At 45.6% G+C, this 140,093-nt stretch overlaps 12 protein-coding genes, 1 non-coding gene and 4 pseudogenes across 16 annotated transcripts; 7 read left to right on the top strand and 10 right to left on the bottom strand.

Moving 5' to 3' along the window:
* Positions 1-227: 227 nt before the first annotated feature.
* LOC140222096 (uncharacterized) lies at positions 228-3,417 on the bottom strand (annotated as a pseudogene).
* An 8,406-nt stretch (positions 3,418-11,823) lies between these two features.
* Positions 11,824-17,677, top strand: LOC117847851 (protein ZINC INDUCED FACILITATOR-LIKE 1). The gene is made up of 17 exons (XM_034729140.2): positions 11,824-12,060; positions 12,608-12,648; positions 13,474-13,534; positions 13,648-13,750; positions 13,841-13,943; positions 14,039-14,092; positions 14,197-14,259; positions 14,370-14,419; positions 14,516-14,591; positions 15,093-15,269; positions 15,383-15,470; positions 15,819-15,904; positions 15,980-16,087; positions 16,558-16,602; positions 16,680-16,768; positions 17,142-17,185; positions 17,298-17,677. The coding sequence occupies exons 1-17, from the start codon at positions 11,889-11,891 to the stop codon at positions 17,399-17,401; spliced, it is 1,464 nt and encodes a 487-aa protein (XP_034585031.1). The 5' UTR covers positions 11,824-11,888; the 3' UTR covers positions 17,402-17,677.
* A 12,973-nt stretch (positions 17,678-30,650) lies between these two features.
* On the top strand, positions 30,651-32,359 carry LOC117847643 (mugineic-acid 3-dioxygenase). The gene is made up of 3 exons (XM_034728884.2): positions 30,651-31,083; positions 31,190-31,759; positions 31,887-32,359. Exons 1-3 carry the CDS (start codon positions 30,889-30,891, stop codon positions 32,145-32,147), a joined length of 1,026 nt encoding a protein of 341 aa, XP_034584775.1. The 5' UTR covers positions 30,651-30,888; the 3' UTR covers positions 32,148-32,359.
* Positions 32,360-39,420: 7,061 nt separating this feature from the next.
* Positions 39,421-39,527, bottom strand: LOC117851097 (small nucleolar RNA R71). The gene has a single exon (XR_004639462.1). It is a non-coding gene; the product is annotated as a small nucleolar RNA R71 (small nucleolar RNA).
* Positions 39,528-48,769: 9,242 nt separating this feature from the next.
* Positions 48,770-50,232, top strand: LOC117850415 (mugineic-acid 3-dioxygenase). Its single transcript, XM_034732243.2, has 2 exons — positions 48,770-49,047; positions 49,184-50,232. The coding sequence occupies exons 1-2, from the start codon at positions 48,862-48,864 to the stop codon at positions 50,012-50,014; spliced, it is 1,017 nt and encodes a 338-aa protein (XP_034588134.1). The 5' UTR covers positions 48,770-48,861; the 3' UTR covers positions 50,015-50,232.
* A 4,372-nt stretch (positions 50,233-54,604) lies between these two features.
* LOC117850051 (2'-deoxymugineic-acid 2'-dioxygenase) lies at positions 54,605-56,321 on the bottom strand. Its single transcript, XM_034731828.2, has 4 exons — positions 56,047-56,321; positions 55,713-55,963; positions 55,253-55,574; positions 54,605-55,086 (listed from the first exon to the last, which is right to left on the bottom strand). Exons 1-4 carry the CDS (start codon positions 56,233-56,235, stop codon positions 54,826-54,828), a joined length of 1,023 nt encoding a protein of 340 aa, XP_034587719.1. The 5' UTR covers positions 56,236-56,321; the 3' UTR covers positions 54,605-54,825.
* A 2,179-nt stretch (positions 56,322-58,500) lies between these two features.
* On the top strand, positions 58,501-59,824 carry LOC117850927 (mugineic-acid 3-dioxygenase-like; annotated as a pseudogene).
* A 4,338-nt stretch (positions 59,825-64,162) lies between these two features.
* LOC117847839 (putative receptor protein kinase ZmPK1) lies at positions 64,163-67,858 on the bottom strand. Its single transcript, XM_034729125.2, has one exon. The coding sequence runs from the start codon at positions 66,885-66,887 to the stop codon at positions 64,422-64,424; it is 2,466 nt and encodes an 821-aa protein (XP_034585016.1). The 5' UTR covers positions 66,888-67,858; the 3' UTR covers positions 64,163-64,421.
* Positions 67,859-70,145: 2,287 nt separating this feature from the next.
* LOC140222136 (uncharacterized) lies at positions 70,146-71,231 on the top strand (annotated as a pseudogene).
* A 3,590-nt stretch (positions 71,232-74,821) lies between these two features.
* Positions 74,822-83,767, bottom strand: LOC117848936 (exocyst complex component 5). 2 transcript variants are annotated; one of them, XM_034730525.2, is made up of 24 exons: positions 83,595-83,763; positions 83,302-83,502; positions 83,074-83,148; positions 82,054-82,155; positions 81,873-81,923; positions 81,675-81,780; positions 81,318-81,431; positions 81,151-81,242; positions 80,287-80,455; positions 80,115-80,191; positions 79,934-80,032; positions 79,754-79,844; positions 79,260-79,345; positions 78,981-79,157; positions 78,431-78,484; positions 78,221-78,349; positions 77,960-78,052; positions 77,716-77,862; positions 77,466-77,563; positions 77,312-77,396; positions 76,686-76,744; positions 75,482-75,580; positions 75,324-75,407; positions 74,822-75,226 (listed from the first exon to the last, which is right to left on the bottom strand). In XM_034730525.2, the coding sequence occupies exons 1-24, from the start codon at positions 83,655-83,657 to the stop codon at positions 75,154-75,156; spliced, it is 2,424 nt and encodes an 807-aa protein (XP_034586416.1). In that variant the 5' UTR covers positions 83,658-83,763; the 3' UTR covers positions 74,822-75,153. The 2 variants fall into 2 exon arrangements, with proteins under 2 accessions (XP_034586416.1, XP_034586417.1); XM_034730526.2 differs by lacking the exons at positions 74,822-75,226; positions 75,324-75,407; positions 75,482-75,580; positions 76,686-76,744 and adding an exon at positions 76,781-77,099 and having other exon boundaries at positions 83,595-83,767.
* Positions 83,768-85,211: 1,444 nt separating this feature from the next.
* LOC117848840 (uncharacterized) lies at positions 85,212-93,381 on the bottom strand. Its single transcript, XM_034730398.2, has 7 exons — positions 93,165-93,381; positions 92,027-92,301; positions 91,787-91,892; positions 90,383-90,506; positions 89,548-90,282; positions 87,052-89,014; positions 85,212-86,144 (listed from the first exon to the last, which is right to left on the bottom strand). Exons 2-7 carry the CDS (start codon positions 92,214-92,216, stop codon positions 85,729-85,731), a joined length of 3,534 nt encoding a protein of 1,177 aa, XP_034586289.1. The 5' UTR covers positions 92,217-92,301; positions 93,165-93,381; the 3' UTR covers positions 85,212-85,728.
* A 2,130-nt stretch (positions 93,382-95,511) lies between these two features.
* On the bottom strand, positions 95,512-103,039 carry LOC117848343 (uncharacterized). 3 transcript variants are annotated; one of them, XM_034729700.2, is made up of 7 exons: positions 102,653-103,039; positions 101,084-101,384; positions 100,872-100,977; positions 100,612-100,735; positions 99,785-100,519; positions 97,112-99,056; positions 95,512-96,276 (listed from the first exon to the last, which is right to left on the bottom strand). In XM_034729700.2, exons 2-7 carry the CDS (start codon positions 101,274-101,276, stop codon positions 95,849-95,851), a joined length of 3,531 nt encoding a protein of 1,176 aa, XP_034585591.1. In that variant the 5' UTR covers positions 101,277-101,384; positions 102,653-103,039; the 3' UTR covers positions 95,512-95,848. The 3 variants fall into 3 exon arrangements, with proteins under 3 accessions (XP_034585591.1, XP_034585592.1, XP_034585594.1); XM_034729701.2 differs by having other exon boundaries at positions 102,665-103,039; XM_034729703.2 differs by lacking the exon at positions 102,653-103,039 and having other exon boundaries at positions 100,879-100,977; positions 101,084-101,124.
* Positions 103,040-112,037: 8,998 nt separating this feature from the next.
* On the top strand, positions 112,038-116,199 carry LOC117848975 (diacylglycerol O-acyltransferase 2D-like; annotated as a pseudogene).
* Positions 116,200-116,493: 294 nt separating this feature from the next.
* Positions 116,494-120,843, bottom strand: LOC117847208 (protein Iojap-related, mitochondrial). The gene is made up of 4 exons (XM_034728375.2): positions 120,477-120,843; positions 118,865-118,952; positions 117,873-117,970; positions 116,494-116,775 (listed from the first exon to the last, which is right to left on the bottom strand). Exons 1-4 carry the CDS (start codon positions 120,771-120,773, stop codon positions 116,707-116,709), a joined length of 552 nt encoding a protein of 183 aa, XP_034584266.1. The 5' UTR covers positions 120,774-120,843; the 3' UTR covers positions 116,494-116,706.
* A 1,385-nt stretch (positions 120,844-122,228) lies between these two features.
* LOC117850114 (uncharacterized) lies at positions 122,229-124,289 on the bottom strand. The gene is made up of 2 exons (XM_034731903.2): positions 124,069-124,289; positions 122,229-123,988 (listed from the first exon to the last, which is right to left on the bottom strand). The coding sequence occupies exons 1-2, from the start codon at positions 124,109-124,111 to the stop codon at positions 122,424-122,426; spliced, it is 1,608 nt and encodes a 535-aa protein (XP_034587794.1). The 5' UTR covers positions 124,112-124,289; the 3' UTR covers positions 122,229-122,423.
* A 1,441-nt stretch (positions 124,290-125,730) lies between these two features.
* On the top strand, positions 125,731-128,763 carry LOC117848974 (uncharacterized). The gene is made up of 4 exons (XM_034730589.2): positions 125,731-126,413; positions 126,498-127,063; positions 127,358-127,552; positions 127,659-128,763. Exons 1-4 carry the CDS (start codon positions 125,804-125,806, stop codon positions 128,508-128,510), a joined length of 2,223 nt encoding a protein of 740 aa, XP_034586480.1. The 5' UTR covers positions 125,731-125,803; the 3' UTR covers positions 128,511-128,763.
* A 1,482-nt stretch (positions 128,764-130,245) lies between these two features.
* LOC117847818 (uncharacterized) lies at positions 130,246-132,294 on the bottom strand. The gene is made up of 2 exons (XM_034729103.2): positions 132,115-132,294; positions 130,246-131,980 (listed from the first exon to the last, which is right to left on the bottom strand). Exons 1-2 carry the CDS (start codon positions 132,155-132,157, stop codon positions 130,374-130,376), a joined length of 1,650 nt encoding a protein of 549 aa, XP_034584994.1. The 5' UTR covers positions 132,158-132,294; the 3' UTR covers positions 130,246-130,373.
* Positions 132,295-140,093: the final 7,799 nt, after the last annotated feature.

Below are 140,093 nucleotides of genomic sequence, written 5' to 3'. Positions count from 1 at the left end.
GGTGGGTGGCGGGCGGCGGAGCTTACGGTTCGGGGTTTCCGGGGGCTTCAATGGCTGCCGGACTTAGAAAACGAGGTTGGGGGGGGGGGGGGGGGGGGCGGCAGATCCGGATCCGGTGGTGGTGGTGCGGTCGGCGGCGGAGGCAAGGCGGCGGGGGAGAGTCGTCGGTCGGTGGGCGGTGCCTGGCGGCGGTTGGTGGGAGGATGGCGCGGCGGCGCGGCAGCCGCCAGCCGGGGTGGAGGAGGAGGCGGCGGCGGTGGAGAGCGCTGGGAAGAAGAAGAGGAGAGAAAATGAGCTTGGATGGAAGGTAGATAGGAACCCCCGTGAATTTATCACCACAAACAGCTTACACGTCCAACACAGGCAAGCAAACGGACAGGTAACACCCACCAGGGTAGTAGCAACCAAGCGACAAGTAAAAGCAACCAGGTAAATAATCAAACAAAAATCCGATCCACCCCGTCTTCTCCAGTCTCCGTGGCGGAGCTGCTAGCTGGTCTTCCCTCTTCTTGCGCAGTCGTCTCCATCTCTTCTGGTTCCGGCTCTGGCATCTGAAGCTTGTCCGCCAAGGTCTTGCTCCCCGTGAGCGAGATGATGAGCCAGACGTAGGAGAGGAACTCCCCGCCTTCCCCCAAGCTCTTGGCGTGCAGGTATCCCCTGCACATGCTGGCGGAGTAGCAGAGCATGCCCACCCACACCCGGTACATCAAGTGCCACCGGGTCTCCTCCTCGATGCCCATCAGCTCCTCCGCGAGCTTGCAAGCGTCGTGTACAATAGTGTACCTTCCCTTCGGATCACTCGCGAGCTCCGCCGCTTCCTCCTTGATCCTCCGTAAGCTCGCGTCATCTAGCTTCTGCTCCTGCTTGTCTTCAAGCTTGTGCTTGATGCCATCTTTCGCGAGGATGCGCTCCATGTACTTCATGGCTTCAGTGAACAGGTGCTGCCGGCTTCCAGTCATCAGCATCTCCGGTTGGAAATTCAGAAGGTACGCCATGTAATTGGAGATCGCCTCCGTGCACACCTCGCGAACCACCTCGGCACGCGGGGGCCTTTCGCGGAAGTGCTTCGGAGGCCCGCAGCGGAAGCTGATGTCGGTGGCGATGTGCCAGAGGAGCACGCTCGCGTCGAACGGCGACCGGCGAAGGCTACGCCGTACCTCGCCCCTCCTCCGGCATTCGTCTCTGAGGGCCGTACGTGAAGCCCAGTAATCCTTGGTGAAGCTCCGGTAGCTTGAGAAGTCGACGTTCTCCACTTTACTGGAGGCGCTCACCAGCTCTGCTGTGATGAAGTCCGACACGCTGCTGTAGAGCCTGTCTTTGGGCTGGCGGAAGTAGCCTTCCTTGTAGCCCATGCGCTTGGCGATCTTGAGCAGCGGCCCCGTGCGAGGTCTCACTACCCGGAGCACCGAGTCGATGAGGTTATACCCCGGGAGGTTCTCGCACAATGCCGGGACTTTCGCTTGGGATGACATGAGCCAGTACATGAGCTCGCTGATCAGGAGCCCGAAGACGTCGAGCACCGCGGTGAAGCACAGGAGACCATATGTTATCTTGACATCGGTGACACGTAGTACTCGTGCTTGTGGCTCGTCGCGAAGAGCATGATGGCGGCGATGTACAGGGACGGGACCAGCAACACGTGGCAGGCCAAGTAGGCAGGGGTGAAGATGACGTTGGCTCTGGTGTAGATGAGCCCGAACGCCTGACGGAGCCAGGGCTTCATCTTGTGCTTGCCCATTGTCAGAGGCTCCAGAATCTTCTGGTCCGTCGTCCCCTTCTTTCGGATCTCCAGGGTAACTTCAGCAGCGTACAGCGACAGGTCCGACAGCATCATCTGGACCTTGTCTCAGGATCGGTGCCGTACCCTGCGGCCTCGCTCTCCAGCACTTGTACCTGTCGTCCAGCTTGGTGAAGCACCATTGCCATCCGGTAGGGCTCCTCCTCTCCCCTTTCATCAAAGACGACATGGCGACGAGCCGGTTGATGCTGGCTCTCCGGAGGGACCACGGCTTCTCGCAGAAGCTGATGATCCCAACAATGAACAGCAGGATCGCCGACAGCAGCAGCTTCCTGTCGTTGTCGCTGGTCCAGGACTTGTAGAAGGCGTAGAGGGCGACGGTGACCTGCGAGACGAGGGTCACGGTGTGCCGCGTCCAGAGCTCGTTGTCCTCGATGTTGTAGGCGGTGATCTCCTCCCTCCCGCCGAGGTAGATGAGGAGGAGGGGAGCCCAGAGCACCTCCAGGGAGCTCAGCTTGGCCCCGTAGTAGTTGCAGGCGGTGCTCGTCGCCCTGGCGTGGCGGTTGAAGAGGGTGGCGAGGGCGTAGATGGCCAGGGCGTAGATGGCCAGGGCGTCGGCGGTGATGTACGCGAGCCAGATGCACGTCCTGAACCAGCGAGGGATGCTGTAGTTGCGCATGGGGGCGGCCAGGAGGAGGAACCACTGGAACCCCAGGCTGCCGATGACGAGGATGCGCAACTGCCAATCGTCCCACCATCGCACAGCGCTCCAGATGCCCGCCATCTCTCTTTCTCTCCACTGCGTGTGTGTGTGTGTGTTGTGTGTCTCGATATGCTGTTTGTGTGTCACGTACTGACACTGAAGTTAGAAGAAATACGAATGACTAATTGAGCTCACTTGTCAGTTAAGTAGTGTATGTGAATGATTTCCCCCAAACTAGAGTTTATAATGTTCACGTAGTTTCGATATTGTACCTTTCATTGGACCGTACAACAAACAGTCAAACATTATACTTAGTATGAACGGTTAGGATTAGAGTTTGTTGGGAAGAAAAAGCAAAAGAAAAAGCAAAAAGGTAAAAGAAAAGAAAAAGAAAAATCCGTACGTCACACACTACTAAGTCACAACAACTTTGTCCTGCTGCTTGCTGCCCTTTAAGTGTCCATGGTAATATCCCAAGTGTCACGTACTCCCTGCTTTGTTTCTCTGCTGTTCATCCCTCTACCTTTTGATGCATGCCCCCCGGATTGTCACGGTATTGCATTGATTGTCCAGCCTCGTATAAAGCAGTGCCAACCTCGTATATATGCATTTGGTTGATAGTTGAAATATATCTTTGCAGTTGTTGATGGAGTTGTCTTAGTGGTCGTTGTAGCTAAACGTTGTCAACGTTATTCCCATGCCACGGCACACACACGAGCTCTGTCAGCACTTGCATGCTGCCACGCCGCACGCTAGTCGTCGGCACCAGCCACCAGATCTGATTGTCATGGGCTGTGGCCATGCGAGTTGGGCCGATATAGAAGAGGACATGAGGAGACAGTTTATTACAGGCTCGTGTAAAGAAACCATGCACTGTGTGATGCAGTTTCTAAAGGACTTGCCTTGTTGGCGTGGTAGCCATCAAAACTAGCTGATGGTTTCAGGGTTTCCCATTCTACTTAGTGTTACACATAGTCCAAAAAAAAAAGATCAAAGACAAAAAGGAAAAAAAAAGCGCAAAGACAAAAAGTGTTGCATTATTCGCTGCCCCCTTTGCGTGCCATGGTAAATATTCCATGCCCTCACGCGTTAGCGATGATGTCTGTCCCCGGCAGCCCGGCTTTGATTTTCAGTTCTTCCTGTTCTTTACTTTTTTTCACACGTGCATGGTTGCACCCTTTCATGATGCGATGGTAGGTCGTCCAAACCACTTCACTGCACTCGATCTGAAATGGTACCTCTGTTTTGTGATGCCATCCGTGTTCTCAGGATTATATATTATCCATTCCATAATGCATTTATTTCTATATAATAAGTATCAACGATTCGTAGACCGACCGGTTAGGCCATGTACAACGCACAAACAGGTGTTCGTCTCTAAGCGCCTCGAATCTATCATACAGATAGGTATAAAGACAAGTCATACAACCCACAGACAGGGGATCCGTCTCTATACTGTTTAATACTTTGCATGTAGCTAGGTACATATGGAGAAGATTTGGGAGCGAGAGCACCTTCTCCCGCGTGCAAATCACACCTACGCGCGCAAGCGCCCAGGATCCGCGCAACGACGAGTCGAGGAGGCGGTACAACGCTGTTGGAGCCATCTCTTTCTCCTCGGAGCACGGGACGTTCCCGTCGCCTCGCGAGGCGACGCCGGCTCCGTCTCTACGCTCTCACGGGGTGTTTTCTGTAAGAACTACGCGGAAGGGACGGGGTGAAGGGACCCGTTGTACATGCCCTTAGCAAGCCTAAGACAGTATGGACGGTTTCCTCCGTGCTCCTTGACTTACGTGGGCATGAGTTTGCCGTATCTCACTAGCTTGTTTCTCCCAGAGAACACAACCTGATCGATCGAACTTGATACATTAATTCTCCGGTGAGGTCTGATCCAAGTTCAATAGACCAATAGACCATCAGTCACTACCCCACAAGAATTTGCCTCGCTTCTCGCTGTTGCCGACGTCCAGTCCCAGGCCTGCTTCGACGCACCGTCGGAGCCTTAGCTTGCGCCACGCCAAGATCCCTCCAGGCTCCAGCATCGCCAGAGGTTCCCTTGCCTTTGGCTCCAGCGTGTGCGCGCATGAATCCACCACCTTGGCGACCTGCTCCCCTTTGCACAATGACAGCCAGAGCCTCAACGTCTTCGCCACCTTGTTGAACAGCGGCCCTTGAACATCTCTTCACTGATTCCGCTGAAACCATAAACAGTTCCTTAGTGCGAATTGCACAAATATTAAGAGCACTAGTTAATCGATCCATACTTTCGAACTAGCTAGTAATTTTGAGAGATAAAAATATATATTATAAAGTCATAAAAATTAAGGTCCATAACTAATTAATAAAATAAATTGCTTACCGCTCTCTCTCATTTGATAAATATTTCAACATAATATTCATATATATATATATATATATATATATAGGTACATCCTTATCTTTATTCAGTTATTATATATTTTATTAGTTAGCAAGTACTCTGTACATATACACCTTTTCATCATCCTTCATAATTTTTAACTTTGCATTGCATCTCTATATGTCTTTGATATATGTATCAAAATTGAATATTTGAGCTTTGTTTTTAGTTGCATTCTCATTGCTTCGTGCATGTATATATGTATACATGGTCTATATGGTGACATACATCATACATGTATAACTTAAGGTAGTATTTTCTATATTAATAATAGCAGAAGTAGGTAATTTAGATTAATATATCGTTGTAGTTTGGGTATTTTTTATAGTAATAGATGTAGACAATTCAGATGCAGATTTAGGACCACTTTAGTTTTTTCAACAATAGCACTTGTGGATAATTTAGATAAAAAATATAAGGTTATTTTAGATTATTTTTCATAATTGCAAATGTGAGTAACTTTAGACTATTTCTATGATCGCAGATATGGGTGTTTTTTAAAAACATAAGAGATCTAATGTCTATTATTATCAGTGATCATTAGTATATTGAATTGATGGACGGAATATTCTGTTTTGTGCGAATTTGTAGGATTTATTTGACACTACTAGAAAAACGATCTTTCATTCTCCACCTTAGTACCGGTTGCATTTTCACCTAGTACTAATGTTAGCATTAGTACTGGGTCCAAATTTAGGGCTCCCACCGAAGCTTTTTTAGTACCGGGTCGTAACACCACCCGGCCGGGTCATAATACCACCCGGTACTAAATGGTCACTTTTAGTACCGGGTGATGTTATCACTCGGCACTAAAGTCTCTCCACGGTTACTTCAAAAAGAAAGTATATCTAATTCTATTATATGTACTGTGTAGGTGGGATGGTAAGGAATGCTCACGTGAGGTATGTCGCAATACCAGTGAGGGTAATTCTCCAATTCTAAATAGTACAAGATAGTGTTTTTTATTGCTATTGATCCTCCGCTGAGCTAGCGACCGGTTCGAGATGAGAGACCACTGAAAAATTAAATAATGTTAAAAACAGAAGACGTTTCTTGCCGAATGCACTAGCTACACAAACACTCAAAAAGCAAGCAACCGTTTCTGTATACTCCCTCCGTCCCAATATAAAGGACGTTTGAGGGTTGAAAGTTTTTTTTCAAAATAACAGACGTTTTAGTCCTGGCAGCCTGTACGTAGTAGGGGAGTCAGCACCTATCAATGTCATCCACTACATGAATAAAGAGAAAGCATGCTGCATAAAAAAAAAACAAACCAAGCGATGGGAACATAAAAAAATCTTGGAACCTTATCTCCTCTCACGGCGGGCACGCACAGTATCCGTCTCCGCCTCCTCTAGCTGCGCGAGGCCACGCTCACGCCGGACACCCTCCTCTGCGAATCCTCCTCCCTCCTCCGCGAATCCTCCTCCCTCCTTCTCCGGTGTGGAAGGCAGCGACGGCCTCCACCGATTTGCGCGGTGCCATCGTTCGTTGGCGCCGCGGTGCCCTGGCGTACCGTCGGCGAGCCGGCGACTACGCCCCGACGCCCCTCCCTCCCCATCTCCTCTCCTCGTCCCCATCTCCTCCGCCTCCCCATCTCCTTCCATCTCCACCGCCACCACATCTCCCAGTCTTCGATCTCACCCCGCCACCCCGTCAACTATAGCGTATCAAGCATGGCTGGTGCTGCGCGGCGCCGTCGCCGTTTCCCTAACCGCCTAGCCTGGATCCGCCGCCGTACCGGGTCGAAGCAGCGCGGCGCAAAGCTGAGAAGCAGCAGCAGCAGCGAAAGCGACGACGATGCAGCCTCCAAGGTCGCACTAAAGGTGGGGGGGCAGCGGCGATGCGGCCTCCAAGGTCACCCTGAAGGTTGGGGGCGGCAGTGATACGGCGTCCAAGGTCGGCCTGAAGGTTGGCTGCGACGGTGATGCGGCCTCCAAGCTCACCCTAAAGGTGGGGGACGGCGGCGATGTGGCCCCCAAGGTCGCCCTGAAGGTGGGAGACGGAGGTGACGGCGGCAGCTGCGGTCCCAACACGGGCACTTGTGGCTGGGATGGGAGCCCGAAGCACATCGTGGAGGTGGAGGGTGGCGGCGACGATGACGTCAGCTACTCTCCCATTTTGGGGTGCTGCAGCTGCAATCTGATCCGAAAGCACCTTGTGGCGGAGGAGGGCAGCTGTGAAGGCACCTGCCCTCGCCACTTGGGGAGCTGCGACTGCTGTGGGAGCCCGAAGCACGTCGGACGTAGTCGTCTGCGTTTGGACGCAGAGGGACAGTTGTACGTTCTCGACTCAGAAGCTGAAGATAGTGAGCTGGAGGAGAGCTACCACCCAGTGCTCCGCCGAGGTCAAGGGGCCTTTGGCCGTCGACTTGCTGCAACTGGTGAGGTGGCCTTGGAGGCAGGCACAGCCAAAGCTACCGCTGATGCCGGCAGCGAAATGGCCGAAGAGATGGTGCAGTACATGGAACAATGCCTTACCGGCATCGAAGAGGCCAACAGGGAAGTCTTTATCCCCTGGATCAAGGTTCTCCTCACTTCTATCTACACCCATAACTAGTTCTGATGCCTGCATATTATCTATACAAATGTGTGCTGCTTTTGTGTGTTTTCGCTTTTGGGTATGAAGGTACCTGCAATTTAGAACTATATTTCTGCTATTTGATTTCCGCTATCTGAACATTAAGAACTATATTTTGTTAGCTTTTGGGACAGTTATGATTTCCGATATCTGAACATTAAGAACTATATTTCGTTAGCTCAATGTCACCAGAACAACGCATCATACTGTTGTTTTTGCAGTGAAGTAAATATATGCACGAACAGATGGTGTTTTTAGCGGCAGAAATGCATGAACACGATTAATAAGTAAGTAGGAATTCAGAGAAACCAAACTAGTTTTTATACATGCAACAAAAGGCTTTCCTTCGCCTCCACTAGGATTACAAGATACTAAACATATTTACAAGTACACACATCACAATAGCAGTACATTAAGCAAAATCTAGACATCCATATTGCATTGGTGCTGCACACTTCAAAAGCTAGACATCCATATCCCATTGTTGCTGCACACCTCAAAAGCTTAACAAACAATTCGATTAGTTGTTCAACGACTCAATTGCCTTCTGAACTATCTCCCTGTCGCAACTAAGAGATTTGAGAAGCATGCCTGCTGCCTCCAGCCTCGGCTTATTCATGTGGGGGATCTTGTACCTATTCCCTCCATTATCTTTCATAACTTCAATCATGCATCCTTGTAGCGTCAGGAATACCCTATTTAGAATAACAGGGTTGTAGTGTTCATATTCATTGATCACATTTGCGATGATGTCATCCATGTTTCTAGATATCGTTCTATCCGTCATCGACTGAAGAGATGCAAAGAAACCAAGATCTAGGCAATTCATATCAGGAGAATTAGTAGGTTGATTCATTATGCGTATATCTAGGCCGGTATGGGCAACTGCTGTTTTAAAATCAGGATCATCGGCATGGATATGTGAGGGAGCATTGTCCTGCTGTATCCAAATTATCTCGTTGGCATCTTCTCGAGGCCAACGAATGCGTATAGCTTCAAGAAGTTTTGTGATCATATAAGATCTCATTGTTTGTCTATCAACCTTCATTGTCTTCGTGATAGGTGTGCCCCTAGGCCTATTGTCACTTCTTCTTTGTGCCGGTTCCTGAAAGTAGAATGATTCTTATGAGAATATAGTTGTACTGATTCTTATGTATCGAAACAAGAATAAAACATGGCCAAGAATGCTACCTCACAGACAAAAGACCAACAGCCTAACTTGCCATCAAAATAACATCTACCTTCAGCATCAAACCTAGGCTGTGTAATTCCAGAATAAAACATGACTTTATCAATGTTATTCTTGTTTTGCACTGTCCTGTGGGGGTCTTCTTCATCTGGAGCCATGTACATCTTCTTATTCTTTCTTGTCCCATTGAACCACTTCTCATCTGTGTGGATTATATTTTTCATGTGTTTGAACATGGGATTAGTTGGCAGCGTACTTGGTTCTAGCATAGAGAGACACCACTACAGCCGAGCCTTTTTATTTGCTTCCTTCAAATATGGCTTCAGTGAGTTGGAGTGTTGTCGTAGCAATCCTTGCCTGAATGCCCTATGCAGACTGCTTTTATGGACACCTAGAGCATTTGCAAGTGACCTTATAGTACCCCTTCTGCTTAGGGGAATATCTGGAACTCTAGAGACATCCACTTGAACTTTTTTACGACCGCAGTTCTTAGGTTTCAAACTGTGAACATCAACTGGTATGCCCTGTGCCCAACATTTTTTTGCTCTCTTCCATACACGTTGTATGGTACGTACACGGACATTGTACTTTTCAGCAATAATAGTTGTAGCGTTTCTTTTTAATTTTCCATTGTTACTGCTCCGAAGCAAATCTTCAAATATGTCTTGTCTTTGTCTTTTTGTCAAATTCCTCAATCTATGTGGGGCCTGATCATGATTTTCTTGGTCATCATCTACACCATCATGTGCTTGGTCATCCTCTTCAGCATCATGTGCTTGGGCATTGTCTTCATCGTCATGTGTTTGCCGATTCTCTTCACCATCTGAGTCTGACAACTCCTCTTCATCAAAGACGATGTCTACAGTTTCAGCGTACACGCCAAACACCTCTATGAGGTCATCCAAGGCATCTTGTTGACCTGGATAAAAATAGAACTGATCAATACAAATCGTTTTGGACTTGGAGCTAATAAATGTGCTGTAGGACCTTTTTATTTGGATCACATGCTGCACAGCTGTAGATATGCACACAATTAATAATTTTTCCTAGGATGTGCACAAATGCATTAAATATGATTCTTTTTAGCAAACATATGTGTATGCTCAAGTCACTAATTGGAAATAATCACCTGTCAGCAGGTTGTCTTGTTCACTGCCCTGTTGAGGAAGATTCAAGTCAAAGGGATGGCAAACATTATGAACCGGTGCATCATCAAAGAGGCCAGGTAAGGCATCTGCTCCACCACTAAAGGCATTCTCACATGCTACAAAAAATAATTTCAGGTGACAAACATAAACACACCACTTTATTTGGGCTATTGAAATGAGCATCCTAAGATAGCCCTTTAATTGTAGAGAATTGATGTTCGTTCAATATCTTGAACTCCTGGAAATATTCACCTGCATGTACGCTTCCTTCTTGTTCATTTAAAGAAAATGGGCGGGCAGCTGTCAATTGCACTTGTGAGTTATCCATCCCTATGAAATGTACTCCCTGTTAGCATTGTTTATTTTGGACAAGATGCTAAAAAAGCATTTGGTATACCAAATTTTTTGTAGAAGCAACAAAACATATGGTGAGGTTAGATGCAACTCTTAGTAGATTAAAATTTTTGCACTTCTATTGAATCCAGGAAATAACCTTAGGCTACACCAAATTGAAATCCAATAGGAGTAAGGCATCAAATTACCTTCACAAAATCAGTTTAGGAGATAAAGAAAAGACAAACAGAATCCAAGCAAACTCATTTTAGGAGACAGGGAAGAGAGAGAAAAAGAACAAGAGTCATCATACTAAACTGCATGTTGAAGGAGGAGGGCAAGTAAAGAATCACCTCGTTTTATTTCGCTTGCACCAACTACTTCCAAGGGATCATGGATACTCCTATCTTGTTCATTTGCAGGTGGCTCGTTGAGATCAGGCCCCTCATCTCCTTCCTCATCTGGAGTTGCATTCAAGTCAAGGGCCATGGCGAGTGAATGGTTTGGAGGAGTTGTGGGCAGTGAGGCAGTGGCCTTAGTAGCCCAGAAGTTAAATATGGCGCCTGAATGGCTATTTAAATTTGTTTGTGTTGCTTCTCTTAATTTTTGGCGCTAAGTTTGGTTCTCGCCGGCTGTAAAATTATGTTTTGGTGAAATATTCATTTGTTTAATGAAAATTGTACAAGCAAGTGAATGCAAAGTAAGTGAATGCACTGTGATGTCTGCACATGTAATAATTACAATTGTAGGGGTATGCATGTCATTTGGTGGTGACCTTGGTACTCCCCGAGAGACTAAAACGTCCTTTATATTGGGACAGAGGGAGTACGTGCATGCACGCGGAAGAGACCAAACTTTAATTATTCTAAGAGGGGCCGGATGGACTGTACATGGAATCCGACAGAGGTATAGCAATCTATGGGCTAGCAAACTTGTTTAATTAATTAGCTGCATGTTCTAGGGAGTTAGTTTTCGAGTGTCCCGTCCAATGAAAAGTCAAATAGTGTCTCATTCATGTATGATGCTGCAACACGCACACAGTGACGACACACATAGGTTGGTAGCCACTCCTGATCGATCGATCGATCGACGGCACATTTCATGTTGTCTCATGCAGATGGATCTTGCACGGAATGAACCTAGCAGCTATCTTACGTACTACGTTGACTCTGCAGCAGCAGGTAGTCCGTCTCTGCTGACAGCACCCATCAGCGCTGACACGCATCTTAACCATATGATAAATGACGACGGCCTCTCGTTACTCAGATATACTTGTTGCGTGCCCAACCAACCAAAACTAACCGTGTACGTATACAAACATAATAAAAAGATCTGCAGCTTCTTCATATTTGCTACTATTTAATTTGCTTGACATAAAAAAAATGTGTGGCCTCAGTGATCTTCTGTCATTGTGCAGTGCCTGCTCACATATATGAAATTATCATATCAGAATTCGTGCTGTGATTTGTCAGAGGGGAAAAAAATATGATACCCTAGCTATAGAGGCCGGCTGGTGGCAAGCTTGTTGCATGCTGCTCATCAGCCGACGCACGCCTGTAAGGTGGCATGCGGGGTACAGAGACGTACAGACCTAGCTAGCTCTAGAACATGCATAGCTGACTAACAACAGTGGTCGCCTCGCACCTGGCAGAGTAATACAGGCATCAGCATGGACTCTGATCTCCTATATAACCAATTACCACTACACGCCTTGATCCTCTCACAAGGTAAGCGTGTAGTAAACGACCAACAAACCGAGGGCAAAGCCTTACTTGATCATGGGTGAGCAAATGACTATCGGAATGGGTGAGGAGGCGCCCCCGACGCCGCCGGCGACGTCGCTGTACGTCGACGGCTGCCCCGGCTGCGCCATAGAGCGGAAGAAGGAGAGCAACAAGGGCATTCCCTACAAGGAGTTGTTCTTTGTCGCCATCACCAACATTGCCTCGGGTAGGACGAAGACCAAGTAGAGTATATATGTAGCGTTACCTAGCTAACTATGCATAGATGGTAAACTGATGTCGTGCACGAAGGAACATAGACATTCCAGGCCCTCTCTCTTTTGTTTTACTTCATGCATGCCCTGCCATAACCTCATTTTTCTTTCTTCAAACACATCCCATAACATGCCTTTAATTTATTCTAAACAACTCGAGCCAAGGCTATTTCTTCACTTTATAAGCAAAGAAGATTTTCTTAGTTATTTTTCAATTGTTTTGTATTGCATATAGAAAGATTACAAGCCAGTCTAGCTACTCAATATTATTATTTCAATTCAACTGTTCGAATTAAAGATCTCATATAACCTTAATTACATTATAGTACATGGTAGCATTATTTTTTGTTATACTTGCAATGATGCTTACAAGTACCATTATTTGCAATGCATGTACATTAGCTTTGTTCTAGCTGCTTAGGACTACTCTCTGTGTGTAATTAATATTATTCAATATGACTGATGTTTCATTTCCTGACACTGACAATATGTTCTTTTCAGCTTTACCAATATCATCTTTGTTTCCCTTCTTATACTACATGGTAGGTTCATCTCACTTCAATTTAAACATGTTTTTAATTAAGAGCAGCTTTAATTTATTCATAATTATAAGAATTAGGTTAGTCGAGCACATGCCTCACTACCCTCTTATACTTGCCTGCACATTATTTAATCAAGATATTAGTGCACGTGAAAGTTCAGACAATTCAGTGAACACTTACTGTAACAATTATCTCGATTTGAATATATCACGATCACAACCATATGCATATAGATGCAACAATCAGGGTGTACATGCAGCTTCTTTTCGAGAATAATACGCCCGAATAAGATCAAATAAACTAAATTAAGAGAGTTCATCTTACGCAAACAAACTGAAACAACCATCCCCAGAAAACACAATGGAGTCTGTTGACCTAAATGGACAAACAATCAAGATGCAAGCTATCATCTGGTACTCTTCCAGAACTGGTTATTTTTTTAATAGAGCTTACGCTATGAACAATTCTCGTCATCACTACACATGGATTTGTAAACTGATTCTCAAGTATTCTACACACCTGAAATATATGGAACCAGACAATATAACCCACATAATATCGCATACATGTGTGTGTGTGTGTGTGTGTGTGTGTGTGTGTGTGTGTGTGTGTGTGTGTGTGTGTGTGTGTGTGTGTGTGTGTGTGTGTGTGTGTGTGTGTGTCCGCATGAGGTGTTGTCAAGTGCACATGTTCATCTCCCGAAAGGACAGAATAGGAGCAAGCAAAAATAAACGAAAGAATTGCTAGTCATGCTTCTTGTATCTTTTGCATATTGGAGCAGATATTCGCATATACAATTCAAGTTTGCTTCTCTCCTGATGATAGATCGAAGATCTGCATGTGGCAAAAACAGAACAAGATATTGGATTGTATGCTGGTTTTCTTGGTAAAAGAGTATTCCTGGTCATTTAAATAATGTAGTTATATATATCCTTCTTTTAGAAAATATACTTACACACAATTTGAAGCATATATGATGATGCTGTTTATGTTGTGTAGGTGCATCATACTTTGTTGGTAGATTTTTGTCCTCGCTCTTCTGGGGTTTAGTGGCTGATCGTATCGGGAGAAAACCGATCATTGTATTTTCTGTCCTCTCAGTGTGAGCAAAATCTTCTTGTTCTAGAAACTATCCTAATGCACTCCTATTTACATGAAAACTTTTGTAAGCATCGTAATAATGCTATTTTAGGGTTATATTTAACACTTTATTTGGAGTAAGTACAAAGTATTGGATGGCAATTACCACAAGATTGGTTCTCGGTGCTCTCAATGGCATGCTTGCGCCAATAAAGGTATTTGAGGATGCATATATGATCTGGCACCATTTATGTTGGCGACATGCTTCATATTATATGAATATATGTGTGTTGTGGCTCATTGTTTGCAGGCTTACTCAATTGAGATTTGCCGTCCTGAACACCACGCTCTAGGACTATCAGTTGTAAATAAAAATAAACCCCATACTTTCATTATACATTTTATGTATCAGAAAAACTAGTTCTGTTCATTATTATTGCTCTATTTAACCTTGGTAACTGAACACAGGTAAGCACTGCTTGGGGCATAGGTCTTGTTGTGGGTCCATCCATTGGAGGCTACTTGGCACGGGTAGTATTCTAGTATTTATTTTATTTCCCTTTTCTAGATGAAGATTTTGATTCTTTTTACAATAATGCAACAATATTCTGAAGTTTTTCTCTCTCTCTCTCGTGTGTCAGCCTGCACAGCAGTATCCAAACATATTCTCTGATAAATCAATTTTTGGGAGGTATACCTTCTGTGTACGTAACTAATGCGATCAAGATATACTTAAAAATTCGAGCTATACAAATTATTGAAACTAACTGTATTTGCATTTTCTTAGGTTCCCATATCTCTTGCCATGCCTTTGTATTTCACTTTTCGCTGCTGTGGTTCTAGTAAGCTGCATATGGTTACCGGTATGTGATACATGCTGTAATATTCACATGAAAGTTTAAATAAATATGACCCTTCTTGGTCGCTCAATAACTTAGTGACATAGCTTTCTGGTTGTTTCTAAACCCATCACTTCATTAAGACCCAGATATTAGTCAACAATATATAGGAGTATGGGAGATTATAATCCTGTTGTCGATATATATGGTTGGATCTTAGAAGGGTTAGTATCCATTTGGAGCCAAACTTGAAACTTAAATGTTCAAAATAAAATTTGGAGGAGGCTTGTACAAAGAGCCTATCCTAAAATATGAAAGGATCAAATAAAAGAACTTTTCCATAAATGAATCAGTCACTGGCATGTCCTTATTGTTTTGTACACTATTCTGATAAGGAAACACAAAAGACAAAAAAAAGAGATGACACTATACTATTTTTTCCTAGTTGATCTCAGGCTATATTGTTACATGACCAATGCAATTAATGATGAACAAGAAATTGTGCTTTTTTATATTGATTGCTAGGAGACACTTCATAAACACAAAAACATAGGCAGCAACGAGATAGAAATGTCCAGTGATCCAAGAACTCCACAGACAGCTGATACACATGGGGACAAAAGTTTATATAAGAATTGGCCATTGATGTCTTCTATCATTGCATACTGTGTTTTCACACTTCACGACACAGCATACAGTGAGGTAATCTTTAAATATAGTTCATTTCTCCTCAAACTAACCCATGAATTGAATTAATCACAACATTACTATTATGGAACAACCTTTTTTATTTTTTTGTCAAATTTTTATATCAGATACTTTCATTGTGGACCATAAGTGACAGAAAGTACGGTGGACTGAGCTTTTCATCTAAAGAAGTTGGCCAACTTCTTGCAGTTGCTGGTATAATAATGACACTAACTGTACAGCTTTGTATTAGGACCATTTGTAAAATGCTGACAAATGTTCCATTTATGTTAATGTTAATAAAAACTGTAATGAAATTCGGGAACACCCTGTGATGGAAAAAAGGAAAACGTTTTTTTGTTAACCATGCTACTCCACTACTAGATAGTACAGAACCACCCATGCTACTTGACCATCAAACACACCACGCCATATATATTGCCTCTAAGATGTACATAGTTATATGTACTACAATATATGACTGTCCTATATTATACCTGGTATCAGAGGTTTGTTACTATTATTCTCTAAAACCTTGGATATTAATTACACATTCAATTATAGGTGCTGGACTTATGGTGTATCAACTATTCATCTACAGACCAGTCCACAAATTTATGGGATGCGTCAATTCATGCCGTGCTTCATCTGTGAGTAACTTACCTGCAATAAAACAAAATGTATAATTCTCATATCCATTAACTATTTACTTTCACTCTCTGCAGGCCCTATCCATACCACTTCTTGCTGTGTTTCCTTTCATGACACACCTATCAGGGTATAGACTTGGACTAGCTCTTTATTTTGCTACCATTGTGAAAGCTGCTCTCGGTGTAAGTATTCAGACCTATTCCTCTATTCAATATTATGTAATGATCTTGAATGCAAATAAAGAAAGAAGAAAAAGACTTACATTTCTAGTCCCCATACAATGGATAATATTATATACAACATGAAAAATCAAAATGGATATGATATAATGCCCCATAAACAAAATTAATTTTCTCAATATTATGCCTGTTATGGGGAAAATATTTTCTTGAACTAATACGGTCTTTATACAATGAAATATATAGCATTATTTTCATTTTAAATTTTATATATGCCCTCAGTATAATGCATCGTATCCTTCATTGGTCCTTGAAATGCCTGAAAGTTATCTTGGAAATTATCATGGAAAATATTATGATCAAATATTTATATTTTTACTCTTCTGACAAATACCTGAAAGTTATCTTCGAAATTATCACGGAAATTATGTCATGCTCCATGCTAACTTTACACATTTGACAAACGTGATCAGATAACTATCCTGACAGGCACTTCACTTCTGCAGAACTATGCCGTGGCAAGTATCAATTAATTTATTAGCTGAGTTATTTGAAATGCTACATATTTAGCTAATTTAATTATGTGCAAAAACAGCCACAAAGTCAAAGAGGCGCTGCAAATGGCATAGCTGCAACCGCAATGTCCTTCTTCAAGGCTATTGGTCCCGCTGGAGCAGGCGCTTTGTGAGTATCTGTCATCAGCATATCCAGATTTCCTTTGAAGACCAACTAATGTTTGAAAAAAATATAAAGTGCACAAGAAAAGTTAAGCCTCACAGTTAAACAGTATCTTCATGAAGGTGGCCTCCTGTAATCCTAGCAAATACATGACCTGAAAATATTATATTCATGGCAATTAATAAGAATGCTAATTAAGTTGACGACGGATACAACTACATGATAAAATATTATGTACAGTCAAAATGGTACACGTCATCTTTAAGTGCGACAGTTCCTTTTTTCCCCCTCATACCACAAGAGTTTGTATTAGGTTCAGATGCATGTGGTCGTGCATTATATTTAACAGAAATCTTATTTGCAAATTTTCTGAATGTAGATTCTCGTGGACCCAAAAGCGCCAACATGCTGCCTTCTTTCCAGGTACTTATATATGTACATTTGTATAGTATATGGTTTCTTCTTTTAGCCACCACCACATCTTTTTATTCTTTCAGCAAATCCTGACAGAAGATTTGTTCCATTAATCATGCAGGGGATCAAATGTTGTTTTTGGTTCTCAACGTTGTCCAATGTATTGGGCTCGTGATGACCTTTAAGCCATTCCTAGCAGTACCAGAACACTATGATCTGAAGTAGGTGCTAGAACTCCGAGCAACAGAATAATGGTGAATTTGCACGAGTAAATACGTTTTATCTCCCAAAAACGAGCATGAGTGCCGTACAAGATAATTATGTAACACCAAAAGCTTGTGTGTTGTACCAAACAAAAATAGCCACATCAACTCTTATGATGTATGTATCTTTTGTTATTCCAGTCCTAAGTTGGCGGTCATAGTTGTCTGTGCTCAAGTTAGAACTGGAATAGCGTTTGATCTTGAATTCCACGAAACATGAGATGCTTTTTGTGCAAAATTTCACTCTATTTTCTTGTCGTCCATTATACGAATAGCAAGAATTGTGCCCTGGCAATAAATAACTAAATAGCTCCTTTTCTTTGACTTACTGAACTCCAATCCTACAGTTGTGCCTTGGTACGTGAATATATTAAAAATAACATGAACAATACTAAAATAAATTATGCAACGACTGCCAACTCTCGTGAAAAGTGTTTCATTTGACACCAACTTTAATTTCTGCGCAAGTCATTTGATACTGCAACTCATGTCCTTCACATCGTTTTGATGCTAAGCCCTGAAACAGAAATCAAAATCAACTTCATGGTTGGACTGGATATGAATGAACAGAGCTTATGTTTCAACGCTGACCATGCATCTTTTCTCTAGCTTTCCATAAAAACACAGGAGTAGAACGTGTACAGGACAAAAAGCCTCTTGGCAGCAATAAGAACTGAAGAGTCCAACAAATTTTTGGGATGGCGGCATGGAGAGATTCTGAATTAAATAAGAGTTGGACGGTGTGAATGAATGAGATTAGTTCCTGGTTCTCCGGCCCATTATCGAGATGATCGGCCCATCTCTATGGTTGGAAGGATGCCGTACTGGGGACGCGGGCCTGGCCCAAGATCTTAGGGGGTGTTTGGTTCTTTAGGAACTCCTAGAATTCCTGTCACATCGAATGTTTGATACTAATTAGGAGTATTAAATATAGATTAATTATAAAACTGTCGTTGTCAAGATTTGCGGATCAAGACTACGGCTAGTAAATTTCTTTTATGCGCGTAAGGCTTTGGATGGTGGCGTGGGAAGACACGGGGTTAGACTGGTTCGGGCAAGGAAGGCCCTACGTCCAGTATGAGGAGCTGCTCATGTTGCCCACGCGGGGTCTGTAGTAGGGGTTACAAACGGGCGAGAGAGGGAGCCGGTCCCAAGTCTCTTGGGTGTGCACTGATGCTCTAGAGGTGAGTGTGTGGGTTCTGTCGGCTTCCGAGTCCTCCCGTCTCAGGGTTCCCGATTCTCCTTTTATAGCGCAAGGAGAGCTCCGGGTTATAGATGAGCCAGGTGTGTGGAGAAGTAAAAGAGATAAGCTAAGTAAAGTAAAATACAAGGAGAAGGACCAAGTCTCCGGGTCGCCGCCTCCTGCCCCGGCCTTCGGCTCTTATCAGCGCGTCCACTGGAGGAGGGCGGCTGTCCTTGGATCCTGTCGACGATCTTCCTGGCGGCCGCTATCGCCAAGCATGATGATGATGTTTGGTCATGGCAACTGTGCACGTCGGGGGGAGACGGCTGACCCTGTTGTTCTGCTTATGGCCCGCGGGACATGGACGTCACGTCCCTGTCGCCGGATACGTGGGGTGCGAGAACGGACGGCGCTCCCTCCTGTGCCGGGCGGCGCAGGCCATGAGTGCCCTGTGGCGAATCAGGGGGAGCCGCGGCCACTGTAGCCTGTGCGGTCGTGGCTACAGTGCTCTACACGGGTACTTGCGGCGGGTCACGTCGAGGGGCGCGGGCGCCTTTCCACGCGCCAGAGCCGCGACGCATTTATGGCGAGATCGGAGGGGGGCCCACGAGATCTGCGCCCTTCATCTTCCAGTCTGCGCCCGAGGCGGATATTTGTCTTGTGGGCCCGGATGAGTCCGACCCCCTACGCCCGGGGTCGGGCGAGGCGGAATCTTGCGGTGAGGGGTCGGGCGCTCCCGATCCCGGGACCGTGGGTCGGGCGAGGTGGAGTTTTGCCGTCGAGGGGTCGGGAGTGTCCGACCCCAGGACCCTGGGTTGGGCGAGACGAAGCTGGATGTTTCCTGCCCATGCTGGGCCGGCGACAATCATCGCCAACGCAGGTGGGCCTGAGCCTTCATGATTGTTGAATTAAGGGACATTAGGAGGTTGTTGATATTTCCCCCCAACAGTAGCCCCCAAGCCTGTGGTGGAGCGAGGATGCTCGTCCAGAGGCTGCTTTCGTCGTTCGTCGGGGATCTCTGCTCGTCATGCAAGCTGCATTCAATCAGGGATAGGGAGTGTTGTTCGCTCGGCTTGGTTGGAGAGATCGATCAGGCGAGGTGTCTTGTGGATGTCTTGTCGCGGGATGATTCATTATTGTTTCTTAGGGCACTCCCGCCTCGAGATCTCAAATCATGACCATTCGTGTGGTCATGGGTTGCGATGCTAGCCCCCGAGCCCCCACGCGTTGCAGCGGACCGGTCGGGAGGTCAGATCGACTTTTGATCGTTACCCCTCAAGCGTCCGTTCGCTGAGACAGAGGGGGTGAGCCATGCCACGCTATCCTCGCCGGACGAACCATGGTGCTCGTTGAGCTACAAATGGGTCGATTTGAGTGGGGTCCCGATCCCCGTTCGGGGAGGTCCGGCTCGGGCCAAGCTGGTGGCGTACCCCAGATTCCGGCCGGCCAGTTCATATAGTTCCCGAATCCATTCGATCAGACCTGGGGGCTCGTTGCCTTTCTTCGGTGAAGAACCATGAACTTTGATGCCAGTCCGGACTCGAATGTGAGGTCGGGACACCCTAGGCTGTCGTGCGCTCGGGTGATGGCCGCTAGCGGACCCGTCCCTTCTCACCCCTTGCTCGGGGGTGTCCTGGGGCGGCTGTCGAACCCGTAGCGGGCCAGCCTTCGAACCCCTGGACCATAATGGGCCTAGGGGCGTTTTCAGCCCCGTATCCCTTTTTTACCTTTTGGTGGGCCTTGGGCCGGACGTGGAGGAGGTCGTGCGCGTGCATCCTCCGGGAGGCGAAGTGGCGGAAGACGCCGGCCCGCGAAACGAGGGAGGAGAGGATGTTTTCCTGCAGCAGGTCATGCGCACGATTTTCGAAAAAGGCGGGCGTGACGGGGCGTACCTGGCGCTGCATTTACTGCGATGGGGCTGCCTGTTCCGCTTCCCCCGCGCCTCCCTATAGGACGAGGGGTCTGCCTCGCTGGTTCCGCCCGCTACTACCTCCAAGTCTTTTCGCCTTCTCGCGCGCCCTTTGCCGTCTTGCGCGCCGTTCGCCTTCCTCCGCCTAGCGCAGCAGCTTTCCTCTCCCTCCACCGTCGAACCTTTCTCCCCTTCGCGATGGGGTCCTGGGTGCACTCAAACTTTGGTACCTCGCGCACCGACGGCCTCATGAGGAAAGGCCTCCTCTGTGAGAGGACCGAGAGGGGCGAATGGCAGTTCCCCGAGATGGAGGAGGTGCCGAGTCCGCCCGCCGGCTACGTCGTGTCGTTCGCCCACTTCCACGAGAGAGGGTTCGCGACCCCGCCGAGCCTCTTCTTCCGCGGGCTGCTGCACTACTACGGGCTCGAGCTGCAGCACCTTAATCCCAATGGGATCCAACACATCGCGGCGTTCGTTGCGCTGTGCGAAGGGTTCCTAGGCATGGAGCCCAATTTCTCGCTCTGGAAGTACTTCTTCATGGTCAGCCTATACCAGAAGGCTGAGAAGAAGGGGAGCCAGCAGCGGGCAACCCCGGTGCCGATAGGGTGCGCCGGTATTCACCTCCGCCATACCCGCGCCAAGGAATACATGGTGATGAAGACCGCGGCGTCCCACAAGGGGTGGCATCAGCAGTGGTTCTATGTGAAGAACTACTCTAACTCCCCCTTGCCGGAGTTCACCGGCCGCGTCATCGAAGCAGTGCCGGAACTGTGGTCGTACGGCCCGGTGGGGAAGAAGAAGAAGCGGATCGCCGGTTTGCTTCAGGCCATCGAGCACCTGAAGGAAAAGGGGCTGATCGGGGCCGGGGTTATCGGGGTGTACCATGCTCGGAGGGTGGCGCCGATGATGCTCCAGGTTTGCTCGCTCGCTGAGATGGCTCCTGGCGCGCCGATCGAGGGGACCATCCTTGCGACGGGCGCGCTTGCCGACACCGAGATCCAGCAACGAGTCCGGGAGGCGCTAGACGACAAAGACGCCGATTACCCGGTGCCCGGTCATCCTCCGATGCGCCCAGACGCGAATTTCATCGAGCTGGTGAGGACTTCGTGCTCTCGTTCTTTTTTCCTTCATTTCTTGGTTCGTCGCTCTAACGCGGAGTTTTCATGTCTGCAGGGCCACATGACCAATGTCATCGACTCGCGCCTATCGGTGTCGGAAGATGCTGAGCAGTGGTAGTAGAACCGCCTCCTCGCCGAGAAGCAGAAGAGGCGGAAGGACAAAGAGACAACGAGGAAAGAAAAAGGCCGCCAAGGAGCTCCAACGGCGGCGGCAGGGTAAGGTCGTGTCGAACGACGACGACGACGACGATGATGATGACGATGAGGAGGAGGAAGACGAGGAGGAGGAGGAGGAGGAGTACATTCTGGCCCTTCGGCCGGGCGCGCTCATCATCCGGGAGCAGCACCCCCCACCAACCATGGGGGACAAGCCGAGTGGACTGCCTTCCCAGGACCCGACCCCGCAGGGCTCTGGGGCCGCGCCCCAGGGGTTAGCGCGGGGCGCGCCTCGGAAGTCGGCAGAGCCGACCCCCGACCCTCTGCCTGCGTTACGTGAGCAGAGGAGTAGTGGCAAGCGGCCGCTACCAGATGCCCCGAGGTCGGCGTCGAGCTCGGAGGCGAAACGTGCCCGCCGTCCTTGCGCTCGGGGGGTGTAAGTGGAAATTCCTCGCGTACCTTATTCCTTTCCCGGCATCGAGCCATTCCTGATGATGTTGTTTGTTGGTTTTTAGCACTGCCCCTTGGGACTTCGTCCCACCGCTGGCGCCGAAGAAGGCGCTACGGGTGTCGTCCGCCTCCGCGGGACGGGCCGTGATCCCGCCGGCGGCGAGCGGCGGTGTCGCTGGGGATACCGCGGAGCCTACCGTGGAGGCGGCGTCTGCGGCGGCAACCGGAGGAAGGGCGCCGCAGCCGGGCACGGGGCAGGTCCGACCCCTGCTCTGCCTTTAGCCCTCTCGGCCGACCCTACGGGACAGGGCGTTGCCCCTGGGGTCCCTCCGACCGGCAAGGTGATAGACCTCAACGACGAGGTGGAAGAGCCTGGGGCTCCGACGGCGACGGCGGAGATGGCAGCGGCGGAGATGGGGGTAGTTGCCCCGGGGATCACGACGGAGCGGCAGCGGCGGCAGAGGAGAGAAAGTCGCCCCCGCGGCCGCGATGGGGACAACGGCAGCGGTGGAGGCGGGGGTACCTACCCCAGCGGCCGCGATGAAGGCGGCAGCAGCGGTGGAGGCGGGGGCGCATGCCCTGGCGGCCATGACGGCGGCGGGGACGCCTGCCCCAGCGGCCGCGACAAAGGCCGCGGCGGCAGGAGCGGGAACGCCTGCTCCGGTAGCCGCGACTGTTACGGTGGTGGCGGCGGAAGGAGCAGGACGCGCGTCGGCGTCGACGACGGCCGTGGTGACTTCGACAGGGATGGCGGCGCATGTGCCGGGGCCGTTGACGAGGCCACCGCCCTCCTGACGCCGCCGCCAGGGTCGGCTAGAGCGGCCTCCACCCTCGTCCCGGTTAATCCCGTCCCCAAGGCGTGGGGCGGGCCTACCCTGCGCTGGGCGTCCCGTGGGATCCCGCAGAAACCCCTCTTCGTGCTGGATGATGCCGAGGAGTGGGTGTGGCGGATCCACTTCGAATTAGCTTGATTAAACATGGTTAAGTCGCCTAACACGCGACACCCATGCCTTAGCCAAGTTAACACGAAGTGCCGTCGGATTTCATCCGATTTAACCACTTGAACAGGACCGAGTTAGCAAACTCACACGAAGGTGAGCGGTTCCAGAGAATACAACAAATCCACTGAGTTAAACAGATTTGGCCATTTAGTTCATCAACAAAACGAAAACAGAGTTTTACAAGGTGCCAAGAAAACAACAGAAGGTAAAACAACAAGCGAAAGCTACTTCGTCGGGGTCGGACATCCCTGGTGAGGCCAGCCAGGATGTCAGTGATCCCTCTCTTCGCCGTCCGAGGAGGGATCCCACTCAACCGTCCAACCCGGAGGGAGTTGGGGCAGCCAAGTGCCAACAGAAGAAGGCTCGGGAGCAGCAACTTCACCTGAAAAAGAAGAGCCACAACAAGGCTGAGCTACTAAGCTCAACAAGACTTAACCGACACGAGGAAGCTACTCCACCACTTCTAGACATGTAAGGCTCTTTGGCTGAGGGGTTTGTTTGCCAAAAGCACTATGTGGATCCTTATTTCAAGTTTTAGCTCAGATTCTAAGTTCATTAACCGGTCTAGGTTAGCAACTTACTCTAAGCAAACATAGAACCAAACAGAGGGTATATAACATCATCAAGACCAAGTTATCATCAGATTCCATCATTACTCAGGGTAGCATAGCGATCAAGCAGTCTCAAACTGTGAGAGGCAGACGAATCGATTCGAGTTCTTTAACCATGCATGGTGAACCTAACCTCATGACATCCGCGCACCACGGAGGTCGCTTCCTGTGTCGGCCTTCCCCATCAATTCCCTAACCCGTGTCGGGCCCATTTCCTTTGGTGCAATGTTCCACAGACCTGGCCTCTGCCGTTCTGTGACCACACTTGCCACCACGTGCGGCCGCAGGGGAACTCCGTTCCAAGGACAATGGGGCGACCGCTCACGTCTAGGTTCAATCCGGTACTCGGCTTCCTCATCCCATAATAAGTATGAGGTTAGTACTTTCAAACACTTGATCACGAACACCACCACTGTCGGGCCTTAACAAGTTTCATAGACAGACGGGGCGATCAGCCGACCACCAAAGAGTTAACCAAAACCCTGCCCCGTCCATCGTCCTTATAGTTGTAACAGAAAGGAAACAGCCAACTCCTACAACTCACGAGTGATAGGAGATCACTCGGCTTTTACCACTTCCTAGTTAAGCATGGCAACTACTCGGTCCAACAGCTAGTGTTCGAATCAGGGAACTAAGTCATGCATCTACGGTTTCAAACAACTCCTATACGTAAATGCACAAACAAGATACAGAAGGCATGCGCAAGTTTGGGAAACTGGGGTTCATGCTCCGGGGCTTGCCTGCAAGCGAGGAGGAAGGGAAAGGGTCCTCGGCCGGTGCGGCTTCGGCTTCTGGAAGCGGGAGCTCTGCTGCAACTTCGTCTTCTGGCGCCGGGTACAACTCGTAGACACCGTAGGCGAGACGCAGCTCTACACGAATGCAATGCAAGAGTTAGCATTTAGACGGTTATTTCAACAGCAACACTTGCAAGTTCTAGCTCAGAAACTTTGTAGCATAGCTACGGAAAAAGGTGGGGAAGTTCGCTTGAGTTGGAGAAGAACAAGGTAAAAGGGTCGGATGGAAAGAAGCTTATGATCTGACCCTTAGACTAGAGGAATAGATGTGTTGGGGGTCCTCAGACTTAACGCTGAGAAGTCCCCACATCTTTACACATATACCCTCGGGTCAAGGAAAAAGATACAACCGAGCCCTCGGGCGAGGCGGAGAAAGGGTCGGCGAAATAGACAGGGTCGGGTGAGACGGAACAGGGGTTGGGCGGACAGAAGGGGTCGGACGAGACGGAAAAAGGGTCGAACGAACAGTAGGGGTCGGACGAGATGGACAAAGGTCGGCAGCTTACCTTCAGCTCACAGGTAAATTTTGGGGTCGGGAAGGAGCAGACTTGAGCGGAAGGACTGAAGCACTAAGACTTGGGGGGGGGGGGGGCGACGTCCGGCGGTGCTCCGGCGGCGGCGGTGCTTCTTGTGGACAACAAGCAAGTTTAGCACAGCGCGGAGGAGCAAGCGGCTGGGTGGATTGGGGATGGCGTTGTGGAGCGAAGAGGAGAGTTCCTCCGGGACTTAGGCGGTAGAGCTGCGAGCACGAAGTAGAGAGCAAGGTGGAAGGGCAGCGATGGCGAAGGGGACTCCGACGGGGCTCTGGCATTCCCTTTTATAGCTGCGTAGAAGAGAGAGGGCCGGAGCAGCACGAAGACCGGGAAGAAGCGATCGAGTGCTCTGCCGGGGCGGAGATTGAGCGGCGAGGGCGGTGGAGCAGGACTTCGGGGATGATGCCGTCAGCTATTGGGCACTGGAGATAGGGCGGCGCAGGTACGGTCTTGCCGGTGGTTGAGGTTTGGCGGAGGCGGGCGTCGTCGTGCGGCGGATCTGATGGACGTGACCAGGGAAACGACGCTAGAAGCGAGGCGCACAGGTGAGAAGACAGGCGGGCTGTAGTCGCGCGGGCGAGCGTGAAGCAACAGACCGTTGGAGCACAGCGCTGACAAGGTGGGAAAGGAGCTATCGCGGCTAGGGCCGGGGTTGGTGGAGGAGGAATCGTCGCGTAGCGTGGACCTGGGTGGTGCGACTGTGAAGGGGCGACGGAAAAACCGGGAGACATCGGGCCTTGCAGCCGGGGTCCGGCGAGGTGATGATGGGCGCGAGCCGCGAGACGCTGCAGAAAGGGTATCAGAGGAGCTTCCACTGCGATTGGGGAAGGGGGCGCGGGAATCCATCCGGTTGCGACCGGCGACGGGGCGGAGCGGCGGGTGTCGGAGGAATTGAGCCACGAGGCGGAAAAGCGCTGAAGCGAGCATGCCACTCGAGTGCGTCTGCACCAGGAGATCTGGGAAAAAAGATTGCGGGTCCACCGGTCAGTCTCGGTTGGTCCACGGCTCAGATTGAAAGGAGGCGTTGTGGGAAGACTTAGAAGATCCGGCGGGGTGGGTTGGGGTCGGCAGGGTCGGAACTGGGGAAACGGCAAGGAGGGGTCGGTTCTCAGGGGTCGGGACCAGATTGGAGGTTGAGCACTCAACTCGGGAAGGCTGAGATAGGGGATCAGGGACTCGGATTAAGATTAACTCGAGAGATTTGGGGTCAGTTGTCACAGTGGGGCAAGTGGCAGGCGGTGCAGGGCGGGCTTTCGAATGTCCGCGCTGCCCTGTGTTCCACGATGGGGGAGCTGGACGGCGTTGTCGTCCCTGGTGTCCAGGTACGGTGTCCTCCCCGGTGGTTGTTTTCCTCCCGTTCCTCCGTTGCTTGAGCATAATTTGTTTTGTAGGCCCTCCAGGAATGCAGCCGGGGGAAGTCCGATTTCCTCTGGCTCGAGCGGGGACTCTGGGACCGCTTCTCTGCGGAGAGGCAGCAGACGGGGGAGCTGACTGTGACCGCGCAGGTCGCCGCCGCTCAGCAAGTCATCGACGACTTGCGCAGGCGCGAGCAGGCAGCGTGAGAGGACGCGCGGCGGGCGGAGGACAAGTTCCAGGCCGTTGTCGAGAAGGCTCACCTCAACCTCGAAGAGTTCCAGGCTGCTGCCGAGAAGGCCCGCCTTGGTGCCGAGGAGCTCGCACGGCTGAAGGGGGAGCATGAGGCCCTCCAAAAAACCGTCGAGCGTATCCGGCGCGAGCGGCAGAAGGCTTGGCAGGAGCGGGACTTCGAGGCGACCCGGAAGGTCGAGGCCGAGAAGATAGCGGCCGAGCTCGGGGCGGAGGTCAGTCAGCTCCACGTGCAAGTGCAGGGGCTTCAGACCGCCATGACCCAGGGGCTTGACCGGGGGCGTGAGCTAAAGGCTCAATCTGAGGGTAAGGCTTTTCCTGTCCCTTTGCTTTTGTGGTGTTGCGATGGTTTTTGACTTGGCGGATTTTTGTGGACAGGCCTCACAGACGAACTCGCCCGGCTGAGGAGGTCCTCGATGCGGAGCGCGCCGAGCACGGCAACCTGCGGGACATGGTCCGCGTCGTCTGCGACGGCCTTGGCGTGGTCCAGGTGGAGGGGACGAGCTCGTTGGTGGCTCGTGTCCCTAGGACGTACTGGCGGGCCCGTGAGATCGCTCGGGAGGCACTCCACGTCGGTGTGAGGCGGGCCTTCGGCGTCTTCGGCTCCCACTACTCTGGCATCAACTTTGCCGGGATGAGCGGGGGGTACGCCTCCGGCTACTCTGAGGCCGAGCTGGACGAGATCGACGCGTCGGTGCTCAACCCAGTGGAGACCTTGGCGAAGCTTCTAGAGGATGAGGCCGTCCCGCCGGAGGACCCAAGGACGAGATAGCTGTATCGGGCTTAGACGCCCCAAAATGTAAATATGTTAGTTAACTTTGAACTTGTTTTTGTGATGGCCGCAAAGGCCCTTTCTATATTTTGTCGAAAAAATGTTTTCGATCCTCTTTCTTGTTTCTTGGGTTTGGAAAGCTTAGAGCGCAGGTTGGACGCGTCAGTAAGCGCTGATGAGCGAGGGCACCATAGCCACTGGGGTGTAGGTTTTTCACAGTCGGATCAGTCTTGCCTGGGCGTCGTTTGCGCACTCTTTCCTTTTCACACCCAAACGTTTAAGAAGAGGGTCAGTTCGGAGACAAGGTGTTTTGAGAAGACGTCAAGTGATTTGGGCCGGAGCCCCTGAGGGATATGCGACCCTGGGGCAGAGCTAGGGTCGGATATCCCTGAGCTCGGGACGAGACTCGAATGAGATCGACTCAAAATTGCCTTTTTCCGTGAACTAAAAAAAGTTACAGAAGTATGTATGCACAAACTTGGAAAAAATAACTAAGGGTAGAAGCGTCTTAGCTGCTCTATGTTCCGCGGCGATATTCTGGCTGGCGCGGGCGAAAAGCTAAGGGTGATCTTTGTCCGCGCAAATGCGCTGCTGGACGTCGCGCGCTCGTTTTCGTGCCCCGCCTTCGTTGCGGGGGCGCTCGACCTCCCGGTGGGGTGCTGCGCGCACCTCCGGCTGTCGTGGCCGCACCGGAGCCCTAGCAAGGGCCCCAGTCGTAGCTGCGACGTGCGGTGGGGGAGTGCGTTGCCTCCCCTCGGCGCCGTCATCGTTGGACCCCTCGGAGTGCACGTCGGCCATGAAGCACTCGCGCGAGGGGTGGTAGCTCCCGTTGTTGGAGCCGGCGTCGGAGGTTGTCCTCGCCATGCCCACGAGCTCGTTGCTCGCGGGCGGCACAGTCATGAACCGCGTCAGGAGGCGACTGTGGGTCACTGCGGCATTGCGCAGCCCAAAGGGCCACCCCTTCGAAGGGGGCCCCGTGGCACGCGCCCGGCCGCTCGCTGCTTTCCCGGCGGCGGGGCCAGGGATGACGGGGCGAGCGGGCAAGACAAGGAGAGGGATCAGCTCGATCCCCTCCCCCGTGGCGAGGAAGTCCAAGCTCCCGAAGCGGACGAGGGAGCCCGGAGCGAAGCTGGCATCGCGGCTGGCCATCTGAAGCCGGTGATGTACGCGCAAAGGTCCCCTACCTAGCGCGCCAACTGTCGTTGTCAAGATTTGCGGATCAAGACTACGGCTAGTAAATTTCTTTTATGAGCGTAGGGCTTCGGATGGTGGCGTGGAAAGACACGGGGTTAGACTGGTTCAGGCAAGGAAGGCCCTACGTCCAGTATGAGGAGCTGCTCGTGTTGCCCACGTGGGGTCTGTAGTAGGGGTTACAAACGGGCGAGAGAGGGAGCCGGTCCCAAGTCTCTTGGGTGTGCACTGATGCTCTAGAGGTGAGTGTGTGGGTTCTGTCGGCTTCCGAGTCCTCCTGTCTCAGGGTTCCCGATTCTCCTTTTATAGCGTAAGGAGAGCTCCGGGTTATAGATGAGCCAGGTGTGTGGAGAAGTAAAAGAGATAAGGTAAGTAAACTAAAATACAAGGAGAAGGACCAAGTCCCCGGGTCGCCGCCTCCTGTGCCGGCCTTCGGCTCCTGTCAGCGCGTCCACCGGAGGAGGGCGGCTGTCCTTGGATCCTGTCGACGATCTTCCTGGCGGCCGCTGTCGGCAAGCATGATGATGATGTTTGGTCATGGCAACTGTGCACGTCGGGGGGAGACGGCTGACCCTGTTATTCTGCTCATGGCCCGCGGGACACGGACGTCGTGTCCCTGTCGCCGGATACGCGGGGCGCGAGAACGGGCGGCGCTCCCTCCTGTGCCGGGCGGTGCAGGCCATGAGTGTCCTGTGGCGAATCAGGGGGAGCCGCGGCCACTGTAGCCTGTGCGGTCGCGGCTACAGTGCTCTGCATGGGTACTTGCGGCGGGTCACGTCAAGGGGCGCGGGCGCCTTTCTGCGCGCCAGAGCCGCGACGCATTTATGGCGAGATCGTAGGGGGGGCCCACGAGATCCGCGCCCTTCATCTTCCAGTCTGCGCTCGAGGCGGATATTCTAGTCTGCGCTCGAGGCGGATATTTGTCTTGTGGGCCCGGATGAGTCCGACCCCCTTCGCCCGGGGTCGGGCGAGGCGGAATCTTGCGGTGAGGGGTCGGGCGCTCCCGACCCCGGGACCGTGGGTCGGGCGAGGCGGAGTTTTGCCGTCGAGGGGTCGGGAGTGTCCGACCCCAGGACCCTGGGTCGGGCGAGACGGAGCTGGATGTTTCCTGCCCATGCTGGGCCGGCGGCAATCGTCAACAACGCAGGTGGGCCTGGGCCTTCATGATTGTTGAATTAAGGAGCATTAGGAGGTCGTTGATATTTCCCCCCAACAAAAACCAATTGGACAGATAGAGACTAATTTGCGAGACAAATCTATTAAGCCTAATTAGTCCATGATTTGATAATATGGTGCTACAGTAAACAAGTGCTAACGATAGATTAATTAGGCTTAATAGATTCGTCTCGTGAATTAGCCTCCATCTATATAATTAGTTTTATAATTAGGTGATATTTAGTCCTTCTAATTAACGTCCGAATATTGTGACATAAATTTTAGTCCGGACTAAAGAACCAAATACCCCCTTAGCTTATTTGACGACTCAACATTTTTCTTTAAAATTTTTAATTATTTTTGTTCGGACCAATAAACAGAAATTAGAGAGAACGAATCTACTAGTGTTCATGCCTGAATGCCTGATATGATAATATTGGTGTGATCAATAGCCAACTGCATGGATTGACGACTAATTATTAGATACCTTCAATTGACGAGACAGATAGATGGGCCAAAATACACTATGTATGGGGGAAAGCAACTCCTTTTTCGCTCTCTGCCAACCTTCTTTTCTTTTCGTAGAGCCGATGCAATATGCACGCCTTTCCCAAAAGGTTCAGAAGTGCATGCCTACACTACTGCCAGCTTATCAGCTGACTACTCGGAAAAACCTTATAGCAATTAATCTGGTACCAGCTACTGAGCTACAGAACGAAAATGGTTATGTAACAAAAAGCCGACAAGGACGTTCGAGGTCGAGCTGCCGCCCACTCGGATCCCACACACGAGTACACGACGAGACGAGATAAAAATAAGTTTGAGTGGCAACTTTCACGTTCTCACTCTCTCGCTCGCGCACTCATCAGATCAGGCACGCAGGGTAGAACATCAAGCATCCTTCTTGCTCCGATCGTCCTCTCTACCTCGCCAGCAGCTGTGTCTTGGTACGTTCCCTCCTCCGAGCATCCATGGAGAACAAGAACATGCTCCAGCTGCTCCCAACACACACGTCGGCGATCCCGGACTGCTTCGTCCTGCCGGCCGACCAGCTCAAGGCGGCCACCATCGCCGCTGTCTTGCTGCCCGTCATCGACATGTCCCGCGGCCGAGACGAGATCCGCCGCGCCATCCTCGACGCCGGCAGGGAGCACGGCTTCTTCCAGGCAAGTTGCTCGATCGACCTCAAATCTCGATAACGTACAGAAACAAATCCCAGTTCGCATTACAATTATATATATTGACCAGCTGGTGGTACGCTATGTGCTGCAGGTGATCAACCACGGCGTCCCCGAGCAGGTGCTGCGGGACATGGAGGCGGTGTGCCACGAGTTCTTCCAGCTGCCGGCGGCGGACAAGGCGGAGTTCTACTCGGAGGACAAGAGCAAGCCCAACAGGCTCTTCTCCGGCACCAACTACGAGACCCTCGGCGAGAGGTACTGGCGCGACTGCCTCCGCCTCGTCTACCCCTTGCCCTCCGGCGACACCTCGGGCTGGCCCCACAAGCCACTGAGGCTCAGGGAGGTTGTTGGGAACTACACCGGGCTGGCAAGAGGCCTGGTCATGGAGATCCTGCAACTGCTGTGCGAGGGCCTGGGCCTCCGCCCCGACTACTTCGTCGGGGACATCAGCGGCGGCCGCGTGGCCCTCGACATCAACAGCTACCCGCCGTGCCCGGACCCGAGCAGGACGCTGGGCCTGCCGCCGCACTGCGACCGGGACCTCATCACCGTCCTCCTCCCCGGCGCTGTCCCCGGCCTCGAGGTCGCCTACAAGGGTGACTGGATCAAGGTCCAGCCAGTCCCCAACTCCTTCGTCGTCAACTTCGGCCTGCAGCTCGAGGTAACTGATCATTCAGCTTTAATTTTTTATTAAGACCACCTTTGCTTCAATGTAAATTGTTCATCATTCAGCTTGTTGCTGTCTTGCTGATTGGTTGTTCTTTTTGTGCACGTACGTATACGCGCAGGTTGTGACCAACGGGATGCTGAAGAGCGTGGAGCACCGCGCGGCCACCAACTCGGCGGAGCCGCGGATCTCGGTGGCGACGTTCATCGTGCCGGCGGACGACTGCGTCGTCGGCCCTGCGGAGGAGTTCGTCGGCGAGGACAACCCACCGCGCTACCGCACCATGAGGGTCGGCGACTTCAAGCGCATGCACAACGTTGTCAATCTGGGGTCCTCGCTCAATCAGATCACTAACCTCAAGAACAACCAGAAGGGTATATGATGAAGCAAAACCGCAAGTCTTTCTCTTGTCATGCCAAGTTCCCATGTCTCTGAGGCCGGTGGCGTTGCATTGGCGGATGGGTCGTCTCAGTTACATCTAGCTGCTGATGAGATGTGGTAATATGTTGTCATGCTACTGTAGTGCTGTTTGAGGTATAACAGTAAAGGTGTTTGAACAAATAAACATGAATTAACAAAATGAGTTTATTGTCACATATGTACTTAATTACATTCCCTTTTTACGGCCGAAACAAAATATATATATGGTTCTAGTTCAGACTACTTTGGCCAACTCATCAGTGACTGCATAGTGGCTCCAAAGCTTAACTGACATGAGCAACCCAACTTTAAAAGGACGACTTGGGTACAAGTGCGCAGCAGCTAGGCTTCTAAACATTCATCCATAGCTCCAAGTTTAATTCACTTTAAGACCTCAGATATATATATGATACTCTGAAGTCGCTTCATCCGCCGATAAAGCTGATGTCATGACAACGCTCTTCGCGGAAACTTGATAATCACTGTTTGGTTCGCCTTCTGGACCAAGTTGCCTTGTACCAAGGCCCATGTTGTGGAATATGGCCCGAGTCGCGCGCCTTTTTCTAGAGCGCACTCTCTGTAAGAAAACAACAAAAAATACTTACAAGAATTTTTCCAATAGATATTTTCGATCTCCATGCTTTTACCATTGCATCATCGAGACAATCGAAAATCATCTAGTTTGGAGTCTGAATGACAGAGTTATGATAATGGGAGATTATTCCAAAAACCGGAAAATCCATGCCAACCGGTTTTAAAAAAACTCGGGCACCCAGTTTTCTCTTGGCAAATCAGGTTTTAGTCAATTTAAAGCGCATTTATACTGACTCTAGATAAGACAAGACCTCCCACCCAATAAATACGAAGGATCATGATCGACTAAAAGGTATTCAATCGCACGTATCAAACACTTTTTATCTTTTTTCCCTAATCCTTTTCCCACCCCCCATGTGATTATTTCCTCTTGCCTCTATTGCTTGAGCAGGCATTCTAGATGGCCTGCGGAGCCTAAGAGCGGTTCTACAAATTGATAAATGGATGAGCTCCAAGAAGGACGAAGAGAGGGACGCTAGAATCATGCTTTCAAAGAAGTGGTGGCATTGATTGTACAAGTTCATGGAGAGGGCTGGACGAGTAGAATGAGGGAAAGCGCCTCAATCTTTTTTTGACAGAATACTCTAAGCTAGTCGATTTAAAGCGTATTTCATAATATATACAGACTCTAAATAAGTCAAAGACCTCACCCACCCAATAAATATGAAGGATCACGACCGACTAAAGGTATCCAATCACACGTATAAAATACTTTTATCCACTTTTATCTTTTTATCCTTTTTCTCATCAAGGGTGAGTGCATGAAAATCTTTATTTGCCATGTGTCTATAGGCATGTTACCAGGGGATTTTTGAGTGATTATGGTGGCCTGGCGCATGGGTGTCACGAGGGGTGGACGAGCCGTGTTCCTGGACGACAGCGAGGATGTAGGGCGTAGGGATGAATGGTGGTTCTCGTCTCTCTGGACGTGCTCATCGCCATTGCTGCAGCAACAGGTGTTGCACGGCACCTGGGTGTGTCATGTCATCATGTCGAGGAAGGGAGGACAGGAAAGAGGAATCAGCCACATGGGTTGGGTGACCATTAGGGCTAGGGATGGCAAACAGGCCGCAGGGCAAGGAGCTGATGGGCCTGGTCGACAAAAGAAAAAGGAAAAAGTTCCTATTCACCTTCCTTCTTCATTATGGGCTGAGTTCATGTTTTTTTCCCTCTACTCGAGAAACCGTATATTCTAACTCCTCTACTTCTGAAATCGGACAGGGGACCACCCAAACCCAAATGCACTTTGGTTTTCGCCGACATGGTGACACATAATGCACACGTCATCAATCCTACGTGTCCTGGACCCATATGTCAGTGCCTCTCCCTCTCTCCTTGCTTCCCCATTTATTTCTATCTCCTTTCTTCCTCCATGGCATCCTCAACTTCTACTGTGAGACGTATCGACAGAGAGGGCCAGCCGGTGGACAGAGAGGCCCAGCCGGTGGCCTCCATGTAACACCCCGTCCTCCAGAGTAGCACTGTCGGTGTGTTATATCCGGTAATCTACCGAGGGGTATCCTGTGGTAGTAGATTGGTTGGTGGGGGATCGCCGGACCTGGAACTTGAAGGTAAAAGCGATGACACAAGACACAAATTTATACAGGTTCAAGCCGCTATAGTAGCATAATACCCTACATCCTATTTGGGGTGTTGTATATTGTTCCCTGCGCTTGGGTGTTGTTTAGTATTGAGGATTTGGTCCTCTGTTGTGGTTTTATGAGGTCTTCGCCTACCGATCTAGGGACCCCTGCTCTCCTTTATATACTCCAGGGGGCGAGATTACTATTCTGTTACAAGGAGGAGTCCTAGTAGGATTACATGTTATGAGTCCTAGTAGGATTCCGCCTGCTTCCTTCCTTGCAGGTACTGGGGATCTATCCCTGACAAGCCTTCGAGCGCTTCATAGTCGAATGCAGCAGTCTTCGAGTACTTTTCAGATCCTCGCGCAGTAGTTTAGTGCTTCTCGAGTACTCTGTCTGGCTGAATGTTCAAAGTTCCTCAAAGCTGCCATGAAGCTATGATGTGCTCAAGCCCTTGATTGTCTTGATTTTGTAATCTTCATCTTTGCTAATATGGAGGGCGGCGGAAGTCGCACTCCATATGTAGTAGCCTCCGAGCCTTAGGTTGAACCGAAGAATCAGACTGATGAATCTTCTTTCTTCATGTTGAAAAAATCAACTGTTGGGTGTAGCTTATCAGCCCCCGAGCCTTGAAATGATTAAATAATCAATCTGAGGGTCTTTAATCTTCACGCAAGTCATCATCCGAGTTGTATTGCGGCATCCAACCCCTGAGCTTATTTTCCAGGTGAGCCGTAGAAACTACATTGAGTAGTTATTTGGTGCTTAGCCCCTGAACTTGGATGCTACCTGAGCCATTGGAGATATTCTGAGTAGTAATTGGCACTTAGCCCCCGAGCCTGGGAGCTAGTGGAGCCAGGAGAGTCGTCGCCGAAGCTTGACCTGAAAAAAAAAGATGCATACACTATGTAGCATATTTGTAGAATTTTGAAACTACTAAAATTTATTCAGTGATGAACATAATGTAAATGTTGTGTGTCATGCTCTTGTTTTGTCATATTTTTTTCGAGTAGTTATCCTGATATGTTTAGGCTCCCAGTCCCTATTTAGCCATTGCCGCTGCGTGTGAGACGTTTGTCTCATGTACGCGTACTGGCACTACTGCTTCAGGGATCTTTGTCTCACGTCCTAGATTTTAGGCATGATAGAAGATCCGAGGCTTTCACGAATTGAGGCGTGTTCTGCTCGAGTAGATTAACAACCGCTAAGAGAAGACATTTAAAATAAGTAGTCGGCATTGCGACAAAAACAGAGCGCAATTGCGCTTAAAGTAGTCAGTGAGGCTTGTCTGCCTTTTGGCGAGGAGAGTGCGTGTTCCTATGCATAGGATTTGTGTCTCCTTAGGGTGTAGCTGTTGCGAGCCTCCAGCACTCAGTGCACCAAACCCGTGGCCGTAGCCTTCAAAATTCGATGTAACAAGCCTGTTGGCGGAGCTTCCAGAACTCAGTGCACCAAACCCGTAGCGATAGCCTCCGTAATTCGGTGTACCAAGCCCATGGCTATCGATCATCATGCCCCAAGAGTAAGTCGGCGAAGTGTAGCTTTGAAGGGTAATTCCCGTCGAGAGGCGTACACAAATAAGTAGTCGGCGCATTCACCAACCATGCTGAAAACAAGCCAAAGAAAAATAATTACTAAAAAAGTGACTTAGCTTGATTCATCGATGATTGTCGATGAAGTCGCGACTGTTGTTGATGAAGCCGACTAGTTGGAATTGAACAATTCCGACTAGTTGTCGACGGCATGAGGCCCACCCTCAACACTTGGAGTCTTTAGTGTGCACTTAGCGGTAGCACTTAAATTGGACGAGAATCAATCCACCACACGGAACAATAGAGTTTCTTTAGTTCTTCTTGATTCACGTGGTTTGCTTGCTTTTTTTTTCTCTCTTCTTGGATCAGCAGCGACACGAGAGAAATCTTCAATGATGCAGTAGGTGCAGCGAAGTAGATGGGAAACTCAGCGATACCGAGTAGTACTTGCGCTCTGCTTTGGACTTGAATACCAAAATTAATTCCTTAGCTACCGTCTCGGAAGCTAGCACATGCTGATGATGGCTTCTACTCCAAATTTGTCAAGGGATTTGAGGAAAAGGATTCCGTCAGAATTCTAGGTTCAAACCTCGACGCGGAGGCAAGTTGAGCTGTGCAACCATCGAGTGTCGGGTAAATTGATCTTGATGATAGGTCCTTCATGCTCGCCCGATGATCTCGATGATCACCCCTACCTGGCGCGCTAGATGTCGGTGTTTTACACCCGGCAACCTACCGAGGGGTATCCCGAGATAGTAGATTGGTTGGTGGGGGATCGTAGAACCTGGAACTCAAAGGTAAAAGCGCTAGTAGGATTACATTATGAGTTCTAGTAGGATTCCGCCTTCTTCCTTCCTTGCGGGTACTGGGGATCTATCCCCGACAAGCACTGCCCAGCCCTTCCGAGGGGTGGGCACGCATACACATAGAACCTTACACTTTCATCCTCACTTCGTGTAAAAGGGTTAACCCGAAGATGCTATGACTAGAAGACAAAGGCTTATAAGTTAGCTCCACCCTTGCTCAACTAGTAAGGTGGTATTAAATGTGCGCACCTGCGCTCATGGGCCACTACTGGGCCATATCTAATTTGGGTTAGTGTCACATACACCCCCCCTCAAAGGACTAGAAGACAAAGGCTTATAAGTTGACTCCACCCTTGCTCAACTAGTAAGGTGGTACTAAACGTGTACACCTGTGCTCATGGCCACTACTGGGCAAAATCTAATTTGGGTTGGTGTGTTGACGCTTGTTATTAATACACTTTTACCCCTATTTATCTTCAATAATAACATGAATTTAATGCCTAAACTATTGATCATACCTAATAAACCGGTCATTTTTACTTGTACTTTGCATTTTGGAGGATATTCTGTTTTTGCAGAAAATTGGGCCTAAAGTAACATTTTTGGATAAAGCGTGAAGCGAGCAACGAGCCACACAAAAATGAGAACCAGAGGACACAGAAAAGGCCTAGGCCGATTGGCCTAGTGGGGTCCAGGCCGATCAGCCTAGGGCTTCCTGACCTCCCCTGATGCTCAACTTTGGCAAGCAATCCTTCGAGGTGACTTAGGGGCTAAGAATTTGAAGATATGGCAAGGACTACTTCAGGATCAAGGAGGAATCAAAGAGGATCAAGTGAAGATTTGGAAAGTCAATGAAGATCAATCTCTCCCCGAAGCTACCGATGTGCTAAGCCCACATGCAAGTGAAAAGAAGACTCCAGAGCAAGCATCCAGGGAGACTTGGGAATGAAGTAGAGCACGAGAGGGAAAAAGGAAGGCCCAGGCCAATTGGCCTGGACCCTCCCTGGCCGATCGTCCTGGGGGTTTCCTTAGCCCCCTCGCCTTCCAATTTTTACCACATGCCCTCTGGACTATAAATACCCCCCCAAAACCACCTAGCACTAGGGGGAAGTCGAGGTACACGGCGTGAAGAATCAAAGAAGTAGAAGGAGCTTGAGGGACACCACTTCGGAGAGCCAAGGGCCATGGAGTTGTCAGAGGTTAGCGTAGGCGAGCCTCTGCCGGCGTGATCACCCCGCGAGGAAGATCACGCTGGAGTTCTGGAGCTAGGAATCATCAAGATCAAGGTAAGATCCCGGTGGTGATCTTATGATGTACAATCATTCATGGTAAAGTAATAGATCTGTTCATGTTCTCAGTGGTCTAAGTATATCCTTCTATGGTTTTATGCTCTATTGGGTTTGCTGTTTTTTCAATCTATGAATCGATGATAGATTTCTTAGGATGTTCTTGTGGTAATGGTGACCAGATTTGCATGCCTAATCTACCGATGAGTATGACATGTTCTTTTGATCGTACCCTTAATCTACCTATACTAATAGAGAGGATAGTGATGGGATCTTTCTTGTGTAAGGTAGGGGTTTTCGGGAGTCAGACCGGAGGTGTAGATTTAAATATGCTTTTTACTAAGATCGATCTATGTTGCTTTGCTATCTATGCTCGGAATTACAACACGCATAGTCTATGTTGCTCTAGATTGGTTACCTTTGGTCTATCTGTTATTTCTCTGTACATGCCTAGTAGATTAGATCTGAATCTCTCATAAACAACTAAGTTTATACTAACAATACTAGTTAAAATAGATCTTGTGCTATAAGTTTCATGGATTGATAAACTTTGGGGGAGTACTCTGAGGGAAGAGCTACAACTGATCCGTGCACTTGCGGTTCACAATAGGCGTGCTAACAGCCATCAACAACCTTTTCTAGCGCCGTTGTTGGGGAACAAATAGTCAAGTTCTAAGTTTAACTATGCATCTTTAAATATGACTTTTTTTGTTCATGAATTTTTCAGTCTTTCCTTTTTAATCTTTTTGATTATGTTCAAATCTCAATCTCAATCAAAAATTCAATCTAGTTCTTGTATATATGTGTTTTGCTTTGACTAATGCTAATAGGAGATGGACGGTTACCTCTCCAACAAATTGAAAAATTTTGTGGATGATCCAGAAAAATTTTCAAAGTAAACATTTAGCACAGGCAAGAAAGCTGGAGATCGAAGCTTCAGCTGTTAAGGACGAATTGGAAGTTTTAGAAACATCATCGTCATGATCATCTACTCCAAAGTCAACACCACCAGCAAGTCCAAAAGCGGCACCAGTTCTGCCCGTACCTGAAGAAATTGCAATGGGAGATCAACCTGAGCTGGAGCGCACTATCGGGGAGCATTGCATCCCAAACATCAATGATTTACCCATCCATGAGTTGGACGGCATTGGGCAGCCATTTACGATCAACACTTATACACTGAGGATGGTGCAAAGTTCACCTTTCACTGGGAATGAGGACGCTAATCTTCACCTGCAAGAATTTACGCAGTTGTGCAACACCTTTGACATGGATGGAGTCAACAAGAATCAACTAAGGGCGAGGTTATTTCCCTACTCTCTACCTGGAAGAGCAATTCAATGGTTCTACTCTCTACCTGCAGCAACAATTCAGAATTGGGGTTAGTTGATGAAGGCTTTCATATTGGAATATTATTCGCCAACCAAGACTTAGAATTTGTAGAATAGGATCACTACTTTTGCTCAATATGCTACTAAAAATATTGCTGAAGCCTATGAGCGCTTCAATGACTACGTCCGTGTTGTTCCACATCACAAATTCCTGAGGAAGCATCTAGTCCAGAAGTTGTATCAAGGGCTGACACCGGCATCAAGAGTGATGATCGACGCATCAGCTAGAGGATCAATTATTGACCTCACCCCAACTCAAGCTTTCAAGATATTCAAGAAGGTTGCAGACAACGATGCATGGGCATCATCTGGGCGTCTACTCCCAGTTCAACCATTTGGAAACACTCAGGGTATGTTGCAAGTAGGGAATGATCAACTGCTCAAAGGGAAAATCGACTCGCAAATGAGAAGATTGGAGATGATGGAGATAAAAGAAGCTTAAGCTATAGACCTGAAGGTAGCAGAAGCAAAATCAACATGTGAAGAATGTGGAGAATACGGCCATGTTAGGAAGAACTGTCCAGATGAAGCAAGGTTGCTAGACTACATGAATAAGGGAGAGTGGTTTCCACCATCCAACTATCGGTATGGATAGAATAGACCTCAATTCAATGCAAGCTCATCTATCCAGAACAGTGTGCCTCTAAGCATTCAGCTGAAGGAGTTCATGGAGGAGCAAGACAAGATTAACAAATACATTGTCACTAAGTTCAAGGCTATGGACAAGCTTCTCGAGAATGTTGATAGTAAGGTGAACATGCTGGAGGTTGGAAGTTCAAACAGCCAAGTGATGGACATGATGAAGATGCTGGAGACTCTAGTCACAGTTAGCTGAGCATCTAACAAGCAATGAAGGAAAATTGCCAGGACAACCAAGGAATCCATAGTCAGCTAAAGCTATTCAAACTCACTCAGCCAAAAAAACAGAAGACCCTGAACGTCCGGCGGGTGCTAAGAAGCCTAAACCAGCTGCCGAAGCATAGATGACTTCAAAGGAGAAGACACCTACCCTGACTCTAGAGATTAAAACAGAAGAGCTTGAGTTTGAGATCGTTGATCAAGATGACACCAAGATTCTTCTAGGAAAACCATGCCATCGTCTAGGTAAAACTGAGGAACAGTTTGAAAAATTTGTTGAAGTTGTGCGCAAGTTGAATATAAATATGCTACTGCTGGATGCTCTGCAAGTTCCAACCTACACTCGCTACTTCAAGGATATACTGATGAACAAGCGAGAGATCCCGCAGTTCACTATAGATCACATCAAGATGACAGAAGAGTGCAGTGTTGTGATCGCTAATCAAGCTCCTGAGAAGAAAAGAGACCCATAATGTCCAACCATCCCATGTTCAATTGGAGCGCTGATGTTTGAAAGGGCATTATGTGACCTTGGCGCAAGTATGAGCGTCATGCCAAAAGCTGTGTTTGAGAAGCTCGCTTGCCACAGCCGGAACCAACTGTTATGTGCCTGGAGTTAGCAGATAATTTTATGCGTTATCCTGAAGGCATTGCTAAAGACATACCTGTGAAGATTAGGAATCACTTTGTCCCTGTTGACTTTGTGATACTCGAGATGGGAGAAGGAGCTAAATCCCCACTCATTCTTGGAAGGCCATTCCTGAAGACCACAAGAGCAAACATAGACGTTGGGAAGGGCGAGATCAAGTTTGATATTAATGGCACGCTGAGTGCATTTAAGTTTCGTCCATGCTACGAGGTATGCAACATGATTTCTAGCAAGTATACCTGCCACATCACCATGTTAAGCAGGAGGAAAAGAACAAGAAGGCGGAAGAAAATAAGCCAGCATAAGTTGCTAGCGTCCAGAAGAAGGAAGAAAGCCAGCCTGTGAAGACCAAACAGATAGCCAAGCTTACACCTGCGTGAAAGTCAATGAAGGTGAAGAAGTGGGTGCCAAAGACTGCAGCGTCGACATCGAGCGCTGGTCCAAAGTGAAGAATCAAAGAGTCTAGCTATAGACTATAAACGAAGCGCTTTGCGGGAGGCAACCCGATCGTTGAGTCAAGAATAAGCTACTAGGAGGACAACCCTGAAGTCATTTGAAGTTTCTCTTGACCATGAGGACAACCCAATCTTGGAAAACTAGAACCATCTATACAGATCCTATCATATTTTTTATCTTGACCATGATAATTAACCTAACTTATTTCTCTTGATAAAACACACGAGTAGAGCCCGCGTTATTCTTACTTTGTAAATTTTGACGCATGCTAAGACTCGCATAAACCCACGATTTTTGGTTTGTTTAAACTTGAAAATTTGATTGGTTTTCCTAGAATTAGAATTTCTCTGAGCCACATTTATTTATTTGATTCAAAATTCCTCTCTTTGGCCAAAATTAGAACCTAAACCCATCACCCCACGGTTGAAATCGAAATTGCTTCATCTCAATTCATGAGAATGAACGATACTGGTGCAACGAAAATTAATGTAGTCGGAAATCCCTTTGACTTACAATTATTTTTGGTGCTTCAAAACTCCTCTAAAATATATTTGAACTCATTGCTAGCTCTGAGTTATTTTTTAATTTTTGAAATTAGAGGAGTATTAAGCATCTAAACATATTTGGAAGGGTTTATGAGCTTCATTAACACTAATGACTTGATTTGAAAGTACGAGATCAAAAGGCACTCTCACCTACCACTCATGCATAAAGAAACAAAGAGTGTCCTGCCATGCCTAGTTGTTGCAGCTCAAAGGACAAGAAATTTAGTATGATTGAAGGAAAAACAAAGACTATGACACATAGGTGCATGATTTTCAACAAAGTGACAAGATGAAGGAGTAAAGGAGATTGTTTTGGTGGTTCCCTTCACGTGAAGACCTGAAAATTCAGTGCTATAATGGACCAACAATCATGTGGAGAAAGATGACAAGCAAAAGAGGAGAAAAGCACCAGGCCGATCGGCCTGAGCTCTTTTTAAACCTCGTGGCATCCCCCTTTGGTCAGTACCCCCCTCTCACTTTTTTTCATCATATTTTCTACTTAGAACACCAAGAACACCCCTGTGTAGCCTCTAAAAAATTCGTGAACCAAAGCTCTACCAAATTCCAGCAAAATAAAAATTTCAACAAGCACCTCTTGCTAGTTCTTGCTCTTGCGTAAATTCTCGTCGGCAAGAAACCCCGGTGGGTAGTTTTTCTTGAAACGAGCATTGGAAGGCTATTTGGGAAGAAGAAATCATGCTCATCGGTGGGCAATTCATCTACATTGAGCGCTTCACAGTGATACTCAGTCTCCGAGTTGCCGCGAGGCGATGACGTCGACATGGTGCCACCATGCAGCGACCATATGCTGCTTGGTGGGATGAACACAAGAAGCTCTTCCATGCAGTTCAGTGAACCGCGTGGAATTTCTGAAGCCACACCGGAACGTTCGAGAAGAGCGACTCGCTCTCGAAGTGGCTACACTGAAAAGAAGTCGATTTACAGCTTCATAATCAAGAGCAAGGAGGAAGAGGAGAGGCACAAGAATATTGAGGGGAGGCTTGTTGCCAACTATGATTTTGACGATGATTTCCTCCAGAAGATTGGCTTCCACAATGATATCTATAGCTTCTGAGCAACATTGGTTGGGTACAATTTGCTCTCAACGGTCCCGTTAGTGTGCACAAGGATGTGGCAATTGAAATATTCATGACTATGAAACAAGTCATGAGGTGGAATGATGAAGGGACCGAGCAAATTCCATGCTGATGAAGAGAAGATTATCACATTCGGTGGCATCATGGAAGTTCTGGGTTTCAATCCACAGGCCCCAGAACTTGCAGAAGTAGAAGAGGAAGACATGAAGGAATTTTGGAAGAAAATTTCCAAAGAAGAAAATAGGCAGAGGATATATATTTGCAGCCCCATCTTGCAGGTGTTTCATTTTTGGATGTGCCATCGCATCTCAAGAAGGATGAGGGAGACCAAGATTACTGATCCAAAAATAAATTGGCTTTCTTGTGCAGTTGACAAAAAGCAAGTCATTGACCCCACCTACAAGATGATCAACAAATGGCTTGCTAAAGCTATAACTGGAACCTGAGTTGTCAGCTCCTGTTGCTATCTCACTCTGATTGCATTACATTTGAAGCCAAATATTGAAAGGCTCCCAGGTTGTTTCATAAAAGCTGGAAGTATTGACACCAAGACCATGAAAAATGCACATCTGATTAGTGGAGATGAAGAGAATGGCTATATAGTTGGGGTCACTAATTTCAAATTGCCCGGTAGAAGACTTGGATTTATCACGTGGGCAGAATCGACTGGCTTGAAGATGGAATATTATTTCCCACAAGGAAAGATAAAAGAGGACAACGGATTGATGAAGGTTCATCCTCTCAAGCCGCTCCAAAAGTACCACAACTGCCACCCAGCTCAAGCTACTGGCAAATTGAGTTCCAGAATCCACCAAGCTATGAGGGAGTTCATGAAGGATGGTAGCAAGAACAATGGCTGGAGGCGCCGGCAGAAGCATGGGCGCAAGCTCCATTTGCACCACACTTTTAGCAACCGACGCATCCACCACCGCAAGTACCATATGCCTTTCATAGTTATCTGCCACCGCCTTTTAAGGGACGTCCACCATATGTTTCACTGGCCACCCAATTCAGCCACCTTCCACAGCCTCAGAGAGGTGTGTGCACCATCAGTGCGTACATGCAAAGGAATTTAGAAGACGCAAATACTATGAGGCAAGCTGCCAAGAGGATAGAGGACGGAAGCATAAGCATCGCCTATCAATTAGGGACAATGGAAATCGTTCCTCTGGATCAATACCAAGGTGGAGCATAGGATGCCTATGAGCATAGGTTCTACGGGCATCATCAACAAGGAGAGCCGCACTACGACCCGCCACATGATGATCTTGATTAGAAGACTAAAGATTTGAATAAATGCACGTGTGTGGTTCGGATTTTCCTTTTATTTTCTGCGTGCGTGAGTTTGGTAAGCGTGGTACTTTATCTTTTTTTTTATTTTCAGTTTTTATTTTCTGTTTGTGTGGTTATTTTTATTTCACCAGGGCTTGTAATGAATAAATTATGCATCACCTGAACATAATGAAAATGATTAATTGTGATGGCTTAAGTTCTTTTCATATTAAAAAATGATGATCGTTGATGCTTTGTTTAATTTTTATACGTGGTTATTTGCACATTTAAGATAATGCTCTCTCTAATATGATCTGAAGTTACTAAAATACCGGCATGATCATTTGTGGAGGTTATGATTATTTGAGACCCATATATTTATTGCTCTCTCTTTTAAATGGATCAAAGGATATTTAATTTTTGAAAATCGTTTACATTGACCTTGTCAATAATACTTATTGCAATTGCTCTACCCATCCAAAGCCAAATATTTATCATGAGACATAGATTGCAGAATATATTTTTAGATTAATTGATCCAAGATTTATTTCTATGGTATGACACTTAGAAGTTGGTCATTCCTTTGTGTAACCTTTTATTTCTAGCCTTTCTATCCATACATTGTGAATTTCTACATTGGAAATTTCACAAACCTCGCTGGACATCCATCCTAAATCTAAATATATTATTTTTGTGACAACCTCCTTGACCATAACCTATCATTGAGTATGGAAAAATTTTCGACAAAGATCCAGAAGATAAATCAATGCCTTTTCAAGAAAATCAAGACCTGGATGCATCCATCAGTGCGGAGAATAAAAATGGAAGGAAACAGAAGCGAAAAGGAGCCAGGCCGATCGGCCTGGACACCATTAGGCCGATCGGCTTGGGGTGTTCCCCTCTCTGACGCCTCTGATTTTTGGCGTGGAAGTCCCTCTAGAGGAATAAAAGCTAATTTTCTGTGGAAGATCGAAGATTTTGGTACTTACATCAACGGTTTATTTTTCTCCTTTTCATGCTCGAGGATGAGCATCGTCTAAGCATGGGGAGTCATCGCATTATCTCTGACTATTGCTGAGTAAGTACTATGTTGCAAGAAGTTCTGAGGAGCAAGAAAAAGAAAAAGAAAAGAATAAATGTGAAAGAAAAATAAAGAAAGAAAAATAAAAAAGGGAGGAAAAGAAAGAAAAAATAAGGAAGGAAAAAAAGGGAAATAATTGCTCCTCAATTCTTTAAGCTTCATAAAAGTCCTAAGTGCTCTCAATATTAAAGGATTGATCCATACTCAATTTTTCCAACTATGTGCAATCCGATACCGAGGACTTCATTTGTGCCTCGGGATCATTCATTTGTCACTTGCACATGTCCACCTATCTAAATGTGTGTGTTCATTTTCTCCCTCTCCATAAGCAATTATTTTCCATGGTCTTTTTGACAAGCCTCAGTAAGATCCATCAGAAGTCTTCCTTGTTTTGATAATATCCTGATTATAATATCTTTGCTAGGACTAACCTTCCTGAAAATTCAGATAAAGCCTTACACATATTTTTATGAGTGATGACAGGTTGGAGAAGTTCTAGCATAGGTTTGAGAGACTTGTTGAGTTGAGAGAACAATGAGCAATTGTTGTGAAGTTTAAATTGTTGATCTCGGTCCGGTTACTTTTTAAAAAAGTCTTATTGAAAATCTTCTGAGATTTGTTTAAAATTGAGAGCAAGAAAATTTATTCATTGTGGGTTATGCTTAAATGTTATCTACCTTCCATATTACAAAAGGCTGGTTACAACTTGAACACTTATGAAAAATCCTATGAGAGCATTATATTTTCTTATGTATGATCAAGTGCAGGGTTGAACACTGAAGGGCAACGCTGATTTCTATTGAGACTTACTTGAGGACGAGCAAGGTTTAAGCATGGGGGGATTGTTGGCACTCGTTATTGACACACTTTTGCCCCTGCTTATCTTCAATAATAACATGAATTTAATGCCTAAACTATTGATCATACCTAATAAATCGGTCATTTTCACTTGTGCTTTGCATTTTAGAGGATATTCTATTTGCAGGAAATTGGGCCTAAAGTAACATTTTTGGATAAAACCTGAAGCGAGCAACGAGCCAGACGAAAATGAGAACCAGAGGACCCAGAAAGGGCCTAGGCCGATCAGCCTAGGGGGTCCAAGCCGATCAGCCTAGGGCTCCCTGGCCTCCCCTGATGCTCAACTTAGGCAAGTAATCCTCCGAGGTGATTTAGGGGCTATGAATTTGAAGATATGGCAAGGACTACTTCGGGATCAATGAGGAATAAAAGAGGATCAAGTGAAGATTTGGAAAGTCAATGAAGATCAATATCTCCCCGAAGCTACCGACGTGTCAGGCCCACATGCAAGTGAAAAGAAGATTCCAGAGCAAAGAGACTTGGGGACAAAGCAGAGCGTGAGAGGGCAAAAGGAAGGCCCAGGCCGATCGGCCTGGACCCTCCCTGGCTGATCAGCCTACGGGTTTCCTTCGCCCCCTCGCCTTCCAATTTTTACCACGTGCCCTCTGGACTATAAATACACCCAAAAATCACCGAGCACCGAGCGGAAGTCGAGGTACATGGCGTGAAGCAGCAGAGAAGCAAAAGGAGCTCGAGGGACACCACTTCGGAGATCCAAGGGCCATGCAGTTGTCAGGGGTTAGCGTAGGCGAACCTCTGCCAGCGTGATCACCTGCGAGGAAGATCACGCTGGAGTTCTGGAGCTAGGAGTCATCAAGATGAAGGTAGGATCTCGTTGGTGATCTTGTGATGTACAATCATTCATGGTGAAGTAATAGATCTATTCATGTTCTCAGCGATCTAAGTATCTTGTTCTATGGTTTTATGCTCTATTGGGTTTGATGTTTTTTCAATCTATGAATCAATGATAGATTGCTTAGAATGTTCTTGTGGTCATGGTGACCAGATTTGCATGCCTGATCTACCGATGAGTACGACATATTCTTTTGATCATGCCCTTAATCTACCTATGTTGATAGAGAGGATAGTGACAGGGTCTTTCTTGTGTAAGGTAGGAGGAAGTCAGACCGGAGGTGTAGATTTAAATATATTTTTTATTAAGATCGATCTATATTGCTTTGCTATCTATGCTCGGAATTACAACATGCATGGTCTAGGTTGTTCTAGATTGGTTACCTCTGCTCTATATGTTATCTATCTATACATGCCTAGTAGATTAGATCTGAATCTCTCATAAACAACTAAGTTCATACTAATAGTACCAGTTAAAATAGATCTTGTGCTATGAGTTCCACGGATTGATAAACCTTGGAAGAGTACTCTGAGGGAAGAGCTACAACTGATCCATGCGTTTATGGTTCACAATTGGTGTGCTAACAGCCGTCAACACGGTGTCACATACACCCTCCTCAAAGGATAAGACGACCTCGTCGATTCAACTCACCCATACTTGAGCAAATGTTCAGGAAAGTTCCCTCTTAGTGCACGACCGTACGTCCAGTGCCGGCGCCATATGCCATGTTGTGTGTCCCCTCCGGGCCCACAAGCGCTATGTGCCATATGGCAACACACTGACCCGTACGAGCAACTGCGAGGGTTGGCTCTGATACCACTTGTAACACCCTGTCCTCCAAAGCCGCACTGTCCAGCCCTTCTGAGTGGTGAGCACGCATAGACATAGCACCCTACTTACACTTTCGTCCTCGCTTCGTGTAAAAGGGTTACCCGAAGGTGAACAAAGGTGGCTCCACCCTTGCTCAACTAGCTAGGTGTTACTAAACGTGCGCATCTGCGCTCATGGGGCACTGCTGGGCCATATCCAATTTGGGTCAGGTGTCACAAGCCATAATGAGCCGTTGTCGCAAAGCGGGCGATATTGTCCCGGGATCGGTATAAGGATATAATAAATCTACAATATCAAGTTTGTTTCATCGAATTCACCATAAAATATATTTTGAAAGTATATATATTTGATAGTAAAATTGATAAGTTTGACTTAGGACAAACACATGTAAAAAAACAATGGGAGTAATAAACAAATTTATAAATTATTTACGGCTTGCTGATATACTGATTAACGCACAAGACATGCACGCAAAACAATTTCTAGTTTAAATTGGATGCATGCATGGAACAACTTTACAACAATGAAGGAGCACGTGTATGGATTATTCTTATGCATATTTTCTGTTCCATCGGCAAAATATTTACCTGCTCTGAAATATCAAACAAGGTCGATAAGGTAGCTAATAAATTGAACAAGGTCGTAGAATATAACTAGCTTTCCATTTCAAACTGTGTGTATCAACTGGTACGTAGCAAAATCCGACAAGGACAGCCGACCTGCTGCCCGCTCCCATCCACGACGAGGATTTGAGCGGCAACTTTCACGCTGTCACGCGCTCCCGCCCCCCCCCCCCCCCCCCCCCCCCCCCCCCCCCCCCCAACGTCGCTCGCATGCTTCTTGCTGCCCGGAGCATCGTCGTCCCACTCCGCGGCCACGCCTACAAAACACGGCTCGCCAGAGCGGCGAAATGATCGGATCAGAACACGAGCGAGCAATTCGATCGAGCACCTCTAGCAAGCAAGCTCCTCCGATCTGTCATCCATGGCGAGCACGCTGAACCTGACCCCGGTGCACGCGCCATCGATCCCGGACTGCTTCCTCTTGCCGGCCGATCAACTCCGCCCAGCCACCGCCGCTGTCTCCCTGCCCGTCGTCGACATGTCCCGCGACCGCGACGAGGTCCGTCGCGCCATCCTCGACTCCGGCAAGGAGTACGGCTTCATCCAGGCGAGTTGCTCGATCGATCGATCGAGATCGATCTCAACAATATCACCAATTAATCCCAATCCCAACCCAACTATCTGTATTATATATCAGAATTGACCAGAACGTGCGTGTTGCATTATATTGCATTTGCATGCAGGTGGTGAACCATAGCATCTCTGAGCAGGTGATGCGGGACATGGATGCGGTGTGCCACGAGTTCTTCCAGATGCCCACGGAGGACAAGGCTGAGTTTTACTCTGAAGACAAGAGCATTCGCAACAGGCTCTTCTCCGGCTCCAGCTTCGAGACCCTCGGCGAGAAGTACTGGCTGGACGTCCTCGAGCTCCTCTACCCCCTGCCCTCCGGCGACACCTCGGGCTGGCCCCACAAGCCGCAGAGGCTCAGGGAGGTTGTTGGGAACTACACCGGGCTGGCAAGAGGCCTGGCCATGGAGATCCTGCAGCTGCTGTGCGAGGGCCTGGGCCTCCGCCCCGACTTCTTCGTCGGCGACATCAGCGGCGGCCGCGTCGTCGTCGACATCAACTACTACCCGCCGTGCCCGGACCCGAGCAGGACGCTGGGCCTGCCGCCGCACTGCGACCGGGACCTCATGACCGTCCTCCTCCCCGGCGCCGTCCCTGGCCTCGACATCGCCTACAAGGGCGGCTGGATCAAGGTCCTCCCCGTGCCAAACTCCATCATCATCAACTTCGGCCTGCAGCTCGAGGTCGTCACCAACGGGTTGCTCAGGGGCGTGGAGCACCGCGCCAGCACCAACTCGGCCAAGCCGCGGCTGTCGGTGGCGGCGTTCATCGTGCCGGCGGACGACTGCGTCGTCGGCCCCGCGGAGGAGTTCATCAGCGAGGACAACCCTCCGCGCTACCGCACCCTCACCGTCGGCGAGTTCAAGCGCAAGCACAACGTCGTCAACCTGGGGTCCTCCATCAACCAGATCGCCGACCTCGAGAACATCCAGAAGGAGATGTGAGAGCTAGCAGAACCGCAACAAGTTTTATTTCCGTGTATCAGTTACTACATGATCTATCAGCTGAGATGTACACATGTGACCCCATCGTACGTACCGGTCGCGTGCCGTGTTCGTGATACGTACGAACCAATAAAAGCCACAAGTGATAAGTTATATGTTGGTGTTGTAACAGTGACGAAAGTGAGGGTGTTTGAACTAAATAAACAAGAATTATTGTCGATGTGGATTATGCTAAAAAAATCATGTCTTACTTACACTTTTTTGTACGGTCGCGACAAAATATAGCTAGGGCCAATATGGTTCCAGTTGAGACTACTTTGGTCAACTCGATCGGTCCGAGCTGCTAGTGGTGTTGGTATGTTGGATTGGAAATGGTTTCGCACTGCAAGTGATAATAGCAAGGCTTCTCGATACGCCGGCCGGCCGCGATGAGGAGAGCCTCCCACACACACAACCTTCGACACTCTCAGTTCCTTCCTGCGAACTAGATCTTATTGCAGCTCGGGGCACTCGCCCATGCTCATGTGGCCTCTGCACGCCACCGCCGCTCTCGCGCCAGCTGCACATACCGTTGCAGCCTCCTCGAATCCACTGCACGTTGTCACTGCCTATCTCTCCAACACAAGGACTACTTGGACCATAACTATATAGCTAGCGGTTCACGACATTTGCTATTGTTATGTGAGGATAGTATACTATATTATATAGAGTGGGAAATTGCTCTTTGAGTGGTGTAGAGCCTACCCATGTATCCTCCTAGAATCTAGTTTGGGAACCATCTTTTATCTTGAAGGTCCCACAACCTAGAAAATCTTCCCTAAGCAAACATTTCCAAAAGTATGAATCGCCAGGTTTAATTTTAACCTGGGATAGGCGGCTTGAACTTAGATATTTATTTGTAAGAAAGGTCTGCCATGTGCTATTTTTATTTAGCAATTTAAATAGCCATTTGCTAATGAGATATTTATTTTTAATATATAAGTCCACTATTCCCATACCCCCTTGATCTTTCGTACGGCACAAGATATCCCATTTAGCTAGGCGATATTTTTGTTTATCACTATTGCCTTGCTAAAAAAATCTGGATCGATAGACATCCAGTCTTTTCAGGATACCTTTAGGGATTTCAAAGAAAGACATCATGAACATAGGAAGGCTACTAAGGGCGGAATTTAATAAAATCAGCCAACCCCCATAGGACAAGTGTTTAGCCTTTCATGTACTTAGTTTGCGTTTGAATCTTTCCTCGATAGCACTCCAATCCGCATTACGGAGTTTGTTGTAGTGCATCGGAATGCAGGTACCCAAAAGGGTACAATCCTAGTTCACAACCAAACAATTGAGTATATTCTTGCTTATAATGTTTAGCTTCTCCATAGCAAAAGACTTCACTTTTGTGAAAGTTAATCTTCAAGCCTGACAATTGGTCAAAGACAGAGAGCAAAAGCATCATTTCTTAGCTTGCTCTAGATTGTGATCCATGAATATGATCGTATCATCTGCATACTGCAAAATAGATAATCCTTCTTCAACCAAGTGAGGAATGACTCCTTTAATTTGGCCATCATCCTTAGCCCTCTTAATCAAGATGGAGAGCATATCTGCCACAATGTTGAATAGGATAGGTGACATAGGGTCTCCTTGCCTAAGACCTTTTTTTGTTTGGAAGTAGTGCCCAATGTCATCATTAATTTTGATGCCCACACTACCTCCCGAGACAAAATTTTCAATCCATGAACACCATCGTGGGCAAAATCCCTTCATTCTGAGTGTCTGCTGTAAAAAAAGGCCATTTTACTTTATCATAGGCCTTCTCAAAGTCAATTTTGAGAATAACGTCATTGAGTTTTTAGTGTGTAGTCATAGATAGTTTCATGCAAAATCACTACTCCCTCCATAATATTCCTACCGGGCATAAATGTCGTCTTGTCCTACGAGGCATAAATGCCGTCTGGGATAGTTTTACCTGGGATTTGTATAGACAAGGCAAATTTACTATTCAGACTATGTATCAATATCTCATTAACCAGGGTACTCCTTTCATCAATAAATTCATATGGAAGTTAAAGATTTCTCTAAAAATAAAGATTTTCCTTTGATATCTCCAATGGGGTGTTATCTTAACAAAGGATAACATAGCTAAGAGGAATTGGACCGGGAGTCAAAAATATTGTTTCTGTGATTGTAACGAAACAATTAAGCATCTCTTCTTTGATTGTCAATATGCTAATATAATTTGGAGGGTTGTAACTATAGCTACTGGGTTAACCCCACCAAGATCAATACAGCACATGCTTGGAAATTGGTTAACAAGCATGAATAAAAAAGATAGAAATTTGATTTTCGTTGGGGTTGCAGCACTGATGTGGCAATTTGGTGTACGCGTAAAGATATGGTTTTTGAAAAAAAAATGATTAACCTCTTTTATGCAGGCTATTTTCAGAGAAGCATATTAGCTGCGATATTGGTCTCTACTGCAGCGTGAGGAAGCATGGGAGACCATATGTTTGGCAAGCAAGGTGTTGGAGATCATCGCCCTGGATATCTTTGCCAAGAATGGATGGAGAAGCAATAATAGACTTTGCTTTGATTTCTTCTTGTCGTTTGCATACTATTTCAATTATTTGTGTGATCAGCTGATGTGTTGAGAATCGAATACTGCAAAACTTGGCTGTGTGCGGTCGCAGAGGCCGGATATTTATCCATTTTCTAAAAAAATAACTATATAGCTAGGACTTGATTGCTAAATCCTACGCTCCTAATTGTACGAATGAGGATATTGGAGGGATCTATATAAACAAACCAACACAAGGTCTCATCCAAACATGCAAAGAAGCAATTAGGAGCATTCAAGAGAAATAGGCTACACACAGTTATATAGGAAATGCTCTCTATATAGGGCAAGAATATGAGTGTCCTAGAGCATCAAGTAGGGCTGTAAGAGAGCAAAAATCACTTATACTCTTTTGGACTTGTGCTAACAGAATTTGTGGTCGCCTTCGTGAGAATGTGCATTTCTTGAATATGCGATCATGTAGTCAGCCACACCAATAAGCACAAGCTATGAAGTTTCTCTTGAATAGCTACAATTAGAGCTTGAGGTCGAGAAACAAGAAGCACAACTACGACAACATAGTGTTGATCAGGAACAAGTGTTGAATGACTTGAAGACAATTACACAAGCTTCAGATGCAGCAATGAAAATACAATTTGAGAAGATTAAGAGTTTGAAGAAAGTAGCACGAGAAACCAAGCAACGTCAAATGCTAAACTTCAGAGGGGAAAGTCAATGCTTTTCTTTTTAGACATGTGCTCATGTCCTTGCAACTGTTAGACTAGCTTTGTTATTGGTGAGAGAATTATCATGTGCTGTGATTTGTGATTTCTGATGTGCTTGATTTGTGGAGATGAAAAATAATTTGTAATGTGTGATGAGAAAAATTTATTTGGATGTGGGTTATGTGCCAATCAGATGAGCTATCAATTGAAATGCTTTAGTTATGAAAGGGGCCTCTAGCCTAGCGGTTAGAGCACTTGAGTAGCACAGCGGGTCTAGGTTCCACTCTCCGTGGGAACGAATTAAATTGGTTTGAAATAAAAAATTATAAAAAAATAGGTTGGAGCTTCCCTACTGACCTCGGTTACAAAAAATTGAAATGCTTTAGTTCGAAAATCAATTTGTACGTAATATAAAATTATATTAAAATTTAATTAAGGGTTACCTAGGATTTTCCTGCATATAATTAAGCTTAAAATGGGTCTGCAAAATAAAATCTAGCTTATTATCACATGGGCAAACATTCTGCTCGGCCCAACAAGTATTGGGCATATTACAAGTTAGGACTACAACAAATATTCAGTTCATTCTAACAATAATTGGGTATATTACAAGTTATGACAACAATATTTATTGGGCTAGGTCCAATAAGAGTTAAACACTTGACCCTAATTCAAGTTACGAGGATAGTAAATATTAGGCTCATTCCAACAAGAACCAGCCTAAATCAAGTTATGACGAAACAATTTGTCACAATTAGGATGCTACGTTGGATCATTGTCCAAGATGGCTTGCTTCGCAAGAGTCAATTATGATGATTTCAGTGACTTTCCATTATTGTCATAGGTTTAGTAATACGAGGAAATAAGGATGGTCACTAATCATGATTAATGATGCTCGATTAGTGTGGGAACTATCATAAATCATAGTTTATGACATCAAAACCGTGTTTATGATGCTTTTAGGTTCATCACTAATCAGCAAATGTCAGTATCATATTCGTACCGGATCACAACAAGATTCGGTAGGGATAAGTGCTTATCCTTGCCGAGGTGTACATTGGCGCGTATATATTCCCCTTATCCACGTTGGCTTCATTGTGCCAGCTCAAAAATCAGCATAGATGATGTTTTCATGCTAGCATGAATAGGGTGATCTCCTGTAGTGAAGACAAAACCTCGCCAAATAGCAGAGTGCGTGAAATGTGACAGGTACGTCTGAAGGTATCATACTACTATTGCTTATGAGCATTTTGATATGGCACATGAGTAATATTTTTGCAAAATTAATCCATATAGTATAAAGCTGCCTCGTATCATCAGGATTTGTCGTTTTTATTGCGTCATATCATCGAAAGAACACAGGTACAGTATTATAACCAGGAACAAAAAGAACACAGGTACGGTATTACAACCAGGAGCCAAAATAACACACAGGTACGGTATTACAACCAGGAGCTGACGACCCTGTGAAACATGCTGGGGATGGCAAATTAAAGGGATGAAATCTTTGTTGACCTCAGCTGGTTCTTGGTTCATATCTCCTTCTGGACATTCTTGAGATCTGTGGTGAGATTGATGGACGACCCCAATTTGACGACATTGTAGATGCGCATGAAGTCGCGGAACTTGACGGTGCGGTAGCACGGTGGTTTGTCCTCGGTGATGAACTCCTTTGCAGGGCCGATGAGGCAGTCCGGTGTGGGCATGATGAAAGTTGCCACCGCCGTCCGCGGCAGCGTGGAGCTGGTCACCACGCGGTGCTCGATGCTCTTGAGCAATCCATTGGTCACCACCTGCGCCGAGAGAGACCAACGTGCTTAATAATCGGATGATAGATCTTTGATGATGCAACCGAGAGCGGGGGGGGGGGGGGGGGGGGGGGGGGGGGGGGGGGTTGAGGGAGAGAGGGAGAGGGGTGAGGGAGAGAGGGAGGGGGAGGGGGAGAGAGAGAGAGATCACCTCGAGTTGCTGGCCGAAGTTGACGATGAAGGCGCCAGGCACGGGCTCAACCTTTATCCAGTCTCCCTTGTAGGCGACGTCGAGGCCGTAGACCTTGCCGGGGAGGAGGAGGGTGATGAGGTTGCGGTCGCAGTGCGGCGGCAGGCCCAGCGTCTTGCTCGGGTTGGGGCATGTAGGGTAGTGGTTGATGTTGAGGATAACGTCGCCGCCGCTGATGTCGCCCTCGAAGTAGTCAGGCCGGAGCCCCATGGCCTCGCACAGCAGCTGCAGCAGCTCCATCCCGACTCCCCTCGTCAGTGTGGTGAAGTTCTCGATAACCCCACTGCAGGCATGTTAGGTTAGGTGGGGTCAAAGAATGAAGCTAGCTAGGTTACACACACATATACACACTGATGGTGACAGAGCATGTATTTATATATATGTATACATGAATTGTGAATTGCCTAATTGGTATACGTACCGGAGCCTCTGGGGCGTGTGGGGCCAGTCCTTTGTGCCGTCGCCGATGGGGAACGGGCAGGCAAGGCGGAGGCAGTCCCGCCAGTACTTCTCGCCGCCGGTCTCGTAGGTGGTGCCGGAGAAGATCCGGTTGGGCTTGTGCCTATCCTCCGAGTACATGTACGCCTTGTCCGCCGCCGGCAGCTGGAAGAACTCCTCGCACACGTCCTCCATGTCCCGGGTCACCTCCTCAGGGATACCGTGGTTCACCACCTGCAGTTAGTTATTGTCTCGTGTCGTGGTTAGTGCAAATAAATCAGGGATCAATGCTGGACAATTGGGCTCATGCTCATCACCATGAAGAAGCCGAACTCCATGCCGGCATCGAGGATGGCGCGGCGGACCTCGCTGCGGCCACGGGACATGTCGATGACGGGCAGGGACGCGGTGGCGGAGATGGCTTGCGGCAGCTGATGCTCGGACGAGAAGATGCAGCGGTCCAAGGGCAACGCCTGGGACGGCGCGAGGTGGAGCATGTTCTCCATGGATGATGAATGCCGGATCTCTGGCGAGTTTGGGAGGCACTGCAAGCTTGTGTGGTGTGCTCTTGTATGTTTCTCTTCTCTGCACTGCTAATGGTGGCGCTACATTTTATAGGCGCCAAGAGAGGGAGAGGAGAGCTTTCCGCGGCGGCAAGAAGCTTGCTGCCCATGCATGCATTCCTGATGATCAGGATGTATGTTCAAAAAAGCTTGCTCTACCGGCTAGTAGTAATTACTTGTTAACTAGCTAAGACAATTAAACAATTTGTAAACTAGGATTGTATGCTGTTCCATCCAGATCATTAGGTCGGCAATAGATTTAAATTATTAGGAATGAATAAATTAGGATAAATGCATGCTGTTCTCTATCCTGTGATTGGGGTGCGAGAGTGACAACGTGAAAGTCGCCGCCAGGCTTCTGGGCTCGCGCCATGACCCGGCCCCCGGCCATACCTAATATGAAATTTGAATGCAAAATCCCCCTGTTTTCGGCTAAACATATATACAGCCGCACGTACGGTAAGCTTCAGGCTAGCTATGCACGTAAGTTAATTTCCACAACCATTTACCGGTTAAAGCCAAATTACCAGTGGTGACCTGAATAGGTCAAAAATCCTGTAGATCAAGGCATCAAGCTAAATAATAACAAATCAATACCTTGTTTAATAAACTGAAATAAAGGCCCTGGGGAAATCATTAGCAGTTGCAATTGCTTCACAAGTTACCGCGATCGTTTTTCTTGATTAAAGAGTCATTTGCTAATAATAAATTGCTAAAACTAGCCGAGAACACGCAGGAGCTAATTTGTAAATAATTTACAATAAAAGCAACTGGGAGCGATGGGAGAGGGATGAGTGTCTGTGTGTGTGTGGGCCGTGCTCGAGGCTGTGCCAACGGGCCGTTGCCAGGCCAGTCTTGTGGCGCAGGCCGAACGGGTGAGATAGACCAGGCCGAAAAGGATGCTGGGCCGAAATGAGATAGAGGGAAGAAGAAAGAGAACATAGATGGTGCTGTTGGGTTGGGCTGGAGAGGAAGTGGGCTTTCGGCCCAATCGAAGGATAGGTTTGGTATTTGTTTGAATGCTTTTAATGGAAGGGATTATTTCTTGGGTTTTAGAAGAGGGCACAAACAAATGAACACACATGATTATATTTTATGCATGTTTATTTTATAAAAAGACTTTAAATGTTTTCTACCTAATAAAATAAAATATATTAGTTGTTGGAAAATTATAATTTTTTAGTGAAATTTAAAATGCTTCAAGAAAAAGGGAAGTTACAAACTTCCTCTAGTATTTGTCCACCTGTTTGTCCCATACATTCATCTGATAGTCATCGGATATTCCGGTGGCATGTACATCTCACTACCAATAGGTTTTCCTCTTTGTTGAGTAAAGCACCGGTGAAAGCTCAGATGCATCATCCGTCAGTGCATCATCAGAATATCCGGTGGTTTTATCTCCTTCCATTTGAATGCCTTGGGTACTCTTCCCATTATTTGATGCCATCATTTAGATTTTGACTATTATTTGAATCCATGACTTGGATACTACGACTTGTATACCATGGAATGATTCTAAGTTCTTGGTTTTACCATGGCTTGGATCACATGATTTGGATCTTTCCATAATTTGGACTCCATCTTAGGATCTAAAATGATTCAAGCTAAGGCACATGCTTATTGTTTATGGTTTTGGTGCTTGTCTCTCCTCCAGCTCAGCCAAAAGATTGAGTCATATCATCGCCCGTTGAACCGACACCCTCCTCTTTGTGCCGCTGCCACTCCTAGACAGCACGTCAGAGCCTACTTCAGTCCCTTCGCCTGGTCGAGCCGAACAAGAGTTGGGCTCAAACTCATGCGCTGCCACCACATCAAATCCTTGCAAAAATCCCACCTTCTAAGTGCTATATAAGGTGAGCCCGAGCGCCGTAATTTTACCCTTTTTGCTATACCCCGGGATGAGGATCGAAGAAATTGATGTGTAATAACGACGGCAAATCCTGAATGAAAGTGACAGCTTATCAGTGGAAAATCAGCTGTATACTCGGAGGGACAAGATAATCTGGTACCAGCTACAGAACGAAAACGGCAGCACATAACAAATATCCAACAAGGCGATCGACAAGGGCAGCCGAGCCGCCCGCTCCCACTACACGAGTACGCGACGAACAAATCAATCACACAGGACGGGATATCGACGAGATCAATGCAACCGCGAGCTTGAGCGGCGACACCTTGTCACTCACTCACGCAACCACGCTTCTCGATCGCTGGCGCACTCAGACACCTCGACCTGTCATGCATCGTATCATCGGGGGTGACGCACACGCCTACAAAACGGCACGCCGGAGCGGCCAAAGGAACACGAAAGCATTGTTTCTTTGCTCCGATCCCTCCTTAGATCGTCCGATCATCCATGGAGAACATGCATGCTCCACCTGACCCCGTCCCACGCGTCGTCGATCCCGGACTCCTTCGTCCTGCCGGCCGACCACCTCCGGCCGGCGACGACCGCCGACGTTTCTGTCTCCCTGCCAGTCATCGACATGTCCCGCGGCCGCGACGAGGTCCGCCGTGCCATCCTCGACGCCGCCAAGGAGCACGGCTTCTTCCAGGTGGTGAACCACGGCGTCCCCGAGCAGGTGCTGCGCGACATGGAGGCGGTGTGCCACGACTTCTTCAAGATGCCCGCGGAGGAAAAGGCGGAGTTCTACTCGGAGGACAAATCCAAGCCTAACAGGCTCTTCTCCGGCTCCGTCTACGAGACCCTCGGCGAGAGGTAAAATTCGTATCGAAAGTCAACTTCTGCGCGACTGCCTCTGCCTCGTCTACCCCTTGCCCGCCGGCGACACCTCGGACTGGCCCCACAAGCCACAGAGGCTCAGGGAGTTCGTTGAGAATTACACCGTGCTGACAAGAGACCTGGCCATGGAGACCCTTCTGCGAGGGCATGGGCCTCCGGCCAGATTACTTCGTCGGCGACATCAGCGGCGGCGTGGCCGTCGACATCAACCACTACCCGCCGTGCCCGGACCCGGGCAGGACGCTGGGCCTGCCGCCGCACTGCGACCGGGAGCTCATCACGGTCCTCCTCCCCGGCGCCGTCCCAGGCCTCGAGGTCGCCTACAAGGGCGACTGGATCAAGGTCCAGCCAGTCCCCAACTCCTTCGTCGTCAACTTCGGCCTGCAGCTCGAGGTCGTGACCAACGGGACGCTCAAGAGCGTGGAGCACCTCGTGGTCACCAACTCGGCGGCGCCGCGGATGTCGGTGGCCACGTTCGTCGCGCCGGCGGACGACTGCGTCGTCGGGCCCGCCGAGGAGTTCGTCGGCGAGGGCAACCCGCCGCGCTACCGCACCGTCAGGTTCAGGGACTTCAAGCGCATGTATAACGTTGTGAATCTGGGGTCCTCGCTCAACCAGATGACTAGCGTCAAGAACAACCGGAAGGAGATGTGAAGCAGAAGAGCCAGGACAAGCCCACAGGTTTTGCTTTCCTAGTCTCTGAAGTGGCCACAGCACACAGCCGACAGGTGTCAGTTACGTCTAGCAGCTGAGATGTAATCTGGGAGAGATCTGTCGTACGTGTTGGTCATATGAAGCAATATAATAAAAACGACAAATAAGTTGTCGTGTGCTGCTGTTTGAGAGTTATAACAGTGTAAAAGCGTTTGAACTAAATTAATAAACACGAATAATCGATATTGATTGTCGTCGGAGGTTACACCGTTCCTTTGGTAGGTTAGGCAAGTCTGAATGGAAGATTCTATAAAAGTTTGATGAGCATCAAATTGTATGCCACATTAGTAATTTTGATGACGTAGTGAGATTATTACGAGATGTAAGAAGGAAGAGTTTTATCGGATATAAGAGGAGTTTTAATCCCATGACACTCATCAAGCACAACACAACACAGTTACCAAGTTTTTAATCTTGATAACTGTACAATAAAACTGTGCATTGAGATGGCTTTAGTCAATTCACTGATTTTACAGTGGCTACAAAACCCGCTTTAAAAAGGACGACTTTGAGTACACAAAAGCGCAGCTAGCTACAAAACCCGCTTTCAAAAGTACAGACTTTGAGTACACAAAACCGCAGCTAGCTAGGCTTTTAAATATTCATCCATAGATCCAAATTTACAAATTTATGATTCTTTAATAAACCTTGAAAATGACTATAAATTGTTCTAAATATAATTCCCTTAAAAAAAGCTAGACTAGCAACACGGAGGGAGAATCAGAGTTGTTTGGTTAAGCTGTAGTTTTTGAAAAAGTAGCTGTGAGCTGTGGGTTGTGAAAAAGTAGCTGTGAGCTGCGAGCTGTGGGCTGTGAAAAATCCGTTTGGTGGAACAGCTGTGGCTTTTAGGAAACACTTACAAGCGAACCACACATGTCATTCATAGTCCACCCCACTCAACCTTCTTCTTCCTCCTGCTGCCATGAGCTCGTCGCCGGCCCAAATCCACCACCTCCTCGTCCCCGCCACCATGGCTCCCCCACCAACCTCTCACCACATCGCCGTGCTCCTCCTCAACTTCCTTTGCTCCGCCGCCGTCGTCGCCGCCGCGCGGCACGACTCGACGGACAACCACCTCCTCGCGTACGGTGCGGAGGCCCCGGCCCTCCTCCTCGATGGCCACCGCTTCGTCCCGGACTCCGGTTGTGCTTCCACTTGCCTCTGCTCCCCCACTGCAACCCTCGCCTCCGCCGCTCCACCCGGCTCCCCACCGCCGCCTTCTCCTATCCATGCCTCTGCGCGAGTCTTCTCCTGCCGCGCGTCCTACGACCTTGCCGTCCGCTGCCGCGGGCACCACATCCTCCGCCTCCACTTCTACCTCTTCAGGAGAGGAGGGCCGCCGTGGCTGGGAGAGGAGGAGGAGGGGCGCTGGCTCCACCGGCCGGGAGAGGAGGAGGAGGTGCGCCGGCGCCGCCGGCTGGGAGAGGAGGGCCGCCGCGGCTGGGAGAGGAGGAGGAGGGCCGCCGCCACCAGCTGGGAGAGGAGGAGGAGGTGCGCCGGCCGGGAGAGGAGGGCTGCCGTGGTTGGGAGAGGAGGAGGAGGGCCACCGCCGCTGACCGGGAGAGGAGTAGGGGCACTGCCGCCCGAGAGAGGAGGAGGCATCGGTGACGGGAGAGGAGGAGGCGTCGGGGAGGTTGGAGGAAAAGAAAATCGAACCGGTACACTCATAACGGATGGCGTGGCGGGTAATTTCGTGGAAGTGTTGCCCCTCGCAGCCGGTAAAAAAAGCAGCGGGAAGTGGTTGTGAGATTTGTATAGAGGAAAAAATAATTTTCCTTTGAAGTCAACTTTGGTTGGCTTTCAGCTTTTCTTATGAGCCAAAGCACTTAGAAAGCCCAACCCAACCAAAAAGACCCTCGATCAATTGCTGTCTTCCTCTTTGCTGCACGGGTGGTAGGCCTACTGGCCCAAGTCACCTAGTAGCAGGGCCCAAAGCAAGGAAGCGACGGAAAATGGCAGCAGGGGTGCCCGGGTGGGCCTAGCACTTGGGCTACTCGGGGCATCGCCCAAATCTCAGGCCCGGTAGCGAGAAACAAAGTTTCTTATTCTCCTTTCTTACTAGGCTGCAGCATGCTCAAAAAATAAATAAATAAAAACTGCAGCACTGCGAAGTCTGGGAAGGCTTCCTTTTCTTTTCACTTAGATTAGCTGTTAGAGCTTCCCACCATATTCACTAGTGGTAGTACTTTGTCGCTCCGTCAATGGTCCTACTCTTAGTACATAGCATTTCCCCCATGGTCCTTATCTGCAGCAGGTTCAGTCAAAACCTTTTTTTGCCCCAATGACCATGATGAAGTTCATTGGAGGTAATCATGATAGTAAAGTACATCCGAAAGTCGTTGATGACTGACATCTGAGTACCGATGCGATAATTGTATAAGCATCAAGTGGAGTGAATCCTTGTCTCGAGCTGCAATGCATGGCGGTTGGTTGGCGCGCAGTGCTTTGTTTCGCAAGTCTGAAACTCCCAAGTGCAGTTTGAGATGCAAACAAGAATGCATGGATTCCATGTTCACGCCACACTTGCCGACAATAGCTCAGCTCTATGAGTACAAAACTTGATTTTTACTTCAAGTCAACTCTTCTGCTCTTCCATTTTTCTCATCTATAGCCCTGACTTTGTAAACAAATGGCAGTGCATTGGTGTACGTGCTGCATGATCACAACGAGGTGCCTTGACCTTGAGGTCCCGGCACACTTGGTACAAACTTTTGAGAAACCCGAGTACTTTTGTTTAGGTAGGCAAGTGGTAATTTTTAAGCATTGACTCATGAGTCATGAGAATAATCTTTTTTCCTTCAACCATAAAATGATAAGTGTTCAATTCGAAACCAATTTGTGATTGCAATGCCAAAGAAAAAGATGGAAGCATTTTGGCAAACAGAAACAGAAGCATTTATTATCTTAATACAATAGTGTTAAAAGAAGTCACCACGTTTGCCGAGAGGATCTAGAAATTCCCACGTTAATTGAAAAAAGAAAATAATATACACTATTGGATTTTATGATGATCTAACGGTCTATAGAGATTCCATACAAAATATAATTACTAAATTCCTCAATTTGGAATTTAAAAGGAATACCAATATGGCAATAGGACTGGACTCCCGTTGCCGCCGGCTGAGGAGGCCAACCCTGCCCCGGCGCCCAGGCCCAGCATGCGCGTGCACAGCGCCAGGGAAGTTGGTGAGGCCTTCGAGCATGGCTTGCAACTGGCTGAGCAAGCTCCCCTTCACCGGTTCACCCTTCAGTTTGAACCAACTCTTCTATTTGAATTGACCGAGATCCTTCCAAGTTCCAACACGAATTCTCTACGGATTACCTTGGCTTGGCAAATGCGTGGCACGTGTGGGTGCACATTCGCACGATAACAACATGTATGGCTGGCTGGGTGCCTGGGTGGTCCGATGGCAATCTGACAACCATCGCCAAGGACGGGGCCGGGAGCCCGGGATGGGTCGTCCTGCAAGTAGAGCTCAAGCTTGCTTGTCGGATAGATGTCAATCGGAGCAACTTCTATAGATGAAAGGAAATCTAACTGAAAAATTTAAACTATTATAATAGATATGGCAATAGAGAAGAAGATTTCATCGGCTCATCAGCTCAGCCGAGGAAAGAAGAAAATCAATGTTTGAACTAGAAAACTCATTTTGGTTCCCATAATTTCTACTTGATGAGGCCAAGATAAAATAAGAGATTAAATTTTTATCTAAAGGTGCAACTAAGACACAGTTGGCGTGCTTTTTCTACGGTAAAGATTTAACTGCCTTGGACAGGCAAATTGTTGTTAGAATCAATTCCCTCACCATGGTGATTGAGCCCCTCACCACGAGCACAACAGGAGCAGTGTAATATGGTTTCATATACATGAATTCGATAGCATCGGCGGATGGTTTCATCCATGAGGTCGATAGTAATGATGGATAGTTTTGTGCAAGAGCTCGACGATGGCAGCAACGTAATCCAATTTCGCTCAGCTTATATATTTACTAAGAGAGAGGACGAAAGTCAATTGCATATTTATTTACTATCATTGGCTGGCCAGTTGCTTTTGGTTTGCTTGCAACACGCAGGGGCAGCAGAGGCGATATATAGGGAAAACGATTTCGGATTCCGACCAGCTTTGACTAAACGATTGAAATTAAGGAGAGAGATAAGGGATGTTAAGGAAAAAAATACACACTGTTAGAATTTATTATGATCTAATGGTCTAGACTAATTCGATCAAAAAGTTCATATCAATTCGATTAATAATTATGTGATTTTGGAATCTAAAATAATAATATTTTCTAAACAAATTGTATGGGATGTAAATAAAACATGTTTGAATCTTTCATGAACTCCATATTAATAAGATATAGTATGGGATGAAAAAAATGTTTGAAAATTGATCTTTTTCTCAACTAAAGTATGTAACTTTTATGATGTGATCAAAATTCATCCATTTAAAGTCCGATTAGTTTTTGAAACAAGACCAAACTTAGCATTCCGATATACTTCGGTTGGCCACAATGTAATGTTAGCCACCTAAAGAATTGTAGTAATCTAACATAATAATTGCAGTGCATAAGCTAACCAACATCAGAGTACTGTTGTGATAAAATATTTCTGTTTAACCAAAAACCGGCCAGCAGCAACAGTGACATGTCTTCCCTTGAGGAGAACAGACCGATCACCTTGCTTCATCTTCAACTGACATGAGTGCCTGCAAAACTGAGCTCATGTTGGGCCGCTTGCTCCTATCTTCTTCCAGGCATGAAACGGCGATCTTAAGCATCGCCTTCGCTTGCACAGGATTGAATTCACCATTAAGTCGATTGTCGATAAGTTCCTTCACCCATCTTTCATGATCGCTGGTTTCCATCTCATCATGGATTGCCCTAACAACCATCCTAGTATCCATGTCAGAAAATCTAACCCCATGAATCACCCAATCTGAAATCCTAACCCCCTTCACTAGCTCAAGTAGCACAACTCCGTAGCTATACACATCAACCTTTTCTGTGATCGGTAAGCTAGACACCCACTCTGGGGCCATGTACCCTCTGGTTCCCCTAATCCGAGACAGATTCGCATCAGAACCATCTCGGTTTAGAAGTTTCGCCAACCCGAAATCGGTTATTTTAGGCTCCAAATCCTTGTCCAGAAGTATGTTCTCAGGCTTCATGTCACAGTGGATGATCCATTCCAAGCACTCACTATGGAGGTAAGCCAATCCTTTCGCAACGCCTAAAGCGATCTGAAAACGTTGATTCCATCCAAGAACAGCATCCGATGGTTCCCTGTCAAACAGCATCTTCGCAAGTGACCCATTTTCGATGTGTTCAGAGACCAGAATCCTGTGTTTCCCTTCAGAGCAGCAACCCCACATCCTGACCAGGTTCATGTGGTAGATCCTTCCTATCACACTCAGCTCCGACTGGAACTCCTGCTCACTCTGGCTCACGTTCTTGAGCACCTTGACGGCCACTACCCTGTCATCCTCAAGGATCCCCTTGTAAACTACTCCCGAGCCGCCGCTGCCGATCATGTCGGTGAAGTTGCCGGTGGCTCGCTTGATCTCCGAGTAGGTGTACCTCTGGAAGTTGTTGGTGATCAGCTTGTAACCTTCCTCGATCGCCCACACCCTTGATGGCCTGAAGAGCCCCCTGCTAGAGAAGAGCCAGCAGCCGAACCCGATGACGACCGCCTCGACGACGAGCAACGCCGATAAGAATCCGTACAAGTACGGCCACACTGCCTTCCCCACGTCTCTCGGGCCATTATGGGTGGAGAAATTAAGGAGAACCTCTTCGCCGCCATTGGCGACGTCGCACCTGGGGATGTCCTCGTCGATGGCGAGGCCGCCGCCGTGCTCCCGCCATTGACGCACGTGGAACTCTGGCATGTCGAAGTCGGCCGGGACCTTGATGTACACGGTCCCCGGCAAGCCCGGGAAGGTCCTGCCGTTGAAGAGGACGCTCTTGAGGTAGCACTCCATGTTCTGCTTGTGCTGGAACGCGACGCACGCGCAGGTGGCGAGGCACCTCTGCGCGCACGCGTGGAACGGGACGATCTCGCCGTCGTTGAGATCGTAGCCCCAGAAGTCGGTGTGCGGCAGCGCCGCCAGCTTCGTCGGCCGCGAGCAGTCGCGGCGGAACACCGGACGGCAACCCCTGGTCCAGTCGCCTGCGTCGGCACGCTCGTGGCCCGGCGCGCAGACGCACGCCGGCGCTGGCGCGTAGAGGCACACGGCGTTGGCGCCGCAGACGCCGTGGATGATGCAGGGGTTGCCGAACGCCATCCACGCCACCGTCCACGCCCCCGTCGCCGCGTCGAGGCTGTAGAGCCTGAGGTCGCCGTCGGAGTCCAGCGTCAGGCGCCTCCTGACGCCGGCGCCGAGGTCGGCGGCGACGAAGCCGGCGGCGTCGCTGGAGAAGAACTGACCGAGCGCATCGAGCGCGGCCTCGCGGGTGAAGTTGTAGATCTTGCGCTTGTTGGCGACGTAGTTGTTGTAGGGGTTAGGCCAGTAGATGCTGGAGAAGTTGTGGTTGTCGTAGAAGAGGGAGAGCATGGCGTAATCGCTGAAGCCCAGGCTGTAGTAGCCGGCGGCGAGCAGCCTGCCCCGGCCGCCGCGCGACACCAGGTGCCTCGCCGCCGTGAACCGCTGCGCGGGCAGCAGCGTGTCCGTGGGGCTGTCGAAGCTCTGCCACAGCGCGCGGCCGTCGCCGTCCTCGAGCACGAGGTTGCCCGTGTCGTGGAGCCGGGCGCGCGACGCCGACGCCGCCTGGGTGGTGGAGTTCCAGACCACCGCGCCGTCGTAGTCCGTGAGGACGAGCGCGCCGCCGCGCCGGTCGAGGGCGAGGCGGGCGCCCCGGCTGTGCACGGGGCGCCCGGGCGCGGTGGTCCAGACCACGGTGCGGCCGGCGGCGCGCGCGAACCAGACGGAGACGGTGAAGACGGTGGGGGAGACGTTGTAGAACCCGCAGGCGAACGTGCCGTCCGGGGAGACCAAGAAGTCGGTGGCGTGGTCCTCGACGGCGATGTCAGCGCCCCGGGTGAGGCTGCCGCGAGCCACTCCGGTGGGCGGCAGTGGGAGGAGCAAGCCGACAGCGATCGGCAGCAGCAGTGTGGACGCGACGGCGAGGGCAGAGTTCATTGCTCATTGATTGGGGCGTTGATCCTTAGGACAGGATGGCAGCATAGTTATTAGGACTGGACCGGCCATCAAACTGGTGAGGGCGTCGGTTCATTGGTTCAACCGTTATGAACCGGTTGAACTGTCGGTTCATTAGTTTTGAACCAGTGGACTGAACCGGTCAAAAAACCTTAGAACCGGTGTTATATATAGTTGATATATTAACAATATACAATGAAAATAAGCTTATAAATATCACAATTTAATTATGTTTCACAGGTTCTCAAATCTCAAGTTCACATGTCACAAGTAAAGCAAGTGTTAAATTGCAAATAAAGGCTCAAGTGCACAACCAGACAGTCACAGTTCACAAACCGAGTAGGAATAGGTACAAGTTCAAAAGCAAGCAATTAGCATCCTGCTTCCTGCATACTATATTCTGAAATTGGTTGTATGCGGTAATGCACATAGGCACAATCACAATTGCAAACTTAACAGCAAAGAGGGATGCGCATTTGCAACTTAAATTGCTTACACATTTACACTGACTGCATATCGAAACGTACTGAATACTGAAACATTCAGACGAACGAAGCACTTGTTGGCCAAATCGAGCATACGGAAGTAAAATTGAATCAATCAGTGAACACTCGCCTGCGTGCGAAGTTAGCTGAAGCGCAGCGGCGCTCCCGTCAGCAAGGTCGCCAACTTCAGCGACCTTACACCTTAGTACTCCGCCCGGCGCCGGAGGCCGGAGCAGCGACGATACCCAACTCGAAGAATCGATTCCAAGCAAGAAAGGGAAGGGAATGAATCGAAGAAAGGGAAGGACATGAAATAGAGGAGGCCATGGGGGACGAGTTACGAGAGCTTGAGGTGGAAGAGGCAGTATCCACCGCACCGCCGCCATAGCAGGCGGCCACACAGGGCAGCGGCGGCGCTTTCTGTGGGAACTGATGAGCGGAAGGGTGATGAGAGGAAGCGAAAGGTGTTGGACTTTAGTTGGGCTAGTTTTTTGACGCGGGGGAGTACGCGAGGGACAGGAAGCAAAAATCGTCCGGTTCCTATAAAACCGCCCGGTTCAGGGGTTTCATAAAAAACCGCAGGTTCGTCCAATTTTTACCGGTCCGATTGCATGGACGGTCTTTTAAGTGGACCGAACTGTTAGGATCTTTTATGGTCAAACTGCCGGTCTGGTCCGGTTCGGTTCTAATAACTATGGATGGTAGTTGCAGGTGATCTTGCTCTGTCGATGTCATGTAGCTTGCTTATCTAAAGAAGGTCAAGTGAAAGGTTTACGTTGTTGCGTGGCACTCTGATTAGAAGAGAATTCATTGCAGTAAACTATAGCTGATGGTGTTAAGTTGTTGGTTTGGATCATCAGCTGGCCATTTATAGTTGTATATGCATGGCGAGGTGGGAAGGCACGTCTCGGCACGTGGTTGGTTCAGTGCATCCGGTGATGTCTGACAGTCTGAGACTGACAGTCTAACGGGAATTTGCGCACCGCTTTGTCGTGACTCTAGCTTCGTTCCAAAGCTAGAACCGGGACTAGATTTCTTAACTTGACATGGAGTAACAATTTTGTTTTAGAGTTATATAATGATGATCTATCACACAAATGGCTAGCCGGCAAGGATGAATAAAAGCATTTTATTTCTTCTGAAAATAGAATTTTTGTTCATGCATTTTTGATCTTGTTCAACCGATGCCATCTAGCTATAGCTTATCTGAACAAGTTCAGGTCAATGTCAACGTTGTTGCGTGCCAAAATGATCATCAGAAGAAAATTCTTTACAGGTAAGGATTGCAGTAAACTATTGTTTTCTATGTTCTTAGTTCTGATCTGACCGGAGATCATGGCATTGTATACACGCACCACGAGGGACCAACACACATCTCGGCACGTACGTGATTGCCTGATTGGTTCAGTGCTTTTGTTGTATCTCATGTCTGAAACACTGAAGCTGACAGTTTAACGAAAATTCGAAAGTGCCGTGACTTTGTTTTTCCAAAGGAAAAAAAAATAATGGCATGACTTTCGGGTTCGCCTACCACCTGTCGTGGCTGTAATTTGTTGACAACACTGATGGCTGCAAAGTTAACTTTAATGTTTATGCTGCAAAGTCATGATGGAAGATGATGATTGTGAACTGGGAAAATAGGGACTCATTTTCCTGGTCTAGCCTTATGAAGGTAAAATGAGGATTTCTCCATTGGGGACGATTCATAGTTAAGATGGATCACAAATTAGATATAAATCGTTGGGGGATACAACCCTTTCATCCCTTATTTGTATAACATATAAAGACAAGAATAGGTCAATGTAGCATAAGTCCTTATCACCTCACCTCCTAATCTCTCTTAGGGCAGAGATCTTATGGGTGCAAATTAGTTTCATGGAATAATTTTCTTCCACGCTTGCTATATATCATGAGCTTGGAGCAAGACGAGTTTATTCAGGACTTACAACTAAGGGAACAGTTCTCACTGAAAGCTCATTATCTAGAAAATGATGATCCACATCGAGGTCCCAAACATTAACAACGACCGAGGAATCTAAAAGGATCTTTCCTACTCCATCAAATTCAATGGACGTGCAACAAAAGTTCCAGAGACAGCGGTTGGCAAGCTAGGAGACCTCCGGGTCACGAGAGATGGTGAGCGGCCAGGCGACCTCCGGGTCCCCCTCCCACCGGAGACCACTTGGTCCCGGCGTCCCGCTCTTCATCACAGGGTTCCTCAGCTTCTGCGAGAAGCCATGGGCTCTCTACAGAGCCAGGATCAACAGGCTGGCCGCCGTGGCAGCCATGCTAGAAGAGCAAAGCAAGAAGAAATGGTGGAGCTTCTGCTTCTCCGAGTTGGACAAGCTAGTGGCATCCTCCGGTGGCGATGATGAGCAACTAACTCCTGTCAGAAAGGGTCAAAGTCCACATGATACTCTCAGACATGTCACTGTACGCTGCTGCAGATGATCTGAACCAACGTCTTAAGCCTCTTGATCCAGGCGCGGACGTTTCGTGGTGGCTCCGCAACGCATTTGGGCTTATCTACACAAGAGCCAATGTGGTGACCACACCTGTGTACATGGCTTACCATCTGCTGCTGCTCCCGTCCCTGCACACCGCTGCCATCGCCCTCTTTGCAACCATCCCCAAGCACGGGTACGAGGGCACGGACGTCAGGATGACGTACATCCTGATGTGCCTCACCGCCGCGCTGGATCTCCTCGCGGCGTTCATCCGTGTCCTGCTGCATTTGATCCTGTTCTGTGCAGGTGTCCCGGCGTTGTGCGAGACGATTCCCGAGTACAACCTCGTCACCTCGGTGCTACGGAGGATGCGGCCACGCACCGGGTGGCTCCTCAAGTGTGCCACGAAGATCAACTTGATCAGTGAAGAATTCTTTGAGTTCAGGCGTCCTGAGTTGTATGGCATGGTTATCGGATTCTTTGCCATAGATCTGGTGAAGGTTGCATTGGGAAAGTGAAGGGCCTCGACCTTTCCACCTACAGAAGCTTCTCCGAAGGCAGCACAAACTGGGCTCTAGGCGACGATCTCACAAGGGAATGCGGGACCATGATAAAGCGCAGCCTCCGGGCATCGTTCGACAGGAGCGTACTCATCTGGCACATCGCCACAGATCTCTGCTTCCGCAGGTTGATGACGTCCCAGCGCCTGTCTGAGGAGCAGCATGACGAATTATCAGAGGAGCAGCGGCTGCGCCAACTGTGCACACAGGCAATCTCCAACTACATGGCCCACCTGCTCAACTTTCGCGCCGATATGCTGATGACCGGCAGCAGGCAGCATCTCTTTTCTCGAGCCAGCCAGCACATGGAGCGCATCCTCGAAGCCGCCAAAGACGTCAGGCACAAACTGCTCCAAGGCAAGCAGCAGCCCGAGGACGGAGACCTACGCAAGATCAAGGACGAGGCGGCCAAGCTCGCAGATGAGTCGGGCGGAAGATACACTCTCATCCACGACGCTTGCAATGCAAGCTCGCGGAGGAGCTGATAGGCATCCAGGAGGACGATACCCGGTGGCGTTTGATGTACCGTGTGTGGGTGGGCATGCTCTGCTACTCTGCCAGCATGTGCAGGGGCTACCTTGCATGCCAAGAGCTCGGGTGAGGGAGGCGAGTTCCTCTCCGTCGTCTGGCTCATCCTCTCCCTAAAGGGGGGCAGGACCTTCAGATGCCGGAGCCAGAAGACGGCGACGACGATGTTTATTTGGAGTCTGACATCTCTGGAGGCGTGTTAATTAATTAGTGTGAGTCAGGGAGAGTGTTAATTAGTTGATGATCGAGCTTTATGTACCCTTAGCTTGTTTAATTTGCTCTCTTGGTTTCTGTTTGCTCCTCTTATGTGGTTGGTTGTACCTGTGGTTTGTTTTGTTTTGCTTCTGCTGCAAGCATGCACTCGCTGTAATATTCCAGTGCTCCGCTGGAGTGCTACTCCCTCCGTTCCAAATTACAAGTCGTTTTGACTTTATTAGATTCAGAAACTTTGTTATGCATTTAGATATACCCTATGTCTAGATGCATAATAATATATGCATCTAAAAAATCAAAACGACCTATAATTTGAAATGGAGAGAGTAGCTCATATGTAGCATGCCTACGATCAGTTGTGTTGTTTCGTGCTGATTATCCATGTGATAAAGAGGCGAGGGTCCCATACGTGTTGTACTTCGTTACTTAGCTGATCAGTTGTGTTGTTTCGTGCTGATTAGCCATGTGATAAAGAGGCGAGGGTCCCGTACGTGCTGTACTTTGTTACTTAGCTGATCAGTTGTGTTGTTTCGTGCTGATTAGCCATGTGATAAAGAGGCGAGGGTCCCGTACGTGTTGTACTTCGTTACTTAGCTGATCAGTTGTGTTGTTTCGTGCTGATTAGCCATGTGATAAAGAGGCGAGGGTCCTGTACGTGTTGTACTTCGTTACTTAGCTTGTTCATTCTTCTCTTAGTGAAAAACGTGCACTACGAATTTTCCTCAAAAAAATAAAGTGCGGAAGAGCACAGACATGCGAAGCTGGGAACAGGAAACACCACAAAAAAATAAAGCGCGCAGCACAAAATATATACCATTTCGCTAACGCGCAAGGACATAGAATATTATCATGGGGCACACAAAGGGCTGCGACAGTAACAGTAATGAGGCCCTCAAGTACGTCTTTAGTGTCACAACTTTATCCTTTTTTTTCTCTTTTTCTTTTTTTAGCTTTGATAAAGGTGACAACCATACCAAGCAGAATTTTAACAGTGGAACTGAATGTCGCGTAGACTGTTCTAAACTGAGGCCTTGGCACGGAGTATTGGTGATACAAAATGTAAGCACATTATTACAGGAATAAAATCCTCTCTTACGGATCTCTTTAGTTAAGCCATTGGCATATATGATCAAAGTGCATGCGCTGAGTAAAGTCTCTGTCCACTACACTAGAAATGATTTATACTGACACGTAGTTTTTACATGCTAGCAGGCACGATGATTGCCAGTTGCCAGCACAAAAGGCCTAGGGGCTTAGCCCATAAAGAACCATCACCACAAATAGAATTTGTGCTGGCGGTCATTTAAGCGTACACCGACGCAAATGACCTACATCTGTGCTTGCGGGCATTTAGATCACTCGCCAGCACAAACATTCTTTTGAATTTATGCGTCACGGAAGGGCCAAAAGTTTATAACTAGCCAAAAACTTTATCTTATCCCAATATATTTTTAACGTATATTAGACTACGCATATTTTGTTGTATATGATTTTCAAATATTATAGAAGTGGTTTACTATTTTCTAATATTTAAAGGATTTTAAAAATGAATTGGTATTTGAACTAACTTTTTCACAAATAAGATCCAAAAAAATTGGAAAAATTATGTTAATTAAGGACACATGTTCCACTTTAGCTCATATCATGAAAGATTCACATGTTTGTTAGATATAATTGTCACTTCTAATGAAACTTTTGGTGAAAAGAATTCTAATTATATCAAAATGTGATCCTAAAATTATATACATTGGTATCGAATCATTTTATTAGTGCACAAACTTGACATAAATTTTTTAATATATTTTAAGAAAATTGGACTATGCATTGTTCACAAATGTATACTTTACTTACAAAGTTTAATATAACTCAAGTCAAACTTTCAAGATAGAGTAACTTGCCAAAACAAATTCATGTATATCCCAATATAATTTTTACATGTATGAGACTATATATATGTTTTTGTGTAGCATTTTAAAAAAACAATTAACTGATTTACTTGCATTGGAAAAATTGGAAGCAAAACGAAAATTTGTAGATAGATTTGTGTTGGCGGGCCTAGACGTCACCAACCAACATAGATGCATCTCTGATGGTGGGTGTGCTCTTTTCAATTTATGGCCCTCCAAAGGGCTAAAAGTTTCTAACTAGACAACAACATTATATTACATATTTCAATATACTTTTAACATGTATTAGACTATGTGTATATCGTTACACAGTAGCTTCAAAAATTTTAGAGGTGATTTACTATTTTTCTAAGGTTTAAATGATTATAAGTATGTTTATTGAAATCAATTGATATTTGAAATATTTTGTTCACAAATAAGATTCAAAAGTTCCAGAAAAATGGCGTTTAAGACACATGTTCCATTTTAGCTCAAATCATGAAAATATATGAAAGATTAACCTTGACATAAAAAATACCAATATTAAGAAAAATTTGACTATATATTGTTCACAAACGGATATATTACTTACAATGTTTGAGATAACTCAAGTCAAACTTTCATGCTTCTAAGCTAACTTACCAAAAAACTTATCTTATATATCCCAATATAATTTTACATGTATTAGACTGCATACATGTTCTTGCGTAGGATTTTTAATAATTTTTGAACTTATTTACTTGGTTTCAAAATTTTGAAAGAAAAAATATAGATAGATTTTTGAACTTATTTACTTGGATTTGGAAACAGCCCGGAATCATGTGCCAGCACAAATAGTGCTTTGTGCGGGCGGGCTGCCAGCGCAAATTAATTTTCACGATCCTCATAATTGAATGCCAGAAAAATATGGTTTGAGATAGAAGTGCCTTTAGATATCTACCACCTGAGAGAACCGCAATCTTTGAAATTCAACATGCACGCACTGCTCAAGTGCATACAACCCAAAGGTTCAAGTGCATGCATACAAATACAAATATTCAAGTGCATACATCGTATTATTTAAAGTGCATATGTTAGTTTCCACTGCGCTTTTTTAGATATTAGACATAGTTAAGATCTCCAATCTTGTATCTAGCACTTCATCAATATAAATTAGAGTATAAATTAGTGCATTCTCTCTCGCTTCACATCAGCGTTAGATGCTAATAAGCCGGTGATTGTTTGAGCGGAAAACACTCGCTTCTCTCCTCATCCACACCTTTGCAGGCACTTTAGAGAGCAAGTTTAACAGCCTTTTGGCCCTGTCATCAATGATCCCTTGTTAAGAATTCCATCCAATTTTCCAGACAATTATTATATAAGTGGGAACAATTTTAAGTAGAGCTTAGCATTTTTCTTTTAATGTTAGTGAGGTGCCATTACTATTGTGGCAGACTTCGCCTAAACACACCAGTGTCAAGGATGTTCGAACTCACACATCATAAGATCCGAATGTCAAACAGGCCACATTGCCGTCCTTTTCCTCACATTTTCTGGTGGTATTCGCGTAAAATTCATCAGAGCTTGTTTGGATAACCAATTCCCTCAATCCATGTGAGTTGGAGCCATTCCAATACGTATGGATTAGAGGGGATTATCATGTTCCCAAACAGAGGCCCTCAGGTAACTTTTTTTTCACCTAAAATTAAGCTCAAAAGGTAGTGGTGGGTTCCTTCAAGGAAAAATTTAGCTGATGCTCGCCAAGTTATTTGCACCCTGCGGTAGACGAGACAACCACACAACAGTGAACACAAACCATAAACTGGCCAGGACAATAATTTGACTGGCTGGCTAGCTGCAATGACCATAGCGTTTGTAGCAACCCAAGTAAATTTCTCTACATAATTAATGCTTTACACAGGTAACATAAGTCTTGGGGACCTGATCCACATGTACAGCTCAAATTGAGCAAGCCCAAAATGAAATGAAAAGATAATAGATAATGGGAAGCCAAAGAATTAAAGTAATTTCGAAGCTCAGCTATACAGGCGGTACCAACTGTCAGAAACCATTTGCCAGAACCAACGAGCATTTGACAGCCGCTAGACAAACAGCAACAAAGTGTATGCCGCTCATGCGCCCCCGTACAATCATTCAGCTGTGATATTGTTAAGCATTGATGCAATTTTTGACGTCTTATAATCATCCCTGAGCTGAATGAACCTGAAATGTAATACAAACACCCAAAGTCAATTCTGAAGTCCTAACAAAACCGTGACTGATTCTGGAAATATCATTAAATGTTCTATACAGACACAACCTCAAGGCATCCTTCCGGATGCTCGGGGTTCCTTCGAACAACGATGCTAAACTTTCTGGAGCAACAATAAAGACATTTGCCACGCTGCAGGATACGAGTAAAGATTAGTGACAAATTTGCACAAACTTCATGACAGAAACCACAAATACAACACTTACATTCCCAGCTGTTCAAACTTCTCGTCTATGGAGGGGGCATTGAAGCTACGAACAAAGTCCCCATATTCAGTTATGTCACGTTTCAACCGCAGGCCACCACTACAATAAAACAAAAATGGCACTGTAAAGTAAGGCTCTGCCAAGATAATCACTTTGCAATGGCTGGCGTCCACAACAATTATAGCAGTTCATGGACTCATGGCCATTACTGCATTGCACGTTCTTAGTCTTGATGTTCCTTAACTCAAACTAGATATGACCACTCCAATCAAAACTTGGCAAACATGCACTTTCACATAATCCATGCGGCGTCATGAACTAATATGGTAACCCGGACCTAACCATGGGGTGCCCACTTTCATCCATAACACCATAAATCTGTCAAAGAACAGCAATATAAAAAGCAACCAGATAGAAGGAGCACAAACATCTTTTAAACGTTCTTTGAAAAAAATTAGGTCTCTTCCATTGCGCCAATTAAGGTTTCAATATTTGCCTTTGCTTTTACGATATTTAGACTCATGTCATCATCACTCAGTAAAACTTGCTCCATTTACGCCACTACCCCCACCAATTTTAATGCCAAAACTCGATTGATTCACACCACTCAAAATGATATGGCAGTGGCATAAACGGAACAATTTTTACACAGTGGTGGCATGAGTCTAAATATTACAAAAGTAATGGCAAATATTGATACTGTAATTGACACATAATTCTCAACAGGGTGAACTATTTGGTCTTGCATTTTTTTTAGCTTAATATTGAGAATGGTGAAGTTGAATATCCTATTTATCAATCAGGTTAAAGGGTAAAGGCCATGGGATACTGAAGTAATCAATACTGGACAGCTTATAATATAATAATATGGCAGACTGTTGAGTGGTTGACAAAACATTTTCTTATTAAATTACGTTGCCAAATTTCCATAAATCACAAAAGCAAATGAAGAGAAACTATCCAATAAATTTATAATCCGATCAATTCAAGGTTGTTTACTTGATTCGTTTGCTCAATTTATCATTTAGAAAGATACTTGATGAATCTAATATTATCCACTCCAGCCAATAAAATATGGAGGCAAAATATCACAGGACCAATAAAGTAATGCTCCAGAAAAGAACTGAACTGAAGACAGTTACAAGCCAGAAAGCCAAAAAAAAATGACACATAAATTATTTATTTGGAAATGGAAGAAGAGTACCTGGGACTAAATGTGAACTTCTGCCAATGATTAAGCAGCCCCTTATGCAAGCGATTTCCCTAAAGGCACAGATCAGGTTATCTAAAGTACATAATGGACATGACAATAAAATTTTGCATAGAATATCAGAACCAGCAGTCACCATTACCAATATGAATATCAGAAATAGCACCCATGTAAGCAGCATTTTGCTCAACATATTTCTCTAGTAAACTGAATAGTAGGTCCTCAACTTGCAGATCAAGCCAGTAAACTTGCAAAACTAGGATTTTTGCTCCTCAAACTCATACAAATGTGTTTGAGGCCTAATTTTCAAGTACAGTTTCATTTTGTCACAAGTCTAGGGTTTAGGGTTTCACAAGTCTCCCCCATTGCATTCTGCCAAAGTGCCATCCATCTAGTTTCTGTATTTTCCTACTTGCAATAAAAAACACAAGGAAAACTTAATGACAAAAGCAGTCATGAGAAGGAATAACAGATATTTGCATGATCACTGTACTACGGTGCAAAAATGGACCATCCAACATGTATCTCGTAGGATAATGATGTCCCACAACCCTATTCTTGCATGGCTCTAATTCACCCCCAAAAAAAATGAAAATCAAGGTCCTCTATTGTGAACTTACCAGCTCAGTCAAAAAGGACTGCTTGTTGAGACCTTCAAGGGCATTGAATGCAACCTCAAGAACACGAGAGAGATAGGCTACAATTCTGGAATAACCAAGAAACATAAGTTAGTTATATTGGACCATGCTAAATATTAAACATAGAACAGATCACCTTATGCAAGCGTTAGTTGGCCGATGATCTGGTGCAGCTCCATCATCTGGTGTCCGATAATCTGTAGCCTTCTGTTCTGAAGACAACAATCTTTCGACCTACAAGGCCAAGCCACAAGTATCACGCTTATGCATCACCAAACATACAGAATGACTAGTGACAGGAAAAGTGACTGCTGTGGTTCAACCATTTAGTAACAAGTAATGTGGTCCCACAAAATTCATATTTGGAAAGGAGAAAAGATGCACACCTCAGACATAACTGTATCAATACATTGTAGCAGTCCTTTGTGTGCAGCCGCCTCGACCACTGATACAGCTGACCCCATATCTTCACAAGCAGATGGATGAGCACCATCGACAGGCAGGAGTAGTCGAGATATGGTATTTGAGAAGTACTGCAAAGAACGAATAGAAAAAATCAAGAAGGTTCATTGACTTCACCTGCTAGCAGCCAAGGATGCAAGTTTAAAAATAGTTATCAGCACAGATTACCTGCTGAAGAATAGATACGCTACTGGCACAACGCTGCACGGCAATCATGAAGGATCTAAAGCTACTCTCACCAGCAGAAGCTGCCGCCTCAGCCTGCGAATATTTCAAGTGCTGATAAGTCTCCCATACAATAATAACTTTTGGACAGAGCCGTATTTGACTGCCAAAAATGAACAGTAAACGGAAAGATAAATTTCGGATAGAGCCATTTTTGACTGCCAAAAATGGACAGTAGACTGAAGAAAAGGAAAGAAGACTTACCGCAGAAGCAGCAGCAGCAGCCACTCTTCTACTAACACTTGACCCGATGACATATCTGTCCCGCATAGCAGCAGCATCATTTAAACTGTCTCTAGCACGATCAAGCCCTTCAGTTAAGTATTGGCTCACCTATAGAAACAAACCTTGTCATCTGACAGGCATTAACTTCTATATCATTCAAACGATAATAGCTCGTGGTTATTTACTTACTTGATCAAGCAAGCATGCAAATATGGATCTCACATTAGCTGCAACAGTAGTAGGCTGCAAAGATATTGCTTATAATTAGTCCAGCCAGAACAACGGTTAACAAGGTACATGGACTTAGAATTTCACATAAGAAACAAATTCAGTGGTTTTTTTCCTCAAACAGGCAGGATGGCTGTCTGTGCCATCATTATATTAAGGAGAAACAAAGAAGCATGTACCATCCAAAGAAAAAAAAAACAGAAAACAGAAGAAAAACACTAGCCGGTTCAGATCAACACACCTACTGCTTAAAATTCCTAAACAACTTTAGGATTAATGGGGGGAAATAGTTGGGTGAAGGACCTTCTGAACTTTAAATAACATGTTTATTTATGCTGGTGGCACCTATTTATCATACAAGATATTCATGTTTAACAAATAAATAACATTTTTGACAGGTAACATAGTTAAAATCAGCAACAAAACTATAGATGGAATCAAACATGAGAAATCAATATACATAAACACAAATAATGAATCAGGAAAGAAATAGTTAGGCGGATGGTTTAACCTGAGAAAACAACAGTGTGCATCTGGCTATGGCTTCCTCATTCCAACGAACAAATTCCGTTACTACAGTGACAGATATCAGTTGCTGTGGTGATGTAGTCAAAGATGCGCCTTTTGCACGTCCGATTGAGCCAGTTGACTCAGATTGTTGCTTAGCCTCAGCTTTCAGTTCAGCCATCTGCACAGCAGCTCAATTTTACAATAGTGGTACTTGAAATGATTTTTTTACAGAGAAACAATACTTGAAATGGCTAAATTTTATGATACATAAATTTATAACCTTTGACTGATATAGCTGCCTGAGTGATGCCTGCTCAAATTCTGTGTACTCGTCTTTGTGAGCAACATATATGGATTCAGTGAGACCTAAAAAAACAAAAAAAAAAGAGAATCATAATGACAACCAACAAACATGCAACTGCCTTACAAAATATTAATGGATGGTACTCAGACCTATGATTTGAACTAATTAAGGTGATGAACCAATAGGCCATCCAAACCAAATGATTACTGTCTCAGAACTCAGAAGTGATCGAAACTGTCAATCACACTACAAATAGTAATGCTACAAGTATGTATTATCTAAATGCATCACCCGGTATTCAGATCCATTATACAAATAGAATGTGGTAAAGAGATGTATCCCTTTGTCAAGGATCAAAATTAGCACTATAACCATATGAAATGTACAATGATCAAAAGTTTGTGTGGATTTATAGCATGGAACAACAAAAGATGAAAAGAAGAGAAAAATGTATGAAATACAAGAGATACCTTCGATATCCAAATCCCCACAACCAATAGACTGCAAATCTTTGGCCAATTCTTTTGTTTTGTTGTATGCAACTGCCAGAATTCTTAGATACTGCCATTTTAATTTGATATCAGCAGTGCATCACACTTGCATGATGTGGCAAAAAGCACGATGGAAATATTATAGAGCATAACACTTACTTGTAGAAGGCCTCCTTCTTCGAGAGGAGGCAAACTAGCAAGAGACGGCTTTATCAGAATTCTATCAAGGATAGTTGTTACCCTTTGTTCTAGCACTCGCTGAAAAGCAAATTATAATAGTCAATCTATTTATAAATCACAGCATTCACACGGACTCAAGAGTGCCATTTAAAATACATACCTGCACAAGTATTGCCATGACCTCATTCGGAGAAGGAAAGACAGCCGTTATTGTAGTTGCCTCTCTCCTCACAGTATCTGAACAGAAGCATGACATATTAGAGTGCTGAAAGTAAAAATCATTAAAGTATAGCTCTTGAACAAAAATTGTAAAGAATGTAGCCTTTAAACACCTGCAATTTCCTTGTACAATGTAGATAAACCATCCGCAATATAATTGGAATCAGCTTGCAGCCCCTCATCGCCCAGAACAACTTGAATATCAGTGTTCATTATATCCACATCAATAAACATTGGCCGTGTTGCAACATAGTGTTGCATAGCACTGGTTCCCCGATTGAACTATAATCAATGTACCATGAAAAAATATTAAAAAAAAGTAAACCCTAGAAGTTAATAGAGAAAATTAAATGGTACTATATGCCTACATAGACTAGCACCTAAAACAGGACCAAAAGCAAGTATATATTTGGCCTCAAATAATAAGCTCAAGTTCCTTTCTACAGAAGAAGTTACTCATGTGGTTCTTGGGCTTGCAGAGGTTAATAGTTTAGTTTTATCCAATTAGCCTTTTAGACATATCCACAAGTTTTCTAAGCTACACATTCAAGCCCAAACATAAATTCTTCCCCACTTCTATTGCACAAATGCTCACAATTTTCTTACTGACAAGTCCTAGCTCACCATCATATATGTAAGGTTGCTAAAAAACTCAGACCCAGGTCTTCAGCCACATTTTTTATGTTATATTTTTGCAGTAAAAAAACTAAAAGCTCAAAAATTTGAAAACAAGCGGGCTATTACATTAATCCCCTCAGATAGTCAGTCCAAGAACTTAACTTCAAAATATGAACCAGGTGGTTTTTTCATCTATTCTACAATTCATGGAATTCTACAATAATGACCATGAGAAGGATTTGTTGTTGCTGCTGCTAAAAATAATGGAGTACAGCTAAAATGTACTCCATTGGAATCTTTCCCTTCAACCAAGCAATCTCAGCATGCTGCAGTACCCTGTTCCTTGCATAAATGCATACCTGTGACAATATTTTAGCACATTCTGCCATTGTAGACAATTCCCGTCTCTGTGATGCAGCATCAAACCGAGCCAATAATCTATTCTCCAGTTCTGCACAAAAAATAATAATTCACCATCACATACTAAGAGAACCTCTATAGAAAAGCTGAAAGGAAGCAAACTGACCGTTACAATATTCTTGGAGATTCGCGACAGCAACCTCCAAACCACGGCTTGCATTAGCAGAGCCTACAGCTGGTGTTACACCATGTCTACCAACATCCTCCTCGGCAAATGATCCTACATTATCATAGCATGCAACTACTTGAGGCAACATGAATACACTAGAGTTCATTGACATCATGGGAAATGATAATACTACTACTTTGCTTGAAGGAGTCCTGCTTAGATATTAGAAAAATACATGCATACATCAAATTAGCCTGGTATTTTCCTATTTAATATTGATCAACTAATGAGTGCCAACCAGCAGAAGGAAAGAAAAACAGCATACGAATATGTCACGGCTCAGTTAGAGCTTACGCAATTTCTGTGCAATTGAAGCAGCCTCAGCAACACGGCTGTCGTCAGAAAATAAAGGAGAAAGTTCCATAAGGTCCCCAGGTGTGCTGTTGAACTCCATTAGATACTACAATAGAAGCATATTTCAATTTCAGTTAAATGAGGTCATGCAAAAACATCATCCCATGGAAATAGGTAACATACAAACAAGTATGTTACCTTGATGAGATCTATCGTCTGACTAGCAGTTTCCCTCTGGGATTCTGCACTCTGAAAGACAAGAGAAGCAGATATTAAACATAAGTCAACAAAAAAACTAAACCAAAGAGTAAAGTCACAACCTCGGAATCATCTAATATGTACAGTAATTACAGGCATAGATCCTGCACAGAAGAATTACCTGTAAATGATCACCAATTTTTGCAGCTGTTTGACCAACACTGGATATGCGGGAATCCAACCTAGCAAAGCTATCAAATAGTCCATCCACACCTTTCTCAAGCTGAAGAGAACAATAAAACAATGAATATGAAAAGAAACATGAACCATTAGTTCAACATCATCTTTTAACTCAGTATCAATGGTCATTCTAAGTTGAATTTCATTCAGACTTCTGGCCTATTTGAATTGATGTATCTTGAATTCTTGACCATTGAACATCAATAGCTTGCTGCATGGGACAGCAGAAGAACAGCCAAGAGCTGATAGCATTTACAAGACTCCCTAGAATTTCCTTGGGTGGTCTATTGGATCATAAGCATGTGGGGACAAGAAATCAATGGACTGGTGTATTATCCACCACCACTAGCCACAAAATGCCAATTGAAGTCAAAAGAGGCTCAAACAAAAGAAAAAAATGCTGGATCCATACCGGATAACCAAATGCATGGCAACCAAAACACAAACTGTAGATGCTATGAACCTGGCCGCTGGATCCTTAGCCAACTCAGACTCCGCTGGATCTTTAAAGAATGCCAGTTCTATTGGTTATTTAAAACATAAACGAATGGTCTCCCTAGTCTTAACTCTATTTCTCAACCAGAAAGGTGGACAGTTAGATGTGACTCATTGAATATGGTAAAGGCTAGGGACAGTTTATCGATTTTCCTTTGCGGAAAGGGGTGAACAGAGTGTGTCAAGCCATCAAGTTATTGACACAAGCGAATCAGAGGATCCCATATGAGGGAAGAAATAAACAAGACGTATACGTCAAACAACTCTGTCAGGTCTGCAACTGTCATCTATAGCTGTAACTGAAAGGAATTTGAGCTTTTCTTTCTGAGCAAATAGGTTTCATATGATTCTTTCTGGTGTCATCTACACGTATTCATTTACTTACCATTAATTATTTTCCTAGAACAATGCATATACTGCACTAAACATGGACGACTATAAAAACCCTGCAAGCATGGTAACTAACCTCCCCTAGCGTCTTGCGATGCTTGGAGTCCTGCACCGCCACCTCCTTCTTCAGATTCTGGAGCCTCTTATCAATCTGTCGACCAAAAACCAGAAAACATCGCACCATCAGTGCACACAACAACAATCACCAACCAACCGCTCACTTCAGTCAGGCAGGCAGGCAGGCCACAGCCAGCATTCATCGCCACCGGCAGGAGGGGGGGGGTGCGGGCAGGACGCGACGTGCCTGCTTGCGGAGGTCGACGAGCTCCTTGCACGAGTGCTTGAACAGCCCGAGCAGCTCGTCGACGGCGGGGAAGACGGGCGGGGCCGCCCCGAGCACGAGCGGGGGCGGCGGCGGCGCGGGCGCGGCGTCATCCTCCCCGCGGTACTCCGGGAGCAGCTCGTCCACCAGGCCCCCGAACAGCGCATCGAACGAGAAGTCCCCCTGCACCGCGCGCACGCCACGGTGAACGCACAGCACGCCGCGGGCAAAATCGAGACCGAATCGGAGGGAGGACGGGAGCAGGGGAGACCTACCTTGAAGTCCTCGAGGTCGAGGGTGAGGGGGAGCGCGGAGGCGGGGTCGGCGGCCGTCGGCATGGCGGCCGGCGGGGCGGGCGGAGATCTGGGCGGGGGTTCCTTCCTCTTCTGTTCTCCGAGGCGGGCGTCGGAATGGAATGCCGGCGGTGTCCCTTCCGTTTGTTCGATCTGGAGGAGGGTGGGGGCGGACGGGACGAGAAATGTATAACGGAACGGGACGAAACGGAGGCCGACGCTGCCGCGGGGAAGGAGAACGGAACGGATCTACTAGGACGAGTTGAACGTTAAAGCCTGCAACCGCGTTGCTGCAAATTACACATTGGACCCTTGTTCTGATTTTTTTTTCTTTGGATCGTCCCACGTTCTAGAATTTTTTTTCACCTCATTTGATTTTTATTGGATTTCTATATGAGAGAGTGATTAAAAACTAGCCGGAAACTACGTGGCGTACAAGCATATAAATTGCAAGGCTAAGCTCAAGTTTATTTGTAAGATGCAAATTTGATTAATCCTAAAAAACACAAAAAAGAAAACATGGTGCGTGTATCGTTTTCAATTTTTTTAAATCTTTGTTAACACTTTATCTCTGCATTTTGTTGGTTTCATACACGAACAGAGTCGGGTCTGGTCTTGAGATTTTGTTTTTTCTATATGCCACCGCTCCTCCCGACTTGTGATTTTTATATAATTACTAAAACTTTAGAATGTTTTTTTCAGGGTTATTCACGACGAAGAGAGTTTCCGCTTAACATGCTTCCTTTTGTTGTGGAGCATATCTGATGCCACTACTATGTGTGCTTAATCTATTTCATGATATATGGGTAACCCTTTAGAGTAGTTCGAATCAAGGTGCTTGATTAGGTGAGTGGTTGTGCCTACTTCAATTATTTCAAAAAAAAAAGTTTGTGCCTACATCGTCGTCAAATGTATCAAAAGCTGAGGACAGCTTGATGTAGAAAGACAGAGGCTGACAGTAGACTTACCTTCGGCATCCAGGTTTCTATTGTTAAGGTCATGTTTGTTTGAGCTCCCGACATCTTCTCAGCCTAAAAAGCTAGAAGTTCGAACAAATAGTGAACTTCTCGTTCATCTTTTGAAAAGCTGGAAGTTCGAAAAAGCTGATTTTATATGGAAAGCTGAAAAGCTTAGTTTCATGAGCTTTTCGTATCTTTTTGAGCTCAGGAAGCTAAACACATCTTCTAAAAGGTTGTTGGCTTTTCAGAACAATAGATTAAGCTAAAACAATCTCTCATATGTTATCAGTGTGTCGATGACACAGAACATACGAGGGATTTAGGGGTTTGACCAGTGGCAAGTGACAGATTTTTCCTTGATTTTTCCAAACTAAATGTTTTCAAGAGTTTGAGCGTATCTCGTCCAAAACATTAGGTATTTGTGACTACAAACAAGCAATTTCAAAAAACAATAATTTCAACTTGCATGCTAACGTGGACAATAAAACAACCACGCCCACATGGCACCTCTTAATTGGAGGCCATCACAAAACATGGCCACAATGCACACGATAAACCACCAAAATGCTCATTTGTGAAGTAATAAAACAGCATATGCTTAACAGAACATTTCCCATTTGTTTTTTTTTCACCAACACCGTTTAGACAAACCAATATACATTTACAGCTTCCTATGTCAATATATAGATACACTGTCTTACATTTGAGTCGAAAACCTAAACTTGCGCTGCACTCCCTGTCAAGTATGCAAACAGACCGGGTGCACTCTACAAATGCATGGCGGCATAACAAGGCACGCAGCATTCGTCGCTAAAGAATACAGAAATGAACACAAACATCTGAACTAGAAATTTCACTCCCTCCCTTTGCGAGGAACTGACATCCGCGCACCGGGCACGAACTAAAACTGGACGACTTGACAAGTAAAATCAGAGTAAACACAGAGAGGAAAAGGGACAAGCAAGAATTTACAAAAGAATGGCCTGTCACCTCTATCACCCCCGAAAAAAGAGCAAATGCACCACCACCGCTTCTGTAGGTTGCTGATGCTGATAGAAACAGGTGGGCGCAGGTTCGTTTCTGTGTTATTGAGTTGCGAACAAATAATAACTACCAACCATGGATGTCTTCTTGGCACCTTGGGTTGATAGGAAACTCTACATAATTGCACAGTTGCACTTTGATTCGACCTTTGGAGGCTTCATGCTGTCAGATGTCCTTAAAGATTCAGGAACCACTCGCACAGGTACAGGATCTTTAATGACAACTTCCATCTTGGCAGTTTCTGTAACAGTTCCACCTTCTGATCTTTTCCTATGTCTTGGCATTCGTTTGTTGGGCGGCTTCAGTGAACTGTTGCCCCTTGAAATGGATTGTCCTACCATGGTAACTGTTGGGCGAGGAGCAGAAGCAAGTTCTAGTTGCTCCTCTCGCTCTAGCCCAATTGTTGCAGCCCTGTATGCAATGTCATGAGCGATGGAACTGCAGATGAGAATTGTACCTGTAGCCTCTTCTAAAGTGAAGCATTTCTGAGTTTGTTCCCTTGATCCGTGAACTGTAGCCAGTGATTCTTCTACAGGTCAGACATGAATAAGTGTTAATTAATTGACAGACACCAATTTCCTCAAAAAAAATTGACAGACACAAAATATGATTAATCAAATTCAAATTGAAAATGTGCTGCACTTGCAGCATAACTACAGGGAGGGTAGACAGATATGTGTTGCTGACCTTAGGTGGCAGACTTTAAGCACACACAAAAATGCATTAAACTATTGATACCGAATGTTAAACATGTGTGCGGTGTGCATGCTATCTCAAGTCTCGACCCAGACAGTTCATCTCTCCCTTGTATATTATCCAAACTTAATATGGATAAATATGAACTCCCACCCTCCTTACCTCCCTCACACTCTCTCCTTAATCTAGTACTAAATATGGAATAAAGATTAGTCAAATTTACAGGTCCAGTTCACAGTTCAGTATGGCCGGTGACCAGCGATAAGCAGTTGGTTAGTGGGTAGTATTCCAGTTAGCAAAGTTTGTTTTGTTCTTTTTACACTAATATCCTCAAAATAGTGTGTTTGTTTGGTTTTTCACAAGCACTTGGTTAGTGGGTAGTATTCCAGTTAGCAAAGTTTGTTTTGTTCTTTTTACACTAATATCCTCAAAATAGTGTGTTTGTTTGGTTTTTCACAAGCACTGACACTAAGACAACATAAAAAAATGGTTTGCAATCACCTTGTACTGGCAACAAAATCACTTGAAAATATGCTGCTACACAACTCCCACGTCTACATCTTGAGAAAGGAAAATAAGTGCTATTGAAAAGTCACTACAATGCCACGTCTAAATCTTGAGAAAATATGTTTATCAAATAAGGCTGAAATGCTTGCAAGTATACTGAAAACATGAGAGAAAACCTGAACTTTGTGGAGCTAACAAGTGAATATGAAAATTAGCAAGTCATGAATACATACCATTACCAGAAAGCTCCATTGTGTTGTCCTCTGTTGCAGAAATCAATACATTCTCCTCAGATATGACAGACACACAACCATCATCCAACCTATTTGCCTCATTAGAAGTTGGAACTGCTTCAAACTGCATTTGGTAATTATCAATGCCACACTCATCATCTGGATATTCTGGAGTGCCAACTGAACAGCACTGAATGATGGCAGATGTACATTCTTCAGTTTTTTGTATGCAACTTTCCTCAGGGGGCAAATACAGTGAGATATTGCTATGAGTCTTGATAGCTGATGAACATGAATTCGCACTTGAGTTATCTTTGTAAGCCATCCCACCTGTACTTTGGTTCTGAACCGCTACAACTCCAAATGAATCAATGTCATCATTAACAATAGCCTGGGCAGCAGACCAGCACTCTATAGCACTTGAGAGAGTGTACTTACACGACTCATCAAGTTCCTCAGTACAAATCATGGACCTTGAAGCACTGCTTTCTGTATTGTCAGTTAGGAAGCCAGTATCTACAATTGCATTACTCCGAGGACATACTGAAACTGAACGATTGCTGGTTGACACATCTGACACAGATGCAATGCTTTGGCAACTCACAGTACTACTTATTTGAGACCTCTCAAAGTCATAACGATTACTACTTTTAAGGCGCTCTAAATGTACTGATTGCCTTGAAGACCCTTGATCAATGGAAGAAGTAGCTGACGAGCTGTCCCATCCAATGGTACGCTTCACCGTACTGACATTATCCCTTGTATAATAGGGTTCTGAACAGAGAACATTGGTAGCAGCTAAGGGTCTCCCTTCTACAACAGGCCATTTGTTGCTGCTTGACTTCTGCAATAAGAGTAATGAAATCCCAGCACCCTCAATATTTTCAGCCTTCAGATTTAGATGATCAACTGATCCCATTTCATGAGAACTGTCAATGGTAAGTGTATCGGAGACAAATTCAATGCTTCCATGCATTGACTCTAGCAGGCATTTGGATACCTCATTGTGGTGGTTGGCAGTTTGGTCTCTTAAAATATCACACTCAATTACAGATGTTGGTTCTTTTTGTTGACAGTCACCTATGCTACATTGATGAGATGAAATATCAATGCTATTTCCTAGTGGGGAGTCACCAATATCATGTGGCCTTAAATTCTCAGCAACATTCTCCCCATGTCGCTGTGACAGCATCCTTTCAGTTGTATCCATTGTTGACTGAGATTGAGGACACTTTTGCAGACAACCAGCTTGAGTTTCATCATTCACCAGCTGATTGTCAAGAGATGACTTCTTGATATCTTCAATGCAATCTGGGGTTATATGAGGAGCTTCTGATGCACCGCAAGGTTTAGAATTTCTAGTTTTGTGATCTTGTTGATGTGCTTCTTCCAAAGTCTGTATCTTGGGGTCCACAAAAAGAACCTCACCTACTAAAGCACATTCTTCACAGAAATTAACTTCTTCACCATCCTCTATTGCATTGAATGACTTCCCACATCTAGTGCATGTTGCCATTTTAGTGTGTTGGACCTTAACACTACTAACAACATTACATGAGGTCTGAGATATTCTAATCGTTTCCATAATGAGGCCTTCTATGGTGCTTCCTGCATATTTTACTGAGCTTGGACATTCTGGGCCACTTCGAGTTGTTGATAAACTGTGGATACTGGGTCCTTCATTCAGTCCATCCAATTTATCAAACATAGATATATCCTCATGAATTATGGAACTAGGTGTTGCTTCACATTCACCAACTACATCAATCTGTTCTTGATCATCACCCATACAAGGGCCAGAAGTGACACCGTGCTCAGAGCTTAAATTACTGCTTGTCGTGAGTAAGGAATTGTGCGACAAAATAGATGAGTGTCCATCATCTCCTTTTACAGCACCAAATGTGGTGGAAGGAACACTTGCTAGAAGTGGCCTGAACTTATCTTGAGGAGCTTTCCGATGATCCTAGAAAAGGAGTATAGCATTTTGTTATATTGCGGACAAGCCAAAAGGAAAGCATCAAACAAGAGAAAGGGCTCTCACTTGCATTAAATGTAGATCAACTGCACAAATAAATCAGTCTAGGTGCACAACAAATGCAGTTCTACAAGAGAAGCTATATTGAATTATGCAATGATTTCAGAACAACTTATGATATGCAATCATGAACAAGGTTATTTGAAGCCAGTAATACAAGTGATCAAATATAGCATTGGTCACAAAACACCAGCAGAGCACAAACAGTCTCTGTTTTTCAAGGATCATGTGAAACAAAGGCAATGAGAACATAGTTTCACACACAGGTATCTTAAATATAAATGTGGGCCATCTTGCCACAATGAGTAAAAAGGAAGAACAAAATAACTATAAGGATAGAAACTTTTTTCACTTTTACTAAACATGTCACTAATTGGCTTAAAAGGGTGATTCTACCATGTGGTGCAAAAACAAATATTACATCATCATGCCAAATGTGAAAGAAACAGAGCAATGTTTACCATCAACCAAACTGCAGAATCAAAGGACCTCTTTGGAGCAGAACTAGGGGAGAAACTCTTGGATGGCTTCTTAGGTGATGCAATAGTTTTGGATTTCATTACTGACAAGTTCTTTCTTACAGCTGGGCTAATTGGTATAGATTGCATGGACTCTAGATCATCTTCAGCAGACGATGTCACAGATGTTTTGCTGTAAGAGCTGGAACGATCTCGATCATTGCTGTGGGATGAACTGGCTCTTCTCGATGGAGTAGGAGACATAGATTGCCTTCTACCTCTCCAATTCATGTCCAATCCACTGAAAGATGAAGGAGATCCACCCCTTGAACGGGATACTGGACGATCTGACAGAGACATGCGTAGGTTCGGAGGTGCGTCAAAAGAGAAACCAGGATGACTTGACTGCCAACCTTGAGGTTTTGGTGAAGATGACCTGTGATTGGTTTTAACTGGCGAACTTCCCCTTCTTCCATTTGAAATTAGGTCACTTGAACCAGCACTCATCCTCCTTGAAGCAGGACTTGGTGACCTTCGTGGAGGTGTTAATGTCTTAGAAGCTGGAGATGAAGACCTTCGTGGCGGTGTTGTCGGTTGTAAAGCAAGTGGTGGGCTGCATCGTGAAGATGAGTTTGATGATCTTGTCCTAGTCAACACGGTGCTGCTATATGAGCGTGGTGAAGGGCTAAGCCTATTTGGGCTTGCACTGCTTCTGTTAGATCTTCGAGTATTTTCCATCTGTGTAAAATAAAAAAGGAAATATTCACAATTGATAGGTAGGTCCTATCAATTATAAAAATTATGAATACCAAGAACCTGTCATGAGGTAAGCACTCACAGTGGATGACCTCGAAATTGATATTGGCTTAATCTGTGTCCTGCCTCTATGGGCCGTACCAATGCGATGGTCTTCATCATCATCCAATGAATGAAAAAGTGGTGTCTCTGGTGGAGTCAACAACCTTTTAAGAAAAATGTTAGATGGCTGGCATGTAATAGCTTACACCTAATATATAAAATGCCAATAAAACTACAGGCAAATAGTAAGGTGGGTGGTTTAGGCTCTGGGCCTTGACAACAGGAGACACAAAGGAGATACTGTGTTAAAACTCAAATTCCCTAACTTGATGACTAAGGCAAAGCCAGACCCAGCCGCCAGCCCTCGGCTGCAGGGCCCTGGATTCTCTGCCAGCTGTAGCTGCCCCTGGCCCCACCCCCACATGACACAAGAACTATAGCCACTTGCCAGCGTCAAAGTAGACCATGATGTCTGGAGCCTTGCAATATTTTTTGTGTGCACTTCAGATATGAAAAATCTAAATGAACTGACAAAAAAAAAAGAAATCTAGGTCAGGAAGCTTCTTGTGGCCTAACCGGCCTAATTATGTGGGCTAGCCAGCAATTATACAGTGAAAAGTAGAGGCATCCGCTCCTTGGTTGTGGCATAGTAGAATAGTTTTCAGTAGACCGAACAAAGCACCAATTTTATTGAAAGTCCGAAACATTAACAGAATGCTTAGTAATGAATAAGAAAAGATCCACAATATTTTCACTCACCTACAGTACAAGTGTAGGGCTACGGTTAGTATGACACACCCAATGAACTCCAAGCCTAGGGGTGGTGGGCTAAGCTGCTGCATGGTTAGTTTCTTGCACATCAAATAAGGAGTGTCTGAGTTTGCTATATGATTTTATTACTTTCTATGCATTCATATATCGTTGTTAGGCATCCCCTCTCTCTAAACAATAGGAGGAATTAACAATAAAGTGCAAGAAGGAATTATCAAGGAACACTCCCCAGTCACTGTCTCTCTCGTGCTTGCTGTGAGGGGTGTTCCACTTTCGGCACACAGCTCCAGGATGATGGCGAGAGCCATCCACTCTCAAATCCTGTGTTTTGCTCCCAAATTACTTGATTTAGGAGGAGTATGCATTTGATGTCAGGGGTAAGATGATGAGGATCTATATCATATGTTGAACTACAGGCACCAGTAAGCCACACGATCAAATTAATGAGAAGACTGAGCAATTTGTAACTCGCTGCTTAGCTACTCAACATCAGATGATGAGAGCCAATCTATACTAAACGTAACAAAGAAAAATTAAGTAAGAGATATGACCCTCACATAGCTCCATAGACTATATTTATTTAAACACATACTATTTGTTGAAGCAAAATAAAGTAACATACATATCAATCATGGAGCAAACAAAAGAAACATGTGCTGTTAAGTGTACATACCAATCATAATCATTTCTTTCACCATCAGCATTAAGCAGATCATGGTTTCCCCCCCGTGCAGCTATGTTGACACCAAGCTTTAAATCCCGAAAATAGCTCAACTTTGCTGATACGCGGGGCCAGAAAAAAAGAACAGACAGCAAATATCGATCAAATCATGAAGTTTCACACTAGGAAGTACAATCTACAACGTCACAAAAACTGTAGGCAGATTATAAGGATGCTATTTATTAGCCTTACAGATCGATTCATCAAAATCCTCTGCTGATTCCAGAAAGAAGTTATTATTATCCCTCTCATGTTTCTGCATATCTGTGAACAACATGAGTTCGTCATCCTTGGGTTTAGCAGGCGGCATACTTCCAAAACTATGCCCCCTTCTGTGGGAAAGCTCTTTAAGAGATCTCCTAGGTGATGGTGAGGGGGGCATCTCTGTAGTCTTTTAGTCGGAAAGAGAGTGTAGCTGTGCTCTGTCTTTCTGAGATAACAGACTCAGACTAATCCTTTTGAAATATCTGCAAATAGGCTTTTGTTAGTAAAGAAATAAACAAACAAAAAAGAGCACCAAAAATTCAGAAAGCATTTGATATGTATCACTGGTATAGGACAACCTGCTGGTAAACTGCAAACCAAGGGCAAGAAATGGAAAGTAATAAAAGAAGCCTGAGTTGAGAACTATGCATTGCCCAAAGTAACCAATCCATCACATGGCTGCACGAAATAATCCAGCCAATAACTACACGCTAACACGGTTACTAGCTTCCTAGAAAGCAATCAAACAGGATGAACCAAACAGAAAGGCCCTAAAAGGACTCCCCAAACTTCTAGCTGCCCATATTTGTTGCACTCCAAGGCCCAATCTGCCCAATCCATCACCTTCTGGATGAAAAGACCCACCCAATCAGGAGAAAAAGTAGCCAACCCAGTGGCAGGTCTCCAAAAATGAGCTGGACAACAAGCCAAGCAAACACCACACCATTGAAAAAGCTCACATTCAAGGTCTCCATTTCGCAATTCACAGCACTACTGGCTGCATCCACTCCTAATCTACCACACTAGCACACCCAATTCTTCTAGTTTACCACACCGTAAGATTAGAACCAGAATGGTGGAGCAGCACTGGCATCAACGACGAGTTCTTCAAAACCCGATACAAGGGCGGCAAAATTCGAGCAGAATGCCTTCTCTCCAACAAAATGCGGCCACCAATCACATCCCGACTATAGACCCCCGAAAATTGAGCTCTAGAAAGTTAAGCCCCGGGAAATTTGTTGGAAGACGAACTACAGATTGGGGACCTAAGAGGGCCCATTGCGCAAGCTAACGTCGATCTCGCGCGCGGAAGGAGATGAAGAAGCCAGGGACAGGAATCGCTCACCAGCGGAGGAAGGAACCAATCCACTCCCGGGTGGATCTCTCCGCACTCCGCTGGACGGGCGGGCGGGCGGAGAGAGGAGGAGCGGGGCGCTGCGGCGGGGAGGGCGGAGCGGGGGGCGCCGTGGAGGGAACGGCGGCGGGGCGGGCGCTGGGAGTGACTAGTGAGAGTGTCAGGCTGCCGATTGCGTCACCAGATTTTGTGCGTGTTTTTTTGCTCCGGGTTTCCGTTGCATACTTGCATCCGCGGCAGGACACGTATCTATAAGCTTTGGCTTGCGCCGGAGCAGGAGGAATTTCGCGGCACGTGAGGCTTATCGTTCGTAGACAAAAAGGTTAAGTCTGTCGGTAATCAATAAAATATTCGCGTCCAAACAAAGCTTTAGCTGCCGTTTGTTTCCGTTTATAAGCGGTTTATAGGTGGAAATAAGGGTCTGTTTGGCAATAAGGTGTTAAAGTTTAACACCCGCCACATCGGATATTTGGATGCTAATTAGGAGTATTAAACATAGGCTAATTACAAAACTAATTGCACAGGTGGAGTGTAATTCGCGAGACGAATCTATTAAGCCTAATTAGTCCATAATTTGACAATGTGGTGCTACAGTAACCATTTGCTAATGATGGATTAATTAGGCTCAATAGATTCGTCTCGCGAATTAGCATTGGGTTCTGCAATTAGTTTTATAATTAGCTCATATTTAGTTCTCCTAATTAGCATTCAAACATCCGATATGACACTGTTAAAGTTTAACACCTCATATCCAAACACCCCCTAAGTAAGAATCCCACATTTTGCTTATTTCCACCGATTCTCGCTTATGTGGTAAGCCACTTTAAAGATTTAAACTATACAAGAAGCAAGAAGCGAGAAAATCTTCGCTTAGATTATAATCCAAACGTGACTAAAAGTAGCGTATCCAAACAAGACCTCAGATCTCTTGACAAAAATAATGCCGTTGTACCTCATTCAAACAAAAGTTCTCAATCTATATATTACCTTGAGAAACTAATTAGTTTGTTTTAAACATCATAGGACGGAGATACTATAAATATAAGTACTGATTTTTTATTGGAAAAAAATTATATAGAAAACGAATTTGGGGAATAAATTCAATATGTGAGAAATGTGGATATGCAATTTCATTTGGTAAACCGAGAGATCTTTTAAGACAAAGCAAAGTGGCCATTGCGCCAAAATAATTTTTTTAAATGAGAAAAATAAAGATTGTATTGTGATTGACAAATGTGTTTTTGGTACAGATAACATAAGTTTCTTCAAGCAATAGGGTGCCTTCCATATTTGGAGAAGCTGTTTCATGGAGAAAGGTTCAAAAAGATTCTTACATTACCTTTTTCAGTATCGGCGTTGCCTACCCGCTCAGCAGCCCATAAAGCTACGGTTTCTATAGCAAAGCAAAGTGGTTACTGAGCCAAAAAAAACTTTTTTTAAATGAGGAAGTCAAGATTGTATTGTGATTGACAAATGTGTTTTGATAGGGATAACATAGTAAGTTTTTTCAAGTAATGTGGTCATATGGGAGTGATCATATGGCACTTTCCATAGTTAGAGAACCTCTTTTTTTAGAAAATATTCGGTGGAAACCATCTTGGAAATGTGAAAGCAACCTAAAACCATGCTTACAAGTTTCAAAAAATTTGGAACGGCACCTATATATCCATAGTGTATATATAGACATACTTTGCTGCAAAAGTTAAAATGCAAACTCGTTTTGTAAAAATTCAAGTGTGCACTAGAAAGACAAATTTCTAAGTATAGGATGAGGCTTTTGAGGGCATATAGCTTACTATTATATTTTGCTTATGTGAATACCGTATGAGAGTGATGAAAACTCCCACTGTAAAACTTAATGACAGTTCTCAAATGAAATACCTTGGGGGTGCCATCTGGTATTATTCCGCTTTAATTAGGGAGACCAAATAACAGCGACTCGAGTAAATCGGGACAATGTGGGTAGTTCTCAATTTCAACTCTGGGTATTCGAATAATGGATGTCACAACTAAGATCTTTAATACTAGGGGGGGGGCAAAAAAAAATGAAATACCTACTAATGTTCGTATAAATTAAGCAAGGGAATGAGCATACCTTTGAATGCAACATCAAGGAGCTTATGCTTTGCATGAACATCGTGCATCTCAACTATTATGATAAGAAAGAAGAAATGCCTATTTCAAGTGCCCAGTGTGCATTGGCTTGTGCAGTGTGCAGCAGCAGCAGCATGGTCGGCCCAGCTTACTCCACAGCCCACAATCTATCTATGCTCCGTTAGGTTTCAACATCAGAACAAGCCCATGCTCACAAGTCACGTACTACAAATGTTGAAAGATATTGACACAACAAGCCACGTGCATTGCAAGAAAATACGCTATCAACACAACACCTCCTCTAGTAGTTTCTTACACTTTGCACAAACCGCAATGGCAAGCAGGAAAAAAAAAAGAAACAAGAATTTACAAAAGAATAGCTCGCAGTGCATTCTGTCACCTAAAACACAGCAAATGCACCATACGAAAATAATCTAGCAGAAGACCCGTGCGGAATACCTTCTTTGCTGGTAACAGGTGAAGCCATGCTTCAGCTCTGTGCCCACCTCATGATATGAAACATGTGATTCCATCCAACCAATATCCCAAAAATCTCCTTAGATCATGGACAATGGAGGTACCTACATAATTATACAGTTGCACTTGGACTCCAGCTTTGGAGGCTTCATGTTATCGGAATTCCTTGTAATGCCGGAAGCAGAACGTACAGGCGAGGAGTCCTTAGCAACAGCATCTTTCTCAGTAGTTTCCGTTGTAGTTGTTTCGCCTTCCAATCTTTTCCTTTTAACCTTCCGATTTGGAGTTCGTCTGTGAGGCAGCTTTGGTAAACTATCTTCCTTTTGACCAGATCTTGCAACAACGGTAACAGTGGGGCGAATAGAATCGAGACATTCTGATTCCTTCTCGTTTTCCAAGGCAATTGTTGCTGCCTTGTATGCAAGGTCGTGGACAATAGAACTACAGAAGAGAATTGTGTCAGCGGCTTCTTCTAGTGTGAAGCATCTCTGGATTTGTTTCTTTGATCCTTCTACCACTGCATGTGATTCTTCTGCAATTTAGAAAAAAATATTATTTTAAATACTTATATTCACCAAATAGCACAAGAAATTTTATTGGTTACATTATGCAAAGAAAATATGGTAGGCAGCATATCTGTGAACTAGGAGCTAGCAACTGTAAAGACGGTAAATTAAACAAAATACTATTTGATATGAAAAATGTACGCAGGCAATCGTTGTATACCTCTAGCTGATAATTAAAACGTTTTTGCTTCTCTAGAACCACAAAAGATTAAATTTATATCTGTACCATGACTGGAATACAATTCAAATTCACTTGAAAAGAGCGGAAGCATCTAAAGTTGACAGACATGCCAAAAAGATTAAACGTAGGCAGAGGTCAGTAGCAGCGACCCATGTGACAAACACTTGATCAGACGGTTGCATGTAAGCCCTAGGAGCTAGAAGGCTTTCATACTAAACTGCTCCAGTGTTGCAGTGTGCACAGGGAAAAAAAACATAATGGTAAAAAATCATAAAGTTGTTATTTGAACTAAATCACTTGAAAATTACACACCCCTCTTGTAAACTCACACATTAATGATATTTTATGTACCAAACCTTTACTGAAATGATTGACACACCTACTTAGACTTACTTAATCCCAGAATGATTGACTACTTGGGTTTTCCTTTTCCCTTTGGTTCAAAGAATATTCACAAAAGTGCTCTTGTATATAAAATATCAGTGCATTCTATACCATCAAAAACTATGTCCAAGACAAGAAAAATAGAGGGCCAGTGAACAATTATATCAGGTAATGCGTACAAATCTTCGAGATAGGCATAATTCTTGGAGGTGGAAAAGAGAAATGAAAATACATACCATCATTAGGAAGTTCCGTTATGTTAGTTTTTGGTTCAGAAACCAACACATCCTCCTCGGAAATGGCAGACATGCAACAATCATCCAATCTGTTTTCCTCATTTGAACCCTGAGCTGCTTCGAACTGCATTTGCATATTATCAAGGTTGTTCTCATCACTTGGATGTTCTGGAGTGCTACTTGTACTGTGCTTACTAATAACAGAAGTGTCCTCTTCAGTTTCTGGTATGCAACTTTCCTCTGGAGCTGATGACTCTTGGATGTCACTTGGCATTTCAGTATCTGACAAACACATATTTGAACTGAAATGATCGCTGTCAGCCATCCTGTCTGTACAATGGTTCTCAATTGTCGCATCTCCTTCGACCACACTTACAAAGCTCGAGGTGTTCAAGTCAACAAGGCTGTCATCACTGACAATAGCCTGTGCAGCAGACCAACACTCCATAGCACTTGTCAAAGCAACCTTACCAGAACTATCATGTTCTTTGGTAGGGATCACTTTTCTTGAAGCACTACTCTCCAAAGTGTCTATTGGCAAATAAGTATCTCCTACTGCATCACTCTGAGGGCAAAGTGAAGCTGAAGAGCTACTAATTGACATATCTGAGACAGAAGCGATGCTTTGACGACTCATAGTACTGCTTATCTGAGACTTCTCAAAGTCACCCCTCTTACCACTCCTAGGGCGCTCACAATAAATGACTGATTGCCTTGAAGACCCAAGGTCACTAGAAGAAGCAGCTGAAGAGCTGTCCCGTCCAAAGCTACGCTTCATTATATTGACACCATCTCTTGCGTAATATGGTTCTGAACAAAGCGTATTTGCAGAACCCAGGGCCCTCCCTTCAACAACAGGCCATCTATTGCTATTTGACTTCTGGAGTAATAGTACTGATATCCCAGTGGCCTCAGTATTTTCAAGCTTAGGGCTTGTTGATACTAGTTGATGAGAGCCATCACAGGTCACAGTTTCGGAAATAGTTTCACCACATTGGGACAATCCATGATTGCGGTTGTCCATTTGGTCTCTGAATAGCTCATGCTCCACAGATGTCGGTTCTGTTTGTTGAGGGTCAGTCACACTAGATTGATGAAATGGGATATTGATTCTATTTCCTAGTGCGGAATCTCCGACATGTTGCTTTGTATGTTCTGCATCAATCTTCCCCTCCTGCACCAGCATCATTTCCTGAGGTGTGTCCATCATTGAGTGCAATGGAAGTGCATGGTCCAGGCTGACTGTGTGAGGTTCATTGTTCACTAGTTGATGATCAAGAGATACTTCTTTCCTATGGTCTATAGAGTCTGGGGCTATATGAGGATCAGATACAATGTAAGGTTTCAAATTTGCAGCTTTATCATCCTGCTGGTTTGCTTTTTCTATAGTTTGTGCAATAGAATCAGTGAAGGTATTCCCAACCTTTGACGCACATATGTCGCAATAGTCACCCTCACCATCCACATCCAAAAACTTCCCACATCTCACACAAGTTGCAGTTTTACCATAGCCAACCAGAGAACTATTAGTAGAATGGCATAAGGACTGATCACATGTTCCACTTCCTTCCATGTCAAAGTCTTGTTTGTCACTTACTTGACGTTTTACTATGCTTGGGGAGTTCTCCATAGATTCCGTGCTCTTGTAATGAATGTTTTCTTCATTTAGTTCGTCCAATTTATCAAACATAAATATGTCCTCATGACCTCGAGAGCTGTCATCTGCTTCCCATTCACCAACCAAATCTTGTTGCTCTTGGTTGCCATGCTTATAAGAGCCAAAAATTGCACCATGATCAGAGCTTGCATTGCTGCTAGTTGTCAAAGAGGAAATGTGTGAGAACATAGGCTTGTGCACATCATTTCCATTGCCAGAGCCAAATGTGCTGGCAGGGACACCTGATAGAAGTGGCCGGAACCTATCTTGTGGAGCATTGCGGTGATCCTGGAAAAGAAGATCATGTATCACATCTTAGTTCCATGTTTCAACTTGAAAAAAAAACACAATAAACAGAAGAACAGTCTTGATTTGCTGTCAAGGTACACCCACACCATTGTTTGAACGAAACTATGCAACAATCATTCTGCCTTATATCATTGACTACAAACGGTGGCTCCTGGTTGATCCACATCAAGAAGAAAATAAAAACCATCTGATTATTTTTGTGACAAAAATCTGAACCATACATAGCAGGTTCACATTGATCAAGTAACTAGGTGTTCAGTATAACCACTTCCTAATCAAAGAACGCCTGTTGGCCCGCAGGCACCATTAAAAATACCAGAAAAACTTATCTATAATAATCTTGATGAAAGATCATTAACTTTTTATTTGTGCATTTTGAAGACCACATACGTTTCCCAAAAATACTGTAGAATGGAAATATAGCAAAAAGAAGGGTTATATGCCCATAGCACTGCAACAGCACATGGAAAGTACACCTAAATAGTTTTTAGTAGAAGTTAGAAATGATAGTTTGCATAAGGTGACAAGTATCTTCAATAGAAAAAATGAACTAGATTTACCAAGATCAAGTTACACAAGAGAAAAAAAATGAATGTAGGCAAATTTTAGAATTTACAAAATGGACTACTAATTACACACTAGGTGAGATGATTGTAAGACATGAGAAATATTCTACTATTGTGACATAAAAGCAGAGGAAGGCTTACCATCAACCAGACTGCAGAGTCAAATGACCGCTTTGGGACAGAGCTAGGGGTGAAAGTTTTTGACAGATTCTTTGATGATGCAATAGTTCTGGTCTTCATCACAGCTAAGCTTTTTTTCATAGCTGGGCTACTAGAGTAGCTAATTGGTACAGACTGCATAGAGTCCAGATCATCCTCACCAGATGACGTTGCGGAAGCTTTGCTGTGAGAGCTCATTCGATCCCGTTCAATACTGTGAGATGAAGTGGCTCTCCTAGATGGAGTGGGAGACATTGATTGTCTTCTACCTCTTGAACCCTTGTCTAGTCCACTAAAAGACGAAGGAGAACCACCCCTTGAACGGGAAACTGGATGATCAGGTAGAGATGTGCGAAGGTTTGAAGGTGCGTCAAAAGGGAAACCAGGGACATTTGATTGCCATCCCTGCAGCTTTGGTGAAGAAGATCTGCGATTAGGTTTCACTGGTGAAGCTCCTCTTGTTCCATTCAAAGTTGGGACACTTGAACCAGTACTCATCCTTCTTGAGGCAGGACTTGGAGACCTTCGAGGAGGTGTTGATGTCTTAGCAACCGGAGGGGTTGAAGATCTTCGCGACAGTGTTGGTGGTTGAAGATCAAGTGGTGGGCTAGAGCGAGAGGCTGAACTAGATGATCTTGTCCTCGCCATAGAGCGTGGGGATGGGCTAAGCCTACTTGGGCTTGCACTGCTTCTACTAGCTCTTTGAGTATTGTCCATCTGAAAATGAATAAAATCAAATAAAATTGATAGGTAATGGATGCAACTTGATATAGTTCTTGGAAGAAACTCCTCTGGACATAAGCACTTACTGTGGATGATCTCGAAATCTGTATGGGCTTGCTCTGAGCTCTGCCCCTAGAAACCTGAGTGACAGATTGTTCTTCTTCATCATCTAATGATCGAAAAAGTGGAGTTTCTGGAGGAGTTAACAACCTGTTGATTGGAAAAGGCGATGGAGATCAAGTCGTTACTCTGTGCCAAGATATAATCTCTGTATAGAATTACAGGTATAGGAGGTATTGACAAATTTGAAACAAGGCAAAGTAAAATGTACAATCAGTGTGCATACCACTCACAATCATTTTTATCGCCATCCACATTAAGCAAATCCTGGCTTTCCCCACGGGCAGGAATGTTAACACCAAGTTTTACTTCCGGGAAGTAGCTCAATTTTGCTGATGGAAAGAGAGAAAGAAACTAAAAATGTTAAGCTACAAAAACAAATAAGTAATACTATGGGACTGTATAAAGGGAGAGGAGAATGACATTCATAAGCATTACCTATTGAGTCATCAAAGTCCTCCGATGGTTCCAGTAAGAAGTTCTCCCTCTCAACTTTCTGCATATCAGAGAACAAAGGGAGTTCATCATCCTTCTGTTTCGCAGGCAGCACACTCCCAAAACTGCTGGCCCTCTTGTGATAAGTCTCCCGTGCTGGAGATCTCGATCTCCTCAGCGAGGGTGAAGGGGGCATTTTTCCTGGCCTCTTAAGCCTCTCTAAGTGCTAATATGGTATCCTTCGTTTTGAGACAGTAGAATGCAGTCAAATTCCATCCAGATCAAATGGAACATGTACCATGACCTGCAATACGTTGCAGTGATATTAAACAACCAGACAAACCCAAAATGCACCAAAGCAAAAGGAAAAACTTGTGATAACAGTCACAGGAATAGAGACAACGAAGAAAGATACTTATACTGCAAAGAAATGAAAGGAAATAGAAACATTGTACTCATCATGAATACCCAATACACAAATTCATCCCACCACCATCAGAAATAAAACATACCAATACATTCATAGAAAGTAATCATACAGAATAAAACAACAAAAAAGCCCCCATAAAGCCCACAAAAAGTTGAAGCTATCCTTGTTTCTCCCACTCCAAGTACCCAAATTGCCAAATCCATCACATCAACTAGGAACTTTAGGTAAACCCAATGAGGAGCTCGTGGCATCCAACTTTGCTGTTTTGCAACCAGCAGCACATCTTATTGCATCAAGTGAAATAATGAATCAACAAACACAACTTAAATAGCAAGTCTTTAAACGAGCATGCAAGAATCAATCAATCGATTGGACATGTTCCCCAAACCAGCTTACGAACAAGTGTCAGGAGAAAACCTGAAAGTGCACGTTCAATTGAACTATCAAGCGCACAAAGGTCCCAAATTTCACTCTTTCAACTCGACATTCCATGCCATCTGCTATCCCGTGTTAGAGCTAAATCACCAAGAAAATTAGGAGGAACCACATTGAGGGCGAGTCAGTCCGATGAAGTCAAAATTAGACCAAACGGAAAACCAAATGGCGAAAATTGAGCCCAAATTCAACCTTGTAGTGTCTCTCCATGACCCCAAATATAACACTGCATCAGCCACAGCACAAAGTACAGCCTCCCAAATAGAAACGTAACACAGGAAGAGCAGAACTGAAGCAACAACAGGGAGCAGAACAAACTGCACAAGAGATTGGTTCAAATTGAGCAACCAATCCAAAACCGAATCTAGGGACCTGAGCAGCACAGCTCGAGCTCAATCCTACTCGTTTCCCTCTAGAGAACAGCAGCAAACAGCAACGTGCTCCCAAACCCACAAACTCGAGTAAATCCTGCGCAAAAAAAGATGTTCGAAAACTGAGAGCACCGAATTGGACCCCCCGTAGCTAGCAGTATACGAAAACCAACCCCCCAAAAATGAACTGAAATGACGCCAATTCAGCGAAACCCCAAATCCCGTGTCCTGCATTTCCCCCTCCCCGTTCGACCCACACAAAATCACAACAAAATCACCATCTATAATTCACACACGCGTAAAAAAAACAGCAAAGAAAAAGGTAGCTCAGCATACCGCGCCACCCACCCGCATTCCACCGCCGCCGTCGCTCACCAGCGCCCCCAGCCGGCCAGCAACCCTCGCCACCAGCCGCGCCGGCCCGGCGCCCCACGATCTCCCGCCGCGGGCGCGAGCCCCGAGGCAGATCCGGCTTCGGGCCCGAGCGGGGAGTGGGGGGATCCCCTCAGTCCCGCCGCGCGCTCCTCTGCTCCCTCCTTCCGCGCTCGCCCCTCGGCCTCCGGGGCTCGTCGCTGCTGCTGCGCGCCGCCTGGGCCGTGGCCGCTGGGAGAAGCAAAGCGAGCTCGCTTCGTTTGCCGCCTGCGCTGGAGGAGGGGGGAAGGGAGAGAGGTGGTGGACTGGGGAAGAAGTGTTTTTTTGCTTTTTATTTGTTTTTTCTTTCGCTGGCTGATTTCCTTTTTGGTTTATTTGGAGTTAAGAAATGGGAAGATGGATTAGTTGGCGATTAGCGGTGAGGTGGCCTGATATGGTGTGGGTGGTCAGATTACGTTTTTACCCCGAGGAGAGGATAAGCATTACGTGGTGCCTTTCTTTAGTTTTCCTTTGTGTTTGGCTTTGACGAATTGGCATAGCAAAGCCAGTGATTTTCGAACTGTTTATATTTTTTCGTCTCCTACAAGTTCTTTTTGCACAAAAATCTGTTTACTGTTGCCACTGTTCCATTTTAGGATAGGTAATAGCACTTGAATGATGAAGTTCAAGGCTCCTTTGTTAGCACAATGGTGACAGTGGTACACCGTTGTACAGCTTTCTTAGGGAAATTAAAAAAAAACAAAACATTCACGACCACAATGGTAGCACGAGTAAATAAGTCTGCAGCATCGTACCACTTGAACAAGAAGGTGGCAATGGTCTATCAATCAGCAAGTTTTGTTAGCAAACGACCGTTCAGTGCAACCACGTTTTTAATTAGATGAGATGATTGCGTTTAGAAGCCACACATTAGCAGTATGGTGTCGTTTATTACAGGCGAGATGATGACAATTAGTTATCGCATTAATAAGATCGGAGTTATTAGTTGTTGGAAGAAGGTAGGACATGAAATCAACGGAAGGTCAGAAGCAATTAGATGCTGATTGGGGAGTAGGATTGACATTCTCGAATCTCGCACATTGTTGTGGTGAATGCAGGAAAAGAACAAACGGCGTCTTTAACATTAGTAGTACTGATAACATGATGATTAAGGTACTAATTAGAAAGGGCGAGATAATAAGACAGAGGGGATAACTTTTGAATCTAGAGATACCCTAGTGCAAATTTAAGGGAAATGTAATGTTTCGTATAAGGGGCGTTTTCTTCCGGTGACTTATTTTTAGCACATGTCACATCGAATGTTTAGATACTAATTAGGAGTATTAAACGTAGACTATTTACAAAACTCATTACATAAGTGGAGGCTAAACGGCGAGACGAATCTCATTACATAAGTGGAGGCTAAACGGCGAGACGAATCTATTAAGCCTAATTAATCCATCATTAGCAAATGTTTACTGTAGCAACACATTGTCAAATCATGGACTAATTAGGCTTAATAGATTCATCTCGCCGTTTAGCCTCGACTTATGTAATGGATTTTGTAAATAGTCTACGTTTAATACTCCTAATTAGTATCTAAACATTCGATGTGACGGGTGCTAAAAATAAGTCAGTGGAAAAAAAAACGGGGCCTAAGCTAAACCTATAACCTTCGGTACTCCAACAGACATTCAATCTCTAGTACTCCCTCCATCCCAAATTATAAGTCGCTTTGACTTTTTTGGTACATCCACTTTGCTATGCATCTAGACATAACAAAGTGGATGTACCAATATGTCTAGATGCATAGCAAAGTGGATGTACCAAAAAAATCAAAGCGATTTATAATTTGGGATGGAGGGAGTAGTAGCTATTTCTGTTGCACTAACTAAGAGGTCACAAAGACTTGTTCTGTGTTGAATCCATAGCTCATTGTTAATATCTTTTGCCCCAGGGTCACCAATAATTAAAAAAACTTTATATTAAACCGTACAAAAGATAACGGAATTATATTATTACCACAGCAACGTACAAAAAAAGAGGCCAATGCTGATATGAACAGAAAGCGAGAGGCCCAAATGCAACCACCAGCACCTGAACTGAAACTTCCCAAAAGTGCTTTGCCCTCATACTGAATGGACAACTATGCCCTTCCTTAAATCACCTCTCCATCGTTTTGCTTCGGATTGAACCAGAAATAAGCTGGCCATGGTATCTGCTAAACCAGTGAAGATGAAGGATTGTTAAGTTATCGTCTTCCATTTCTTTTAAGGATAACTACTCCTAGTTTTGATAGAGTCAGCAGCACCTAACCTAACGCCAACCGTGGGGGGAATTGACAGTTGGATTAAGACGAGAGCTGCACAGGATTCCCTGCACCAACCAGTAGCTCCTGCTGCTCCCTTGCGTATTAGCAGCGTCCCTGACAGCAGCCACTCCCGTGGGGCCCACCCGCCTTTCATGTACAGTACGAGAAGTAGTAGTAGTAGGATACAGCCATACAGGCCGATCCACGCTGTCTAACTGCGACAGGAATATATGCTGTCGTGACCTGGGTTCCCTCCTCTTTTCCCCGACAGAGATGCTACGCTACCAGCTCCATTCCGTGTTTAGGACAGGTTTTCATCGGTGTACTTGTAGTTGTAGCCTGTTAACCGAAAAGATAGGAAAAAAAGCAATCCAATTTGGCTCCAGCTTCTCCTGCTGCTATACTGGCGTGAGTGTGAGTACGTGAAACGCGTCTTTTGCGTTAGAAAATTAGCCCTTACGAGCCGTCCGCTAATCTTCATCAACGGAAGTGTCGATTGGATCTACCGAGACGAACTTGCACGATCACAAATGATAATGGAGACACGATCGTTGTTGACGAGGTTCGGTCGAAGTCTACATCCGAGGTATGACTACGAGTGTTCCTTCCCGATACCACAACACCAGTCGCTCCGAGGTCCCAGCGTCGTGCCGCCTCCCACCTGACGCTATGTCGTCATGGTTACAACAGCAGTCCCACTCTCATATTTATGAGGAGGTCTAGGTTATAGAGTTTGACACGAACTCTACTCTGTATTGTTAAATACAACTCATCTAACATTGTGTGAACTCGTTCGTTGTCGTTTCCACCGGTGGCCTAAAATGGTTATGAGCACAAGATTAATATAAGCCCATTAAAAAAACTGTTTCCAAGAAAGGCCAATGCTAAACGGTGCATCGGTTAGCCGTAGTTGATCCATCGCACTCATAGTTGCATCATGAAAGTTATGCATCGGAAAACCAAAACCGAGCACTTTATATGGCTTCTCCTTTTTTTGAAGAAAAAAAAACAGCATGAGTAAAACGCCTCATTTCGAAACCCAACAACACCACCCGACTAACTAATCGTTACAGAGGCCGCGCGCCACGGCGTGCCGAAACGAGATGCACCGGCGTTGTTGGGGTCGCGGAGGCGGCCGGAGCACGGACCCGTGGGCCGTGGCTGCCAAATCCCAGCATGCGGAGGCGCGCCACTGCTCTGCTCTGCTCCCCACATGCGGCCGCCCGCTCCGTCGTGTCCGTTCGCTGGAATACGAGTACGCGCACGGCGGCGGCCAGGCAGGCCCCAGCTGGGCGGCGTCGCTGATCCGCATGCGCCGGTAGGTGAGCAGTTACCGTTGCCGGTTTGGACCTCCCTGCTCGCATGAAAGCTCGGCGAGGGGACGGACTTGCGCCCGGAGCTTATCCCCATCGAAACGTGCTATGCAAAATTCACCCTCCCCCCCCCCCCCCCCCCCCCCCCCCCCCAACTTGAGGATGCCTCGTCTCGTTTCAGTTATGCAACGGCAAAAGCGAAAGGTAACCTAGCAACTTCTCGTTTTGGGTGCGCAGCGAGGTGAGTCGATCCGAGCCTGGAAACGAGACGCTTGACTTGCAAGTGTTCCGTCGGATTCGTCTCCACCGAACAACCCCGCGCTCTTGATCTGCTCCTGTGCCCGGAGTTTTGTTTGGCTTTGAAATACACTGTTACAGTGAAGGCTAGTTACCTGAAAGGCATAGCATAGCTACCGCAATATAACTCCGGATCCTGCTGAGGTCAGGCCTGAACTTCATCTTGATGTAGGTGGTGCAACCCCGGGCCACTTCGACTTTCAGTTACACAACGGCAAAAGGTGACCAAGCAACTTCTCGTTTAGGTGCACAGGGTATGAACCTGAAAACGAAACGCTTGCAAGCATTAGGTCACATTCTGTTTCCTGACAATCTAAAATAGAGGATTCACCTTTCCAACTTGAACATGGCTCTGATGATCCTGAGATCATATCATCAGGCCTGAGCTTCAGAGTTACTCCTACTGTCCTACAACTATGCGATGGCCACACACCACCACATACACTTCTCCTCACCATGAGGGATCAGGGATGTGGACCATTTTGCTCCCACCCTTCTGATCTGAAAGTCTGATCGATGATGCATGTGGACCAGTTTTGAGTTTCAGTTACACAACGGTAAAGGTGGCCTAGCCACCTCTGATTCTAGGTGCAGAGGGGTGGCCGTGGCCACCTGCAAGGATTTTTTTGGTCTCGCTCTGTGTCGTCCATCTCCACCAACCAACATGCACGCATATCCTTTTATGCTCATCTTTTGGATTCGCTTGTATTCAAAGTATATGTCATCGTTCCTCACAAGATAGCCTGACGACGACCACATCCCTTTCTTTATTTAAGGTTGTGTGATGGAGAGGCCGGGCGATTAAGTAAAGTGTATTGGTCACATGAAACCAAAGTTGCATCGCATGACGTGATACTTGATGCATAACCTTGATCTGGAGGGTTTGTAGCTAGGTCAGTTGCGACATGTTTCATTGATGGAAAAGGCATAAGGTTGCACGATCAAAATCCTAACAACTCAGGAAATGCTTAGATAGAGTGCATTGTTACATCCGTTCTCAAATTTACGGCATCAAGACAAAGTTAGCGAGTTCATTTTTGAACTAATTAGTTTATCCTAAAAATTATATTTTTTTAAGAACGGAACAAGCCAAATGCTTATTACCTAACGAAACAAGAGCTCTTTTACAGTACACAATACTACTACTTAGTAGTATATAGTATATAGTATGCAATGGCTTATTACCTAACGAAAGAAGAGAGTAGTATACATTGCATTTTAGACATAGGGAGTATACACTTTCCCTATCCGTTTGGTGGTTGCATTTCCAATCAAAGTGCACGTGCTGATTACTTGTCAACCTAATCTTGTGACGTACTGAGGATTCTTGGCGAAAACAAAATAAGTGGATGTGGAGAAGGCATTGAGCAAATGATGTGACTTGCAATGCGTAAGATTTGCTTAGCATCACGAACACTATCCGCTGAACATGCAGTGCAGATGCAGTTCATTTTTTTTTCCTTTCAAAGAGGAAAACTGCGGCGCAGCAGCTGAAGCTCAATCAAGGGCAGTGCCAGCAACTACTGTAAAAGTCTGCAAACCCCGGGGGCAATCATTTGGGCGTGTTTATAGAACAGAATTTGCCAGGGCCATCGAAAGGGACGCCGCCATCTCGAGGAGAACAAAAAGCAGCGTCGTTCGTCGATCCATCGTCGGTTAACTAATCATGCATGGTGCGCTCACTCAACAGCAACCGCCCACCTGAAAACACCCCCCAAATTAATTAATCGACCAATCAGATCGACTAATTAAGCAGCTGATTATTTATTATTATTACCTTGCTCCCCATTGGCCTCTGCAAGATCCTGTGCCCGCGGCTGCCTGCCTGCCTGCCAGGCGCCAGCTAGCAGCGGCTAATCCAACCCAATGCACAGGCCGCAGACGTTGCTGCGCGCCGCATGCATGCCTCAACAGACATCCGTTGACCTTGTCAGCTTGCTTCCTGCTGCCAATTCAGATTTCTTTTTCTCTCACTTGTGCTCCCAGCTTAATTAATTAGTAGGTGTTCAAAATGCCAATTATATTTGTGCTGCAACAAAATGGATAAATACGAGTAATGTTGCAGCAACAAAAGGCGGGGAAAGAAAAAGAAATCAAATACAAATAGTATATATACTGCATAATGCTAAATAATAACCGTTTGGAGAGGAAAAAAAAAATCAGTGCAGCGACTGCCAAGCCCTAATTACAAGGGCATGCGACTACCACGAAGAGATTTCGGGGGTGTTTGGGAACACCGTGCTAAACTTTAGCACATGTCATATTGGATGTTTGATACTAATTAGGAGTATTAATATAGTCTAATTACAAAACTAATTGCAGATGGAGTCTAATTCGCGAGACGAATCTATTAAACCTAATTAGTCCATGATTTGACAATGTGGTGCTACAGTAACCATTTGCTAATGATGGATTAATTAGCCTCAATAGATTCGTCTCACGAATTAGACTCCATCTGTGCAATTAGTCCTTCTAATTAGCTCATGTTTAGTCCTTCTAAATAGCATCCGAATATCCGATGTGACCCTACTAAAGTTTAGCACCTCGTATCCAAACACCCACTTCTCTTCACGGGACCGGAGTAGTTGCAACATGTGTCTCGTAAGTCATGAGTCATGACATCCAGTGTCCTATCAGGTACAGTTTGGGGGGCACTGCAATCATTGTTGCGAAGGATCGGAGTAGTTACATTCTGCATTGCCATTTCTACAATTAACCATGCTTGAAACACATGTTCTTTTTCTTGCATTTTGAAAGAACATTTGATTAGTACACAGATTGGTGGATTAAAAAGCATATACGTACTGGATTACTGGCACTGGAAGATAGATTATTCCAAGAACAGTTCCACTAGAAGATAAAGTATACCACTAGAGGAAGTAGGAAAGACTACTTAAATTAGCTAAGTTTATTGTGCGAGACAAGTACCAGCCACTGATGTGTACATTATTCGTTTGTAAAGGCAAGAATATACACACTGGTACTCTCCACATGCAGGTCCTTTACATCGTGCGCATTTTTCTTCCAACTATAAACGTTTTAGCAAGGACAAAAGGAGCTAGGTTTGTTGCTCACTAATGAGCAGTACATTAATTTGAGGAAGTCTTGAAACTTTTAGTTACTCGTTATAACATGCTATGGAAACCTTGGTGGGGATTGTTGTGATGGATGTAGACTCTTTACTGGATGATTGTTATGGTACACTCATTTGCTCTGTCTGATTAAATGTAACCACTTGAGGAAAATTTACTGTAGATTAATGTGCACTTGTAAAAAACATAAAAATGGATCACTTAGGATAGGAGACGATGGTAGCTGCTGGTCGTTAGACTGGTTACATCTTTTCCCTAACCATAAGTCAATGACAAAAGCGGTCTGTTGGCTGGTACAATAATGCTGAAGCTTCAGAAACCAGTTTTGTACTTGGAACAGTTGCGCCGGCCGGCTTGACACGCATTTTGCTTTCCGAATTACTCTTCGGAGTGCCGCTAGCTGCCTCTGCCCAACGACCCATCTTTCTTTTGAACGCGTGGATGGCGACTAATCGCTCGCTTACGGGCCAAGATCTCAATCTAGTACTGATGCTATTGCTACCAGAGAGCACTAGAAAAAAGGAGGTTGTTGATTCATATGCAAGAAGAAGAAAGAGGCTTGCTTGAGGTGCTACGCGGCTTCCATTTCTCCATGTTTTGAGCCCATCTCTACCTTCGCGCCAATATGATAATAGTGTCGGCAGGATGCAGAGGCCATACCGTGGATAAAGTGTTTGAGCGGCGTTTCAGCGTCGCGCTAAGAGATGGTTTCCCTACACGATTTCTATTGTGATCCAAATCCTAGTTTACTTGTGGGAAAGCGAAGATTACATGTAGGTTTATCTGCTTTTTGCAACGGATGGTTTTCTTGATGCTACTTTTATGTACAGTATTTTGGAGCGAAAATTTCTCACCATGTCACTCACTCAAATTTCTTGCAGGAAGTGCAGATGTTTCTACACACATGTTTGGGCTACCGTGGGCTAACTCACCCGAACTGGAATGGATTCTAAAATGAAGCCCAAAGCAGCACACACACATGGGCTACTCTCCGCCGCCTAAGCAAAGACGGCCCAAACAGACTACATTATCTTGCAAAAACGTTGAACTAGTTTATTCAGAATGTTGAGCTAGATTTAAAGAAATGTTGAATATAGTATTTCTAAATGTTGAATATACTAGATATGCATTTACTCATGTTATTTTTAATTTTTTTTAAAAAAGTGAATATCACCAGCTTTAAGAATATAACGAGACCGAGAAAAAAAATAAGGAAGAAGTTACTAACATACCCACGTGATGACGGATAAATTCGTGTGTTCTGTGTTGTTTATGCGCTCCGTTCACACTCGGACATCTTTGTTTTTGTTGAAGCGAACGGCTGACGCAACGGACGAACAAAGAACAAATGACTCTTTGTAGTTTGTGGGCTCTTCTGGGCAAGTTAATGGGCTGCTGTTGGATTATAGGTATCAGAGTATCAGAGGGACATTAGGGAGACTCCCAGCAATGCCTTTCTCCCCTGTTCTGTGTTCATGGTTGGCTCACTTTTTTCTCTCTCTTTTGTTTTCAGAAATTAGTCTCGATTCTTTGGTACATTCTGCTCCTCTTATTTTGCTGTTATCATTACGATCGAGATTTGGCGGTTGACAACGTGTTGGAATCTGATTCCTTGTGTGCAAATTAGCACATTATGTGTTGACAATTGCATGGAGAAGAAGCTGATTCATCAGGCTTCCGCTCCCTTACTGCTTGTTTACGACAGCATGCTGCTGCCTGCTGGTCCAAGGGAGAGTCAGGGTGTAGACATGGAGACAAAGGGGGTGTTTGGGAGACTGGGGCTAAACTTTAGCCCTGTCATATTGGATGTTCGGATGCTAATTAGGATGACTAAATATGAGCTAATTACAAAATTAATAGCAGAACCCCGAGGTTAAATCGCAAGATGAATCTATTAAACCTAATTAATCTATCATTAGCGAAGGGTTACTGTAGCACCACATTGTCAAATTATGGACTAATTAGGCTTAATAGATTCGTCTCGAGATTTAGCCTAGAGGTTGTGCAATTAGTTTTGCAATTAACCAATATTTAATACTACTAATTAGTGTCCAAATATCCGATGTGACAGGGGTTAAATTTTAACCCCTATGTGCCAAACACCCTAAAAGCCAAGAGCTGCCTGGCGAGGCCGGCACTGGTTAAATTTGCCCCAATGCCTTTGCTAATCGGCTCGACAAATGAGATGCTGCATCTTTATACTCGAATCATCGTGATTGTTTCATCTTCTAAGGATTTGGTTTGGAAGTAGCTGCAACATCCGACGCTTGCTCGTCTAGTTGGACGGCGGCGAGGTCTTGGGCGAAATCCACTCGAGCACGAGGACGGCGGCACCACGGCTGCCATTGATGATGTGGATGAGGGCGAGCTTTACGGCGGAGCCTGCGCCGACCACATGGTCGTCGCCACAGGTGACAGGCCGCTCCGACTGGCACGTCCGCAACATCGCGCAGGCGCTCCTGTGCAAGGCACGTACTCCCCTGAATTTCCCCCATCCTCTGACTCCCCTCGTAGAAGATCTAGCGAAAGGAAGGTTCCCGTTTTGCCTGGGACATCCACAACCAGCGTGATTCTTGGTGATTTGTTCTGCCTTGGATTTTTTTGATTAGGGATCATTTAATTTTTCGCCATTAGCTCCACCATTTCCTGGATCACTAACATCTACGATATTATAAACATCATGTTTGTTGGTTCAGTCCTTCTATATTAATAGAAATGGCACAATCCGTGCCGTTCGTTCAAAAAAAAATGTTTGTTGGTCCAGTCTGCTCGAGATCATCCAGAAACTATACTATTACCTTGAGCAATCAAACTATGCTGTTCGTCCCTGCTCGCGTCGCCATGCTGTTCGTCCGTCCGTCCACTGTTTCTTTTTGCATGCGTTCCTCTGTACTACATGTTGCTATGATGCTATCCCATAACCAACTGGCAATTGCTACTGCTGTGGATGTGCAGGGTGTTATGCCAGCTCTTCTTCATGTTCGTTCCGGTCGAGCAAATGGGGCCGCTCCATCGCGAGGTCAATTTGCTTCCTTTTGAATTTCATTTTCGGCGGCGGCGTTCGCCTTTAATTTGTCACACTGCTAAGGAGTGCTAGCTTGGGTAAGTGCAGGTTCATATGCAAATATGGGCTCGGCTACTTCCCCGTTACTCTGCATGTGGACCACTACGAGGCCTTTGATCCCAAAGGAGCTTACGGTACAATGCAACTTACATCAACCATGACACGTACTCTGTATATTACAATGCCTCGTCCAAGGAAAATGAACTAATTAAAAATATATGTCCTTATGTTTGGTGGACATCTAATATGAGAGGCTACGCAAAATAAGAGAATCTAGTAGCATCAGGAAAACTCTAGACCCTAACAATCTACCACATACACTTAGGTGGTATCCGAAAACTATATCGAAATAGTATTAATTAACATTTTCTAGATTACATAAGCTGCTCTTCATTCTCCAACAAAATAAATTATTAAAATAAACTAGATGCATGGAAATTGCTATTTCTGACTTGCTGTAAACATATATAATGGCCTGCTAACAAGTATAGAAGCAATGGAAACTACTCCCTCCATCCCAAATTGTAAGTTATTCCAACAATCTTGGAGAGTCAAAGTATCTCAAGTTTGACCAAATTTATAGGATAATATAATAACATTTATGATGTCAACTAAGTATCATTAGATTTTTCATCAATTATATTTTCATAGTATACCTATTTGATGTCATAAATCTTTATAATTATCTTTATAATTTTGGTCAAACTTGAGATGCTTTGACTCTCCAATATTCTTAAAATGACTTACAATTTAGGATGGAGGGAGTATTTACTTCGCTCTTTATTATGTCATCTCTTTCCTCTAGGTGTGCACAACATTTTACATCGTGTCGCAGTATTTGGTTACGAGCCGCACTCAATAATGCCAGTAGGCGCATGGGCGTTGACAGACCTCGCTTCATGCATACCTGTACGAAAGATGAAGATATTAACGGGCAGCACCGTAAAATCCTTGAATGGTTACATTCATTCCCAGAATATATAGTTTGTAAGAATGCTTGATATGGTCGTGTCGCATTCATTTTCTAAGTTTTGCTATATTATGCAGGTATTCTACATCCCATTCATGAGGCAAATATGGGTGTGGCTTGGTTCAGTTCCAGCTACGAGAGAAGTTTTCTGCTCCCACCTTGCTGATGGCTACAGTCAAGAAAAGGTTTCGTGAAGATCGTGTCAAATGCCCTTTAGTGCCTGTTTTCTGCTTTGGACAGGTACACCCCAATTTCCAACCGACCCAGATTATGTCAAATGCTTAATGGGCGGGCAATAATATGGACTGAAGTACTATGCAGCTAATGAAAACACTCATTTGCAAATTTTAGCCTTTCTCATGATTGAAATTTCATTGAAGTCCGCTCCTTTTTTCTTTCTAGAGTAATGCATACAAGTGGTGGAATCCAGATATCAAATTACTTACCAGGATTTAAACAGCATTGAAATCCCTTCCGGTTATCTACTGGGGGAAGTTTGGGTAAGGTGCACCTACAGACGTCCTATTCTCTTCCTTAGACCTGCTATTCCTTTATGTGAGCTGCACGTGTAATGTATTGCCATTTTCTTCCAATCTTATTCTGTGACACTAAATGCAGGACGCCAATACCATACCCATCCCCCGTGAATGTTTTTATTGGAAAACCTATCCTTGTTGAGAAAAAGGGTCAACCTACAACTAATGAGGTACGGTACTGTTATGTCAAACATAGAATTTAATAATCAATCATGAGTATATTTGATTACAAAATTAGTTTCAAGAACATTGTAATTTTCTTATGCTTATAGATTGATTTAAAGAAATTAATATTGATCAAAGTTGTGCTCTGCGTCCCAGATCGATGATACTATTTATGCTAGTGGGAGGCAACGTAAAATAACACAAGCAGGACAGTCCTGAATTATACAGCGGTTGGTCTAAGTTATGTATCATTTAAGATAATTGAAAATGGATATAATGCATACATGTGGCATCACTTTAGGTGGTGAATACATACATGTACTCAAGAAAAAAAATGTGCATAACAAATTCTCTGAAAAATAACAGAAAATATTAATAGCATTTTAAAATACATATTAATTGAAATTTATGAAGACAAGTATAGGCAATTAACCCGGACCGTAGGTTGATATACTAGTCCATATAGGTTGCATCGTCCATGGTCCGTGAATCTGAATAGCACAAACTCATCATTTGGGTAGTTGAGTGATTTCTTCAAATAATTCTCCAAAATTTTTGACTTCTAATGAAAAGCAGATTTTCGAATATTCCCAAACTACTATGGACGGTTTATCTGGTTTCATCCTAAAGACCGAGAATAAGAATACAACCTATTGCCTCCTAGGAGGTTAAGAGGTCACTGTGTGTATCTTATCTTTTTCTTTAGCAAAGTCGTTATTATGCCATTTAAGGACGACATTGTGGACCTATCCCCTAATTATGTCACATACACCAGTCATGTGCTCTAAATGAGTTGGTCGATCGCTGTATCTATCTCCAAGAGACCAAGAACAGAGAACTGATGCGACAAGAGACGTGCTACCATGGGGTATATGGGAATTGAATGTGATGTAAAATGTAGCATTTCATCATTCAAGTTCAATGTTTTACGTGACACTGACAATTATGTTAAACTGTGATGGATAACCCTATTCCTCAAACCAAATATGACAAATGTGAGAGTGATAAGGTGATATATATAGATCATCATATTCCTTAAACCAAATAACCGTTACTCTTTTGTCATCAATTTCCTACCTTGTTATCCACTCATCATTAAAATTCATTGGCCTAATTTGGTCTAGGACACCTTTTGAATGTCAATTTTGATTAAAAAAAGACATTATTCTTTTGCGGGTTTAGAAGGTTGACACCTTCCTTTGTGGCAATTAGTTAGCTGATGGACACTGAATTAATATTATAATCACTTTGAGCGCCTTCCTTGTGTGCGCACGCATCGCCTTCCTTGAATTCATCTTGCTTTGGGGCTTGTGCTCAGATTCGCATGGCCGTTTCCTGCAAATTATGATGTTGAAGAAAAAGGACAACTAGCATCTACAATTTAATGGTTTACGTACACTTTCTAGCTCAAACGGACAATCTGTCCTGCTGCTGCCGGTTGCTTGCAGGTAAATGAAGTCCATCAACAATTTGTCACCGCGCTGCAAGAGCTGTTCGAGAAGAACAAACCCAAAGCAGGATACCCCGACCTCCATCTCCAAATCATGTGACTTGATATTGCAAATGGTTTCACCACTTGATCAACTGAGCGGTGTGTTTGAATTCAAATGTCGTGTAATTTGAGCAAATGGACTCAAGTCGTGCACCTTTTCTTTTTACCACGGAACTTCTGCAGACGCTATGTGTTCCTTACATCATGTGATATTTTGATATGGATTGGGAACAATAAATTGGAAGATTTGCCTGTACACATTACTAGTGTACGTGTCGCTTCTACTGATGGCACTCTCATAGCGTGAATGGCCTGGTAGCATTTGAGAAAATACATAGGAGTGGTATCCTTTGCAGCAGGCCGTCACTGATTTATACTCTAAAACAGGTAATAATGATGTGTCTGCCATCACCACCGTACCACTTTACCCATTGCGATCTGCTTTTTTTTTCTCATTCTGGATGAAAACTAACTTGAATTTTTTTTTGTGAAAAGTAAAAACAGAAATTTTCATAATGTAACTTGCACGAAAGTGGAGCTATCACGTTGCAACTGAATATTGCTTGGATCAGTGAATTCGTAGGGATGCAGTGAACTGACAGACACTGGTTCGTCAGTCCCAATACCATGTGTAAACTTTCAGTAAAAAGTTTGCAAATGGATCTTTACATCAAAGCGATTTTAGTCCATTACAGATAATCCCAAAGTAAGACGAGAGTTCTGGAAACTAGAGGATGTTACAGGAGGAATAGAAAAACGATCTCACAGTATCGTGGATCATGGTACCAGACCATCGAGTTCAGAGGCTCTTCATGGGTTTCTGCGACAGGTTCCTCCGACGTGTCTTTACTAGCGAGGTCTCCAACTCCTGCAGAGGATTCTAAGCATTGTGACTCAATAGAAGAGAAGATGAATTGAATTTGAAATGATATAAACAAAAATGAAATCCTAGTAGCCGCTGACCACCTATACACAAATCCATCTCAATTTAGGGGGTGTTTGGGAGAGGGGTGCTAAATTTTAGCACCCCCATTTTAGTCACTTTTAGCCACTAGTGCTCCCAAACACCTAGGCTAAAATGGAGGGGCTAAATTTTAACCCCCCATAATCCATTAGCCCCTCAAGAGGTGCTAAAATGGACTAAAGGGGCTAAAAGTGGTCCCCCTATCCAAAATTCCTTCCCTTGCCCCTCTCTCTCTCCTCCCTCTCACTCCTCCAACATGGGTAAATAGGTCTTTTGTCAACATAAGTGCTAAACTTTAGCCCCTTACCCAAACACCCCAAGGGCTAAACTTTAGCCTCAACATTTGAGAGGGCTAAAGTTTAGCCCAAGGCTAAATTTTAGCCCCTCCTCCCAAACAAGGCCTTAAGAACATGCGGAGGGATTAGTACTGTAACTGAACCATGCATTTGAACAGAACATGCGACTTCGGTCTGTAAGCTTTATAAACAAATGCTCCAGATGAAGACACAAATGCTGTTTATTTCCTGGAAAGGTTGTAAAATTAATTTCTCACCACATTTATCTGGATAATTTGGTTCCCAATTGAATTGTCAGTACACTTTCTTCTCAATTGAATTGTCAGTACACTATCTTGTGTATGGCAAAATGGACATGAAACAAATATGATTTTACATAGAAATTCATGTGCCCTAGGTAGATTGGAACACCTGACAACAGCAAATTTTATTGATATTTAAATCCTACAATGAAGCATTAATACTACTAGCGTTAAAAGCCTAAAACAATTCAGGTTGGAGAATGACAAACTATTGTCAAGTTTCATTTTCACGACATGAAACAAATCAAATAAATATTAAGTGAAGTACTATACTCCCTGGAGTTAGGAACCAACTTTGACAACCAATAATTAGAAACATAATATACCATTTATCAATAATTAGAGACATAAGATACCATTTATCTGCACAACAACAATAAAACACAATTATAAGTGCACTGACCTGAACAGAAGTATTAGGAGACACCTCTTTTGACCAAATGCTTTCTAAATCATAATATTCTCTTGCCCTTTCTTCAAGTGCATGGATGATTATGCTTCCTGAGATAACCAAAGATTTTACACGTATAAGGCATAAAACTCGCCATTAATCAATCATGTAGAACAACTTCGGCTAGTGTGGAGCTGAAATGATAGAAGGACAAGCCATGAAACTAAAGTTTGGTATCCAATATGCTCTATTTTTTGGATAGTATGTTACTAACATCAAATTTTGGCTTCTACTTCTTATGTTGCCATGCAATCCCCTAGATTACTACTATAATGATACTTAATCTACTCCGTCATTGCTGTATACTCCAGACAGCAAGCACTGGAAATGTAGCATTGATAATCAAATTAATCACGTTAACCGATGCTCACGTTTGTGGGTCAAATTGTACCCCAAAATGTAATTGGATTCTCAAAAATGATTTCAAGCTCCATAAACAATTTAATGACCAGCTTCTCGATAAAATGGAAAACAAATTGTAGTCACAGAAAGATCATTGCAGTCCCACTGTTGAACTTCTAACTTGACAAAAATTAGAGTACACCAGCATGAAGTTGAACCTCAAAGTGAAACCTTTGCTAATGAAATTCAAACTTGGTTGATTTTTGGAAACAGATAGGAAGTGAGAGAAGAATAGCAAGATAACAAACAACTCAAAACTTAAGTTAGTTCACTTGGTAAATAAGGAAAAATTATCAAACCAGAATAACGTACACGTAATCAATCACAATTACGACATCGATGACAAGATAAAGGTTCAAGGTGGAGCATTTCGTCATAACTCTATTTCAGTTAATAACATAGTCTCTGTAGAAGCACAACACGAAAATTGGGAGAAGAAACATGTTTTGTGCCATCAATCAGACGATACATTAAGAGACTATTTTAAACGCTATGCAGCTTTCACAAAGTGGAGGGATGAAAATATAAGATGTTGCTGTTACCTGAATCGATGACAACCCACTTTCCAGCTTGCTGACCTTCCACACTTGGCATCAATATTCTGTCAGAGCCCTTCTGCTTCTGCTTTATCTGTAACAAGATAGGAACAGACTCAATACCATGTCCATATACATATTTTCCGTGGCAGCCCAACTTCACAATGTAGTCTAGACACAGATGGGGAGACTTAAAGAACAAACATACGCAGTCTCAAAAAAAAAAGAACAAACATACGCTACATGTCGACATAATAGAATAATATTTACAAAAACATGAACAAATAATAACCATTATAATTAATCAAAATGAAAGAGGAGCCAGTGGAGAAGAATATTTATATATTGATGTCAATATAATAGAATAATATTTAAAAAACATGAACGAAATAATAATCATTATAAGTAATCGAAAGGAAAGAGGAGCCAGTGGAGGAGAACATTTATATATTGACTAAAGATCACATTTTTCACTCATAGCACTGCCGAATCTGGTTGTATATCTCTTCTGCTACTGGTGTATGTCAAAGGTGCAGTCAAATAAGCTGCTCAACAATGACCCTATTTGACTTATATCAGCATGAGGTTGATGTATTCCAATACATGCTAAGGGAAACGTCTGCCTAATGTGCTGAAAATAGAATTGGAGCATGGAGCAGTTCAAGGGTTGGTGATATGATGAACCATGAAAGAGCATATCCCCGCATATGAGAGCTAACACTGGGTACAACATTCTTAATTTGAAATGATGAGAAAAAAAATTACACGTCCAAGACAAGTCTCCAAGACAAATGCGCAGGTATATGCATAATGGAATTATATGGAATCTTAAGCCTATGGTTTTTGTACTGCTGATTCTGGAGCTAACTCCAGTTGCTTAGTGAGAAACGTTTCTATCTTACCCATGAATGCACATCCGTTACTTTGAATTATACTAACCCCAATCCAGTTACCAAATAAAATGCATCTTCAAACACCGGATATTATTGATGCGGGAAATAGTGACTTTATTGGGTACAAAAGTTAATGAAACAAGCAGGATCCAAATCTTACACGTCAATATGTAACAAACCACCAAGAATTACATTGGTGTGGTCAGCATTGTAGGGTAGGCACAACTGAGCTAGGATGGACCATATGTACATCTGGATGAAATTGAAATACCAGATGTACATTGGGATATTAATTTTCCTTCATTAAATTGAAATTGAGATTGAATTAATAAAAACAATCACAACCCCAGGGTAGTTTCTAAATGATCTTGAGCAGACGAGACTAACAAACAAAATTCATAGGACCTGAATTGCCCTGGGGATTCGTTGATCTGAGTGGATTGTTTATTGAGCAAGGCTTCCAACCTACCCACCAATATGAAGCAATAAATTCCAACTACACCCATTCCAATCCAATTGCCGAATGAAACCCTTATAAAATCCTAGATGTAGGTCCAGGAAATGGTGGAACTAACGGCAACAAACCAAAGACCTTGCAAGTTCCTAATCTTACAATCCAAGGCAGAATAAATCACCAAGAATAACTTTACGCTGGTTGTGGAACCTTCCTTTCGCTCTTCTGCGAGGGGAGTCAGAGGAAGGGGGGAATTCAGGGGAATACGTGCCTTGTAGAGGAGCGCCTGCGCGATGTTGCGGACGTGCCAGTCGGAGCGGCCTGTGGCAACGACCATGTAGTCGGCGCAGGCGCCGCCGTGCAGCCCGCCCTCGCCGACAGGGAAGACGCGCACGTCGCCCGCCCGGACGTCGCGCAGCACCTTCTCCACCTCCGGGAGCTCCAGCAGCGCCGCAGCCTGGGGCCGCGCGGGAGAGGCTCCGGCGGAGGAGGAGGAGAGGAGGCGCGGGAGGAGGTGGTGCGGCGGGCGCCACCGGCCCAGGGCACCGGATCGCACGGCGGGGAGCATCGTCGTCGTCGGCGGCGGACAGGTTTTCGATTGCCTTTTTTTTCTCTTTCCGTTACCAAGCGGGCAAGCGGAGAGTTGAAGACGACACGAACCAGGGGGCTATATGAAACTTTTAGGGTCTTTTTTACAAATAACCTTCCCTATTATTTTCATATAATCCCCTAATTTGGATCGCGACGAATCCAAAATAGGGGGTAATTTGTAAATATTAGGGGGTATTTTGCAAATATTCGGATCGCGATTTGATCTCGATCCAAATTAGGGGTTTATTTACAAAATTGTCAGGGGTATTTTTAAAGAAATTCCTGATCGCCATCCGACCTACGGCCAGCGGCTCGCCGGAGCGCCGCCTGACGCCGGTCGGCCGTCTTCTTCCTTGTGCCCGGCTCGCATCCGCCCGAGCTCGCCTGGACCTAGGGTGTTCGAAGCCCTAAGTGGCAGTCGGTGTTTGCCCTGAAAAGAAAACGCTGTCGCCGCCGCCGTCTCCGGCCGCCCCTCGCTTGCATCCCCTTCCTCCACACTCCGCAGCACGCCGCCGACGAGGAGCCATGGCCACGCCCGTGCACGCCGCCGCAGAAAACGGAGAGGCCAGCCTGCCTGGGGCTGGCTACTGAGATTGAGATCCCGTCCGCCATCAGCTCCCGTCCCTGCCGCGGTCGTCCGTCCTTCCACCGCCGGACCCATACCTTCTGCAGTGCTGCAGCCGTCCGCGCGCCCTTCGCTGCGGTGGCCGTCCGCCGCCGAATCCTCAAGCTCCCTACGAGGCTGAGCTCCTGTTAGTGAAGAAGCGTACCTCCTGAATCCTCAAGCTCCCTGTTGCTTTGCTCACAGCTCACGGACGGTAGTTGATGGCTTGATGCTCTGTTACTCTGCTCAAAATCTCAAATGTGTACCCTTAGGCTTCAGTTACATCTAGTGAAATGGATCTTAGTCTTTGTGAAACACTGAAATGGATATTTTTCATTGGGTTGACCCACCAAAACCTGCATCCCTACATGTCATCGAGCCCAAAATATTGAGCATGAATTTTGGATTTGCTTAAAATATAATCAGTTCCTGAACAATAACGCAAGAACCAAGAATCTCTTGCTGCATCGATGAAGCAGAGAAACATTTTTTCCGATCTCTTGCAGCAACCAAAAATGTGGTTGCAGCAGATGAAGAAAAGCCTCCTTGCCCCTCGGCGTCACCTATTCCAACAAGCATGATGGCTGTCAGGACCCATAACTTTTTCGTCCAGCCCTACTCTGATAATCCGATCCATTGCGCTATTATTATTAGATTGAGATTTTTTTAAGATATGCATAACACGTTTTCATTAAGAAGAAAGAAGTTTGGATATGTACAACCAAAATACACGACCACGCAAAAAAATAAAAAAACTTGTTAGGGATGCAAACAAAAAACACCACCACCTAAAGTATTCTAAGACGCATCAACGAGTGGAGAGTGAGATTAAATAAGCAAGATGGATGATGTCGTATATTCCATTCAATTTACGCAAATCTGTTACAAATTGCAAGAACAAACCACTTATGCATCCCGTGGCCGGTTTATTGGACAGCGAAAGTAACTCAAATAGGAGAAAGGAAACGATCGAGCACAAGGAAAACAGAGCGGAGAGCTTTATAGCTAAATAGTAGCTACTAGCTAGTTGCTTGGGGCGACGATCCTCTCGATGGCCTGCAGCGACTGGATAGCCATGCGGAGGTGGTAGGCGAGCTCGGTGGACACGGCGGAGATGGGGTTGGCGAGGATCTCCTGCTTGAGGTCCTCGTCGGCGGTGGGCACCGGCGCAGTGGGGTTCTCCTCGAAATTCTTGGCCTGCTTGCGGTAGGTGTCCATGCGCGGCGTGGTGTAGAGGCGGACGTCGTCGTCTCCGCCGCCGCCCCTGGCGGCGTAGCGCTGGCGGCCGTGGCAGGTCTCCGAGGCAAGGGCGTAGGCGCGGCCCTGCGCCTCGTAGAGCTCCTTCGTCTCCATGAGCTTGAGCAGCTGCGCCAGCTCCGCCCGGAGCGAGCTCACCAGCTTCTTGCCGTCGTCCAGGCGGTCCACCACGATGTCCTCCAGCGCGTTCTGCGCCTCCACCAGCTTGTACCCCGCCTCCTCGAGCTCGCCGGCGTCCGCCAGCTCTCTCGCCTGCCTGATCGCCTCGGCGTGGTTCCGCCTGGCGATCTCGGCCTGCACCTCCCGCGCCTTGCTGCTCTCACCAGGGGCCTGGGATGGGCTCGGGGTGCGCCGAATCTGGATGTCCTGCGGGACCTGGGGATCCTTGGGCCTTCCCTGGGCCGTGAAGCTGTGCTGGGCCTCGGCTAGCGTCGCGTCGTACTCTTCTTCTTCGAATTTGTCGCTCACGTCCTTGAGCTTGAGGGTGATGACGACCCTCCGCCCTTCTCCGGCAAAGAGGGTGCCGAACTTGATGGTGATCTTGCCGGAGGTGGCGGCGTCAGGGATCGTCGTGTAGTCGGTGCCGCGGGCCACCTCGATGGTGTCGGTGTCGCCCACCTCGCTCGGGTCCGTCTTGGGGTTGGGCGTGAAGGTGAGCTCCACGTCCTGCGCCACCACCGTGAGGAGCCCGGCCAGCAGCTGCGAGAAGGGGACGCTCGCCTGGGACCCGTCCGGCACCGAGCTGAACGTCCCGCCGGGGGATCTCCTGGCGATGTCGCTCATCAGCTTGTGGTCGGTGTGCTGGCCGAAACCGAACGAGTAGACGGTCACCTGGCCTGGGTCGACATCGCCGGCGTTGTCCCCAGCGTTCTGGTGCCCGTCGGACATGAGGAAGATGTTGGCCGTGCGGGCCTTGGTGTGGACGCGGCCGGCGAGCACGGCCAGCCCGGTCTCGAGGCCGGCTCTGATGTTGGTCGGGCCGCGGGCCTCCAGGCCGTTGACGAGAGCCTTGAGGTCGTCCTGGGCGGCGGCGGTCACGGACCGCAGCGGGTTGCGCCTGGTGGCACCTTCGGAGAAGGTGACGATGGAGAGGCGGTCAACGGGGGTGAGCTTCATGATCACGAACGCCATGGCTCTCTTCATGCTCTCGAGCTTCTCCTCGGCCATGGTGCCGCTCACGTCGAGCACGGCCACCAGGTCCAGCCCCTCCCTCACGGCGGTGGAGGATGTCGCGTTGATCTCCACCTCGGCCGTCACCGTGTCCGCCGTCAGCGCCGCATCGTCCTTGAAGTACTTGGCTGGCTTGATCGTCACCAGGCCCTTGGTCCTCCCTGAACGCAATCAAATCAATCTATCATCTTCTCTGTATCGATCCATTCATACATGGAGTCAGGAGAATGATGGACGGTACCAGTATTGGAAGCAGAAGGTTTCTCATCGTCGTTGAATGCCATTACCGAGCCTTCCTGCTACGACCAGCAAGGAGGGGTCGAGAAGGAGGAGGGAGGAAGGAGATCCAGAGAGGGAGAGAGAAGAGGACACCTTCTATCTGAGCCCAATGAATGTTACCTCACTAGATATACACATCCAATTATATAGAAAATCAGAAATGGATGACCTGGATAGATGCTGCAATGACTTTGTTTTGTTATGACTCACGACACAATTTGTTTACAGGTCCCTTTAACAAAAGGACCCGGAAGACTCGGTTAAGATCAGACGAGTTTACTAACAATAACATGGTCTATGGCTCTATGCTAGCGTCAAGTCAAAAACAAAGCATTATTCCAGTGACCTAGACTTAGTCCTTTCTTTAAACATTTGTTATACAAAATAATAATATACGCCTTTTTTTTAAAAAAAAGTAAAAGTGAATCAAACAACCTTGATATATTAAGTCCAGACGTCGAGTCGAGTACATGGACTTCAACATGTAATTAGTAATTGAGATCAGAGAAGGCAATGAAACATTTTAAGAGTTACTACTAGTGACTAACTTAGGATGCCGCAGGCTATCTTTTTACAAGTTCTAAAGTTGTCTAGAAGAGAAAACATTAGATACAAGCTACATAATAAATGACACATAAAGACATCAACCTTTTTTTTTTTAATCTCATGCCTACATGACAACAGACGGGTTCAAGAGAAGAGATGGCCACCTTTCTTGTCATTATCATACATGAATACCCAACGACTTAGAACGGGGTCAGTCATTTTTTCTTCTTTTTTTTTATGTCATGCCTACATGATAAGACGGCCTCAAGAGATTCCCAGCTTGCCTGTCATTGTATATATATTCATATCCTAAAGACTTAGAAGGGGTTAGTCATTTTTTCTTCTTAAAACAAAGGCTGCTTGTGATGACCAAGAGCACTTAGTCTTTTCTTACTTTAATAACTACGTGGTAACAATGATAAGGCATCAATCCCTAAAGAGATGACTTCCATTCCATCAAACAATACACCTCAGAATATTTGCAAGTTCGGAGGTCATGTGGATCATGGATGCATGTGAACTATTTAATGTCTAGTTATTGGATCTCTGACGGCATAATAAATGAACAATACAGTCATGCATAACGTATATAGGCTGACGTCATAGGATTGCAAAAAAGTTGACTTAGAGCTGGTGTCTATGACATTAACATGGCGAGACGGATCAACATCTACAATAATATCCATCTACATAAAAAGACAAACGCATAAATTTTCTTTCGAAAGGGAGCGGATTTATATTAAGTGACGAACAATACTAAAACGCATAATAATATGATGAAGAAATCATGGGGAGGGCCGAGGGATACAAGTGTTTTCTTTTAATTTTATAAACGAACTGAACCACAATACGTTATACATCACCTCAGAACTCTGAAGAAATGCTTGTTCGATCTCTGATGAGCACCTCAAAAGTTAAATACTAATGAGTAATAATCAGAATTAATTATATCATGAATGAACTACTGAGTCCTGTAATCATCTTTGGCTACACACGAGCGTTAAGCATTGACGATGCTCATCAAGCTAAGAGGCCTTGCTGGCCGATCAGGCTATAAATCTGGCATCTCGGCGCGGTTCATCTGAGCAAACGACCGACACAAAGTTAACCCGAGGCAGTAACCGGCGTCATCGAATCCTTTCTTTCCAGCCATGGCAGCAATTGCCGAGAGTCGCGGTAGCATCGCCTTCTTCACGACCTACAGGCCGCCGGTACCGTTGGACATCTTCTCGTGCCCCGCCGATCCGCAGCTCTCGTCGGCGCACAGCGAGGTGCTCCTCACCGACGGCGAGTCCTACAACCAGAACTGCCGCCCCATCCCCGCCGCAGCGCTCAGCGAGCTCCTCACGTTCCTGGCCAGGAACCCCGAGGCGGCATCCAGGTGCGGCGCCACGCCGGAGGACGCGGCCGCCGGCCGCGTCACCGGCCTGGTGTTCGTCTCCGAGCGGGACGACGGCCTCGAGACCCTGCACGTGGCCCTGCGCTTCAACGGCGCCGGCGGCGGTGGCGGCTGCGGCAGGGCGCCGGGGAAGGTGGCGGTGCTGCGCCTGGCCGACATCTACGGCGCCGGCACCTTCGGCGGCGCGCGCATGGAGGACAGCGGCTGCATAGCTGGAGGCTTCGAGGAGGGCGGCCGCGCCGTCGGCCACTCGCTCGTCTACGTCTCCACCAAGGAGCCGGTGAGAGCGCGGCGCACCCCGTGGACCGTCGTGTACAAGACCAACCTCGCCGACGGCAGGACCGAGCGCCTCACTCCGCCAGGTACGCCGTCGGCGTCAGCTCTCCGGCCGTCCATCGGCCATGGATTTGAGCAACATGTGAGATGAGCGCTGCTGTCCCCTGCAGATCAGTACGACCTGAGCCCGGCCGTGTCGCCGTCGGGGAAGAAGGTTGCGGTAGCGAACTTCAAGTTCCACAGGTGGACCGGCGAGATCCAGCGCCTCAAGACCGACATCGTCGTCATGAACGTGGACAGGAAGGCGCAGGGCGGCCTGCGGCGCAAGGTCCTCATCCGGGACGGCGGCTGGCCCAGCTGGGGCAGCGACCGCGTCATCTTCTTCCACCGCGGCATCGAAGAGGTCCAGACGACCTGGGGCGTGTTCCGCTACGACATCGCCACCGGGGAGACCGTCCGGGTGACACCGGAGGACCTCGACGCCGTGACTCCGGCGGCCATCAGCGAGACCAGGGTGGCCGTGGCTACCATTCGGCAGAAAGCTGGGCAAAACGACGCTAGTCGCGTGGAGGCGCAATACCGCCACATCGAGATCTTCGACGTCGGCGTGCCAAACGAGCCGGCGCGCATCACCCACAAGATCCGGGCAGATGAAGACTACTACAACCCCTTCATACTCGACGGCGGTGCCCGCATCGGTTACCACCGCTGCCGAACCATCTGCAATCATGTTCAGGTTAGTGAACATGTTGAACATTTATGATATTAGCGAATGGCAAAATAAATGGTTAAAATTGAACTTGAAGTGTACAAGAGGGCTTACAATTCGAGAGCAGTAGGATAGGCAAGGGCCTTCAAATCTCTCAAAAGTGTGAATAACAATATATCTTTCTATGTTATATATTCATGTATAAATATATATTATTAAACAAAAGTATGATTCATTTGTCTTTGGAAATTTCTGCGCACATAGACACATATTATGGACTGGTGTAAACAATTGACCAGATTTATGCGCCCTTGAATGCAGGACGGATCTAATAATACTGTCTCAAAGAACTTCCACAAGATACAATCCCCGAAGTCGCACGAGGATGTGGGGCTATTCAGGGTGTCTGGTGTGTTTCCTACTATCTCCAAGGATGGCTCAAAGCTCGCCTTCGTTGACAATAGTTTCAAATCCGTTTGGCTCGCTGATGGTCCAAACTTGCACAAAGTCCACGAGGTATGGAATCCAAATAATATCAAATTCCAAGACAAAATAAAATTTTATCCTAGACTAAAAAATATTTCTTAAAACTGTAATTGTTCTTAAAAAAGCTAATTTGCAGAGAAGGAGTTCGAATAGCATCTTTTCGATAGTGTGGAACCAAAAACCGGAAAAGGACACCTTGTACGTCTGCATAGGGCCATCCTTTGATGCTACCAAGACACTAGACATCTACGCCATCTCCAATGTTTCTGGGGCTCACAATCAACAGGTGGTGAATCGTCTCACCAAAGGAGATTTCAACAATGCTTTTCCCTCAAGCAACCCGGAAGGGACCAAGTTTGTGTTTCGATCAACGAGGGATGGAGGGGATAAGTATCACAAAAATCTGTACATCATGGAAGACTCCGACATGGGGGAGCATGGAGAAGGCACGGTGACACGTCTAACAAATGGTCCTTGGACTGACACCCACTGCAGCTGGTCACCTAGAGGGGACTGGATTGTCTTCTCCTCCTCCCGCGACAAGCCAGCCGGAGCCCCAGAGAAGGACATACTAGACCCAGGCTTCTTTGCCATCTTTCTAGTGAACGCTAATAATCCTGATGTGGTGGTGCGGGTGATGAAGAGCTCGGATACTATCGCGGGGCATGTCACCCACCCGATGTTCAGCCCGGACATGAGAAGCATCGTTGTCACCGCCGACCTTGCCGCGGTGTCCGCCGAGCCCATCTCAATGCCTCAGTTCCTGCACTCTGTTAGGCCTTACGGTGATGTCTTCTCTGTTAACCTTCGTGACACGGTCGACATTGCCAAGAACAAGGACATTGAGGAGTTCCACCGTATCACGCACAGCCGCTATGAGTATGCTACACCAGCATGGACTAAGTTTGCTACCGATGACCCTGATACCCAGTGGAGTCAGCTCATCACCAAGAGCAGCACAGGATTTGGGGCAGCATGCCCGCGTTAGGCGCACATATACTTTCATTGGCAAAGAGCGCCAGACTGGGCATGATTATGTTACCTTCATATCACCATACCAGGGACATGTTACCATGCTGTTATATACTAGTCGCTGCTTGTTTTTTTTCTCCTGTTATGCTTGCAATTGTTCTCATTTTCAGCTATGTAATCAGCCTTTTTGCTTGTAACGGTTTCATGTATTTGTCCTATTTGGATTTGAATAACCCTGGCAGCATAAATTCATCCACTATTTTTTCTTAGAGGCTGCACGATGTTTGTTGTTCCGTTATCTTGAATCTATCTATAACGTCTGTTTGAGTAGCTTGTCCCACTATTAGCATTCTTTGCACTACCATCGAGGCCATCATATTCACCAATGACCATAGACAATGTCGCTGTCAGATGCCATTTATGGGTTAAAGACATATGCTGATATATTTATGGGTTACTATTTTTGTACTGCCATTTGTATGCAATTTCATAGGGGCATTTTGGGCTTATTGTTTCTATAATATAATGGCAGTGATGTTTAACTTACTATTTATTTTTTCTCTAATGAACATAGTAAATTCCATTCGTTTGGGTCTTTGTATTTTAAAAAACGCCTTCAAATGAGAAATTTTAGGGTGCTTGAAAAAAATAAGAGCCATCCATCCGACGAAATTGAACGGTAAGAAGTACCAATTTGGTAGGACTAAGTACAAAAATAGTAAGAAATTACTATGATACCCTTTTAATTATATGTAAATCTATTTAGTTCTTTTTTACAAGAAGGATAAGAAAGGAAAGTACCCGCAAGTACCACTGGTACTTTAAAAGCATTGTAACAAAGCTCTTATTTGTATGGATCTTTGTGTTCTTTTTAGGCACTTCAAAATGCTGCTAAATGACGTACATTTTGTAATGAGATAAAAGAACATGCCAAGCACTCAATCATACGTCATTTCTCTTGTGTGCGATAAAGCCAAAAAAATCATGGAACTCCCACCATATGGAACTGTTTCCCGTTCCGAAGGACCATATATAATATAGCCATCCATGTTCATAATTGCTCAAAAGAGCCTGGATGGCAATTTGCACCCAAGACATGAGCAGTTAGACTCCACACAAATTTAGATATATAAAGAAAGTGATTCATTATTTGCACCTCAGTACAGAACGAACCTTCAATTGTGTTTTGAGGAAATCGACGTGGGGATGAGTGTCCCCAGCTGGAAGATTTACCCTAGATGCCGGCGAGCTGGAAATGGAGGGCACATGGGTATCACCATGCCAATTCGTTGTGATCAGTTTTTTTTTTTGTTAAATGGCATTTTGAAAAAAAAATAACCATCCGAAGATCGTAAAATTCAGAGGTACCCTAGCTTTAAATTATTTTCTAGGACACCTTAGATTCATGACTGCAAAGATGTGAGGACATTGACCTAAGAGGGAACTTGCCAGATTTCTCGCGAGCACATGAAGGACAATTTTTTGCTGGTCGATAAAGCCAAATTAAAGATGTAGTAGTATAATTTCCCAGACTTCTCAGGTACGTTTGTAGCCTGTGTCATTTTTAAAACCTCATTTTCGATAAACGATGTCCTGTGAAGTGAAGTGTCGGGAAGCAGCGAGCGGGTTGGCGGCGACCATGCACCCCACTTCGATAAACGTTTGTAAATGATGTTCGACGAGTGTTTTTGAGGTTCAGTTGAAGCAATTCTGTTTCTTCTTACAGTAAATTCCAATGATGTGGACTGATAAAACAAAAACAAGTTGTTGGCTTATTGGACACACTGTGTAGCGCGCTTATTGGACACGTACATGTGGCGGAATAAGAAGGAAAGGAAATTAAACGACGAGACGCGCGTGATCGCACAGGATAATTAAATCAGAGCGGGGTTGCTGGCTTGGCGCTTGGGGCGGTGACAATCCTCTCGATGGCCTGCAGCGCCTGGATGGCGTTGCGGAGGTAGTATGCGAGCTCTGTGGAGATGGCGGCGAGCGGGTTGGCGGCGACCTCCTGCTTGACGTCCTCGGCGGCGGTGGGCACCGGCGCGGTGGGGTTCTTCTCGTAGTTCTTGGCCTGCTCGCGGTAGGTGTCCATCCGCGGCGTGGCGAAGAGGCGCACGTCGTCCTCGCCGTCGCCGCCCCTGGCGGTGTAGCGCTGGCGACCGTGGCAGCTTTCGGAGGCAAGGGCGTAGGCCTTTCCCTTCTCGTTGTAGAGCTTCTCCGTCTCCATGTACTTGATCAGCTGCACGAGCTCGGCCCGGAGCGAGTTCACCAGCTTCTGCCCGTCCTCCAGGCGGTCGAGCACGATGTCCTCCAGCGCGTTCTGTGCGTCCACCAGCTTGTACCTTGCCTCCTCGAGCTTTCTGTCGTCCGCCAGCTCCCTCGCCTGCCTGATCGCCTCGGCGTGGTCCCGCCTGGCCATCTCGGCCTGCACCTGCCTCGCCTTGCTGCTCGCACCTGGGCCTTGGGATGGCGTCGAGGTGCGCCGGATCTGGATGTCCTGCGGGACCTGGGGATCCTTTGGCCTCCCCTGGGCGGTGAAGCTGTGCTGGGCTTCCGCTAGCGTCGCGTCGTACTCGTCGATCTCGACGTCGTTGCCGTCCTCGTCCTTCTTGGTCACGTCCTTGAGGTTAAGGGTGATGAGGACCTTGCGCCCTTCTCCGGCGAAGAGGGTGCCGAACTTGATGGTGATCGTGCCGGACGAGGGGCCTTCCGGGATCCTCGTGTAGTCGGTGCCGCGGGCCACCTCGATGGTCTCCACCTCCTCCTCGTCCGCCTTGGGGTTGGGTCTCAGGGTGAGCTCCACGTCCTGCGCCACCACGGTGAGGAGCCCGGCCAGCATCTGCGAGAAGGGAAGGCTCGCCTGGGAATCGTCCGGCACGGAGCTGAAGGTCCCGCCGGGGGATTTCCTGGCGATCTCGCTCATCAGGTGGTGGTTGGTGTCCTTGCCGAAGCCGAACGTGTAGATGGCGACGTGGCCGGGGTCGACGTCGACCTTCCCGCCGACGTCGTGCTCGCCGAGCTGCTGGTTTCCGTCGGACATGAGGAAGATGTTGGCGGTGCGGGCCTTGGTGTGGACGCGGCCGGCGATGATGTCCAGACCGGTCTGGAGGCCGGCCTGGATGTTGGTCCAGCCGCCGGCCTGGAGGCCGTCGACGAGGGCCTTGAGGTCGTTCTGGGCGGCCGGGGTCATGGAGCGCAGCGGGGTGCGCAGCATCACGTTGGTGGAGAAGGTGACGATGGAGAGGCGGTCCACGGGGGTGAGCTTCATGATCATGAACTTCATGGCGTTCTGCAGGCTCTTGATCTTGGTGTTGCGCATGCTGCCGCTCACGTCGAGCACGGCCACAAGGTCCAGCCCCTCCCTCACCGTGGTGGAGGATGTCGCGTTGATCTCCACCTCCGCGGTCACCGTGTCCGCCGTCAGCGCCGCGTCGTCCTTGAAGTACTTGGCCGGCTTGATCGTCACCAGGCCCTTGGTGCTCCCTGTACACAGCCATGGAAATGGAAATCGATCAAACTATAATCACATAGCCACCATCGATGGATTACTCTGATCACTCTTAATTCTTTCGTTCTTGCATAGAAAGAATTACGGGAATGATGGGCGGCTACTGTACCAATGTTGGAACTGGGAGGCTTCTCGTCATCGCTGAAGGCCATTACTCAGCTTGCAGCTGGCTGCTACGCAAGCAAGGAGGGAGGAAGGGAGCTAGAACAAGTTTGTAATTAAAGCAGAGAGCGCACACCTTGTATCTGAGTCAGATGGATGTGTCCTCCCTGTATATATACACATTGGTCAGTGCTATAGAAGCAAATGCCCATCTTGCAGTTTGGATGACTTGTTATACTCGCAACGCAATATTTTTCCAAGAACCTTTAGAAAATGGACCCGGAAGACTCGGCAAAGCTCAAACAATGACTTGACTAGAAAGGCTAATAAGTAGCCATTCTCACCCCTCCTTAGTTTTTCTCAGAGGCTCCTGTTTTGACGTATCAAGATGGCTACTATGATTGCTTGATTCTAACGCACCCCCTTAGTTTATCTGTTATGATTGCAGCTGGCCACCGAAATTAGGGGGTGTTTGGAGAGGGGGTGCTAAACTTTAGCACTCACTTTTTAGCACCTTTTAGCATTTGGGCTCCCAAACAGGGATGCTAAAAGGGATGTGCTAAAGTTTAGCACCCCCATTTTCTTTAGCACACCCAAGGGGTGTTAAAAGGTGCTAATGTGTGCTAAAGTGGTCCCCAGCCTATTTTTTCCCCTGCTGCCCCCCTCTCTCCTCTCCTCTCTCTCCTCCCCGCCACCTGCCTCTTCGGCCTGCCTCTGCCGGCTGTGCCTCTGCCGCTCGCCCCCGCTGCCTCCGCCGGCCCTGCCTCCACCGCCCGGCCCCGCCGCCCCCGCCGGCGTGCCACGCCGCCTCCGCCGGCCCCGCCTCCTTCGCTCGGCCCGCTGCCTCCGCTGGCGTGCCACGCCGCCTCTGCCACACCTCCGCCGCCGCCACTGCCCGTCGCTGCCGCAGGTGGTCGCCCGCCGGGGAGACCCGCGCCGCCACCACCTCACGAGCAGCCGCTAGCTCGGGATTCGACCGGCGCCGCCGCCGCCGCGATCAGCCGCCTGCCGGGGAGCCCGACCCCACGCCGTCCTTGTGCCAGATCTATGATGTGAGAGAAGGGGGAGGAGGAGGTGGAGGTCCTTGCCGCCGCCGTCCTTGCTGCCGCCAGGCTTCGCTCGGGCGGCGGCGAAGCGGGGTAGAGGGTAGGGCGCAGCCGGTGGCGGCGCAGGATGGAGTGCCGCCGTGCCCCTTAACCACGGAGGGGCGCGTGGCCAACGGGCTGCCGCAGAGGCGGGGTCGTGGCCGTTGCGCGCGGAGGAGGTGCGCAGCTGCCGGTCACCTGGCCAGCAGGAGGGAGGCGAAGGGGTCATGAAGACAGGGCCGTCGCGGCCTGTCCGCCAGCTCGCAGGAGAAAGAAGGAGGTCCGCTGATCTTGGGGAGAGAGAAGAAGAGAGAGGAAGGAAGGAAGGAAGTGGGGGTATAATTGTCATTTGCCATCAAAGGTGCTAAAGTTTAGCACACTATCCAAACAACCCAAGGTGCTAAACTTTAGTACTCCATTTGAGGGTGCTAAACTTTAGCACTGTGCTAAAGTTTAGCACAAGGTTCCCAAACAGGACCTTAGTTGATCAAGAAAATGATGTCAACATGTAACTAATTTCCCGTTAATGCTGGCATCAACGATAGGAAAACAAAGCAAAGTTTCATGTTCATGTTTCCAAGAGTGCCACATAAGCTCATAGATGAAATACCTTACACAATGGATTGTTTCATCTTTTGTTGTTTCCAAGATTACATGCAAGACACAAGCATTTTGAAAACTGTGTACACATAGTTTCATCCCATGAAATTAATTTTTTCTCTCACCTCATAAATAAAGTGCCATATCATCACAATTGTCTACATGACACCTCATTTATTGCCCATGCAACTGCCATTGAGAATAGCCTAATTACTACCTAGCTAGAACTAGTTTTTTTTCTTAATTACTCTCTCCAGTCACAAATATGTGAAGTTTTTAGAGGAGATATAAATGTTTGATTATCAGCAAATTTAAAATTGTCTAGTTATGAAACATGGACTATGTATGCGTAAATTTGTATTTAAAGTACTATCACAATATAATGCATTTTTTAGATTTTGTAAACATATGTAGTTTGCATTGGAGGACTCAGCCATGTCAAAACCCACAAATATGAACGCCTAATCACGTACCCTCCATATGTGTCTGCTGGTGTACTGGTGCAAAATATTATTGCTATATGTTGACAAAGCGTCACTATTTGTATGACTAAACAAAGTACGTACAATGGCTTAGCAAGGACTTGCATCAAGTCGTTGCTATGAGAAGGCATCCACCCGGCAGATGTGAACTCTGTCAAACAAAGCGAGTCTATTGCTCACATGGATGCATCCGCGTGAACTACCATTTAATGCCGGGCTTGATTGATCGCATCATAGTACGAACTAATTTGATCAACATAAAAACGACGACCTAGAAAGAATAGGTCGTGCATGACATACATAGGATGCGGTCATGCAAATGACAGAGAAATGATGAGGTCACATAATTCTAGATAAGTTAAGTAGTAATAAATCTATCTATCTAAGCGAAAAATATTATACTGAAAAGATGATCAATAAGCTACAATCCATAATAGATTTTTTCCCCTTAAATATATCACCTAAGCCAAAAATATTCAATGAAAAGATGGAATCTGTTTTCCTAAATACTGCAATATAAGGAAAATTCGTCCACTAATACAATGATTTCGAAGCACCGGACACATGCACATGATGTTCTTAACTAGAAAACGTAGCACAAAAGAGAGAAAACAAAGTCTGCTGGCAATGACGTTGAGTTAGTTACTTAGACTAATGGCTACAGAATAATCGTAGATATTTGATATTAGGCTAATTCCAGTGGGAGTTTCATAGAGGTTTCATGCACCTTAAATACGGTGACACATCAGCATATGTGATGACATGGCATGGTAGTTATGAAGTGAGAGAGGGAAGGAGTTTCATCAGGATGAAACTGTGTATACACTGTTTCCAAGACTATGAAACCTATTGAAACTTGCATTGAGGGCTATAGAGTTTCATTTCATCTAACCATATCCAATCACATGCCTCACAATTAAATGTTATGAGCATCCTATGAAATCGTGAAATGAAATTGTGCACTGGGACTTCCTGTTTCATTCATGAGAATACACCTCATGAGATGATGTGGCATCTTTGGAAATAGTGCAATGAAACCTTGCACTGGGACTAGCCTTAGAAGGCATCAATCCCTAAGACTAAGACGTGGATTCAATCAAACAATACATGTTCAATGGTAACATGCATGCATCAGTATACCATTTAATCTCGGTTGATCACGTCACAGGATAAGGCATTATTTGACTAAGACTGCATACAGAACTGGATCTAGAAAAAAAACATGGTATGGACACATGATGCTGCCACGTGAATTCAAAAAATTAATTAGTAAATAAATCTCTCTAAGACAATTTTAGCTAGGTCCCTTCACTGATGGAAAAGTGAGCATTAATCCCGGTTGGGAGAATCATATCTCTCGAATATCCAACCAGGACTAATCTTTCAAGAATAAAGGTCCCCATCTTTACTCCCGGGTCACTCACCCAGGACTAAAGATCCTCTTTAGTATTACCAACCGGGACTAAAGACCTTTTCTCTTTTTACCATGCATTCTTTTCCATATTCATGCTAATTGTTGCTTCACTTACACATACACGTATACATCCTTAGCGTACACTACTTACACGTATATGCTCGTAGTGTATGCATGTCGTATATATATTTCATGATAGTATATGCATAATATTACTAATATTAATACAATTACTATATATACAATAATTTGTTCTCGTAATTCTTGGGAGGATACAATTACTATATATACAATAATTTGTCCTCGTAATTCTTAGGATCCTCCCATCGTAGTATTGCTCGGTTCGGCTACTAAATGTCCATCGTAATAAAATTCTCCTTTGGGATTTATCACCTCGTCCACCAGAAATCCTATGAGTGCTTCTTGGATTGCCAAAAGCCTTTCCTTCTCCAAGAGTTCTTCGCGAGTCCGCCACATCTGTAATTTGGAAATATGTGAATGTTACACCAACAATTAAATAAAAGGAGTTAGAGAATGATTAATAATTAATAGGTTTATTTTATGTAAAGTTATATTGTCCGTTAGTACCTTGTCCCTCACGAAATGGTGTATGTGCTCACAGACGTAGTATCCACATAAATTATTTCCTTATTCCTGTCTGAAGCACTGTAGTGGAAAAAAAATAAGTTATGAAATATTCATGTTATAGAATGTACAAAATATGCAAACTTCATACATACCGGAAAAGTTGTATTGAATGCAAGTTTTTCTTTGGAATCACCACAGTTACAGAATCGTTTCCATGCACTGTGAATTAAAATAATGAATGATACAGTGTTAGGTGAAATTTAGGAATAAACTTTCTCATAGAGATAAAGGTCCAGAATTATTGCAAGTTAAGCATGTCTTGAATGCCTTGGTACTCATCCTTTGGTTTCCTCAACGAATCAAACACAATAACATTGCTTTTATCAATCATAATTATAAGGAGAATCCAGTGGAAACAGCATACATAAATGTTCATATTAGAACTAGCTAACATTAATTAGGTAAGGAAAGGAAAACAAAAATAGATTGTAGCCACACTTACTTAAAGTTGTAAAGGAAGTAGTATGTATTGCTTGTAATTCTGTTGCTCCAAGAATTTATATATTCGGTCTAATGTATCCTTTGGGTGATCCTGTATCTGCTGTTGGTTAAGAAGCGTTGGGTCCATGAAGCCAACATTGAAGTACGATTCTCGGCGGCACCTCTAAATTTGCATCCTACATAAAATGAAAGATAAAGTTAGTGGGGTGACACACACATAAAATAATGATCTAAGCAAAAATTGACATCTAATAAACACACACTTACAAAACCCAGGTGCCGATAAGAGAGACATCAAGGGTATCTTGATGGTACACTTCATAAATATCCTTGAATTTCAACCACAACAGTTTCTCACCTTCACCGAAAAATCAATCAGTTTAACAAGAAAAGCGAACATGATCCTATCATTGGCCGACTGCTCCATGTACCACTGATGGAATTCATACATCTTAGTTGTGAGCTTCTGTACCAATTCAGGCTTGACTAGAGGCTTGCCTAACTCAAAGGGCCATTTGGGTACAGTCTTTTCTGGAGGTGCCAGTTCGGCTTGCCCTAGAACTTCAGAAACGAGGGACCTGTCTCTTCCATAAACCGAATGACCTTGATTTGTTGTTCTAAATGCAAAGCTGCTATAGCTTGAGCATCTTTATCTGCTAGCTGATTTTGCTCCCCGAGCTGGGGGATAGTACGACTGTACGACAACTCTCCTCAATTTTCTTCTACTAATACTTAAATAACGAGCGATCGTAGTTTGATAGTAGTTTCACCTTAGTTTCTTTTTGCATGCCAATAAAAAACTTTATTTTTTCTAGATCTACTGGCTTTGGCTCCAGCTTCTTTGCTTTTCTTTTTTTCAGCGCATGCTTTGAAGAACTCCCTCACCTATGCTTGTGATACTACCTCGTATTCCTTAGGAGTCATATTGCTTGCTAGCTTCTTAATAAGTTCAGACTTCTTTTGTTTCTTCCTCGATTCCTTCACCTTTGGCTGCCATGGCTTGGAAGGCAGTGGTCGCGACTTCTTGAGAGGTGATGCAGGTGGTTCCTTGCTCGTACCAGACTTTAGTCCTAGCGATGCAGAAGGTGATCGAGGAGGATTGTTTTGGTCATCGTCGCTCCCGCCTGCAGGATTTGATGGTGCTAGATGGTGATCGAGCAGGATGCGACGGTCCCGGTGGTGACGACGGTCCTGGAGGTGGATGTGCTGGAGATGTAGTCTTGAGTTCTGAGGAGATGGTGGCTGTCGGGGATCTATGGGAGGAAATGATGCCTCCTGACCAGGGATGATGATGTAACGTTTGCATCATAGAATGATACTGTGAAGTGCATCTCCTAATGTCCTTTCCCCATCACCTCCCGGGAGGCCGAGCTCTAGGCTTTCATATTTACTATCACAAATCTGTTCCACCCCACTGGTGGAGTAGCCGGGTGGAATCGCCATGCCATGGCTTGTCTATCCTGGTAGGATTGGTAAAGCACTTCCGTACGCCACCTATACATATAGGAGAAATAAAGAAGTTATTAAACTCCCAAGGCGTGGATCAATTGAGATAATTGTATATATTATATATATGTATACCTTAATAGTGAGGTTGCCAAATAGTCTGTATAGCTCACATGAAGTGCGCTGAGTGATGTCATCCACAGGGTACCATTGGTTGTCCTGCTCATCATTCTCTCTATCAGGCTTGAACTTTCCCGCTTTAGAATTTTCAATGTTTTTTATAAGCCTAAGGGCCTTCTCATGTATTGTTTCGTTGAAAATAAGTGTCCCATCCTCAGGGCTAACAGTGCCTCCGTGAGCGTAATACCAATTCTTCGATCGATCGGGCTAGTCAATAGTCGCTGGTATGATACCTCGATCGATTAGGTCTTGTTCCATCGTTCTCCATCTGGGAATTGCACTCTTGTATCTACCTTGCCCTAGACGATGATGGTACTCCTTCTGGGCATTGCCTGAGTTGACACGAATCTTGTTCGTACTATCTTCACTCCTCTTGTATTCCATAAATGAGTTCCAGTGATCTCTTAACTTTGGCCAGTCATTAAAATCTGGAGTTCGGCCCTTCTTGATATAGTTGGTATCCAGATTCTTCTTGAAGGTCTGCAATTGGGTTGCCATCTTCTTGAGCATCTAGTCTTTCACAACTTTTTCATCAACGCCATCAGGAAGTGTGCAGTGTTTGTTGACATTTGCCCACAACATATTTTTCTGTGTCTGCGGGAGCACGTATGGATCATCTTTTTTATTGGACTTCCATTCTCGAATGCTAATGGGCACATTATCCCTTACAACATCCCCACATTGACTCACGAACTTTCTAGCAACTTTTTCGGGAGCAATTGGCTGGCCCTCTTCTATCACTTTGGTGATGTGAAGCCTTTCCTCCATTATCTTTGTACGACCTCATGGCTTCTTTCGCTTCATCGATCCAAAGGGCTAAAAGTTCAAGATTCGTTAATTAGTATATAGTAATGATGAATATGAAGTTATTCATGGGGTAAAATAATAAAAATGATATATACCTCGCCAGAACCTTCTATCAGTGCAATGTCTTGTTCCGCATTGTCATCAATGCCGTGCTCATGCTCATCATTGCCATCACCGGACATGTTGAGGAACATGTCCGCCTGGCTACCCTCATCCTCGGTGTAGGTTCTTGGAACGTTTGAGCCACTACCACCAACAATAATCTGCTCCATTATATACCTTTCATCCTCTTCGTCTCCCATATCTACTAATAATAACATTAGTTATACACACATGTAATCATAGATACATTAAATTAAAAATTGTATCAAGTAGTACAATAATTATATATACATGAAATCATAGAACAACCATCAAATAAATAAAACTTATACAAAACTTATCCTAACTGCTCGTATAATAAATCAACTCTTGGCTAGTAGGAAAAGAAAAATAACAATCTAGTAAACAAACACATGATTGAAAATATACACTTGTACAATTTATTACATGACATTATAAATATGTATACATCGAATAATATATAAAATAAAACTTGTACAATTTATTACATGAAACTTACATGAAATTCAACATTAAAAAACTCGTACAATTTATTACAAGAAACTTACATGAAATAATTTACATGAAAGAAATACACATGAAACCATACATTATACTAATTTTCCATAAGTTCCTATGCATTTATACTAATTTTCTATAATTTCCAGTTGCATTTATACTAATTTTTAAGCATTTCCACTCATCTACTAAATTATACTAATTTCTAATAAATTATACTAATTTCTACTAAATTATACTAAAATATACTACTTTCTACTAA

The sequence above is a fragment of the Setaria viridis genome, chromosome 3 (genome assembly GCF_005286985.2).
Source record: "Setaria viridis chromosome 3, Setaria_viridis_v4.0, whole genome shotgun sequence".
Lineage (NCBI taxonomy): Eukaryota > Viridiplantae > Streptophyta > Magnoliopsida > Poales > Poaceae > Setaria > Setaria viridis.
Note: the sequence above shows the minus strand (reverse complement) of the source record. Positions and strands in the feature narration are given on the sequence as shown.

Coding starts and splice junctions, on each gene's coding strand:
- LOC117847851 (XM_034729140.2), top strand. CDS start 11,889: ATGGGTGAGCAAATGACTATCGGAATGGGTGAGGAGGCGCCCCCGACG. Junction 14,592..15,092: donor TAAGCTGCATATGGTTACCG/GTATGTGATACA, acceptor ATTGATTGCTAG/GAGACACTTCATAAACACAA. Junction 17,186..17,297: donor ACATGCTGCCTTCTTTCCAG/GTACTTATATAT, acceptor TTAATCATGCAG/GGGATCAAATGTTGTTTTTG.
- LOC117847643 (XM_034728884.2), top strand. CDS start 30,889: ATGGAGAACAAGAACATGCTCCAGCTGCTCCCAACACACACGTCGGCG. Junction 31,084..31,189: donor GGGAGCACGGCTTCTTCCAG/GCAAGTTGCTCG, acceptor TATGTGCTGCAG/GTGATCAACCACGGCGTCCC. Junction 31,760..31,886: donor ACTTCGGCCTGCAGCTCGAG/GTAACTGATCAT, acceptor GTATACGCGCAG/GTTGTGACCAACGGGATGCT.
- LOC117850415 (XM_034732243.2), top strand. CDS start 48,862: ATGGCGAGCACGCTGAACCTGACCCCGGTGCACGCGCCATCGATCCCG. Junction 49,048..49,183: donor AGGAGTACGGCTTCATCCAG/GCGAGTTGCTCG, acceptor ATTTGCATGCAG/GTGGTGAACCATAGCATCTC.
- LOC117850051 (XM_034731828.2), bottom strand. CDS start 56,235: ATGGAGAACATGCTCCACCTCGCGCCGTCCCAGGCGTTGCCCTTGGAC. Junction 55,575..55,712: donor CACACGCCCCAGAGGCTCCG/GTACGTATACCA, acceptor ACATGCCTGCAG/TGGGGTTATCGAGAACTTCA. Junction 55,087..55,252: donor ACTTCGGCCAGCAACTCGAG/GTGATCTCTCTC, acceptor CTCTCGGCGCAG/GTGGTGACCAATGGATTGCT.
- LOC117847839 (XM_034729125.2), bottom strand. CDS start 66,887: ATGAACTCTGCCCTCGCCGTCGCGTCCACACTGCTGCTGCCGATCGCT.
- LOC117848936 (XM_034730525.2), bottom strand. CDS start 83,657: ATGCCGACGGCCGCCGACCCCGCCTCCGCGCTCCCCCTCACCCTCGAC. Junction 83,149..83,301: donor TCGTCGACCTCCGCAAGCAG/GCACGTCGCGTC, acceptor TTTGGTCGACAG/ATTGATAAGAGGCTCCAGAA. Junction 82,156..83,073: donor ATCGCAAGACGCTAGGGGAG/GTTAGTTACCAT, acceptor TGTTCTCTTCAG/CTTGAGAAAGGTGTGGATGG.
- LOC117848840 (XM_034730398.2), bottom strand. CDS start 92,216: ATGCCCCCCTCACCATCACCTAGGAGATCTCTTAAAGAGCTTTCCCAC. Junction 90,283..90,382: donor CAATTTCGAGGTCATCCACT/GTGAGTGCTTAC, acceptor TATTTTACACAG/ATGGAAAATACTCGAAGATC. Junction 86,145..87,051: donor AATGGAGCTTTCTGGTAATG/GTATGTATTCAT, acceptor TCTGACCTGTAG/AAGAATCACTGGCTACAGTT.
- LOC117848343 (XM_034729700.2), bottom strand. CDS start 101,276: ATGCCCCCTTCACCCTCGCTGAGGAGATCGAGATCTCCAGCACGGGAG. Junction 100,978..101,083: donor GGACTTTGATGACTCAATAG/GTAATGCTTATG, acceptor TCTTTCCATCAG/CAAAATTGAGCTACTTCCCG. Junction 99,057..99,784: donor ACTCTGCAGTCTGGTTGATG/GTAAGCCTTCCT, acceptor CTTCTTTTCCAG/GATCACCGCAATGCTCCACA.
- LOC117847208 (XM_034728375.2), bottom strand. CDS start 120,773: ATGCTCCCCGCCGTGCGATCCGGTGCCCTGGGCCGGTGGCGCCCGCCG. Junction 118,953..120,476: donor CGCAGGCGCTCCTCTACAAG/GCACGTATTCCC, acceptor ATCTTGTTACAG/ATAAAGCAGAAGCAGAAGGG. Junction 116,776..117,872: donor CTCCTAATACTTCTGTTCAG/GTCAGTGCACTT, acceptor AATCCTCTGCAG/GAGTTGGAGACCTCGCTAGT.
- LOC117850114 (XM_034731903.2), bottom strand. CDS start 124,111: ATGGCATTCAACGACGATGAGAAACCTTCTGCTTCCAATACTG. Junction 123,989..124,068: donor ACCTTCTGCTTCCAATACTG/GTACCGTCCATC, acceptor GATTGCGTTCAG/GGAGGACCAAGGGCCTGGTG.
- LOC117848974 (XM_034730589.2), top strand. CDS start 125,804: ATGGCAGCAATTGCCGAGAGTCGCGGTAGCATCGCCTTCTTCACGACC. Junction 126,414..126,497: donor CGAGCGCCTCACTCCGCCAG/GTACGCCGTCGG, acceptor TGTCCCCTGCAG/ATCAGTACGACCTGAGCCCG. Junction 127,064..127,357: donor CCATCTGCAATCATGTTCAG/GTTAGTGAACAT, acceptor CCTTGAATGCAG/GACGGATCTAATAATACTGT.
- LOC117847818 (XM_034729103.2), bottom strand. CDS start 132,157: ATGGCCTTCAGCGATGACGAGAAGCCTCCCAGTTCCAACATTG. Junction 131,981..132,114: donor GCCTCCCAGTTCCAACATTG/GTACAGTAGCCG, acceptor GGCTGTGTACAG/GGAGCACCAAGGGCCTGGTG.